This window comes from Carettochelys insculpta, chromosome 13 (assembly GCF_033958435.1).
Source record: "Carettochelys insculpta isolate YL-2023 chromosome 13, ASM3395843v1, whole genome shotgun sequence".
NCBI lineage: Eukaryota > Metazoa > Chordata > Testudines > Carettochelyidae > Carettochelys > Carettochelys insculpta.
In genome coordinates, this window is record NC_134149.1 from 38374663 (window position 1) to 38518841 (window position 144179).

Consider the following 144179-nt stretch of genomic DNA (forward strand, 5'->3'; position numbering starts at 1 on the left):
GCCTATTTCAATGTAATGCTGTCCTACGTCGACATTGAACATCGATGGCACCAGCCCTGGAGGATGTGTAGACGCTACTCGTCGAAATAGCTTATTTCGATTTCGCTACGTCGAAATAATCTATTTCGATGTCCATCCCAGTGTAGACGTAGCACATGTATTCAATCCATGCTTCCTTAATGTTGTGGGAGACTGTATCAAAAGCTTTACTGAAGTCTAGGAATATCACATCCATTGACTTCCCCATGTCCACTTTTATTTGATACATTTAGAGTGTTCTGTACCACATGTACATTTTTATGCAACGTACACAAGGGTGACTGAGGCCATGAGTTAGTCACTGTTTTTAATTAAGTAATTGCACTGAAAAGTGCCATACAATTTTATATCAACTCACCTAAATTGTAGTGAAGTTTGCATCACCACATGTGAAACGTCATTGTATATACATTGGACATGAAAAAACATTTCTATGAAAAATAAGCAAGAGAATAATACCTTTCCCCTCATCAATAGGAGGAAATGCTGACCAGAGCACTGGGGATGCAACACAGTACCCAGAAGTGCTGTGAGGAAGGGAAATCAGAAGTCAAGCTTGCAAGATGGGATCTGGCACTTACCTCTCCTTAGCTCAGTCACTCCAGCCTGGGATCCACAGACCCCTGGGCATCCACAAAGGTATTGCAGGGGGACTGTGAAAAAAATGATAAACAAAAATGATCATAGAAAATAAGTTTTAAATAAATTGCAAAGTTATAATCAACTTTTTTTTAAAATTAAATATCTTCCAATAGTGTTATTAATTGCTGTTCGAAAATCTATGTTGTGGTTTCCTTTTTCATTTTATGAAGTGTACATAGGGGCTAGAGTTGACTTTGGCAGGGGTGCACGAACAGTGGCAGGGGAGGATTGGGGATCCACACTAGTGAAAAGGTTGGGAATCATTGCCTTGGATCGTCTGATTCCCTACTGCTCAGGACTCAGGGGATCAGTCTGGATGATTGGTTTTCACACACTTCTGCATCTCCCATGCCCATTCAGTCTTTCCTGAAGGGCATATACATAGACAAGCCAGGGTACCCCACCCTAAGCTACACGGTTGCAAGTTCAAGGGAAGTAGCTAGTAGCACAGCTTCAGGGTTCAAAGCACCAGAGAAGCTGCCACATAAGGGGTTCGAGCCATTAGAAGGCTCATGGACTCCTCTTTTGGCTAATGTGTTAGGGAGCTTATCTCACAAGGGTAGTTCCAACTTGGACAAAGACCACTATTGGTGCTGGTATGAGGCAGAGCATATGTCTCCCAGCATGCTACCGAGCCACAGCAGAAGGCAACAAAATTAGGATTAGATGACATTGCAGCATTGCTTCTAAGGAAACGGTGAGGTATCAGATACCATACTTCTCACTTCTGAGGGATACAGTGAGGGTGTGTTCACCCCCAGACCATCCCTGAAAGGATTCAGGTGATGCATATAGGGCCAATTATCCTGGTGGAGGATCTGGCTTTACTGAAAATGATTAGTGGATGATGAAGCCCAGCTGGCAGAGCAAGCAAGGCTTGTACAAAACCAGGAAGTTGAGCAACTGAAATGGGCTGCAGCATAGAAGCTATAAGTAAGACTTGGTCTACGCTAGGCAGATAAGTCAATTGTTGATACGCAATTCTAGCTACAGCAATTGTTGATAGGAAGAAGTCTTCTGTCAATCACCTTTACTCTTTGCAATATCGAAGAGTCAACTGCTGACCCCACATAGTTGATTTTGGAAATTTCTAACAAGTGCACAAAATTGAACTTTAGTTGGATCTTCCACGTAACGTGGAGGATAAGTTGGCTGAGGATGATTTGGATGATGAAATTGAAGAACTGGAGACCAGGAATGCAGAGCTGCTGACTGCCCAGGATGCATTGCTTACAGTGCAGTGCCATTTCTGGAGATGTGAAACCAGTACACATTGGTGGGACCACATCATTTTGGAGGTTTAGGACAACCAGCAGTGGGTGCAGAACTTCCTTACAGCTTACTTAATTTAAGGGTCTTGGAAGGGACATAATGAAATGCTTTCTGAAAACCTAGGTAAACCAATTCCACTGGATCTCCCTTGTCCACAAGCCTGCTGACCCTCCCCATGAATTCGTGTGGACTGGTGAAACATGATTTCCAGTTACAAAACCACATTGACTCTTTCCCAATAAATTATGTTAATCTATTTGTCTGACAATTCTGTTCTTCACTATAGTTTCAGTCAGTTTGCCTGGTACTGAAGTTAGACTCACTGGCCTATAATTGCCAGGATCATCTCTGGAACCTCTTTTAAAAATTAGCTACACATCAGATATCCTCCAGTCACTGGGTGCAGAAGCTGATTTAAAGGATATGTGATAAACCACAGTTAATAATTCTGCAATTTCACTTATAAGTTAATTTGGATCTCTTTCTTGAACACCATCTGGTCCTGCTGACTTAATACTGTTAGTTTATCGGTTTGTTCCAAAATCTCTTCTAATGATACTTGAATCTGGGACAGTTTCTCAGATTTGTCAGCTAAAATGAATGGTTCAGGTTTGGGAATTCCCCTCACATCCTCAGCCATGAAAACCCATGCACAGAATTTAGTTTTTCTGCAATGGTCTTATCATCCTAGAGTGTTCCCTTAGCACCTCAGTTGTACAGCATTCCCTCTCATTGGCTGTGTCTAGACTAGCCTCAAACTTCAAAGGGGGCATGGTAATTAGGCTGTTGGGAGATTACTAATGAAGTGCTGTGGTGCATATGCAGCACATCATTAATCAAAATCTCCCACATGGCAACTTCAAATGTGAATTTTGAGGAGTAAAGGGACTTGGATGTAGCATGGGCACTTCGAAGTGCCTACGGCTGACCTGTGGCTACATTTTGAAGTTGCCGCAGGGGGAGATTTTGACTAATGAAATACTGCATATGTACCGCAGTCACTTCCTTGATAATCTCCTGACACCCTAAGTACCATGCCCGCTTCGAAGTTTGGGGGTAGTTTAGACGCAGCCATTGTTCAGTAGGCTTCCTGCTACTGTTGAACTTTTTAAAAATTTGCTGTTAGTGTTTGGGGTTTTGGCTAGCTGTACTTCAAATTCCTTTTTGGCCTCCCAAATAATTGTGGGAGATACCAGCCAGACAGCTTGTCTGGGAGACTTTGACATCCTTTTAGGGGAGGGGAAACTATACAGTGACCTAGCCAGAGGACCGAGTCATTAAGAGAGAGGGCATGCACCCCAAGTCAGACATAGAGGCAGGCTGTGAAGTCAGTAACCAATGAAAGGGGTGGGGGAGGCTAGACCAGATGAGATCTGATTCCTCAGGTATTAATGAGGAGACACCCTAACAGTGAATGAACCCTGTAATAAATAGAAAGGGTGTAAGTGTCACTGTCATGGAATGGACAGGAGAACCGACCAACCAGTTGGGGCCTAATGATCAGAGGCTGTTCAGAAAAAAGATCTGAGAAGGAGAGAACGTGGGCACTTTCATCATTGCATTTTTAGAATGGAGGGATGATCACGTAGGAGAAAAAAATAACAAAAGCAGGCAAAGAATGACAAACGAGAACCCCATACACCCAGGGAGTTTAGGACTGTCAATCATTAGACCACAGCCATTTTTACATTAACAAATGTAATAGGTCACCAGTACTCAGACCAACACACTCCCCTTCTCAAACACATGAACACTAGCTCAGTGACACACTCTGCTTATGAAGGCAGAACACTTGAGATACAATTTGCCATCTACACTTTTGGCATGGAATGAGCCAAATTGGCAGAGAGGACTAAGATGCATGACCTGAATGCATTGCCCTGTGCTGTCCAACCTAGACAATGATAGGAATACCATAATCACAGCTAAGAACACATAAAAATATGCTGAAGCCAACAATGTGCCTTTGTTCACTCCAGAGGAAAAAAGCACCACCTGATGGAAATAAGGGTAGTCACCACACACCCAGTGCTGCAACAGGAGCAGTGGTAAGAAGCCTCAATGCTGGAACAAGATCCAGCCTCAACTGAACTGAGGGTGTACAGATTTTATTCAGGTTTTTGGAAGTTTTGCCCAGAGTGTGCAGCTGCAGGATCGAAGCAGTTCTATTCAAAGCAGTATTAATCATGGCTTTTCCTGGAGCTTTCACGCTCACTGTCAGAAAAATTACACTTTATTTCTAGTATGAATTTGTTCAACTGCACTTCCAGCATTGGATCTTGGTATACCTTTGTTTGCTAAAGTGAAAAGGGTATGAACCTGGAGAAGTAAGGACAGACGGCACTGGACATGCTGGTTACTAACCAACCATTGCAATAAGAAATACAAATATTAAAACCATTTAAATTTAATTATTTTAAGGGCTTGAGGGCAAAAGAAAATGAAAACATAGAACATAGCAAAACAAAGGCATGGCACAGAGCACAGAACTGGGATAAAAGTATTTTCAGGGCATCAAGTGGTGAAAGATGAAATAGAATTACTATCAAAGAAATTTAAGCCATAGCAGTGTCGCAGCAGTGCTCCTGTAACTTTATAGTGCAGTTTTGCTCTGCAAGGCATCTATGCAAAAATGGCCTTTTTTCTGAGTAAGAAAGGATATGCTACTGTGTGTATTCTGAGTCAGAGCTCCCGCCTTCTGAACTAAACTAAGTTTATGCTGCATTTTTCACTCCTGTTGGCACTACAGATCAACACTGCTAAGAAACAGATTCTATTTCTTCTTGAGCATCAGCAGAAGGCTTTTCTAAGTTCTACACGGTTAAACCTGAGCAAACCCAATTAAGGCCCAATTTGACCTCCAGAACCAGGGCAGGTGTACCCTGGGAGATAAAGTCAAATGTAAGGTTCTGTGGTTGATTTTATAAATGCTCCATCTACATACCAGTGGTCAATAAGTTGATTCTAAGCAGCTGTAATGCCTACTTCTGTACTGCTTACTTCCCAACAAAGTTACTCAGAAAATCGAGTTTGCAATGTCGAGCTAAAACAGTGAAGATTACCCAGGGTTAAAATCCATTTTATTAGCCCTGGAAACTGTCCCACAATGCTAACCGAGGTGTCCTTTCATGTCACTGCTCCAGGTGAGCAGGTAGTAGGAAACAGGAAGTCCAGCATTTTGAATTCATGTGTTCATCAGTGTGTCAATTGCATGTAGCTACTTTACATAGTACCAGCATGGAGCCAACAGGAAAGCCAGGGACTCATTATGTCTTTCCGGCTAGCCCCTGCCCCAACACAGCATGTGGTGGCTTGACTGTGGGGATCATACTTGTATGAGAGGCTGATAAGCTTCTTTTCTGTAGGTCATATTTGTAAGGTGGCAGCACGCCTCCCGTATAGGCACCTTGATGTTGGGGGTCTATCCCCCACCCAACCACACCACATGGCTAACCCTCTGCCCAATAAAACCACACATCTGCTGTGCATGACAGTCCATGCTCCCAGACAGCAGTATGTCCTGCTTACATGCAGTGAAGGTTTCAAAGGTGGGACAGATTTGAGGGTTGGCTGTCACCAGGGTTGGGGGGGAAGTCTCAGAATCATAGAATCATAGGGCTGGAAGGGACCTCAGGAGGTCATCTAGTCCAGCCCCCTGCTTCAAGCAGGATCAACCCCTACTAAGTCATCCCAGCCAGGACCTTGTCCAGCCAGGACTTAAAAACCTCAAAGGATGGAGAATCCACCACCTCTGTAGGCAACACATTCCAATGCTTCACCACCCGCATGGTGAAGAAGTTTTGCCTACTATCTAACCTACACCTCTCCCTCTTCAACTTCTGACCATTACTCCTTCTTCTGCCATCTGACACCACTGAGAACAGTTTCTCACCCTCCTTTTTAGAGCTCCCCTTCAGGAAGTTGAAGGCTGCTATTAAATCACCTCTAAGTCTTCTCTTCTGTAAACTAAACAAGCCCAAATCCCTCAGCCTATCCTCATAGGTCTTGTGCTCCAGACCCTTAATCATTTTTGTTGCCCTTCGCTGAACCTGCTCCAGTAAATCCACATCCTTTTTATGCTGGGGAGCCCAAAATGGGACACAATATTCCAGATGTGGCCTCACCAGTGCCGAAAAAAGAGGAATAACTACTTCTCTAGAGCTACGTGTACACTGGGATGCTACATCGAAATAGCTTATTTCGATGTAGTGAAATTGAAATAAGCTGTTTCGATGAATAGTGTCTACACATCCTCCAGAGCTGGTGCCGTCGACGTTGGGCAGCACTATATCGAAGTAGGCGCTGCAGGGGAGCGTCTACACACCAAAGCGGCCCAAATCAAAATAAGTGTGCCAGGAACAGCTGCAGACAGGGTCACAGGGTGGACTAGCACTTCCAGGGTAGCAACTAGCTGCTCCCTTAAAGGGCCCCTCCCAGATACACTCAGCCTGCACAGCATGCGGCTGCAGAGCCACAAGCCCGCACACCCTGTGTAACCAGCATGGACCCCCCAGCAGCAGCCAGAGACCCCCACAACCGCCCCTGCAGGACCAGTGGCTGCCCTGCTCAGTGCTATGCAGGAGGCAGCTGACCATCTTTTATTTGTGGAAGAGGAGCTGCCCCCAGGGGATGAGGAAGCAGCTCCAGACCTTGCTGCCCTCCCAACCCGCCCCTCCCCCCCGTCGCACACGCTGCCGGCTGTGGAGATACCCCACGAGCACGGACTGGTGGGAGCGGCTGGTGCTCGGCGAGTGGGACAATGAGCTCTGGTTCTGGAACTTCTGGATGACCCAACAGACATTCCTGGAGCTCTGTCAGTGGCTCACCCCTGTCTTACGGCACCAGGACAACCCCATGCAATGTGCCCTGACAGTAGAGAAAGAGGTCAGCATCTCTGTGTGGAAGCTGGCCACTCCAGACAGCTACGGATCCATAGGGCAGCAGTTCGGTGTCGGCAAGGCCACCATCAGAGCTGTCTTCATGGAGGTAAGAGGACCCGGGGGGGAGCCCTGTGGGGACGGGGGGAGCCCTATGGGGAGGGCTGGACACATCCTGCACACCCCCACTGGTGCTGTCTCATGTCTTTCCCCTGCAGGTCATACGCGCAATCAATGCCCTGCTCCTTCACACGCTCGTGCAGCTTGGGGACCCGGATGCCACCATCATGGGGTTTGCCAGCCTGGTCTTCCCAAATTGCTTTGGGGCTCTGGATGGGACCCATATCCCCATCCGTGCCCGGGAGCACAGTGGAGGACACTTCCTCAATAGGAAGGGACACCATTCCATGGTCCTGCAGGCCTTGGTGGACAGCCAGGGTCGCCTCTTGGACATTTATGTCAGCTGGCCTGGCAGCACCCATGATGCCCAGGTATTCAGAAATTCGGGCCTGTGCCGCCAGCTGGAGGTGGGGACCTACATCCCCCAGCGGGAGATCCCTGTGGGGGACACCACCATGCCCCTCTGCATCGTCACAGACGCGGCGTACCCCCTCCGGCCCTGGCTCGTGCACCCCTACATGGGCCACGTCACAGCCAGACAGAAGCGGTTCAACACGTTCTTGAACCATGCGCGTCAGGTGGTCGAGCGCACTTTCGGCTGCCTCAAAGGGCCCTGGAGGTGTCTCCTCACCCGCCTGGATGCAGGCCTCACCAACATCCCCCAGGTTGTGGGCATCTTCAGCGCACTCCACAACCTGGTGGAGAGCAAGGGGGAGGCCTTCTTCAAGGGCTGGGCTGTGGAGGCTGGCAGGGCTGACGTCCAGCCACCCGCTGCCCCCAGTCGCCAGGTCGACCCTGAGGGGATCCGGGTCCAGGAGGCCCTGCTGGCCCATTTTGACCAGGCTGCGGGGTGAACGCTGGCAGGGCCAGCTGCGGGTGAGCCACCCACGGCACCCTCGCATTCTCCACAACACTCCCTGCCCCCACACCCACACCACAGAGCACCCGAGAGCACACACACACCCACAATTTTCTTTGAAATAAATGGAAATGTTGTTTGAAACAAAACAGTGCAATGTTATTATTAACAGAAGGAAGGGGGAACTATGTACATGGGGGGGGGCAGAACAAAAACTATTTACAAACATGGGGGAATATGTACAAAGGGGGGGGCAACGTCCTCGGCCCTGCACCCTATTGTCTAGTGCCCGGTGTTGGGGGGCGTAACCCACATCTTGGCCGGAGCCCTGGTCGAGGCTGGATGGGGGCCAGGACAACCAGCAAATAAGGCCGGCCGGTGTCCGCAGGCCCATGGTCCCCCTCAGCGGCAGGCCCCAGGGTGGCAGACAGTGGAGGGACGGAAGGTGGAGCGGCGGGTGGTGCAGCAGGCGGAGCGGTGGGGGGGCCAGGTGCTGCGCAATCTGTTGGAACGTGCGCATGAAGGCCCCCCATGCCTCCTGGTTCCAGGCCAGTGCTCACTCCTGGAGCTCTAGCCACCGCTCCTCCACCCGCAGGCGCCGCTCCGACACCTCCAGCTGACGGCGGAGCGTCGCGAGCAGCTGGGGGTCCGTGGCCGTCCACGGGTGGCTCCTCCTCTGTCGGCTTCTTCCTGGGGCTGGTCTGTGCTCCACCAAGGGGCTGGCCTGCTGGAATGGCCCCAGTGGGCTCTCCGGGACCACAGACACCTCGCCGGCGCTCTCCGGGCCCTCCTATGGTGCAGCTGCAGAACACAGAGGGGAACAAGAGTGCAGACAGCCGTTAGTGTAGGCCCTGACCCGTGGCCCTTGTCCCCCCCACCCATCTGCTGCTGGTTCCCCATCCCCGTCCCCTGGAGATGCTGCTGATGATGATGGGTGTCCCCCCCCGCCACGGCAGACCCTAGGTTCCGCTCCCCCCATCCCCAGGGATGGGGCATGGTGCTGTCCTGCTGGGGGGCAGGGGTGATGCACTCTTCTGAGGGACATGCTACTGCTGTCCTTGGGGCCATGGACATCTGGGGGTGTGGAGGGCCCTGGTCATGTCTCTTGTCCCCGTCCCTTAACCCCAGGGGTGAGCACCGGGGGATACATACCTGACGGTCCGCTCCCACAGTCAGGGGACACCCATTGGGTGGACACCCTGATGGAGCTGTGGGACGGGAGGGTGATGTGGAGCCCCCCATCGCTGGAGGAATCCCCCTCCTCCTCCTCCAGCATCCCGGGGTGGGCTCCTGGGGGGGCCCCTGGGGTGCAGGGCTTGCCTCCGGGCTGGACTCCGTCTCCGGGGCCTGCTGGGGCTCATTGGTCGAGGTGTCAAGAGTGGCCGGGCGGAAGGAGGTGTGCCGGGGGCCCAGGGTGGATCTGAGCTCCCTGTAAAAGGGGCAAATGGTGGGGGCAGCCCCAGATCGGCTGGCCGCGTCCCGGGCCCGGGCGTAATCCTTCACCTTATTCCTGACGTGGCCAGGAGTGCGGGCCGGGTGACCCCAGGCAACCAGGCCCTCAGCCAGCTGAGCGAACGTATCCACATTCTGCCTCTTGCTCCCCATTACCTGGAGCACCTCCTTCTTGCCCCAGAGCCCCAGCAGGTCCCGGATCTCGGCCTCCATCCAAGAGGGGCCCCGCTGCCTCTTCCCCCTCTGGCTGGCAGGCTGGGAGCCCTGGGTCCCCTTGGGGTGACTTGTGGGCGCTTGGGGGGCTGGTTGGATGCCATGAGGTTCAGGTTGCGGGCTGGGGCTGCTGGGGTCCGTGCAGGCTGGGCACATGGCAGTGCTGCTGCCTTCACGAGCTCTCAGCTTCCTGCACAGTAAATAAGGGAGCGGGGAGCTTTAAGGGGCTGCTGCACGCGGCGACCGTAGAGCTTAGGGGCTGGAGAGAGCATCTCTCAACCCCTCAGCTGATGGCCACCATGGAGGAACATGCTATTTCGATGTTGCGGGACGTGGATCATCTACACGTGCCCTACTTCGACGTTCAACGTCGAATTAGGGCACTATTCCCATCTCCTCATGAGGATAGCGACTTCGACGTCTCGCCACCTTACGTCCATTTCAACTTCGAAATAGCGCTCGGTACGTGTAGACACGGTGGGCGCTATTTTGAAGTTGGCACGGCTACTTCGAAATAGCCGGCTACTGTAGACGCAGCTTAGATCTTCTCACAACGCTTCTCCTAATGCACCCCAGTATGCCATTAGCTTTCTTGGCTACAAGGGCACACTGTTTACTCATATCCAGCCTTTCATCCACCATAACCCCTAGGTCCCTTTGCATTGTACTGCTGCTAAGCGAGTCGGTCCCCAGCCTGTAACAATGTTTGGGATTCTTCCGCCCCAGGTGCAGGACTCTACACTTCTCCTTATTGAACTGCATCAGATTTCTTTTGTCCCAGTCCTCCAATTTATCCAGGTCCCTCTGGATTCTCTCTCTACCCTCCAACGTATCTACCTCTCCCCCTAGTTTTGTGTCATCCGCAAACTTGCTGAGGGTGCAACCCAGTCCCTTATCCAGGTTATTAATAAAGATGTTGAATAACACCAGCCCCAGAACCGAGCCTTGCGGTACTCCGCTTGAAACAGACCGCCATCCAGATATTGAGCCATTGACCACTACCCATTGGGCCCGACCATCAAGCCAGCTTTCTATCCATCTTATAGTCCAAGGATCCAATCCATATTTCCTTAACTTATGGACAAGAATGTTGTGGGAGACTGTATCAAAAGCCTTGCTGAAGTTAAGGTATACCACATCCACTGACTTCCCCATGTCCACAGAGCTTGTTACCTCATCATAGAAGCTAATCAGATTGGTCAGGCAGGACCTGCCCCTGGGGAATCCATGTTGGCTACTTTTGAGCACTTTCCCCTCTTCCAAGTGCTTCAAAACGGATTCCTTGAGGATTCCCTCCATTATTTTCCCAGAGATTGAGGTAAGGCTGATGGGTCTATAGCTCCCTGGATTGTCCTTCTTTCCTTTTTTAAAGATGTGCACTATGTTTGCCTTCTTCCAATCATCCGGTATGTCTCCTGATCTCCAAGAGTCTTCAAGGATAATGGCCAAAGGTTCAGCAATCACCTCTGCCAATTCCCTCTGTACCCTGGGGTGCACTAAATCCAGACCCATGGACTTGTGCACATCTAGTTTTTCTAGATAGCTCAGAACTTGTTCCTTCCCCAAAGATGGCTGCTCTCCATCTTCCCATACTGCATCGTCTAGGACCGTCATGGGGAAGTTGACTTTGTCCATGAAGACTGAGGCCAAAAAAGCATTGAGTACTTCAGCTTTTCCTGCATCACCTGTCACTAGGTTACCTCCCTCATTCAGTTATGGCCCCACACCTTCTCTGATAACCTGTTTATTGTTCACATGCCTGTAGAAACCCTTCTTCTTACTCTTCACAACCCTTGCCAGCTGGAGTTCCAATTGTGCTTTCACTTTCCTGATTGCTGACCGGCATTCTCCAGCTGTATGTTTATACTCCTCGTTAGTCAACTGTCCACGTTTCCATTTCTTGTATGCATCCTTTTTGAATTTAAGCTAACTAAGGATTTCCCTGTTAAGCCAAGCTGGTTGCCTACCATGTTTGCATTTCTTACTACGCAGCGGGAGTGTTTGTTCCTGTGCCTTCACTAAGTCTTCTTTAAAATACTTCCAGTTCTCGTCAACTCTTTTCCCCTTCATCTTCGTTTCCCAAGGGATCCTGCTCATCCAGTCTCTTAGGGAATCAAAGTCTGCTCTTCTGAAATCAAGGGTCTGTATGTTACTGCTCACCCTTCTTCCTTTTGTCCAGATCCTGAAATCTATGATCTCATGGTCACTGCAGCCCAGGTTCCCTCCCACTTCCATTTCTTCTACTAGTTCTTCTCTGCTTGTGAGCAGCAGGTCAAGCTGCGCACGGTGCCTGGTTGGTTCCTTCAGCACTTGTACCAAGAAGTTATCCCCAACATTCTCCAAAAACTTCCTGGATTGTCTGTGTGCTGATGTATTGGTCTCCCAACAAATGTCCGGATGATTAAAGTCTCCCATGAGAACCAGGGCCTGTGATTTGGAAGCTTCACTAAGGTGCCTGAAGAAAGCCTCATCTATCTCCTCTCCCTGACTGGGCAGTCTATAACAGACACCAGCTACAAAGTTGCCTCTTTTACTTCCACCTCTAAGCTTAACCCAAAGACACTCAACTGGATTTTCTTCTTCCTCATACTGGAGCTCTGAGCAATCATACTTCTCCCTCACATAGAGTGCAACTCATCCTCCTTTTCTCCCCTGTCTGTCCTTCCTGAACAATTTATAACCTTCCATGACCATGCTTCAGTTTTGCGAATCGTCCCACCAAGTCTCTGTTATTCCAACCACCTCATACTTGTGTGACTGTGCCAGGGCCTCTAATTCTTCCTGTTTGTTCCCCAGGCTTCCGGCATTAGCATACAAGCATCTTAGAGAAGGGGCCGATTGGCCCACTTTCTCCTCTTTACCCAGAAAACCTGCTTGATTGTTCCTCCTCCTTCCCCACTTACCTCAGGGCTTGTGTCACCTTCCCCTGACAAACCTATTTTAAAGCCCTCCTCACTAGGTTTGCAAGCCTTCCCTCAAAGATGCTCTTCCCTCTTTTAGTGAGATGGATCTCATCTCTTCTCAGCAATCCCTGTTCACGAAACAGAATCCCATGGTCAAAGATATCAAATCCTTCCCTGCTACACCACCTACGCAATCACGCATTTACCTCTGTGATTCTACAATCCCACCGCGGACCTCTTCCTTCCACAGGGAGGATAGATGAGAAGACCACCTGTGCTCCGTATTCCTTGATCTTTGTCCCGAGGGTTACATAGTCTGCCGTGATCTCATCAAAGTTGTTCTTGGCTGTATCACTGGTTCCTACATGAAATAGTACGAAGGGGTAATAGTCTACAGGTTTAAGAATTTTTGGCAGTGACTCTGTAATATCCCGAATTCTAGCTCCAGGCAAGCAGCAAACTTGCCAGGATTCTAGGTCCAGGCGGCAGATGGATACCTCCGTCCCTCTTAGGAGGGAGTCCCCGATCACCACCACTCATCTTTTTCTGTTAGGGGTGGTGGTCATAGAACTCCCATCCCTAGGACTGCGCATCCCATGCCTTCTAAACTGTGGGGACTCTTTCAGATTCCTCCCAGGGATTGTATCAGCCCCAATTATCTCTGGTGTATCACCTGTGGAGAGAGGCTGAAAGCGGTTACTTAACTTCACTGGAATTGGAGAGACTGGAACTGGTTTCACCTTCTTGTTTTGGGAAACCTGCTGTTCCTGCAGTATTATCTGATGTCTTCTATCCAGAAAGTCTTCACCCTCTCTGATGGACCTGTGGGTTGATATTTGTGCCTCAAGTCCTTTAACCTTCTCCTCTAAAATGTCTACCAGCTTGCACTTGGTACAGAGAAAATCCTGTCTATTGTTCCGGAGAAAGGCAAACATGGCACATGACATGCAGGTCACAACAACAGACCTCTCACCAGCCACATCACTCTCCATTTTTTCCCTTTACAGAGACCCCTTCTTTGTTTCTAGTGCCGCCTTAAAGGGCACAAGAGAAACACTGTATAAGAAGGGTGAGAACAGGTTTTGGGCTCCTCCCAAAGGTGAACTCCCAGGCAAACTCCCTGTTAGCTGCTCCTGTTTGCTGCTCACAGGGTTCACTGGGGCTGCCTTCTTATAGAGCTGCTAGCTGCTTAGGCCCAGCTCAGAGCCTTTGCCTCCAATCTAATCAGCCCTTGAAGGCCCACCTAGAAGGAAGGTCTCCCAATTCACACCTTGCAAACTTGCCTAACTGCCAAACACGCTTTCCAACTGCCCCTCTCTGCAAAACAGATGCTCAGGCACACAGGCAGCTATGCAAACTGCCCCTCACTGCCAAATGAAACAAATGCACAGACACCACAGACAGAAATTCAGCCCACCAGCTCACAACACAGCCCCCCAAATGCCACACTCACCTGAGCTCCTCTAGGATGCTTTCACAGGCAAACTCCCTGTTAGCTGCTCCTGTTTGCTGCTCCATGGGAAAGATTTTCAGGGGCTGACCCTGGCCATAGCTGCTTTGTGGGCTGGCCATCCTAGACCCTGGTGCGCCATGCTAACAGGAGCCTCAGAAGGGCCTCAGGTTCCCAAGGTTTGAGGGCCAGCCCTGCAAATAGCCATACTGGGGTCTGGTCCCCCGAGACTTAGATGCCTGCACAATACTAACAGAAACCTCAAAGGGCCCCAGGTTCTGGAGGTGTGGGGTGCAAGCCCCACAAATAGGCATATTGTGGGCGCCTGTCCCCAAAGCCTGTGGCTTGGGGGAGTCACATAGTCTCTGCAGTGTCCTATTTGCTGCATTTTCACAGGGCGGAAAACAGCTCCCTGACCTGCTGACCTGCTCCATGAAATGTGTTCTTTCCCCAAGGGAGAACCGAGGTACCTGTTAGCCCGGCACAGCCAGAACTGAGAAAGGCTCATAGATTATTGTAGCCTTAGCACCTTTGCCAGTCTGCTTGGGTGCTGACCTGAATTCAAGGTGCCTAGTCAACACATCACAACACATTGGTATTCTTTCCACAGGGGACCTTTGAGGTTCCTGTTCATATGGTACAGACACCTGGAGACCAGACACCTGAATAGGTGGGATTGCCAATTCCCTGACTTGTTCTGAGGGCAATGCAGTGTGGGAAGAAGACATCCTTCTCACACAACCACTTGAGGCGAATTTTTTCCCATACTGCAGCAGCAAAAGAAAAAAACAGAATACAACAGAGCTCAATGAACTATGGGATTGGTTCCCACAATGCACTGCTGCAACTGAAGCAGTGGGGGCACACTAAATTTGGTGATTAGAGGGGACACACTAAGTTGACTGTGTGGACAGGTGTGGATACTCAATGTCGACTTTATGAAATCCAGTGTTACAAATTCAACTTTGATAAATTCAGCTTTATTTTGTAGTGTAAACATACTCTTAGTTGTGTTGCAGGTCAAGACAAGACCATAATTGACTCATCCTTTCTGCTTCCCAATCTGTGGTCATGGGCCATTTATTCCTGTGGATTCCCCTGGGATCTAAGTATATGAAAGTCAGCAACTGGAACAAAAGAAACCGTTCCATTTGCAGTTGGCAGTAACTGGTTTGAAAGGCTGGAGATTGGAGACTGGAAAATGTCATTTCTAAATTGAGCATATTTAATACAGTCATTTAGTCATGTCCTGTCTCCTAATTTTCCCCTCCATTGTTGCTATGTGCTCAACAGATTTCCCCTTCATATTAAGCCTGTGCCTGTTCCACATTTACTCTGCACAATTGTAATCAGATGCTTAAGAGGTGGGTGGCAAACACTGAAGTGTAACTACACTGAGTGAGCCAAGCAAAAGAAACAGTCGTCCTAATATTGAGACAGTTCTTTGTCTATCCAGTGGTACATGTTTTCAAGGTGTTGTGCAATGAAAAGTTGTTAATACATGACAATTAAGCAATGTGAGGTAGAACACTGCTTATGTCAAGATAGCCACCATGGCAGGGGGTCTCTCCTGTAGCCACTTTGATCTTTAATGTAGTTTTAACATTTGTAGTTCGGAGGAAACAATTGCCTGTACACAAACTTGGCATTTGGTTCCCTCGAGCAGAGAGCATTTACATATTTTAAACATAAATCAGTTCAGCTATATGGTACAAAATAACTATCTTCCTAGTGTTTATACCATGTATTGTGTTTCATGGGTAAACATTTATTAACATTTTAATTTTTATAATATTCATTCACACATTACAAAGTATCAAAAGAAAAATTAGCATTGGCAGTGTTCTTACCAAGGCAATCTTTGTATCAAGAACATAACTTCAAGCTGCACTATGCAAATATATGGACACAAAATCTGTCTAGGTTTTTTTTTCTTGCATCTGTTTCTGAAAAAAATTGATTATATTTGCATGTTTTCAAACAAGTACTTTAGCAATGCTCTTTTCTCAAACAGGGAATGCATCAACCAAGCCTTCAGGAAAAAACCACCAAGAGCCAGCCAAAGTTAATGAAATTGAGTAACAACAGAGATTCCAAGCAATCCCTAAAGTTTCAAGCAATTGCTAAAACTGGAGGAATTATGCTTTGTGAATAAGCCAGAAATTTAGGGGGTTTTTGTAGAGTTAATGAACATTCAATCTTCATAACTATGTCCTGAGTATTTCCAAATGATTTTCAACTTTACAAGTTTGTTTGTTCACTGTCGTATAGTATATGATTGGGTATTCAAGTAGTCAATTATTTTTAATCCTCTACTGATAAATAAGAATTCTACTATTAAAATAGTTTAAAGGTAAATGAGAAGGAAAACTTTGATTTATACACATACACCTTAGAAAAGCAGATGCCTGAAAAAAAGTTCCTTTTACTGAAAAAGAACTTTAACGATCATTTACAGAGAGAGTGCTCAGAACTCTCTTTTATATTCAAATTTGACACATTAACACATGGTTTGATCCAGGACACCAATTACCTGGCTCATTATAAGGACTCTTTTACATATTTTGTTTTAGCTAACTCTTGACTTCCCCACTCTACACCCCCTCCTAGCACCCCTCTGCTCTTCTGATTTGCCAACCTTGATATCAATTTTTCTGATTTGCCAACCTTGATAACAATTTTTGGACCTCTGTGCTTTATATATTGAGTCTGTTCTGGTAAGGCTATGATCTGAAGAAGTGGGTCTGTCCCACAAAAGCTCATCACCTCATAAATTATTTTGTTAGTCTTTAAAGTGCTACTTGACTTTTTTTTGATAGGATGCAGACTAACATGGCTATCTCTCTGTCACTATTCAAGATGCCTGAAAATTAGTGAAAGTCCTAAGCAGTTGGCACAGACATCCTATTTCCAAACAGAAGAAAGCATAGGCATGGTTTAAGCAAGAAACTGAATTGAAAAAAGATTTCAGTGGCATGACAGAATATACACACACAAGATAAGAGTCCAACAGCCTTTGAATAATCCAGACAGTCCTCTTGAAAAGTCCCAGGTCTAGAAGAAAGGGGTCTAACGTTGCATGGTCTGTTCCTATGATTCAATGTATCATTAACATTAACAGTCTTTTATATATGAGATATTTGAAACTATCTGGAATTATCAGTGCAATCCCCTGTATAAATGCATTTTCCCTACAATGTAAAACTGGAGTTATGCCGTTGCAGCTTACCCCCATTTCAAACTCAGCAAGTCTCATATGACACCACTTTAGTTCATCTACATTAGACATTTGCACTGGTATAACTATATCGGCATGACCTACATTGATGTAGTTTCCCTGATATCCATACTAGAAAACATATTTTGGACTGGGTGATCTAGCCCAGTGGTCAGAGCAGGAGTTCGGTCTAGTGGGTAGAGAAGACATCTAGGTTGGGAAACAAAGCTGAAGGTCAGCACCTAGGAAAGCTATCAAACTAGAATCGGGAATAGGGGGACAGGGCCAGAGGTGGGACTAGGAAGCAAGGGGTAATGGCAAAAACCAAGGAGAAGCAAGGACCAGACACAGAGCAGGAGCACCGTAGGAACAGGAAGGAGGGTTCAATGCAGCCACAACAGGAAGCCACCCGGCTGCTCAGACAATTTTTTTTATTTTCTTCTAGTATGGTTGAACCCAGTGCCTAACTGGTACTGTGGCCTGCCCTGGTTGGACCCAGAACCTTTGGATTTGCTTCATTAGCTATGGAAGTTAAAAAGAAAATGCTTGAGCCTTGTCATGCCTTTCATTGCTAATTAAGCACTGGATGAACTAATGGCTGGAACCAAGCTATCAGTCATACAAGTTTCTCAGACGAACAGGCTTTAGCCAATGTTGGATGGAGGCCAGTATGTGATGGTTGTCTGAGCTCTCATAGGCCTCTGTTCGAGATCTGGTACATTACAAACATGGTCGTTGGCTCAGAAATCATGATCTCAGACGTTATGGGTCTATTCCAAATTGCTAAAATTTCCCATTTTCTTTTTAAAACAAAAGCACTAATATACTGTTAAAATTATTTAATCTTAACTGTACATTATGTGTAGCACAGCTCAGTTAATACAGTAATAACTAATTTGAGTATTAATAACTTGAATTCTTGATGAATCATTTAAGTGGCAATGAAGAGTTTTTATTTTAAAATGATTGCAAAAGAGATGTTATAGGCACAGAATGTGCTCTAATATTTTCCATCCTTTAAGTGTGTAATGCAGTATTTGACAGTGTTGTAAGTTTGTTCTGGGGCTCCTTTATGTATTGTTGCCACGTGCCTATCTGTGATAGCAAGTCTGTGTCTTTCTCAGTGTCTACTTCATCATCTTAGTAGAGGATATCTCTCTTGTAGAGGATATCATGTAGAGGATATCTATCATAATATTTGGCACTTCACATGTGTGTCAAGCTCTGCTTAATGCTGGACAAATCAGTGTAGCTCTGCAGTACACCGTTCCATTTTCTGAAAGGCTGTAACCATTTCTCTTTGCCTCCACCATGCAGATGCAAATTCTTTTCACCTCAGCTTCCACCATGGCATTAAAATGCATTAATTTGTTCAGGTCTTGAATCATGTCCTAGCTGCTGTCACAGAGGAGCTCTGAGTGGAGCTTTCAGGTTGAAATGCAGCTCACAGTAGTCTTCTGCAATACAAGTTCAGTCCTCAGAGAGGATAGGTCTTCAAACACAAGGCTGCATCTTAATCTGAGCAGAAGATCACTCAGGCACTCTCCCCACAGCCTAATGCACTTTTGCTCTCACACTTGGTTTCTCGTGGACATCTGCAGGTGCATGGTCAGAAATTTGGGTGTCACTTTTCCTTTTATTTAATTCCATACTTCTTCTCTGTCTTTTTATTTCAGAACTAAGACACTCTAGGGTGTAATAATTTTGTGACTAACAATCATAACATACTATATAGTTCTAGGGATAAAATCCAACTTTACAGCCAGTCCAGCAATCTTTAGAATCTTATTAAAAGGAATTATTTACTTGACCATTCATCACCTTTTGTGGAGTCTTATTGCTTTATTGGAATTGAATTATACATTTTTATGGGAATGTCATACAGTAAAGAATATAGTTATGACCTTTTCCCTTGTTTCTTCTCTGCAATTTCTATTTTCAGATCGGTGTGTCACAATGCATTTCTAGAGATTTTTGTGTAATTTCTACAACTGCAGTCACTCCGTGTTTGTTGTTGTACTGCACACCATGCTGGAAGTATGCAATAACTCTCAGAAATAAATTCCCAGCCACATTTATTTGGTATAAGTGATGGAATCTGAATGAAATCAATAAACAGCATCCAGAAAAAAAAAACCCTCAGTCTCCACTCGCCCCTCCAACTCTGTCTAATACATTGCACAACCAGGGTACAGACAGTGTCTGGTACTGAGCCTTGTTTTAGTTATTTCATCTGATTTGGGCAATAATATTGGCTACGTGTTCCCAAGTGTTCCCAAATTATTTATATACCCCAAACAGAAATGACATTTTAACCATTGTTTGATGTATCTGAGAACCCTACATGGTTCTTGCACTGACATATGTTTGCACGCTGATTTTCAGTTGTGTTGATTTACTGTAGAAGTTACTAGTAGCTGCAGTGTTCAACACCTTTGACATTTACAACTCAGATCATGTATTGGACATCAACTGGAAATCCTCTCATCTGTTAAGTGAATGCCTGCTGATACTTCTCTTCCAGATGCTTATCATTGACTTTACAGAAGCAACTGAAATAAAGCAGTTCCTGACTTCTGGTTAAATCCATATTTAGTTATTTTCTTCTACACTGTTGTAATAAGCCTCATCACAGCATGTTTTAATGCTGGAGAAAATAGTAATCCATTTTCAGACAAACATAATTTAGTTTAATTTATATATGACAGCATTTCCTCTAATCACCTAGTAGTTTATGCTTCACATCTTATAGTGAAGAATTATACACAAGTGGTCTTGGTGGTAAGGACCTCTTCAGACACACAAAGTAATCAATGTATTGCAGGCAAGGCCCATTTCCCATGAGGGTTCTTATAATTCCAGTATGTTGTTTCCATAACTCAGACTGTTGATGGTCCACAGCAGGGAACAGACTCCATTCCAGCAACTGATCAAAAACAAAGGGTGACTCAGTGGTGGACCAGCACTACTGGAAGCCTGGAATGATTTTATCATCATATCTGGGGAAAAAATTCGTTGTAGACTATTTTAAAATTAAAACTAACTGACTATAGCATATTGTCCTGATTTTAACTGAACGCAACTGATCATCTTAAAGATGTTGATACTTAGGATTTGCCATGAGGAATCAGACTAGAAATAGAAGTTGAAAGAACAGAAGATGACACAACATCAGTTTAGACACAGAAGTTACCAAAATGCAATGACCAACTTGCACTGTAAGGCATACCTTAAGTAATAACCAGCGCTGGTAAAATAAACAAGGATGTTAAGTGAAGAGTAGCATTATTATGCTGACATTTATGAAACATTAAGCATATCCACATGAAAGGCAAGAGCTTTCTGTTTGCAAGAGATAACCACTTCAAACTCTATATTTAATACATTCAACACAATGAGGACTATGAGAATGCTTGCATGACAAATAGAATGAAATGCAGAGCCCAGATTTCTACATGCAGTCTGCATAGCTGAAGAATAAATAACATTCACTATGGAAGGACTTAATTATAAAAATGAAAAATCTGTGTAAAAACTTTCCTACAAAAAGCAGTCAGACTAACAGCATGATTTGTTCCTACAAACTCCTTTCTATTTAGTTTATCTCCAATTTGGGCTCTCTAACACATGCTTAAACAACATTGGATCAAATCACCATGCTGCACACCCCATACTCCCATTAACTATTCTCTGTTCTTGCATGCCATAATGACAGGGTAGAATTCCTAGCACAACTGCTGTGCCAAATTTTATAATCAAGAACAAAAAATGGATCAGAAAATAATTTGTTTGACCAATTTTTTAAGTTGAATTTCACTATACATTTGTATTGTAAACTCTTTGGGGCACAGGAAGGAATTTAGTGATGCATTTCAGTGGAATTTTTAGCTGCATTAATATCATAAGCTTTGATGCTTAATTGGAGCCTCTTGTTGCTGCTTATGCAAAAATTAGAAATACATTTATTATGCTGTGAGTGAATCCCCAAAAATACTACACCCCCAGGCTAAGAGTAGGGTGCACATATGGCAACTAATATCCCATGAAAAATAAAGCAAATAAGACTAAAAGCCTTAGTTGCTGACCAGAATTTGGTACCAATTGATATGTAGGACTTTATGTCTATGGGAGTTACTCAGTCCCAGCTACTCACTCACTGGGACAGAAACAGCTGAGAAAATAGTTAAGAATTCATAGAAGCAGCTGTGTATATAAACGCTATTTTTAGTGTACAATATACACTAGTGTTGTTTTTGCAAAACCTAGCTACATCTTCTAGAATGATAGGTGTGGGGGACAGAGGTGCTGCAGCAGCCCCCAGGCTTTTTGGCAGCATGACTCCATGCTAAAGTCTCATCTGCCAGCTCACACCTTGGGAGCTCTGCTGCCACCTGGTTTTCTGGCAACCAGCCCAATGGCTGGGGGCTCCATGACCAGCTCCAAGATCCCAGCTGCTGGTCCCAAAGTACGGGCAGCTGAGCTTCTGATTGTGGCCCCAGCCAGTGTTCCTGTAAGCTGAGCATTTGGGCAGCCAGGCAGGAGAGATTCAGGTGCTGCCCACCTGATTAGCATAGCGCTCACTGTCACCAACAGTGGGCATCATATGTTTCTCTCGGTGGTGCACATCCATAAGTGTCTTGGTGCATGTAATAAAATTTATTCTGCCCATAGATGGGAAAAAATGGGCAGGAATGCTGGTCCCAGTGGTCTCCACCACCAACCGTGGGGGTCCTGGCCAGGGTCTTGGGCTCTGCAGCTGCTGCCAGGTATGGCCCCAGTCTGGGATGGTGAGGGGTCTACACATGGTAAAGTAGGGCACAGCTCAGAACCCCCATCATAAAAATTGTTCCAGTGCCACTATATAGAGCATCACCTACAGTCATCTGATGTATTAATCATTTACATATATCTCATTCATACAGTACTTCCATATCACTATTTTATCATCATGCTTTGGACATGGTGTGCATGGTTGTTTTTTACTGTATTGTCAATGTCTGTACACATTTCCCAAAGTATTAAACAAGCCAGTGGCAAAAATTGAAGCTTGACTGATTATTAATAGTTAAATTGCAGCTTGACGGATTATTAATAGTTAAAATCAAGAAATTCTGAGGTAAGGTGTTGCCCCTCTAGAGATAGGGCTTTGCATATCAACTACCCATAGAAAGAGAAAGTAGTGTGGAATTTGTGGATATCCTTAGTGTAATTTGTTCTAAATACAAGAGACACGCCTGTCCTTAAACAGGAGGTAGTTAAACATCATGCATGGAAGCCTATCTTTAAGGAATCAAAACAACGCACATTTTTCAAATAGCAGTTGTGCTTTAAGAATTTACTCTAGTTATATGAAATAGCACAGAAAGCAAACTTCACTGCTGCTGGTCACAACTCTGTTCCCCCAGAAAAGAGACTACATCACAAAAACAGTGTACCCATTTCTTCAGATGCTCAGACCTTGCACACTACAAAAAAAAAATCTTAAGACTAATGACGTCACATGGTGACTCCTGCTATAATATCTTTAAATAATTTGAATAGCCTGAATAGAGGCCCAATATTTTATTTCAGGTATGAGACTCACATTGAGATCAATGTGAGCTGAACAGACATATCTGAGGGCAAAACTGGACCCCTTGAACAATTAACAGAATAACGATCAGAACAGTGGATAACTTGGTACAGAAAAGACCAGATATGTAATATGTACCCACTCTGAGCCCGCTGCCATTTTTGCAATTCTACCTTCCTAAACAGCAAGTGCCACTGATCATTGGAAGACAGTGATGCAAAATTTTGAATTGGCTTCCCTGCGTTTTGCTGGCTGCTGCATGCAGAGGGGACATCTCTGGATCCAGAAACCACTGCTGACACTGTTGCAGAATTTGCTGCCATAGACCAATTCTTTCTCCAGCTCTCAGAGTGAGACCTATAGGAGGACACAAAGAGAGAGAGAGAGGAGTGGGGTGAGAATCCCCCTGGAAGCAGAAAACAACAAATGGGGCAATGTGTAAGGAAAATTCAGAAGCAGCTCAGAGCAGGGTAGCTGACTCGTCATGAAGGAAATGCATAGAGAGGTAATTCAGTGAATATGAGCTGTTAGAAATGTATTTGTTACTGAATCTTTGATTGTCTTTACATTTGGCATTACGTGTAATGTTCTAAAACAAGCATTTTTTTCAGAGATCTTTGAAGCCTTCTTTGTACATCTTGAAAGGCACAATGTTTTCATCATACCATATGTTTACATGCAGAATAGAAATATTTCTCAGGTGTGTTCCCTGTAGCATTACAATACGCAAAAAAGACAGGTAACTCTGCCTGGAGCAGAGGAACATGGTAAATGCTGTTATGATCTGATGTTAATTCAAATATCAAAGGAAAAGACAGTAGGTTGAATCCACCTATTCATTTACTCCACAGTAAGCAATGCCAGGTGCCCTGACAAGACTCCAGACAAATAATAAAGAAAAAAAATCATTCAACTTTATGTTTCTCATTAGGAAAATTTAAAGAATAAGTGGAATGGTTCCAGAAGAGTGTTATCATTCACAGTGGACTGCTGGCTCCTCGCTTCCTGGCAACAGAAGCACTTTCAATATTTGATAAGAGCACAGTAAAATGAGGATTATAGATGAGCATTAGCGTGCAGAGAGTAAATCTCATTACCATGGAGAAAAGATCTATTACCAGGAGAAATCTGTGCTCACCAGAGAAGGAAATGAAGACTTGCACAAAAGTACTTGAAATAATAGAGAATAAAAACTTCATGAAAGAAAAGATATTCGGATTGCTGTAAATTCTACAACTTTTCCCTAGAAGTGGCAAGAAGCTTTTCTTCTGATAAAAAAGAAGGTAAGGTCAGTGCCATTTGGGAGGTAATCTGAGATAAGTGTAGTTGTATGAGGGGAGCAGAACCTGTTACTTTATGCTGTACTGACAATAAATACGAAGGTCTGGCCCATAGTGACCACTCTTCAGTGATCAGTGAAGATCCAGTATTTCCTTTATATGGAAGATGGTCTTTTAGTTGTGGGTTTATTTTAGCATAAATAACAGAAACCCACAAGTGCTCAGTTCTTGTAAAGACTGACATATTTACATGCCTACAGTGGATGTGTGTGGTGATCTTTGGCAACCGCATATAAAAATCTCTGTAAGAGCTTATAAGAAAAGATCCTTGTGGGGTCTCAGAACTCAGGTGCTAGCCTTAGCCTCAATGTTCATACAGCAGTATTACACCACCAGAGCCCAAATCAGCCCACCCAGGACAGCCATCATGCGCTGCCCCCACTCCAAGCACAAGCTTGCAGCTTCCATTGGCTGATTTGGCCACTGGGAGATGTGAGATTTTGCTGGGGGTGGGGGCAGTGCATGCTGCCCCCCCCCTTTGGGGTTGTCCAGAATGCAGATAGCACATGGCATCTGCAGCCAGCTGCTTTGAGTGGCAGGCAGGGACACAGCAGGAAGGGAACTTGCCCCAGGCTCCCACTGGACTGCTGGCTGGGAGCTGCCTAAGATAAGTACCTTCTGTCCAGAGCCTGCACCTGGCATCCCTCCCACACCCAAAAGCAACAGTAACATTGTATGCCATCAGTTGGTTCGATTGTTGATCCCTTGTGGTTCATCAACCCTTGAGGTTTCCTGGTGAGGTTCATATACCAGTAAACCTCTTCAGTGTGGTCCTTGAAGAGTAATGGCCAGAACAAGCTTCTCTCTCCTACAGGAGAAGAGTTGCCTGAATTCTCCTACCCATGTACAGCTTGATAGCTTTGCTCCCCTGACATGTAAATTGTTTTCATTGTGTCTGCCTGATGACTGTACTAATCAGAGAAGCAAATACATGTTCCTTTGTCTGGGGCAGTCCTGTTTGCAACCTCCCCCTCCCGACGTCTCATTTTAATCATCATTCCAGCACTCTCCATAACTCATACTAGATACATATATTATGCGCAAACATTATGATCAGTGAGTTACTAGTCTTCTGATAACATATTACATGACAATTTTTAGGTGCAGATTATATCCTCAGACAACATAACAACTTATCTTGTCTCAGACCCCACTCAGTGTCAGTCTGTGTTTGATTTACCACAAGGATGATGGAGCCTTCTGAACTGGTGTCATACCAGAAATGAAATTTGTGCTGCAGTGGAATTTCTGGGCCATATTAGGGACAGTCCACTATGGGTAGACACAAACCATGACATATGTTGCTGGAAACTACAAAAGGACTCAACTTCCTGGTGGTTTTTGTGCCTTTATCCTCACTGACAAGAATGCAGTGGCTTGGCTAGACTGGATTGAATACACGAAATAAATAACCACCATAGTGAGTCAGGTACAATGAGTGTGTCAGTCTGAGAGGAATTGCTGAGGGAGTAGTGAACCACAATGGGGCCTCTGTGTCAGACATTCCCAGTGGAAATGTCAAAACTGGCACATTCCCATGGAACTTTTCAGTTTTGACAAAAAATATTTTCTGATGGAAAAATGTTTGGCTGAACTTTTGGCAACCTGCTTTCTTTGGAAGGTTTGCTGTCAGGGAGGCTGAGAGGATATATTATCCTTAAAATAGAAAGGAAGAAAGAACACAACTGTATGATTTCATTTTCACTGGAAAAAGGACAGTGCTGTGACAAAACAGAAATTCTGCTCGTCTGTCATGGTATTTTGCTTTGAGACATGTACCTCATCTGTCAGCAGTGTGAAGATAAGTTACCTTGATGGCTATCAAATGGATGGCAATTAGAGCCAGGGATTTATGTTCCCAAGGGAATGGATCACAAGGGTTGGAACAACTGGTACAGTCCCTGCTCCCTATCCTCATACCGACATTGGCACTGAAATAATGGAGGAAAAAAGAATTGAACATGAAACGAGCATTTACTGTGAGCTGAAACTAGATACATAGCTTAGGTAAGTTTAGTAGCAAAAAATCTTTAACATTGCCTTTTTGCAAGAAATATTAATTCACCTGGGATCCCTGGTGTTATCTGAGATTTAAAAATAATAGTAAAACATTAAGTGTAAATGCCCAGTGAAGAAGCAATTCAACTAGAAAATTATGTCAAAACTCTACCATATGTCTTGGCATAAACTGACCAAAACCTGAAGCAGAATTCAGTCATTTTGTAAAGCAAATATATATCTTGATCCTTTGGATTAAAAAATATGTGACATTTTTCCCAAAGTTATATTTTTGTTTAACAGTAAAGAAAACCAAAACACAGAAAACATCTTATCATGTGGTGTGACAGGGTGCGACAGGGTGCTGAGTAAGGAAGGCTTAATCAGCCCCCTGGTACTCCAGATCTAATCAAGGGAAATAGATTGGGGTTGGTTGAACAGCCCTGTGCCTTCCTGGCAAAAAGAAACAGATGCAAGCCTAATTAGCTATGATCTATAAAGGCTGGGGGAAAGGAAGGTAGCAGAGATGGGGAGAGAAAGGCCAGGCACAGAGAAGGGTGGAGCCCTCTGGCCTTTTGCTGGCAAAGTTGTTCTGAGAAAAACCTGTATATAGACAGTAAGGTGGTATGGAGGGAGCAGCTGTAAATAAAGAATATACGTTTGCATCAACTAAGGCATTTTGGACTGATCTGCGAGGGAAGCTGGTGCACAGATCAGAGGGCCCTAACTTAACTATAATACACGTGAGCTAGTCTGGTACCTGAAGCCAGCACAAGAGTTGGGCGATCTGGAGAGATGTAGGGGGACCTACAGTGCTTAGCGAAGCAGCAGGAGAGACAAAAGGCAATCCAAGCCCTCCTGCAATCCCATCAGCTGGAGAGGCAGGCCTTACTCTGGGGGCAGATGGCACAACAGAAAACCCTGCTGGACTTTATAAAGGAGCAGGCCAAAGTGCCACAGGAGCGGAAGCCCCAAAGACACCTGGTGGACGTGGCCTCTGCTGGCTTACTGATGTAGAAGGGGCGGGTAAAGCTACATCGACTTATCTGGGGTGAGAATGAGATTTGGAGTGCACTCACAGGGACAGGAAGTACTGTCCCATTGTCCAGGTACTCCTGGAAGCACGGGGCAAGTTTGCTTAGAAATGGGTGGAGGTAGTGGAGGAGTTATTTCCAGAGAGGGAAAGGAGGCAGTGGGAGGAGACCTACAAAGAGGAAAAAGAGAGAGACCTCAAACTAGGGAATTAAGTCCACTCTGCTAACTGACACCTGTGAGGAGAAGGAGCAAGATCCACTGGAAAAAAAAGTCAGAAAAAAGCATAGACAACAGAGCTCAAATGTGGAAGAAAAGAAGTAGAAGAGAGAGGGACCCAGGAATGCCCCCAAAAGAACCACATAGCCAGGAGACCTGGACCCCACTGGACAGCGTAAGAGAACCTGAGGCCCTGGGTGTCCAGAGAGAAACAGGGAGCAGCTGAGAGGACAAAACCAGGAATGCTGGTAGTGTGAATATTGGTGGGTGGCAGTGGCATTGTGAGGCTGTCCACCTGCTACCCAGTGACTTCAGTGCATCTTGCAGACAGTCTGACCAAGGAGACTGATCACTAGAATAGAACAAGAGCTTGGAGCATTTTTCCTATTAAGCACTGCAGTAACATTTTTATGTCATCATATTTCTGTATTTAAACTTTCTGCCAAATTCTACCATTTCCAAACAAAAGCCCAACTCTCACTAGAATCAAATTATTCCTCTGATTTCAAATGCTGGCATGTACAGTTTTACAATACAGTTCTTATTCAGAAAGTCAAGCATTTTGTCTTCTTGTGTTGGGGTAAAAATACTCTTCCCCAATTTTTACCACACTTAGTTCTGAAAAGAAAATGTCAGTCTTTATTTTCATCTAGCAGGGCTGAAGTGTTACTTGAGCATACAATATTACAAAATGGATCTAGAGCACTAACATGCAATGATGGATTTTAAATAAATGAGCCATAATAGGAAGTGGATCATATGCCCTTCACTTTTTGCTTTTGTAAATATTTGAAATGGACTTGCTGATCAGTTCAATATCAAAAGAAACAATAAAGTTAGAATAAGATTTTTGATTGAACACATACAACGTAATTTCTACCTGGAGTTTTAAGTATGAGCTCAACAGCCTCATGCTTGTCATTGTGGATTCCATCTCTAGCATCTAATTATCCATCTCTATTGAAGTAGAAGATATGCTGTGATTTTCAAAGTACATACACCACAAAGAATTTAGTAAAGTTGCCTGCAAGCTGTTTGTCTTTGTCTTTTACATAATTGTAACATGATTGAAAGATCAAATGCGACATCATAAAGGAAAAAATAAATGTGTAACAAAACCAAGGTTAACTTCTGAAAACAGAAGCAGGTTGAATTTACTCGCAGTATAAAGAGGCACACTACATTCTTCCTCTGTTGATGAATGCATAATTCCTATTTATACATACAGAGGTTGGAATATATCTTCTCTGTTTGTACAACAATAGGTAGCTGTTCCACAGTTTTAGTCTTAACTTCTTCATTAAGTGCAATCTGCAAAGAACTCATCCCTTTATGTATTTCCTCTGTGTTCTCACAACATAAAAAATATGGTGCAAAATAAGTTTCTCAGTTAACTGTGGATTGCACAGAGCATCACAGATGATGCAAAGGTGATACAAGGCAATCATTTAAACTTACCAATTTACTATTTTTGCTATTTTTCCATTTTTTTAACAAGAGAATATTTTGGTGTAAACAATAAACCCTGCAACGGTGTGTCCCTTAAAGTCCACCATGTTCTTTTAAACCCATGAACTCAGGGAGTATAATTCAATGTAAGCCAATCCATTATATATGAATGTGCTGCTGCCAGAGCCTCTGCTCAGAAAACAATGTTAAACCTGCATCCATGCCCAGTGAGCTATTCCGTGCAAGTGACAAGCCCCACTGAGAAACTTTATATGCAATACAAAAAGTAAGTAACCCATACACAGATCAAGACAAAACCAGGCAATGAACTGAGTATCTGATCTGCTGAGTGTATTCACCAAGGCCACAGCCTGGATATGTACGTTTATTGTATGGAGCTGAAGTATGGCTGTAAAGTAGGGATAATGGGATAATTTAATTAAAGCAATAGTGTCAAGTTGTTCTCAGTGGACAAAGGAATGGGTAAACATAATACCAAATGGTGATGGTGGCTCCTGAAGACAGTATTCAGCATGTTCTTCAGGGGCAGTTTTGAGATCATTATGTTTTCCCAGCTGTTGCCATAACTAGACACTGCAACAGCCATCACTGATAAAAAAACTGTGCCATTCCCTACTAACCCACATACCCAGAGGCACCTTCATAGAATCCTAGGACTGGAAGGGACCTTAGGAGATCATTTAAATGCTTGACACTTTCAAAACTCAAACTGTTAAGAACAGCCAAAATGCTCTTTGGGTATCTCATGTAGTATCTCTTCAAGTTACAGAGGGGAAGTCGCAGTGCATCATTACAGAAATACCTTATCATTCTTGACCAAGGGAGATTTTTCCCAAGATATTGTATTTCAATAATAACTATTATGAAATTTAACAATAGGACCAAAGCTGGGTAAGAGCAAATGTTTTCAATACCTCATGGTCCCGGTTAAACAATGCAACTTTGACAATATAAAATATAGTCTGTCTGGTACTGCATTGATACCAACATATGTCTAATATGGTCTGATGGTGCTACTGAAGCAGATTCGCTCTTTTGGAAAGCAGTGCCAGAATTCACAATGTGTTTTGAAGGCATTTCAAGAAGCCATTGGAGATTTCATAATTCAGTGGGAAAAGGACACAGCAACTTGCATGGATAGCATCAGTACAATGGCAGTTAATCATAGGCTGATCACAAAGATCCAAAATATGACATTGAATGTCTCCTGGCTACATTGTTTCATATGCTGCCAAGCTCTTGTTGCTAAGAAAAATTCCAGAGGTCCTGTTCTAAGCTATTCATGAAAACACCAGAGTGATGGATTTCATTAAGGGCCATCCAAATAATTGGATGTTGCATTTGTCTGTGGAAACCTGAGATCCCTTTTCCATTGGTCCCTTTCACCCTCAGCTGAGTAGGTCTCCACAAGTAACATGCTAACCCAAGTCTTCAAATTTCAGAGTAGAAGGACAAGCATTCTTTAATAAGCAGCCACTCCCCCTGGTTAAAATCTTCAGGAATTCATCCTGGGTTGAATGCTTTCCCTCATCGCCCTGAGACATCTAAATCAACCAAATGCTTGTCTTGAAAAGGAGAATATGATTTTATCTAACCACAGGATAGAAGCTACTCACAGACAAATTGGAAATTGGATTTCCCACACACAGCAACGCAATTAGGAGTCATTTCCTCACTTCAAACTGAGGAACCAACCACAGACAATCAGTAAAACCTCAGTGGGTGCTGGAACTTCAGAACATACATATTGGATTGGTTTTGATGACCCACAAAGAGGCGGAGGGAGAAAAGTGCTGATAAACTGTTCCTTTCATCCACACTACTGTTAATTTGGTGGCTCTGATAGGGCCAAAGCAACACAAATTGACAGACACTGCAATTGGCTTCCAGCCATGAAATCAAATTTTGACCACTGCTGAAGAAAGAGCAGAGGCCTTGATATTTTCCCATGTTTCTATCTAGTATAGCAGCAGTAAGAATGAAACATCACAATTGTTTGACAATTTAAAATGAACACTGCCTATGCCCCAAACTCTCCTTATATGAAATTTCTTTCATCAGTTTTTTAAAGTCATCCAGAGTCCTGCAAATCCACAGATAGCCACAAACCACTTTCACAAATAACAGATCTGCTGCAGATACAAATTTGGACCTATGCAGGGCACTGGTCACCCAGAATGAAGAGCTCTGAGAATATTTCTCACTTGGTTTACATGTCAATTCTTCAGAACTTCATACTGCAGTATTTCCATTATGTTTATAGTTAAAATTCACTGTTTCATATTTATCGAAAGAAGTCTGGAAGGATAGAAATCACAAAATACTTTAGTCTAATGGGGTCTTGTGCCCTGAAGCCGTAATATAAACTATCACAATACCACATAACATTAATAGTAATATTTAGTGATCCCCTTGCCTGCTTGCACTGTTAGGTAGCTAACTCTGCAAAAATGTTTTAACACTTTAAATATCAGTTTTTTGTGAATTCAGGCCTAATTATGCATATTAAAAACAACTACAGGACTATAAACTGCTTGTGCAATGATATGATTATATTTCAATAATTTCATGTTTCCCTAAATGATCTAATTATTTTAAGAAATCTTACCCTAGGTATTAGCTGACAAATGTTTCAAGAGATTCCAGTTGTTCTCTGATTATTATGAAGTTAGAGAACTGATTTCACAGTATCACATCACTTGTTCTTTGAACTACAACTCAAGCTGTGTGTGTATGAAACCAGAAATTCAACAGATATCATTTTGGGACTCAGCTCAAATTAGTGAATTTTCCATCCTTGCATCCATGTTATTCCAGCTATGGATCCCCTGCTGACCTCTTTGCTCACAGGAAATGATGATACCTGAATTTTTAGCTCCACATAATATAGTGGCAAGCCCATGTGGGGAGAAGAGTGTTAAGAAAGCTAAAAGTAACATGCACATGCTCTGCATTTCCTAGCCTAATGATCCATTTATTTCTTGACAAAGGAACAGTCATGAGATCCTTCTGCAGTAGCTAGCCAACATAACAGTTCATGATGCCAACTGTGCAGTTGTGCTCCACACATCCAAGTGGCCTTGTATTCCAATATAACTAAATCTGCATGTTATTGGGTTAAGCAACTTATTATACATGCCTCTTGTGCTGCAGAAGGAAGTAATATACAAAAAGCCAAGAGAATTCGCTGCTGTGTAGGGGACATTGTCTCCATAATAAGATTGTTGTCCTTATTGTCCTTCTTCAGTTACCATCACCTTGGAATTCAGAACTGACTTTCAGTTACAACCTGAAATTAGGCTACTAAAAGTAAGTCAGAGAATCAGCAACCAGTGAGAATGCTGAAGCAAAACAACTGTGTTTTAAATGTCCACCGAGATTTTGCCAGAACCCTGCATCCTCAACTGACTCATTAGCTTTCAGCATCATCGGACAGAGACTGCGACCATTGAAGGCCACCATAACAACTATGAAAGTATTTCTGTCATAATAAAAGCATCAGGCATGTAGGGAAGAAGCTACAGCTGTTCTTCAGCCACCCTACCTCATCCTATCCAACTGAGTGATGAAGTTGTGTATACCCTGACGCAGGGGGATGCTGAGTTAAGAGCAAGCAAAACCACACTTCTTAGCAAATATGGTCTTTCCAAATTCTTATTCCACTTATATAAGCCAAACACCAACACAGCAACCATAGAATGGTAAGACAATAATTTAACACCTAAGTACTACACGGATTTATAACGCTGTTCTGCGGTACTCTGATGATTCACAATACAGTCCTTCTAAATTTCTTTTTAATAGGTGGAAGTTTTTATTACTGCATAAAAGTGAGGTCTGTGCTTATCATATCTGTTTACATGCACTTGGCTGATCTTCCAGTGAAACAGGCTACACCAATTCATTGAAGAGTCCACATTAGAGGTCCTCAACCATCTCAAGGATACAATGTGGTAGATGATGAACAAATGTCAGAAACACACATTTCTGAAGCTGCACTGACCTCTTCCACAGAGAGAGAGAGAGAGGGAGAGGGAGAGAGAGAGTAAGTATGTATTGGCAGTTAAGAATTTACCCTGTGTACAGCTCAGACAAGAAGGGGGCTTTGATAAAGTTGGCATATCATGATTAACTAAGTTTTCTTGGGTTTTGGGGGTGCAAGTCTCGCACATTTTATTATTTAAATACAAGCAATCCTTAGCACCTTAAAGACTAAGAATATTATTTATTAGGTGATGGGCTTTCCTGGGACATACCCACTTCTTCACATCTGGCAAATACTGATAACTGATGGACAAAGAGTTTTAAAAAGCTAGAAAAAATGAAAGAAAAATACTGAAGATGGGGGAAGGCAGGCAGGGGGGGAAGCAAGGAGGAAGAAAAAGCCTCTGCAATGTCTATTAAGTGTGATGCTTGCAGTCACTGCGAATATCAAAGGTGGGGAAATTGTCCTTGTAAGGCATAAGATAATTGAGATCTTTGTTGAGTCCATGGTGATTGGTATCAAACTTGAAAATAAATTCCAATTCAGACGTCTCCCTTAGTAATCTGGTATAAAATTCTCTTTGTTTTAGAACACACACCATTAAGTGTTGGATGTTTCCTGCCAAATTGAAATGCTCACATACCTTTTTTTTGTGTGTGTGTATTTAGATTCCTAATGTCTGATTTATGTCCATTCATTCTTTGGTGAAGTGATTGTCCAGTTTGTCCAGAGGGGCATTGCAGGCACATGATGGCATATATCACATTATTGGTAGTGCAGGAATATGAGCCGCTGATCATGTAACTGATGTGGTTAGGTCCAGAAATGGTGTGTGGTGGTGAGTAAATATCTGAACAGAGTTGTCAATGCATTTTGTTGCAATGAAAAGTTACAGAATTAGTACTTCTGTGGTGTGGTGTGTGGTTGCCAGTAAGAATTTTCCTGAGGTCTATAAGAAAGAACAGGTCTGTCACCCAGGGCCTGTGACAGTGCAGCATCATGTTCCACTGCAGGTTGTGGATTGTTGATCATGTGCTGGAAGGGTTTGAATTGGGGGCTATAGGTGATGACGAGTGGTGTTCTGTTATTAATCTTCTTGGGCCTATCTACAAGTAGATGGTTTCTGGGTATTTGCCTGGCCCTATTGGTTTGTTTCTTTGCTTCTTCAGGTGGGTAATTAAGGTTTATGAATGCCTGGTAGAGATCTCAAAGTTTTTGTTCTCTGTCAGTTGGATTGGAGCAGATGCAGTTGTATCTAGGGGTTTGACTATAAATGATGGATCATCTGATGTGTCCTGAATGGAAACTGGAGGCATGTAGGTAAAAGTAGCATCAGTGTGTTTCTGTTATTGATTTGACAATCAGAGATTTCTACTGTGTTGTCCAGGAAATGGATCTCTCACGTGGACTGGTCAAGGCTGACGGTCAAAGCCAAGATTGACGGTGGGTGCAAGTTGTTGAAATCTCTGTGGAATTCGTCTTGGGTCTCTTTACCACGGGTCCAAAAAACAAAGACATCATTGATGTAGTGTAAGTAAAGGAGGGCTATTAAGGGACAGGAGCTGAGGAAATGTTGTTGTAAGTCAGCTTAATGCTAGGATTTCTACTAGTGAAAATTGAGACCATACCCCAGTGAAATTGATACACCAGCTATATAATCATCCTAGAAAACACAGAATATTTTTTGATTAGCACCTTTATGATTAAGTTATTAAAAGAAGTGAGAACACTAATAACCATGCAGAATATGCAGAAATGATATTCTGACAAAGAGTTCAAGCACTGCATTTTCCAAGAGATGAATGTATATAAAAGGTGTGCAGAAGATTTTCTGAATTTATGTCAACATCTACTAAATAGGAAGAAGGAAAATAAAATTAAGTCTTCAGCTGAAGAAAACCGTTCTCCAGAAATTCACTACAGTACATGCCTTATTCCTGAAGTGGAATCACCCACGTGGATTACCTTGTTCAGTGCTTCAGATGTATCCATATGACTGCCGTTATAATGTGGCTGTCATGATTTTATTTTGCTTTTTCAGAACCTAGCAGAGCTTTCTGGTAATCACAGTTTTTTCTTTTAAAACATTAAACATTCAGATAGCATTTTACTTACACTTTTCTATTTGCTATCCATTAGGGCCAAGTTAAAGCTTCAACAGAGAGTACAAACTCAGATAGGATTTCTGTGCTTGTTTGATATTTATCAGTGCTAATTGGAACTGCTGAATAGAAGGTAATTTAAAGGACCAACTCTTTAGTCACTGACATGCAATGGAGTTGTTAAGCATTTTGTACACACAGGCTACAAACTACATTTTTAAGGCTTTATGTTCCTTCATTTCATATGATGGATGGTGCAATTACACATGTGAACAAGAGTATCCTGCCAAACATGCAAATACTTGGTTATATTTACCTTTGATTTCTTCAAAAGTTTTTCTCACATAGGCTAAGAGAATTCTTCGAAATGGCCGTGTGGCCATGGCTCTTCGAAGTTGCCGTGTTTCGCTCCCACACGGCTCATCCAGACAGATAGGGATAAGGGAATTTCAAAGTTGGCCGGGTCCTTTCGAAAGGGACCCCCATCTGGACGAGCCACATGGGAGCGAAATGCGGCGACTTCGAATAGCTGCGGTCAGTGGCATGCTGATGAGGCACTGAGTATGCATTTCTGTCCCTCATTAGTAATCTTTGTTCTGTGCCAGTATAGACACGCCCAAGCTGTGTCTACACGTGCACGCTACTTTGAAGTAGCGGCACTAACTTCGAAATAGCGCCAATCGTGGCTACACGTGTCGGGCTCTATTTCGAAGTTAACTTCGACGTTAGGCGGCGAGACGTCGAAGTCGCTAACCTCATGAGGAGATAGGAATAGCGCCCTACTTCGACGTTCAACGTCGAAGTAGGGACAGTGTAGACGATCCACGTCCCGCAACGTCGAAATTGCCGGGTCCTCCATGGCGGCCATCAGCTGGGGGGTTGAGAGACGCTCTCTCCAGCCCCTCAGCTCACTGGTGGCCACGTGGAGCAGCCCCTTAAAGGTCCCCTCCCCCTCCCTGACTCTGCAGGAAGCTGAGGCAACGTGCAGGCTGCAGCCTGCACATGCGGCAAGCCTGCACAGCCCTCAGCCACCCAGCCAGCGGCGATGGCAAGCCAGCAGCCCCCCCAGCGCCCCCAGGGGACCCCCCCCCAAGGGGAGCCAGGGCAGCCAGCCCAGCCAGAGGGCCAGCCAGTCTGGGAAGCGGCAGCGGGGCCCCTCCTGGACGGAGGCCGAGCTGCGGGACCTGCTGGGGCTCTGGAGCGAGGAGGAGGTGCTCCAGGTAATGGGGAGCAAGAGGCAGAATGCGGATGCGTTCGCTCGGCTGGCCGACGGCCTGGCTGCCCGGGGTCACCCTGCCCGCACTCCGGATCATGTGAGGAGTAAGGTGAAGGAGCTGCGGCAGGGTTATGCCCGGGCCCGGGATGCGGCCAGCCGATCTGGGGCCGCCCCCGTCACTTGCCCCTTTTACAGGGAGCTCAGGGACATCCTGGGCTCCCGGCACACCTCCTCCCCTCCAGCCACCCTTGACACCTCGGCTGACAAGGCCCAGCAGGCCCTGCAGCCGGAGTCCGCCCCGGAGGCAAGCCCCGCACCCCGGGGGCCCCCCCCGGAGGCCATCCCCGGGACATCGCGGCAGGAGGAGGAGGAGGAGGAGGAGGAGGAGGGGGGCTCCTCCTCCGTAGAATCCAGCCTGCAGATCCTCCTCCTGCCATCCCGGAGCAGCAGCAGGGCCTCCGACCCCCGGGGATCTCCGGACCGTGGGAGCGGACCCACAGGTAGGTACCCCTCTCTGGTGGACACCCCGGGGCTGGAGGGGCGGGGGTAACAGAGATGTTTCCAGGGCCCCCCACACGCTCACATGGCCAAGGCCCCAAGGACACCAGGGCCATGGCCCTCACAGCACTGCAGCCATCAGCCCCTGCCCCCCCCACCCTGCATGACAGTGCCATGCCCCATCCCCGGGCCAGGGGGGAGCAGAACCTCGAGGGGCCCCCGGGAGGAGGGGGTGGGACACCCCGCAGCAGCAGCATGTGATGGAGTGGAGGGAGTGCCAAAGGGAGACTCAGGCTACATATGAGCCACAAGAGCCAAAGAGCTCCCAGGGCCAAAGGAGGATCCTGGGGCTACAGCTGGCAGGTGACACCTCTGCCCTGAACAAACAGGAGGGAGGAGCCGAGCTGGCTTGGAATTGGGGGGCGAGGGCGGGTGCCACAGGTAGAGGCTAGGGGAAGGGAGAGCTGGAAGGCAGCCAGCCAGAGGAGGGGGAAAGCTGCATCCCAGAGGGGCCCCCCTTGGGGTCTTCTCCCCACGACGGGTTGGAAGGACTGTCTCTTCCGACAGCTGGTGCTGTCACTCCTGCCAGAAACTGGCCATCTGTGGGCTAAGAAAGCTCTCCTGCTCTCAGACCCTGCAGGGTGAAGTGAGAGTCGCTCCCACCAGGGGACGGGGTGCAGGGCAGGGGGACCCCTGAACCCCATCCATCACAGCAGCATGTCCCGGGGACGGGGATGGGGAACCTGCAGCACAGGGTGCGGGGGACAGAGGCCACGGCTCGGGGCCCACACTAACGCCTGTCTCCATTCTTCTTTCCCCCCTCCTCTCCTGTGTCCTGCACCTGCACCTGCACCATCCGAAGGACCGGAAGAGAGCGCCGGCGAGGCCTCAGTTGTCCCAGAGAGCCCTCCGGGACCATCGCTCCAGGGCAGCCCCTCGGCCAAGGAACGACCGGCCCCATGGAGGGCTAGACGGCGGACCCCGCGCCTACTACCAGCGACGGCGACGGACCCCCAGCTTCTGGCCATCCTCCGCCAGCAGCTGGAGGTCTCGGAGCAGCACCTCCAGCTGCAGGAGCAGGCGCTGGCCTGGCACCAGGAGGCATGGGGGGCCTATATGCAGACATTTAACCGGCTTGTCGACTACCTGGCCCCCCATGCCGCGCCGGCCGACCCATCGCCTGCCCTGCCCGCTCCTGCAGCCTCACCACCAGCTGCTCCGGCCGTCGCCGGGCCGTCCGCCGTCGCCCCACCACCCACCCGCGAGGGCCAGAGCACCGAGGGACCCCTGGAGCCATCTGAGACTCGCTGGCACCGATACCTTCCGGTCCAGCCCGCTCCCACCCAGCCACGGACCAGACTGCAGGCACGGCGGGGCTCCCGGCCGGGCACGCCCAGTGCTGGGCTATAGGGGCGAGGGGCCCGGGACGTGGCCCTCCCCTTGTTGTATATAGTTGGACTTTTTTTTTTGGTGCCCCTGTTTGCCCCGTCCCCCCCATGTAAATAGTTCTCCCCGTTCTCCTCCCTGGTTTTCTTTTTTGATGGCGCACAGTTGTTTGCTTTGTTGTATTGTTTTATTTGTGCACATATTGCTTTCGTGGAATGTTTGTCCCTACTTTTTGGTTTGTGTTTGACATATTTATTGACCAAAAAAAAAAAAAAGTTTCTGAAAGACAAAACATAAGTTTACATTCAGCCACAAGTTCGTGCTGTCATTTGTCCAGGACAAGTTGGGGGGGGGGGCGGTGGGGTGCTCCATGGTGTAGGCGTTGGGGCAGGAGTGTGGGGGAGGAAGGGGCGGGCAGTAGGGGGCCTGGGCAGAGTTCACCCCGCGGCCTGTTGGTCGAAGTGGGCCCGCAGGGCCTCCCGGACCCGGGTCCCCTCGGGGTCCACCTGCCGACTGGGGGCAGCAGGTGGCTGCACGTGTGCCCTGCCGGCCTCCGCGGCCCAGCCCGGCAGAAAGGTCTCCCCCTTGCTCTCCACGAGGTTGTGCAGGGCGCAGCAGGCACCCACAATCTGGGGGATGTTGTTGGGGCCCACATCCAGGCGGGTCAGGAGACATCGCCAGCGTCCCTTGAGGCGGCCAAATGAGCGCTCCACCACCTGGTGCGCACGGTTCAGGCGCTCATTGAAGCGCTCCTGGCTAGCGGAGAGATGGCCCGTGTAGGGGTGCATGAGCCACGGCCGGAGGGGGTAGGCTGCATCTGCGATGACGCAGAAGGGCATGGTGGTGTCCCCCAGAGGGATCTCCCACTGGGGGATGTAGGTCCCCGCCTCCAGCCGGCGGCACAGGCCCGAGTTCCGAAAAACCCGGGCATCGTGGGTGCTGCCAGGCCAGCCCACGTAAATGTCCTGGAAATGTCCCCGGCTGTCCACCAAGGCCTGCAGGATGACAGAATGGTAGCCCTTCCGATTGAGGTATCGTCCTCCACTGTGCTGCGGGGCGTGGATGGGGATGTGAGTCCCATCCAGAGCCCCGAAGCAGTTGGGGAAGCCCAGGGTGGCAAAGGCGGCGACAGTGGCATGTGGGTCCCCCAGCCTCATGAGCCTGTGCAGGAGCATGGCGTTGATGGCACGCACGACCTGCAGAGAAAGCACATGGGACAGCCCCAATGAGGGGTGAGCAGGGTGTTCATAGCCCTGCCCTGCCCTGGCCCCCCTGCCCTGCTCTGGCCCCCCTGCCCTGCCCTGGCCCCCCTGTCCTGGCCCCCCTGCCCTGGCCTGCCCTGCCCTGGCCCCCCTGCTCTGCCCTGGCCCCCCTGCCCTGCTCTGGCCCCCCTGCCCTGGCCCCCCTGCCCTGCCCTGCCCTGCCCTGGCCCCCCTGCTCTGCCCTGGCCCCCCTGCCCTGCTCTGGCCCCCCTGCCCTGCCCTGGCCTCCCCCTGTGAGTTCTCTTACCTCCATGAAGACAGCCCCGACGGTGGCCTTTCCGACACCAAACTGCTGCCCCACGGATCGGTAGCTGTCCGGAGTGGCCAGCTTCCAGACAGCGATGCCGACCCGTTTCTCCACCGGGAGGGCACGCCGCATGGCGGTGTCCTGGTGCCTGAGTGCGGGGGTGAGCCACTGGCACAGCTCCAGGAATGTCTGCCGGCTCATCCTGAAGTTCCTGAGCCAGTAGTCGTCGTCCCACTCCCCAAGCACCAGCCGCTCCCACCAGTCGGTGCTGGTGGGGTAGCTCCACAGCCGCCGGCGTGTGAGGCGGGGGGTGGAGCGGGGTGCTGCAGGGGTAGGGGTTGAGCCCTGCTGCCCTGGGGGCATCTCCTCCCCTGGGGCAAGGAGGTACTCAGCTGCCTCCCACATGGCATGGGCCAGAGCAAGCCCTGCTCCTGCCGGGAGGGCTGGGTGGACCTCTAGCTGCTGCTGCTGCTGCTGCTGCTGGGGGTCCATGACTGCGGCGCCCAGGGTCTGTGTGCCTATGGCTCCTCAGACCGCGTGCTGTGCAGGCTGAGTGTATGTGGGAGGGGCCCTTTAAGGGAGCGGCTAGCTGTTGCTCCGGAAGTGCTAGTCTGCCCGTTGACCCTGTCTGCAGCTGTGCCTGGCATCCCTATTTCGATTTGTGCTACTTTGACGTGTAGACGTTCCCTCGCTGCGCCTATTTCGACGTTGGGCTGAGCAACATCGAAGTTGAACATCGACGTTACTGGCCCTGGAGGACGTGTAGACGTTATTCATCGAAATAGTCTATTTCGATGTCGCAACATCGAAATAAGCTATTTCGATGTAGGCTTCACGTGTAGACGTAGCCCCATAGTGTTTGCCAGTCAAACAGTGCCTTCTTTCTGTACTATATGAAGTTACCAGGCTGATTATAAACAGCAATTCTATAAAAATATCAGCCTGGCTTTTCAGTTCCACTGTGCTCAAAAGAAAATATAATACAACAATTTCCATTTTTATGCAATATTTGAAATTTACCTGTCAAATCTTGCCACTGTGGGACTGTTGTTTTGCAGTTTTATATCATCTCCCACTGCCCCATTAGGTTTTGTCTTTTTCCAAGGAGATTTATTGTCTTATCTTTGCCCAGTTTTCATTTATGATGATTTTAAAATGCAACATACCTGAGAAACACATAGAGGTTGGTTTATGCATTCAGAAAACCATCCCTTCAGCTGCAGCAAGCCTGAGACCATTTTGCAGCAATTATTTTGAAATGAACACATTTTCCATAGTGCTGAGAGGTGGCGCTATTAGCTTTAAATACTATTTAATTAAAGCACTTATCTTCCTTAAGTTTAATATTAGAACTGACTGATATTCTTACAAATGTTTAGATGTATTTATAGAGATCAAGAAGTTTTCATATTTTCTGTAAGTTCCTTCCCTCCTCACCATGAAATTCATGTTTATATTAATGCCTTCAGAAATACCCATTTTTTCCACATGTCTTCATGCTTGGAGCAATAAGAAATGCAGACAATGCATACATCAAATCAGAGATGGGTTGTTGGAGTGGGGAGGAGCAGAAAGCTTTTTAAATCTCTAGACATGTCTTTATTTAAAAAAAAAAATAATGAGTCCTTTTTATAACAAGCTGGCTGGAGTCTTCTGTGCTTCTAGCTGCTTTCAACTTCTGTCTCAGTATTTAATATCCATATTTGTTTTTAACGTTAGGTTGACAGAAAGGATTGTGACATTTTGGCCCCCGCATATCTATAGCTGTAAAGGATTAGGGCATAAGCAGTCTGGCCTAGCAGTCATACATGGGCCAGGAGCCACATGCCAAGGATGGAAGTCAGTGACCAGGAGTCAAGTGGAATCACTAGAATCTAGTTCAATAAGCAAGAGTCAGAATCAGAAACCAGAAATCAGAGGCTGGATTCAGGATCAAAGCCAGTCTGAGGTCAAAGACTGGCAATCAGAAGACAAGATGGGGTCTGGAGTTTGTAAATGGCCAGAAGTTTGTGCTGGTACCCAGATAATTTCCGTAGGCACCTTCCAGCATAGGTGCCAGCTTTGTTTGTGGTCTGATTTTGAGCACCCATGTGGAAAAATTGGTGGGTGTTGAGCTCCCAATGGCTATCTAGCTCCCCTTTTCACTGTCTGCCCCCTGACACCTCTCGTCCCATGGTGGCCTCTCTGACCAACTCTTTCCACATGCCAGCCCGCCTCCCTGCCAGTGCTTGTGAAGAGCTATGAACACCTGATCTGCAGCATTCAGGAACTCTAGGAGAGAGCAGGAGGAGTTGGGACAGGGCTCACTTAGGGGAAAAGTGAGGAAGAGGCAGGTCAGCGGCTTATGGGAAGGAGTGGAATAGGCTGAGGTGAGGTTTGAGGAAACAAGTGGAATGTGGACAGGCCCTGAAGCAGAGCAGGTGTTTGAAAACTCCTCAGCTAGGAGGAGAGTCAGTGCTTATGCCCTCCAAGGTTAAATAGTGCATTTGACCAAAGAAAGGGCCACAAGGTACTATCACTCTAGGTGCTTTCGGTTACTTCCTGCAGTACCTACTCTCCACAATGCTTCCTGACTGCAGCTCGACTTGGCCTCCTGGTTACACTTAGGGGAACATCAGCCATTCTAGGCTCCATGGACCTGGGTCTCAGATCATGCAGCCCTACAAGAGCTACAAACTACTGAATAATTTGTCTGAGTCAGCAATTTCAGAGGAATGTTATCAACCTTGAGGATGAAGTGGAGATCAGGCACTGCAGCAAGTACCACCCTAAGGACGTAGAGCAGTGATGCTCAACCAGTGGAACCCAGCTGTATGCTAAAGGCCACTGAGCCCACCGGTCTGCCTCCCTCTTCAGGGTGCATGGCGGATTTGGGATCAGAGCTTCATGTCACGGTCTAGGCTGGGAGCTCCTCTGCACTGCCACCTGATGGGGTCTGGAGCTGAGGCTGCTCTGTGGCAGGGTGAAAGGGGAAGAGGCTGCCCCCCAGGCATACTCCTGGCCCCAGTCCATGGAGGGATCTGTTAGTAGGCTAGGGTCTTGTCCATTAGGATCTTTAATAGGGCTTGGAGGGCATTCAATGGGGTTCTCAATGAAAAAATGATAGGCTGATAACCACTGACCTAGAGTGACAGGACTTTGCCACCCTCTGATTGGCCAAGTGCACTGGTTAACCCTGGAGGGTGCCCCAGGAAGTTGTCTAGGCAAGTATTCAGACTTCTGGCCTGCTGCAACTCCAGACCTTGTCTCATGTTCTGGTGTCTGGTCTCCAACCTCAAGCTCACTGGTCCTGACTGAAAGCTGCTACTACCTCTAATTTCTGGTCTCTGAGCATGTCCTTACTCTTACCTTGACCCTGCTTCCTGAAGAAATAAAGGTCTTATTCAGGGACAGACAGAGAGGCAAATTCTTCAATGAAAGATTAAATGATTCTAGTGCATGGATGAAACTTCCCACCATAATCAGACACAAAGCCACTGACAGACTTTTTTTTTAAAAATAATTAAGCTACAAAACAAACTATGATAAAGTTAAGGATTGAAAGATAGCCAACCCTGACCAAACCCTTCTCCATACCCGAACCTCCATTTACAAGAATATTTTCAAGTATGCCCCTTTGTTTTTCAACTCACAAACAGCAGATGTTTTTGAATAGATGCCTGAGGTACATATTACAAATAAGATGGCAAGACAAAGTCACAAATGAACATCTGTGGACACGAACAGGCCAAGAGCCAGTGGGGATCCAAATAAAAAGGAGAAAATGGGGATGGCTGGGACATACTTTGAGGAAATCCCCATCCAGCATTGTTGGACATACGCTAAAATGGAATCCTCAGGGGAAATGCAGCCAAGGAAGACCCCATATAACATGGAGGAGATCTACAGTCATGGAAGCACAAGAACTGGGATATTCATGGGGCCAGATTGAAGCCATAGTCCAAAATAAAACAAGGTGGAGGAGCCTTGTGGATGACCTATGCCCCACTTGGGGTTCACGGGTTTAACTTAACCTTTGTTTTTCCTTTGCACAGATAGAGGCTGGCACAGAGCTCCTCCTGGCTCCTTTTTAGTTGATTCAAAACTTGTTTGCAGCCTTTTGTTAGAACCATTATTTTCATCTGAACATGACATTTCATCCACGTACAGAATATCTGTAAGAATGTACTGTAGAAACCAAGCATTAGAACGGCTTTATTGTTTACTCAAACTTACTGGAACAGTCATTAAAAGTCATAGCAACAGGTGCTAGGCATAATTAAAAAGTGTGTTTCTATTCTGAGATTATTTTGCAAGAGTTCATTCCTTTCAGTCTTCCTTTAATGAAAAGCTTGCTATAGTTTTCACAGTCCATTTATAGGCTCAATTTATATATTTTGTTATTATGTATTTATTTTACTCCATTGGGCAATTCTTTAGCCGTGTTCATCTGTTCATTCATCTCTAACTTTTGCGGGACAAACGTTAAACGGAATGCAGCATACCGTGGAAATGATTAATGAAACACAACATGGGAGTATGGATTTGGCATACAGTATTTGGCTTGTGCTCAGATTTTGTATTATGCCAGAAATAAGAAGCTTTCTCTTGTAATGCTTTCAAAGTATACAGTGCTGTTAAGATTCTTGTATTATAGAAAGGTGGGTGTGCAGATTCACACTTAATTCAACAGGGACATCTTAATGCCTAACATGACACTTCAAGTGATGGCAACTTCCAGAAAAAAAGCAGAAATACTAAAAGGTGTACAGTTCTGTGCTTACGTAGAGAAAGATGGAGTTTTTCCTGCCATCCTCAATGCCCTCATTTAAGTCACAAATCTAGTTAAATGATCATGTATCTGGCAGTGTTGTTATCTTAGTACATTATCAGTGATATTTAATGAATTAGCCAGCAAGGAACAGAAAAAATTCACCCTGCATCAAAATCAATGTCCTCTGTTGTAATCTGCCATCGCAGAAGTTTCAGGAACGATGAAATTACTCCTAAACCCAGATGTCCTGGATGGCTTTCTTGGCTTTTTACCACATGCCAACAGTCTCATCAAAACAACACTGAAATAAAATGGTGTCTGCTGGCAGATATGTGGCTGTGTTTGAGCTGTCCCTACCAGAGTTTGAGGAGGCAGCAGGGAATGATCTGTTTTTGTATTTCAGACAGTTTATTGGTTCATTGTTACCAATGATTCAACGGAATATGAACTATTTTACATGATAGAAATGAATGAGTGAGAAATGTCTAATATTTTCTTCCCGGAATCTTACCCTCTCATACTATCCTCCTATGCATCAGATCTATCCTAAATATAGGGCACAGTAGGCCTGTTTTCTGTGGTACTAGACACTTGAAGGTGATGGCTGGAAAGAGCAGGAGGCACTTGGTTCACCTATGTGAACCTACCAAGAAAAGGTAAAAATCTTACCTCTCCGGAGGGATGATGGTAGAGTCCCAAGAATGCAAGCAGCACTACAAAACATGAACGGGGCAAATCTGAGGGACCCTGTCTCACTTCCATCTGGAACAGCATGGATTGGTCTTGGGAAAATAGGAACTGCAGCCCTGAGCTATATCTCAAAAAAAAAAAAAAAAACAGAATTCTTGTACACACACCACATTGAGCTGGAAGAGACCTTAGAAGGTCATCAAGTGCTGTCCTCTGCCAGGAACAAGGACCATCCCAGACTGCTTTTTTTTTTTTTTTTTTTTAAGTTTACTTGCTCTAGATGCCTACATGGCCTCCTGAGGGATGGAGCTTGCAACTACAGGTTTAGCAGGCTAATGCTCAAACCACTGAGCTATCCACCCACCTCTCTAAGTTACTGAAAGCCCTGGAGAAACAAATTCCAGTGAACTAACAGACTAGCTGAATATTTCACACACATCTTAAGAAAAAGTGAAAAGTTGACAGATGGGTTATAGTATTGCTTGTTTTGTGGAGACTAGAATGAGAGGGGAAAATGCACCAAAGTAGTTCAGGGAATCATATTTTAGAAGATGGCTGAAAGAAATATTTAATAATAAATCTATTGAATACAGACAGAAGAAAGTATAACACCTTTGCTTGTTTTGCTTATCTTTGTGCTATGAACTACTTGTCAGAGAGAATGATGGCTTGGATGAATGCCTACAACACAGCTCTTTTAAAACTATTTTGGAAATTAAATGAAACATTGATGTCATATTTGCTTTGCCATAGAACATCACAGACTGTTATTTGGTGGCTATTGGTCATCTTAGGAGATCAAAATGTATCTAAAAGTGTGTATCAAGCAATCTACTTATTCACACCCTGTCACAGCTTATTGTTATAATGATATAGAAAAGTAGCCAAGAGTAGTAACTTGCAAACTTTTTTGAAACTTTGTGTGGTGGGCCTATTAACCTTAAGGATCCTGGAAGCTAGGCGGTTCTGATGATTGATAATGCAACATGAACCTTTCATTTATAGACTAGTAATTCTTTAAAAAAATCACTCTCTGGCTGACAGTGACAGGAAGTCATTATCAAGCAAGGACATCTCACTGCCCTATGTGAAACATGATGGTGGTCTCATCCTAGCATCAAATACCACAAATTACACTAATTGGCATTCTTCTTGGCAGAGTCAGATAGATCAAGGACTAAATAAGCATGGAAAATGAACTAAAGTCCACTTATTTTGTAGGTAGATAATTTACGCCTTGAGGGCCATCAGCTTGAGAATTTCCGCAAGCTTTAAATTAAGGAAAAATCTGTGAAATGTAAAGCTGATGACTCACACAAATGCTTAATAACTTTATTCTACAAAGTGAGATTGTTTGACATTCATCTGGGGCAACTGAAGTTAGAGGACCAAGCTTGCTAAAAAGCACCAATGGATTATCATTATCTTTCCTTCTTTCATCTGTAAGAGCGAGGTAAAATCAAAAGGGCACAGAAAAAGTATTTCAGAGAAACCAAGTAAGATTCTTCTGTTTTTTTATTGTATTGCTAGAAAGAGGAGAGGAAATTCAAAGCAGTTGTCTTCTTAATTTTAAGGTTAAAGATAATGAGGATTTACCTTAGTTTGTCGATGGTCATGTTTACCACTCCTATTCAGGTCAAGTACATCTGACTCCTTCCATTCTCAGCTCTGCCATTGATGCACTGTTTGGCCATAGTCAATTAAATCAACTCTTGTTCACCTTAATTTACCATCTGTGCAATATGTATACCACTATGCTTTCATGGCTTTGTTAAAGAACACAATATATAAAATGTTTTGAGATCTTCATATACAAAGGACTGTCTATGTACAAAGATGTATATAATATTATTTCTATAGGACTACTTAGAGCCAGGGCAACAACAAACTTGAGCAGAAGTAACAGAGAGAAAGCCATGCTAGTCTATATACTATCAAAACAAAAAAGCAGTCCAGTAGCACTTTAAAGACTAACAAAATAATTCATTAGGTGATGAGCTTTCGTGCGACAGACCCTAATAAATTATTTTGTTAGTCTTTAAAGTGCTACTGGACTGCTTTTTTGTTTTGAACAGAAGTGGTCTTTAATATACATTCCAGGGAAGATTAAAGGCATTTGTTTGGCAATGTATCCTTTTATTTATTGTATGTTTTTCCATATGGTCTCACAGAATAACCATTTGCTCCTTTGGGTCTGAAATGAGCAGTGTAACTATTAAAACAATTACTTTATGTGTGAATTGTTTGTGACAGACTTTCTCTGATGTAGAACTTCGGAGCCAACTACCTCTGAGTTTGTTAGTAATAATAATTAACTGGTCACCTCATTAAGGCAGATATATTATTCAGGAGGCCCTGGGGGAAAATGCACAGGTCCTGGACAAAGTAGACCTGAGGCTAGAACACAGATATTATGGCTCCCTGTCTTCTGCTCTAACCAGCTCACTTTATTGTTCCAAAGAGTGATTTATGTGTAATTCAAACTGCAGGTACAGCATACTCATGCTGCTGTACACTCAGTCTGTATTTTACTAATAGAAAGTGTAACTGATGCCCAGCTTGGTTATTGCACTCTGTTGTTTGTGAATCTTAAAAAAAAATCAATTAATCAATAATAAAACCATGAACATACCACTCAAAAGAAACATCTGCCTGTTCTACCAATCTTTGCTTAGATAGTTACCTTATCTAAATTATAAAAGAAACCTGCAAAAAAAAAAAGGAGCATGAAGATAGTCATAAAAATAGGAAATTGGCAAGCAAAGCAGTTTTAGGCCTCAGATAAAATTGAAGAGCTTCACTCAGAGAGCACTGATATCCTTCCTTATCAATCAGCAATCAGTCTTTTTCTAATCTTGTGTCAATTTAACTTCAAAGGAGAGTTTCAGCATTCAATATAAAGAACATGAAAAGGAAAATGCAAAAGATCTGCCAGAGATTCATTCCTGATATTTTTTTTCCAATTAAACTGTTGGAAATTGTTCTACATAGCTCACCTGTTGGAACACAGGAAAACAAAATTTAACTTTAAAGGAAGACATTAAAGAGCTCGAATTCTCTATGTAATCTGTACAGATAATTTTATATCAACTCGTATGCTCAGGAGTGCATGGACTACAATGGAATCTAGTCTTCCTCTTCCTTATAATTTGTTTGACTATTGTGAGTCTCTAGCCCAGCACAATAAGAATTTATACTAGTAATTAAAACTTCAATTTTACATCTTTCACTAACATTTATATAAAAACATTAAATCTGAAATCATTACAACAATCAATCACTAAGGCATCAATCAATTTCCACCTAAATATCATTTTAATATCTGTTGGCCTAGAAGCAAAGATTAGTGTCTCTTAGGCCATTTCTACAAAGGCAAGATCTTCTGAAAGAATGGCGCCTTCTTCCGGAAGACCTAAGAAGCATCTACACATGTAAGGCACTCTTCCAGAAGAAATCCAGAAGAAGGCACCCCATCTTCTGGATTCTGTACTCTGCTGCAGAATCAGGAAGAGGGCCTTCTTCCAGAAGACTCTTCCAGCAGAAGGCATGTGTAGACGCTCCTGGACTGCTTCTTTTGGAAGAAGTGGTCTGCCATGGCAGTGGCCTGCTGGAGAGCAGGAATGCTCTAGGCGACCCCAGCAGGCCTCTATGGTCTCCAGGTCCTGCAGGTTTTAAAGCTGCAAGGACCTGGAGACCCCGTGACAGTCAGCTGAGAGTGAGAGTCAAGCAGCATATGCAGGGCTGCCTGCCACAATCCCCTGAGGCCCAGCAAGCCACGACCCGCAGAGGTGGCCAGCAGACCAGAACCACACACTGCTCAGGGGAGCCCCAGGAACCCAGACGAGAGCAGCCAAAACCCCAACCGGATACCAAAACAGAGGGCCCCCTCCTGGACTGAGCCAGAGCTCCAGGACCTCCTGGGGCTCTGGCACGATGAGGAGGTACTCCGGGACACCAGTGGGCACCAGAGGAACGCCCCAGCCTTCACCTACCTCGCCCAGGGCCTGGCTGCCTGTGGCCACACTTTCTGACCACCAGAGCAAGTCAGGTGCGAGGTGAAGGAGCTGTGGCTGGGTACATGGGGGCCTGGGACAGCACCCGCAGATCCGGCCGTGCCCCCGTCAGCAGCCCCTTCTACTGGGAGCTTTGGGACCTCATGGCTGTGGATGATGCCTCTCCACCCGTGTCACCGTGGAGACAGCCGCACCTGAGCCCCCTGCCGCACCGGAGGAGGAGGGACCTGCCAATGTGGATGTCCCATCTGATGGGGAGTCCACAGATGGGTCCCTTGTCATTGTGCTGCTCTCCACCGCCAGCATCCAGGCCCCCTTCAGTCAGGCATCACCTGACATATAAGAGGCCACCTTGGGTAAGTGTGCACCATGGTAAAGCCCCATGGGGGTAAGGGGACACCTGGGCCCCAGCCCTGGGCCCCAAAGCCCCATAGCCTGTCCCTGGGCAGGGCCCAGGGTGCACCCATTCCTGCAGGCAGCATCCAGCTCTCTGTCCCATGGACCACCCCCCCAAGCATACTGAATGCCCCTCAGACAGTGTGGCTGCACCCAGACCCCCTTCCAGCCATGACCCCCCAGTCTGCAGGCCTGTGGCCAGGGTGATACAAGACGGACAGCGCCCCAGCCCCAGCACCGTGCCCCAGGGGCCACTGTGGCATGCACACAGGCCCGCTCGGTGGCAACCCCTGACACACGGCCATCCCATGGGTCTGAGGATGGGGCAACCACCCAGGGGGGACCAGGGACATGCCACCCAGTTTCTGGATGTGGCACTGACTCCCCCGCTGTCCCCACACCCTCTCGCTCTTCCAGCAGCACCATCCAAGAGCCGGGGAAGCCACCAGCTGGGCCCAGACCAGCCCTCACAGAGTGGTGGCCACAGGTGTGCCAGACCAGCCTCAGCCACCGTGAGGATGAGGTCTCCACCTACACCACAGCCCTCCACCACCAGAATGCCCTTGCTGAGAGGTGGCTGGCCCTCGATGAAGCCAAGCTGCAATGGAGGCAGGATACGTTGGGGGAGGTGGTGGGGATGCTCTGCATTGTGTGCAGGGCCCTTGTGGGCCAGCACCCAGCCCCACCCACTGCCCCCCCACCAGCTCTCCAAGATGCCCACTGCTGCTCCCCCTGCTGGCCCCTCAGCTGCTCCCTTCCCCCCAGCCCATGACTCCAAGGCCCTGGCCACCCTGCTGCCCCCTGGCCTGCCCACAGCTGCTCTGAGGGACCTCGCAGCATGGTTGTGGCTATGGTTGGCCCTGTGGAGGGTCCCCCAAGCCACAACCTGTCCCCATCAGTGCTCCCAGCCCCATCAGTGCCCTGCAGGGGACCGTGCACCTGGGGTGGGAGGGGCACATCATGGCCTTCCACTCTGTCCCTTGAATAGGGCCCCCACCTTTCCTCTCCCAGTTCCCTTCCAAGTTCACGTGCTCCTGCCCCTCTTACCCCCATGTATATAGTTTGCTCTGTAAAGGTAGTTGTTCTTTTTATTTTTCCCTATCTAATATGTATATAATTATCTGTTGTTATATGCTGAGGGTTAATTACAGGTTTATACTTTGTACCCTGAAGGTGCACACGACAGGATACCGGGTCCACGTGTGCCAGGCATTAAGCAGGTCCTGGGTGGGTGTGAGGTGCCCCATGTATGGCCACATCAACCAGGGCTGGAATGGGTAGGCGGGGTCACCCACGAGGCAGAGGGGCATCGCAACATCCTCGATGACACGCTCCCTCTGGGGCACAAATGCCCCAGTCTCCATCCTGCGGAACAGGGTGGAATTCCACAGGATCTGTGCATCCTGTGCCCTGCCCGGCCAGCCAACATAAATGTCTGTGAACTTCCCTCAGGCATCCACCACTGTCTGGAGCACGATGGAGTGGTACCCCTTGTGGTTGACGTAACAGCCGACACTGTGGCCTGGAGTCCTCATGGGGTGTGCATCCCATCGATGACCTGAAAGCACTGGGGGAACCCAAGCATGACGAAGCCCTCTACCACTGCGTCCAGGTCCCCGAGGCACACCAGCTGCTGCACCAGCACGTGGTTGATAGCCCTCATGACCTGCAGGGGAACAGGAATGGGCGCACATGCGGGCATATGCAGGGGGACCCCTGCCCCCCTTCCCCTTCCACCCAATCCCTCCCCACTGGACCCCCTCCAGTGGTGGCCGTGTGGTATCCCCTCTGGGCTAGCCCTGCCCCTCCCCCATCCTGATCCCCTCCCAATCGGCCCCCAGCATCCCCCAAGCCCACCGGGCCCCTTCCTCCCTCCCTCCTGGAGGGGCTGGGCCTGGGCCTGGGGCAGGGCTTACCTGGAAGATGATGGCTCCAACGGTGGATATGCCCACCCCGAATTGCTGCCCAATGAACAGGTAGCTGTTTGGGATGTCCAGTTTCCGTAAGGCAATGGCCATGCGCTTTTCTGGCAAGAAGGCCGGCCTCATTCAGGTATGCTGACGTTGTAGCATGGGGGCGAGCCAGCTGCCGATCTCAAGGAAGGTCTCTTTCTTCATGCCCAGGTTCTGGAGCCAGCAGTCATTGTCCCACTCCCCCATGACAACCCTGTCCCACCAGCCTGTGCTGGTGGTGTGGGTTCAGATGCACTGGACAGGCTGGGGGGGGCCCAGCAGGGGAGGTGGGGGTTCAGGACCCATGGGCCTGGGCCTCTGTCTCCACAGGAGGCTGAGGAAGGTGGCCAGGAGGATGGCTACCCTGAGGATGAGGGCAAGCCTGCTGTACTGAGGCTGCTGAGGGTCCATGCCTGCTGGTCGGTGGGCACTGGACAGGGACCTGGGTCTGGCTTGCTGTGCACAGACGTGGCAGGCCTCGTCAGTGTTTGTGGGGGAGAGGGGGTGCTGTTTGGGTGGGGCTCTTTAAAGGACCATGTGGGCGGTGGCCCTGAAAGGGGTCCCTGGCTGTGCGACCCAGGAAGAGCGCCAGTGCATGTGTAGATGCAGTCTTCCAGAAGAAGGGGCAGCTCTCTCGGGGGCCTGTTTGGTGTGTAGATGCACTCTTCCGGAAGAGGCCCTTCCAGAAGACGTCTTCCAAGACATCATCTGCAGGATCATCTTCCAGAAAAAGTGCCATGTGTAGAAACAGCCTTAGTGCCCAGGACAGAGTTAAGCTATAAATTCCATAACAGAAGGGCCCTGAAGTGGAATTCTTGTAATTACATTGGTGTGCATATTCTTCTAAAGTACCTAATTGCTCATTTAAATTATAGTTTTTTTCTTAGTAAGTCTTATACCAAAGTCAGTTTTCCTTTTTTTAATCACCTTAATTTTCACTGCTATTCTTCCCATTTCCTTCCCTTTCTCTTCTGGTTTTATATTGCTTTTCCTTTCCAATCACTCTTATTCTGGGAAATGTTTTCCATTTTCTTCTACTCTTTATAGTGTTACCTCAGTCAGATTACACTGTGAGCAGCAACCAAAATTCCCCAGGCCACAGGATGGGGATATACTGGAAGCACTGGCATGTGTGGCCTGCACAGCAGGCCCTGCTGCACGGGGAATCTGCAGTGATGAGGCTGACCGCTTCAGGCCTCTCCCTGGCCCCCTAAACCCCCTTAGCAGGCTAGTGGCCAAGGGGGTCTGTCTAGCCACAGAGGAGTCCCTGCATGGGTGGTGGGTGAGGCAGGCACAACCCAGACCTCCCCGGCACCCTGCACACCCCTCTGGCTCACAGTGCTGTCTGTGGGAGTGGGTGCTACCTCTCTCCTGCTGGCTTGCTCGCCTGCCAGGAGTCGCACTCCTCAGTGTCTGGAGTTAGGCTAGCACCCTTGTGGCCAGCCCACTTTCAGCCATGGCAGCGGCTGGCAACCTCCCCCCCACCAGGGCCTTGGGCACATCCAGCCTCCTGTGAGTCTGGCAGCAGGCTGGCACCTGTGTCCAGGGTCATGCCTGCTGGGTCCAGGTGGGGCATGCTAATTTGCACATGATTCCTCATGCTGGGACCATAGTGCAAAGTCTCACGCAATCTGGTCTGATGACACTCACTACACACCCTGTCTGCACCTGCCTCCCACTGGAGTATATGACATGTGGAGTACTTACTGGAGGGACCCTCACCTCGCTGTGGGGACACCCTGAAGGTGGCCTTTCTGGGGGTCCTGAGTCCAGGGCAAGGACAAGTGACACCACTCATCTCGGACCCTGTGTCCACCTCTGGGTCTGGTGGGGGTTGGGTCCCATAGTGTTGATCCTCCTCTTCCTCCTCCTCCTTGAGCTCTGGCTGTCGGGGGTGGAGCTTCCATGGGGTCAAGAGAGGTGGGCAGTGGGGATGTGTTGTCTGATACAGGAGGTGTTGCAGTTCCTTGTAGTAGGGACGGAGGGTGGGTCCTGCCCCAGATCTCCATCTGGTGTCATGGGCCTAGGTATAGCCCTGGGGGACTTCCTTCACCTTTGCCTGCACCTATTCCATGGTGTGGGAAGGGTGGCCCATGCCGCCAGGGTAATGGCCAGCCAGCCATATGCAGGGGTATTCCTCTGCTTCGCTTTGGGGCCAAAGAGGGTCTGTTCCTCACCCCAGGGGTCAAACAGGGCCTGGACCTTGGCCCCAGTTCATGAGGGGGCTGACACTTCATGCCATAGGGTGGCTCCTGTGACCACTCCAGCTGCCCTGCTCCCTGGAAGGGCCAGGGAGGCCACAAGGGGCCTGGTTCTCTGCCATCTGGGTAGCTCTGCAGGATGGACTGGCTCCAAGGGCATGGGGATGAGTGCTGGGCTACTTCCATGTTCTCAGCTTCCTGCTACAGGGTTTCCAGGGCTCCCTGCAGCTTTAAGAATGGCCAGAGGCAGTGACCATAGAGATCTCAGCTTGCTGTGGACAGGGTGTCCTCTGGGGCACCTGCACACTGCCCTGGAGGCCTTTTCTGTCAACAGAAGGAACGTCCAGACTGGCTTTCTATTGACAGAGATCTGTCGACAAGGGCTACGTCTACACGTGCACCCAACTTCGAAATAGCTTATTTCGATGTTGCGACATCGAAATAGGCTATTTCGATGAATAACGTCTACACGTCCTCCAGGGCTGGCAACGTCGATGTTCAACTTCGACGTTGCTCAGCCCAACATCGAAATAGGCACAGCGAGGGAACGTCTACACGCCAAAGTAGCACACATCGAAATAAGGGAGCCAGGCACAGCTGCAGACAGGGTCACGGGGCGGACTCAACAGCAAGTCGCTCCCTTAAAGGGCCCCTCCCAGACACACTTTCATTAAACAGTGCAAGATACACAGAGCCAACAACTAGTTGCAGACCCTGTATATGCAGCACGGACCCCCAGCTGCAGCAGCAGCAGCCAGAAGCCCTGGGCTAAGGGCTGCTGCCCACGGTGACCACAGAGCCCCGCAAGGGCTGGAGAGAGAGTATCTCTCAACCCCCCAGCTGATGGCCGCCATGGAGGACCCTGCTATTTCGATGTTGCGGGACGCGGATCGTCTACACATCCCTACTTCGATGTTGAACGTCGAAGTAGGGCGCTATTCCCATCCCCTCATGGGGTTAGCGACTTCGACGTCTCGCCGCCTAACGTCGATTTCAACTTCGAAATAGTGCCCAACACGTGTAGACGTGACGGGCGCTATTTCGAAGTTACTGCCGCTACTTCGAAGTAGCGTGCACGTGTAGACGCAGCCAAGGCGTTCTGTTCCCTGGGGGAGCAGAATAATGCTGTTGACAAAAGTGCCACATTCTGTCAATTTACTCTTAACAGAATGCCTTGGAAATGTGGATGCTCCTCAGGTTTTGTCAACAAAGTGACAGTGTTGTCAACAAAACTCTGTAGTGTAGACATAGCCTTTATATTTGATAGCTTATACCAAGTTGCATTAGCCATATGTGTGTGAAGAAATTCATTTTCAATTCTCTTGTCACCTGGCCCTTTTCTTACCTTCACCTGGTGCCCGTAGTTCTTGTATTTGACATGGGCTCATAGGCTTGCAGCCTCTGTCCTCTGTTCCATTCAGCATTTAGCATACTTCAAATAAAGTTCACTCTTAATCTTCTTTTCTGAGGAACAAAGACACAGTCTCTTATCTTTTTGAATAAGTAAGATAAGTGCATGTATCATTCTAGCTTCCCTTTGCTTTACTTTCTCCATTTCTATAATATCTTTAATAACAAGTTGACCTAAACTGAGTACGTTATGCAGAACATGGCCTCACTATTCCCTTATATAGGACTAGAATAAGTCCACTGACTGATATTCAATACTCTATTCATACATTTAAAGACCGATTGCTTGCTATTCTTTAAGCTGCTGCTATGCATTCCTCCAAAAGTTTTACAGCTTTATCTGCCATCAGGCAAATTCTCTCACAAGTAATTTTCAGTGTTTGGCCTAGAAGATATATTTCATTCTCTATAAGGTGTGTGCATGTATGCGTTGGTCTGGGGGCAGGAAAAGGCATGAATATCACTTTCACTGCAGAGTAGGCTGAGCTGGAGTCTTACTGCCTCCAAGTCACACTACAAGATTCATCTTTTCCAGCAGTCTTCCAAGGACCAAGTTGTAGAATAGCCTGTGCAACCTGTTCCCATAGGCAAGCCACCCAAACTGGACCAGTCATAAATAGTATTAATTGTAGGGAGTGGAAGTGGAGCTCTTGCTTACTTGCTTATTGAGAAAATGCCTGAATCTCAAAATGTGCATAATAATCCACCAACGTTTATCTGATGGCAAACTTGGCAATTATATTTCCCTGTAGTATTGTAAATTAAAAGAGAATTCTCTTAACCCAAGAACAGAAACCTCTTTATACACATGAATAGTTTAGTGGCCCAGTGTTTAGGGTTCTTTGGTCTTTATATGCCACTGAGCCTTGCTATTATTAATTGTTATAGAAAAATCAAGTGAGCTCTTTGTCAGTGGAAAGGGAAATTGACAAGAACAACTAAAACCATGTCAACAGCTTTGTAGGCTGAGACAGAGAGGCATTGAGAACATCTGACTCAGAGCTGAAAATGTATATTTTATCTTAATGTCACTTCCGAAGTCCTGACCAACTTGTAGCACAACAGTTGCCATTGCTCTTCCCATCCACTTAGCCCCGTACACTCAGAATTTTAATAAATTTCCATTACAATTCTTGTTTGTATTATGATAGTGGGGGTATTCCATGCCCCCAAAAGCTTACATCTAAACAGACAGACCAGACAGTGGGAAGAACAAAGGAGACACTGAGAGGTCACACACTAAATCAGTGGCAGAACCAGAAATCAAATTCAGTTCTCCCAACTTTTGGTTGAGTTCCCACTACTAAAATTACCCTAATGACTACTTCTCTTCAGTTGTGTGAACCTCTCTCCATTCAAAAAACTTGTTACCCTCACTAGTGAAGTCCAAGCTGAGTACTCAAATCTATGTCCTACATATCATACACCGAAAAACAACTGTTGTAACTATTTATGGCTTCCTCAAGACAATTATTTCTGAAATGCTGTATGTCTAAAATCTTGTAAACCTGCATTCTGGTCAATTGTAGCAAAAGGCAAACACATAATTCCATATATATCCAACACATTCTGAACACACACACAGCTTGGATTCCTGTGTCAGCTTGAATTAGCCACTAAATCCTAATTTTAACTGTGTGGTTAATAAGCAGAGATAGTGTGCATCAATTTGCCGTACAGACCTCACAACCCCTCAGCAACAACTCAGTTGTTCTGAAACATCAGTATGTCGAAGAATGCTATGGACCTTCCAATCTGTGACAGCATCATGCATGCCAGCCGCTAATATGCTCATAGGCCAGCTTGTTGCAAACCTATGGAAATGCCTACAGTGCAATCAAAAATGTACAGCTGGACCACACTGGCCTACTCAGGCTCCCATGACTTGCCTAAGGGGCTATTTAGCTGAGATGTAGATGTTTGGGCTCTGACTGAAGCATAAATATTAGGACCCTATGATGAGGGAGCATCCTAAAATTCAGGCTCCAGCCCAAACCCCAACATTTACTTCACAGTTACATAACCCCTTGCCCCAGCTCTGCAAATCCAAATCAGCTAGCATGGGCCAGTCACGGGTGTCTATTTGCTGTGTAGATATTACCAGATTCTAGCAAGTAAGCCCTAAAAGCAGAGATGGACTCTATCTCCTGCCCTCCCCCACAAAAAAACCAAACAAACAAAAAACCAGATAAAAATAATCCACAAGCTTGAAGAAGCTCAAATCCACAGGTCTCCTGTTCACTATACTTGAAATGTCTTGGTAAATTATTTCTGTTCCCCCGCTTCCCCCCCACCACCACCCACGCCACATATGTTAGGCTCATACTCCGTTGAAAATTAAAAACATAAGACTTGAAAACCTTGGATTGTTCCCCTCTTTCTGAATGAATCAACTTCTCCCTAGACTCACTACAATGATTACAATGTCCCATGGACAAATCTGCCATAAGTTTGGAGAATTACTTCCTCCCTTCTTATCCATTTTACATAACATTGCAGCAAAGTCCAACAGAACATGTGTCCTACAATCCCTGCCACCGTCATATCTTTCTCTTTCCAGCAACAACCATCTTCCTCTTTCCCTCTCAAAACACTGACCAAACAGCCATTGGTACATTTCACTAGAATACCTACATGGGCAGCAGTACTCCAAAAAAATACTTCGATATATGCAAGTTCTGAGTCTAATCACGCTACCTATCTGAAGTTCCTTTGTCATTCAGGCTACGTCTCCACTACAGAGTTTTGTCGACAAAACTGGCATTTTGTTTACAAAACCTGTGGAGCATCCACATTCACAAGGCGTTGTGACAAAAGTAAATGGACAGAACACGGCACTTTTGTTGACAGTGTTACTCTGTTCTCACACGACACGTTCTGTCAACAGAAAGCCAGTCTGGATGTTCCAGGGGCCCTCTCTTGACAGACAGGTCTTCTGGGACACCAGGGAGCCCTGTCTGCTGTGCTTCCAGTTGGCCTTTGTGTTGAGAGAGCAGCTGGGCAGTCCGTCAGCTCTCTGTCAACAGAGCAGATCACTTTTTCAATCCACTTGGCACTTTAATCCACTTCAATCCACAATCCTCAATCTGTTGACAGAAATTTTGTCAAAAGATAGACTCGTAATGGGAACAAGAAGTATCTTTGCTTATCTAGAGGGCACTAAAGTTTAAAATGTTCTGTGTTGTATTTGCTTACATCTGTAGAACTCCTTATTGCTGATTCCAATCATTCTTGTACTCTTTCTTAGGTATGTGTCAGAGGGGTAGCTGTGTTATTCTGTATCCACAAAAACAATGAGAAGTCCTGTGGCACCTTATAGACCAACAGATTTTTTGTAGCATAAGCTTTCAGGGGCAAAGACCTGCTTTGTCAGATGCATGTTTTCTTAGGTGTATTGGCCGCCAAAACCTAATACTGAGATTTTCTGCTATAAATTCAAGTTCTGAATTGGCCAGTTTTCTCAGTGCTTGGACCTTAATTGCAAACAGTACCAATATAGCTGGAAAAAAATCAAGGGAGGAGGGATAGTTCAGTGGCTTGAGCTTTGGCCTGTTAAACCAGGGGTTGTGAGCTCACTCCTTGAGGAGGCCATTTAGGAATTAGGGCAAATAGATGTCAGGGATGATGCTTGGTCTTCCCAAAAAGGCAGGAGACTGGACTAGATGACTTCCCTAGGCCTCTTCCAGTTCTAGGAGCTGTGTCTCTCAATTATAATTAAAAAAACTCCCATATATTACTGAATAGACAGCATCATGAATGGAAACCAAGAATGATCCGTTTGGCATCTGAGGCTCACAGACAAGGAACTCTAAAACTTCAGGGTATATGGGGAGGCTCAGTGGGCACCCTGCAGACACCACAAGAGAGGGGTTGTGAATTATAGGGGTTAAGAGAGCAGCAGGCACTGTGAGGTAACAGCAAATTTGGCTGGACTGGGTCTGTGTGAGAAAATCAGATGGGTTTGACTACAATGGTCAGGCATATGAAAAGTCCACACCCTTGAGCATTGTGGGTAAGCCAGTTAAGTTGCTGTGTGCCCTGCAGTCTGTCAGGAGGAGAATTCTTTCAGCAATCTAGCTACCACCTCTCAAGCAGATAGATCACTATGCTGACGAGAGAATCCCTCCCATGGGCATAGGCAAGGCTACAGCTGAACACATCTGTACTGTTTTAAGTACAGTCAAGCCCTTAGATGGAGCTTGGACCAATTTTGACATTTACATTCAATATGAAGGACAAACTTCTCTTTTCATTCCACTTCTCCCTGTACTACCTGCCTGTGTCCTTTGTCCCCACATATGCCTCATCCAACTCTCTTCAATTCAAGATTCACAAGCACAGCTGTATGACATTTTATCTACACCCCGCTCAGTCCACCCATCCTCCCTTTCCCATCTCCCTCTGCAAATGATGCTAGTCAATCATAGTAAGACTGCCAACTGTCCCAGACAGAATGCCATTTGCAACAATGGAGTCTGGTCCATCCATTTGGGAAAGCTGGCAGCCCTAGTAACAGGTCAGCTTGTAGATGATAACTACATCAAAGCTCTGAGCATTGCAGTGTTGGCTCCATAGCTCAGGGGTTGGGAACTGGTCTTGTAAACTAGCATGGGTCAGGAGTTCAACTCTCCCTGCAGCTTAGATTTGTACTCCTGATTCTGGGATACATTAGCAGGAGTGTCTTCAGCAAGACATGAGAAGTAATTTCTTTGACCTGCACTGATTCAGCCTCAGCTGGAGTAGTGGTCCATTTCTGGGCCCCACAGTGCTAGCAAATATGTGAGGAAATTGGAAAAGGTACAGAGAAAAGCCATTAAAATGATTAAAGGGTTAGACCAGGGATCAGCAACCTCTGGCAACCCCTAGCCCAGGTGCCAAGAGTGGCACTTGAGCTGATTTTCATTGACATGTGAGGAAGGAGCTCAGCCCTGCCCTTCCTCCCACATATAGCCAGGAGTTTACACAAAGCCATGCTGCTTGTGGATTAACAAAAGACCCGGTAATTCCACCACCTCAACAGTAAAGCTCTGCATCTCAACCTATTTATTAGCAGATTGTTGTCAGTAGGGCTATTAGTAACTCTTAAAAGTATCACTGGCACTCACATCACACATATAGGTCAAAAGGTCAAATTTCAGCACTTCTCCTCAGAAAGGTTGCTGACCCCTGTTTTAAAAAATATGACCTGTGAAAGAAGATTAAAAGAATTGCATTTGTTTAGTTTGGATAAGAGAAGGCTGAGAAGGGACATGGTAGTAGCTTTCAAGTATCTACAAGGGAATTATAAGGAGGCAGGTGGAGGGAGAAAAGTTATTCTCCTCAGCCTCTGAGGATAGGACAAGAAGCAATGGGCTTAAATTGAAGCAAGGAAGTTTTAGATTGGACATTAGGAAAAATTTCCTGCCAGGGTGGTGGTTGTAGAATTTCCATCACTGGAGATATTTAAGAAAAGGTTAGATAAATATCTAACAGGGATAATATAGATGGTGCTTGATGCTGCCATGAAGGCAGGAGCTGGATTTGGTGATCTCTTGAGGTCCCTTTTAGTTTTAGTGTTCTATGATTCTGTGTTACTCCCTGCCCCAGACATACGAAGAAAGGAGGGAAAAGGAAGCAACAGACAGTCCTGCATCATGCCTCTGCTGGCAAACTTTCCAGTTTCCTATATCATTTCTAAGTTAATAGTGCCACACTTGAACAAGAAGCCGAAGGCAACATTGCCAGGTGATGTTTCTAAAGTACCAGCTTTTCATTTATAGATGTGAGGACTAAACTCTCTAGCAGGTGTTAGCTGCTTTATCCCCACATGGAGCAGCACAAACCAGTGAGATATCGCTGGCCAGAACCCTCTCTTCTGTTCTTCACATTTCCCTTTGCTCCACATCACCAAGCATTTCTCCAGCCTCCTGTACCAGTGAAATAGATTTGGTTCAACAAGCTGTGTGCAGAGTAGTTTTTTGGATTAAAATGCCATTTTACTATCTTCTAATTGCGAGTTTCATCTATAACGGTCTGCAAATAATTTCCTACATTAAATTCATAAGAATTTCCTTACTCCAAAATGTCTCCTGTCTCCTATTGCCCCTTGCCCAGATCAGAGCAACATCACCTATATTTCTCCTTTATAACTCAGAAAGGGAACCCATATTCAGGCTTCCCACTTCCTAGCTGTTCCCTCTGTTTAGCAGAGGCCCATGTCTTTCTCCTTCTAGTCCTAGGGTATCTCCAGGCTGAAAGGTTTCCTGCCTTCAGTCCCAGCAAAATACAGTCTGCCTAAACAGCTTGCTTCACTTGTCTCCACAGAGACAGTACCCAGTGTGATTGCCACAGGTAGGCTCTTTCTAAACAAGCACTGTTTATTCTTAAGGTAAGAACAATGCAGGGAAAACATATTAGAAGTAATGAAAGAACCTGCGTGCATGTTAATAAGTTTACCAGAAATCACTCCCTCCCTCCAATAGAGCTTTACTTGGTGATTAGTCTTTCAAACCCCACAAAGGAGTTTTTCCTCTTGTCTCTTTTCATCACAGCTTCAGCTCAAAACAAAACCTCATAGTGGTGTGAGTCACTTATTTATCCAGTTTGGCTCTCTGAAGAGACCACGAATATGTAATCAACCAGACAATGGGTCCCCTCATTAGGATAAAGCATTCAAATGCTTGAAAATTGGCGGAATTATGTTAGCATACCACCTTTCCCTAGAGATGTCCTGGGAAACTCAGTTAATTTTAAACATTCACCTTATTTCAAAAAGTCGTGTAAAATAGCTAACATTTCCCAAGATTTACTTTAATCCCATATCTCAGAAAAGTGACACACACACCCCACCATAACACCAACAATTGCAGCTTTAATGCAATGGACCCCGAAGACATTCAACTTAATTCCATACTTTCTTGTCCAGGTTATTGTCATATAGGTCATAATGCCTCCACAGAAGTGAAGCTACTAGGCGGTTCCTTCTAGCCCTCTGCCCCTACTTCTGGCTTCTAATAGGAATGAAACCCAGGTGGCTTTATAGATGATGGTGTAACTGCTCTCAGGCAGACTCAAACCTAGGACCTCTGTGTAGGAGTCTCTGCTCCAGCATGTTTGTGAAGCTACAGAATAACATGGCTACCCTTCTGAGGCTGTAAAGGAGACTCATTTTTTCTCTCTGTAAGTGGTCTTGGTGCCACTACATAAGACAGTGAACAACACATAGATGTGTGGGTTACATACTTTGCCTAGCTGAGAAAGCACATTCTGAGCTTCAGAAAAACAGCTGAAATCGCAGACAAGCCTTCACTTGTAACCTCTTCCAGGCAGCTTCAAACCTGGGACCTCCGGAGTTTAACGTAGGAGGGTCTGCAGTTTGAGCTAAACACCAGCTCTTGCTCAGCTCAGGCTGTCGAAGAGACTCCTTGTTTCTGACAAAGTGGGTCTTTGCCTATGAAAGCTTATGCTACAAAAATATCTGTTAGTCTATAAGGTGCCACTGGACTTCTCGTTGTTTCTTCTTTCTTAGTGTAAGCGATCTCAGCGCCACTACATAGGACTCTGAACCACACCTAGGTGCATGGGTTACAATGGCCCCTTACTGCCCAGCATGTTTTTCCAAGGCAGCATAGTTTCATTCCCACTGGGAAGAGTGGAAGAGCAGTCTTTTCGAAGCAGGTCACATCTGTTCGGAATTCCATCCATATTTTCAGATCCTGATGGGAAAGGAACTGTTACCATTATTTGTTAGAAATGCTTCTTTAAATATTGCCCATTTAGGAGCTTCCAAGGAGCTTTGGGACATTTTAATGTTAAAGGAGTGCAGGAGAAAAACTGTCCAACACACAGTGCAGAAGTTTTCATGGGAAATTTCCTTAAAATGTTTTTTAAGCCTACTCACTTTTATTTTAATCAGACAGTTCATTCGGCACTCACAGCAAGTGGTAGAAGATCTGCGTAACAGTTGCAGGGGTGCCATTTGGGCAAATGCCAGGGCTGTGCCACCTGCAACCAATTTTGTACCAAAACCTAAGAAATGTGTAAGTCTGATGAAGTGAGTCTTTGCCCACAAAAGCTTATGCTCCAAAATATCTGTTAGTCTATAAGGTGCCACGGGACTTCTTGTTCTCACAGGACAGCTTGTTATTTGTGAAGCTACAGAATAAGATGGCTACCCCTCTGAGACTATTACCCCAACCCCAGATAGGCTGCGTCCACCATAGCAAGTTCTTTTGATTTTTCAAAAGAAGGGGGCTCCTTCAAAAGTGTCTGCACACAAAACGTGTTCTTTTGAAAGTAAATTGAAAATATGCAGTGCTCCTTTCAAAAACGCTCTTCCACTCTGGTCTCAGGAAGAACACCTTATTTCGAAAGCTTCTTTAGAAAGAAAATGTAGATGCTCCACAGGCCCTTCTTTTGAAAGAGCAGTACTCATGGCGCCTGATTTTTCTATCCCTGGCCTGTTCTTTTGAAAAAGTGGGAATGTGTGGATTGTCTCTCTCAAAAGAGCTGATCATGCTTTTGATCCACTTTTTTATGTGTGAACATACTAGGTATGTCTGTGCTTGTATTTCTCTTTCGAACGAGGAATACAAATGTGCTGATTTACATACCTCATGCTTCATTTGCATAATCTCTTTTTGGAAGAGATTCTTTCAAAAGAAAAAGATCAGGATAAATGGCTCTCTTTCAAAAATAAACCCCATCTTCAAAAGAACCCGTCTTCCTTTTTCATTTCAGGAAGAAGGATTCTTTCAAAGATGGAGTTCATTTTCAAAAGAGCCTCATCTACACTGCTTTTTTTCTTTCAAAAGAATCTCTTCTGAAAAGAAATTATGCAAATGAAGCATGAAGTATGTAAATCAGTGCCTTATTTGCATTTTTATTTCTTTCATTTGCATTCCTCTTTCGAAAGACTGTCTTTTATATTCAAATTCAGCACATTAACACGTGGTTTGAACTGGGAAGGGAATTTTCTGAGTAACTATAGGGGGCTCATTTGCATACTTGGCTTAATCTAATTCTTGACCTTCCCCCCACTTCTACCCCTCTACTCTCTGATTTGCTCACCTTGATCATTTTTTTCTGATTTGTCCTCCTTGATTACCATCTTTAGTTCTCTGTGCCTTAAATATTGAGTCCGTTCTGGTACGGCTATGATCTGAAGAAGTGGGTCTTTCCCACGAAAGCTCACCTAATAAATTATTTTGTTGGTCTTTAAAGTGCTACTTGACTGCTTTTTTGTTTTGGTAGATGTAGCTGTTCTTTTACAGGAAGTTTTTCCAGAAGAGCTTCTTTCAAAATATACCCATAGTGTAAATGTAGCCATAGAGTTTTGAACTGCAACACAACCAGGAGTGTAATTTGTGATTAATTCAGAAGCTGGGAGCAGCACCTAGTTTGCAGCAGGGAGTTTGTTTACGTAGAAAGGCAGTGTGATTAAGATAACAAAAAGCTTGTCATTAAAGTTAACTAAGGATTATTAAATGATCTGAAAAGCATTGTATTCAATTTATATTATGAGAATAGAGAAAAGTAAATTGCAGTGCCCCCAGAGGTTAGTACTGTGACCAGAGCTGATGAAAGGAGTAAACAGTGAACTGGGAAAAATTGAAGGTGACACAAAATTCAGGATAGTTTAATCCAAAGCAGACTGCAAAGAGTTACAAAGGGATTTCACAATAGTGGGGGACTAGGCAACACAATGGCCAAGGAAAGTCAACGTTGATAAATGCAGAGTCAATGCACATGGCAAAATATAATCCCAAATATACATACAAAATGGTGGTGTCTAAATTAGATGAACCCATCAATAAAGTGATCTTGAAGTCATTGTGGCTAGCTGTCTGAAAATATCTGCTCCATGTCTAGTGGCAATCAAAAAAGAGGGACTCATTAGCAAAGGTGTAGATAATAAGACAGAAAAATATCAATTTGCCTCTATCTCAATCCCTGGTACACTCTCATATCAAGTACTGTGTGCAGATTTGACCACCCCATCTCAAAAAATGCTATATTGGATTTGGAAAAGGTACAGAAAAAGGCAAGAGAAATGATTAGACTTACTGAACACATTCCTTATGAGGAGAGATTAAAAAGACTGGGGCATTTAAGTTTGGAAGAAAGATGATTAAGGTGGAGATATGACAGAGGTCTATAAAATCATGAATGGTGTAGAAAAAGTTTATAAAGAAATTATTTTTCTGTTTCAAATAACATGAGAACTTGAAGTCACTCAAGGAAATTAATAGATGTAAAACAAACAAAATAAACTATTTCTTCATAATAAACCTGTGGATCTCATTGCCAGAGAATGTTGTGAAGGCCAAAACTATAACAGAATTCTAAAAAGGAACTAGGTAAGTTCATGGAAAATAGGTTCTTCAATGGCTATTAGCCAGCATGGGCACAGATCCAACACCCCTTTCTGTATGTTCTTTACCTCTGTGTGCCAGAACTGAGAGCAAATGATGGGATGAGCTCTCAGTGACTGCCTGTTTTTAAATTCCCTTTGAAGCACCTGGCATTTGCCGCTGTGCTAGCTGGACCTTTGATCTGGCCCAGTACGGCCATTCTGATGTTCTTTCAAAAAATCTAGAGTTCTCTGCCTGTGTTGTAACCCACTGGACTCCATTCACCTCCTAGACCTGAGATAGAATCTAGGAGTTTTGATAGGGTCTCTCCCTCCCCACAGAGTCAGTAAGAATATATATAAAAATTTTAAACCTAACAGTGTCCCTTAAGTGACTTTTTAGGTGACATATCTGAGGAACTGTCTCAGGTTCAGTTGTCATCAGAGAAGATATGGGAAAAAAACTGATAAACTAAATAGTAATAAGTCACCAAGACCCAATCGTATTTATGAACTCAAATTTCAGGACTACTAACCTTTCCTTTAAATCAGATTCTGTACCAAATAACTGGAGGACAGCTAAAGTGACACTAATTTTTAAAAAGGGCTCCAGGGGTGATCCAGTTGTAGTGAGGTAAATCTAACTCCCGCACTGAGCAAACTGATTGAAACTCTAGTAAAGAGCAGAATCGGCAGTCAACATGGTTTTGTAAAGGGAAATCATGCCTTGCCAGTCTACTAGAATTCTTTGAGGGGTCAACAAGTATGTGGTCAAGGGGGATTCAGTGGAATATGTGTACCTAGATTTCTAGAAAGCCTTTGACAATGCCCCTCACCAAAGGTCCTCAAGCAAAGTAAGCTGTCATGAGATAAGAGGAAAGGTCCTCTCATTGGCTGGTAACTGGTTAAAAGAAAGGAAACAAATGATAGGAATAAATGGGCAGTTTTCAGAATGGAATGAGGTCTGTTCTAGGACCAATTCAAGATACTGATAAATGATCTGGAAAAAATGGGTAAACAGTGAGGTAGCAAAATTTCTGTGTGGGGGTTTTGTTTGTAACTATGGACCACCACCCTCCACAGCAGGCCATTCCCTTCTCCCCCAACCCTTGGCTCTCCAGGTGGCCCTGCTCCTCTCCCCCACAGCCACCCCAAGTTTGGTCCCACATCTCACCTCCCAAAACAACCACTCCCTCCTCACCAGCACTAGGTCCAAAGAACCCCAACCCCCTCTTAGCCCACCTGCTTCCATGGAGGTCTGCTTCCTGCTGCCAGAGTGAAATGGAGCACAGATGACTGGGAGAGGGTGGAGCAGTGCAGCAGAGCAGGCTGCCAGGTTGTGCAGGTTCCCATCTCCACAGTGAGTGCCAAATGGGCATCCTCTGCTGCAGCCCCACACGAGGTCCCCAAGCAATCCTCCAGGCCTGTCCATAGGACAGTTGTGGTGGCTGCCATGGGACCCCTGAAACACAGGGCCTGGGTTGGTAGGGTTCCCCTGAAACTTCCAATGGAGGGGACAGCTCTGCCTCTGGGTCAGCTGGCAATGGTACAGTCAGAAGACAGAATATGGGCTAGATGGACTTTTGGTCTTACCCAGCATGGAGGTTTTTGTGTTCTTTTGTTAGTATGACCTGCCACAAGATGCCAGAAGATGTTACTATTAAGTCTAATATTTATTTATCAAATATATTACATCTAATGTTTATTTCTTTTTCTTTTATATAGGAATTAGATACAGAACTTCTGTCAGCAAACTGGTAAATTATCTGCCAGAAAACTAGCATTTTCAAGTTCCTAAGTAGCCCCTGAATAATCGTGGGAAAAAGTGCACCCCAACCAAAATCTGAAATGGCGTATCTGAAAAGACTGAATCCTTATGTTAAGTGCAAAATTCTATAGAGCATTAACTGTGGAACCAAAAATGATATACTACATTTGAACATTTGAGTTTTTATAAAGGTTATGTAAATATATCCCTATTCTCTGATAACATATGGACCTAGTAACAGATGATGTTGCTCCCTGAAAGGTACATAAAGAATAAGAGATGTTCATACCTACATGCGTTTTGTTCTGTGTTTTCACCAGTAACAGAATCAGAAGAATTTCGATTCATATTTGAAGATGCATAATCTAAATAGGTTTTAGGTGGTCGACACAAGGAATATGCTTCCTTTTCACTGTGAGAAAACAAACTCTGGAAGTAGAAAGCCTGGTAAGTCTTCTCAGGGGATATCATGTATGCATGTCTACTTCTCTGATCTCCAAAGTGGTGTTCTCACTTTGTACCTTTTCTCATATGAAATTGCATCAAGTATATTAGGCTCCCATTTGACTTCTGTAGTTGAGTTTCTTTAAAGCTCTAAGAAATTATTAGAAAACGACAAAAACAACAAGGGTGTGTCTACACGTGCACAGTATTTCGAAAAGACAGGCCCTCTTTCGAAAGAACAAAGGAAGCATCTACACATGCCATGCACTCTTTCGATTTGAAATCAAAGGAACACAGCCCAGACATCGAAAACTGGACCCCGATCCCGCACAGGAAGAGTGCCACCTGCTGAAAAACAACGTCGAAAGAAGGCATGTATAGACGCACCACGGCCTGCTCTTTCGAAAGATGAGTCCTCCACAACAGCGCCCAGTCCGAGCACGGAGATGCCCTACCCCACCAAGAGGAGCTCTATGACCCACACATCCAGCCGCTCTTAAAGTTGCATGGACCCAGAAACCCCATGGCAGCAAGCTGAGATCAGGAAAGCTGCGAAAGCATGAGCTCCACGCAGCACACACTCTCAGCCGCCCCCTGACAACAGCAACAGGCACATGGCCAGTGCAAGGCAGTCTCCTGAGCCCCAGGGCCCCCCCTCAGAGCCCCCACAGGGCTCCCAGGGGTCCATCCCACAAAAAAAGAAGAGTGGCCCCTCCTGGGCGGACCGTGAACTCAGAGACCTCCTGGGCCTCTGGAAAGAAGAGGAGGTCCTCTAGGAGATGGGGGTAAAGCAGAGGAATGCTGCTGCCTTTGCCCGCCTGGCCCGGGGACTGACCAGTAAGGCCCCCCGGAGTGGACCCCGGAGCAAGTCTGAAGCAAAGTTAAGGAGTTCTGGCAGGGCTATGCCCGGGTCTGGGACAAGGTTGGGCGCTCAGGGGCAGGCCCCTCCACCTGCCCCTACTATCGGGAGCTCCACAGCATCATGGGGTCCTGGGACACCTCCCCATCCAAGGCAGTCCCGGACAGCTCAGAAGACCAGGCTGAGCCGGAGGAGCTGCAGGAGCCAGGACCTGCCAGCTCAAGCCAGGGGGCAGACACCACCCACAACTGGTCCAGCAAGGAGGGCGACCTTGTCATCGACGTCCCTTTGCGGTCATCCAGCCAGGCCATGGGAAGCCAGGCATCCCCGGAGATCCTCGAGGTCCCCCCGCAGTAAGTGTACAGCGGGGCCAGCACCCTGGCAGGCAGGGCAGGGATGGCACCCCTTCCAGTAGAACAGGCACAGGCCCAGAGGCCCAGGGCCAGACACCCCAGCTGGCCATAGCCCCAAATACGGTCTCTGCACCTGCCAGCACCACCCAGCACCCAGACCTGTGGACAGTTCCAGGCACCCAGTTGCCCAGTGGGACACCCGTGGGCCAGCTCACACCCGGGGATGGTCCCACCCAGGAAGGAAGCCCATGTGCACTTGACACCACAGGGATGCCATGCCCACCATGGCCAGGCCCCAGGGGGGTCAGGGGAGGCGGGGCCTCTGGGGGACAGGGTCCCGGGGGGATGTGGGACGAGGTCCTGCTCAGAGACTGACATGCTATCATCAGATGCAGTGAGGGCCCACACAGCCCATCAGTGTTGGTGGTACTCAAGAGCCCCTCGGAGGCATTGGACAGGGGCCAGGCACCTCCAGCAGCAGCATCATCACGCTGGGTGCGGAGCCGGAGGTAGCAGTGGTGCACAGGTGGTGACCCTGCCAACCTCCACCAGGCAGAGCTTATGGAGTGCCACCTCTGGCTGGATGAGTCTGACCTGGTGTGGTGGAGGGAGGCCTCGACCGGCTCATGTCCCACCTGGACACCATCCACAGGACTATGCAGGAGGACATGGGCAATGTGGCCCAGCTCCTGGCCCTCCACACCACCCCCCAGCTGCCCAACTCCCTGAGGCCCCCACAAGGCCCCCCCAGAATGGTCCCACCCAGGGTCCCCTGCCCACCCCACACCCCCCACAGGGTCCTCCACCCCACCCCACGCCGATGTCCCCTCTGCCATCCCACCATGCCCCTACCTTCTGGTGCCCCCTGCCCTGTCCCAGCCCCACTGTGGCACCCACTTCTGTGGAGCGTAGGGGACTCTGGGGCCGCCATGGCTCTCAGCCCACAACCCACTTGCCTGAGTGACCCTTACAATTCTGGCCCCCTCCCCACCCCCTGCAGGTTCAGGCCCCCCACCTTGCAACATACAAGGGTGTAAATAGTTGGACTTTTATACCAGTTTGTTACAGTTTATTGTTGGTAAAGGTTTATTTTGTGCACCAATGCCCGTGTCCCATGGGACCAATGGGGGGGAAGGCATGGGCACAGTGGTGGCAGTGCATGTGATGGGGGGCATGGATGTATGGGGGGAGTTTGAGGGGTGGGCATCAGGGTGGTCAGTGCGGCCCCGGGGCAAGGCTTACACGAAGGGCCTCCTGGATTTGGACATTGGTGCGGTTTGCCTGGAGGCAGGCGACAGCAGCCAGCTGCTCGAACCCCATGGTGGCTTCAGCTGCCCACCCCTGGATGTAGGCATCCCCCTTGCCCTCCACAATGTTGTGGAGGACGCAGCAGTTGCCCACCACTTGTGGGACATTGCGCATCCCCACCTCGAGGCAGGCAAGAAGGCACCACCACCGCCCCTTAAGCTGCCCAAAGGCCCTCTCGACCACATGTTGAAGGCCTCCCTGCTGGAGTCAAGATGGCCAGTATAGGGCCGCATCAGCCACGGCAATATGGGGTATGCAGCATGCGCAACTATGCATAGTGGCATGGTGGTGTCCCCAACCAGCATTTCCTGCTGGGGCATGAAGGTGCTGGCCTCCATACACCAGCACAGGCCAGAATTGTGGAAGACCCTGGCATCGTAGGTTCGCCCCAACCAGCCCGCATAGATGTCCATGAACTGGCCCCTTTGTGGTCCGCGGGGGCCTGGAGGACCACTGAGTGGTAGCCCTTCTGATTGATATAGTGGCTGGCGCTGTGTAGTGGGGCACGGATAGGGATGTGCATACCATCCAGGGCTCCAAAGCAGCTCGGGAACCCCAATGAGGAGAAACCCTCGACGATGGTGTCCAGGTCCCCAGTGCAGATGACCTGGTGCAGGAGCATGGCATTCAGGGCACAGACAACCTGCAGGGAGGGAGGCCGTGCTCTCTCGTGAGGGTGTGGCAGGATGCCCCGCCCCGGCAACCCTCTCCCAGCCCCCCCCCAGCCAGAGACCCCCCTCCCAGATCCCCCCGGACGGCAACCCTCAAGGGTCCCTGTGCCCATGGGCCCCCTTCCCCCCTTCCCGCTTCCCATAGTGGGAGTGTGCCCCGGGCCCAGCTTACCTTCCTGAGCCCCACTCTGACAGTGGTCTTGCCCACCCTGAACTGGTGGCCTGCTGAGCAGTAGTATTCCAGGGTGGCCAGTTTCCATACCACAATTGCAACTCTCTTCTCATGGGGGAGTACAAGCCGTGTGGTGGTGCCCTGATGCCTCAGTGCAGGTGCCAGCCAGTGACACAACTCCTGGAAGGTGTCCCAGCTCGTGCAAAAGTTCTGGAGCCAGGTGGCATCATCTCATTGCTCCAGAACCAGTCACTCCCACCAGTCCATGCTGCTGGGGTGGCTCCACAGGCACTGGGATGCAAGGGGGCAGGGGGCAGGCTGGGTGCACTCCATGTCCTCAGGGGGGCTGTTCTGTCTCCCAAGGCGGAGGGGGGAGGCTGCAGCAACCATGCAGACAACATGGGCATCAGTGCCCACGATGTCTGCATCCAATGCGAGGAGCAGGGTGTCATCAGCCATGGTGCTGCTGCGCTGGGGTCCCGCATTGCTCCTGGCAGCTTGGCAGGCCTCAGCTAGTGCAGGGCAGGGGGAACTGAAGGGGGACCTTTAAGGCGGCGGCTGGCTGCATGCCTCGGAAGGGCTTGTTGGCCATGCGAACCTGTCCGCGGCATCTCTGCCTCCTTCCTTCAAAAGAGCACTCGTACACATGTGGATGCTCTCTTTTGAAATAATGGGATGGGGTCTTCGAAAGAGTGGGTGGGAACTGTGATCTGCCTTTGCCATGTGGTCCTATTCTTTTGAAAGGTCGTATATAGATTTCTGAATTTCGATTTTGCTCTTTCGATGGTGGGCTTCCATGTAGACACAGCCCAAGAGTCCTGTGGCATCTTATACCTAACAGATATTTTGCACCATAAGCTTTAGTGGGCAAAGAACCACTACATCAGATGCAAACGCATTCTGTTAGTCTATAAGGTGCCACAGGACTCTTGTTTTTTTTTGAAGACACAGACTAACTCAGCTACTCCTCTGATAGAAAATGACAATTAGTAAATTACTGTTATTTATTCAGTAACTCTTACATAATGCAGTTTCTTAAGTTTGCAGGAGGTTTAGACACAAAGCAAACTAACTACTGTGGTAAGGCATCTCCTTCACTTCACCAGGTTCCACATTTCCCCCTGTGATGGGCAACCTGAGAAAAGAGGTCCCACTCTGAACAGTTTTTATTTCTCATTTAGGTTTTATTTTTTCAGTATTTACAACGTGGGCCTCAGGTGAGGCAGAAGGAGCCAAACAAAAATAAACATGCTCTTAACACAAAAAGGAAATTCTGCTCCCAGCCCCTCTTTGCACTGTTGGCTTCTAATGCAAATCTCCTTCCCCAAACAGGCTGTTAATGTGGTTGCTTTCTCTGGAGAGAGGAAAGCAGCCTGTCACCCAGGACAGGAGCAGCTTTTTCTCCTTGCTGCAGCTTATCTCCCATCTGTCCTACTACTATTCTTTCAATAGAAGAGGGTGTTTTCAAAGATCTCAGGCAACCCTTAATTGGACTAGACGCTCTGAGGCAGTATCTTTCCTGCTTATGGGAAAAAAGAGCCTCTCCACCTCTTTGACCTGGCTTCCACCACTCTCTGATAACTGTCCTGTCTGACTTTGTCAGACTATCACAACCATGCTTGCTGCAATGTATATAGCACTCCATTGTCTTATGTGGGAAAAGTTTGTTTCCATAACCTAGTACAACTTTAGCTGAGATCTCTATGACTTGTCAAACACTCACACTGAGGTCCTGATATCTGGATGAAAACATGACCTACATTATGGATTTTGATGCCAAGATAGCAGATGGTTCAAGGTAGTGCATGATTTTTGTTTCAAGTTTTCATGAAAAGGTCTCTCACAGGCCTACACCAGAAGCCTTCTCATTTCTCCCTTAAGGACTGTCATACATCTGTATGGTGCACATAAGGTGAAAGGACAGTGGCAGAACTTGTTTTATGGCAAGTTCTCTCTCTCTCTACTTGTTGGACCAGCAGAGGACATCAGCACTGGCTCTGCCCTATCATCTGGTTATAGAACCATAAACTAATGGCCAAATTCTCCTTTACATCTTGTGTTTCTGAAGCTCAGGTTTCCAAGTTTTATTTCTTGTTCTCCTTGTGGCTCACACACCAGTTAATAATGTCATCAGTCTACCCTTAAGCCATAAAAAGAAAACAGAACAATTACACAGAGCAGTTCCATCTAAATATGGGATCAATTCATCACAGAAGGTTTGCCAGGTGCTATAGTAAACGCTGAGTAATTCATACATTGGCTTCCATAAAAGCTGATGGAAGAGGAGTTCTGCATGTCAGCATCCCTGAAATAAATTCATAAGTGACACTCACAACCATGGAAAAGTGAGGTCCAAAGTGAGTTTTATGATTCAGTGCCATTACAAATAAAGATATTCCAGACAAGGTGGATTGTCACAAAATATCAAGTCCAAAAAAAGTCACTTGTTTCATGTGCAAGTAAATTAAAATTATTTTGAAAATAGCAGATTAGTCTAGCACTGAATGATTTCTCACAGAATTGTAATCACATACCTTGCTGAACTCCAAAATGCAGAGTAGAAGAGCCCTGCAGGAAGATTTGCCTTGTATTTGGTCGGGTAAAATAATAAATCAGCATTTTTTTAATGATGCTCAGTTTATAAGCAGCAAAGGTCCAAGATCCATCCACTGAAACTTTTCATATGTAAAACTGGAATTCTTCCTTCTGGGCTCATTATAGGAGCTGAATTGCCACCCAAAAATTCAACTGAAGGATCAGCTTTCTTCCTCTGCAAACAAGGAAAACTGGCAGGGAGAATGGAGACTTTTTACTCCATCCTGCCCATACAAAATTCAATAGGACCAGTTAAATAGAATTAAGTATTGCCATTAAAACTAACTAAATTTCATTTGAATGTGCATCAGTAAATATGGTGTTAATAGTAGTGTATCGCCAAACATGCAATAGTTTGACCACAACCATTTAGCACACATTACAAACCCCACATGAATTAGTAGCTAGGGTATCAGTATATCCTATTCTGTCTTCTAACTCACTGTTCATGGAAAGCAATGTTGGCAGAGGGGATTCACCTTCACAAAGCCAGTGGAAGGAGCTGGCAGTTGACCTGTATTTCTCCTTCCAGCGAACATGCAACAGGACACCCTCTATTTAGCTACAAGGCAGGGGGGCTAACAGATTTGTTGAACCCCTGGACAAGATGTGTCGGCAGCTCTGTGCTCCAGGAAGGGGCAGATCCTCAGGTGGAAGGGACAGGACTGGGGGCAGCCAGCTCTCAGCACCACCCAGACTCTATCACCCCTCCACCATGTGAGCACTCAGCACTAAGTAACTAAAGTAACTAAGTAGAAATACTTCGTTATGCTACTCAAGTATGTTTTCCCCCATATTTGTACTTTACTCATGTAATTTTTTATACTTTGACTTTTACTCAAGACATTTTAAAAGAAAATATTGTACTTCTTACTCCACTACCATTTCCAGAAGCGCTTAGTTACTCGCTACTTTCATCACTCCACTGACACTTGCTCAAGCCAGCATTCTGATTGACTAAAGCACAGCTGCACGCACAAAACATCCAATCATCAGTAAACTAACCAACCAACAAGCACGATGACCCTGCCATCACTGTTGCTTTTAAAAGGCTCCTTTGACACATTTTCATTCAAAAACAGTATCTATGCATGGGTGGAGGGGCTTGAACCTCATGGGCCGGATCCAGCCTGTGGGGGAGAAGCAGCATAGCACTGCTCACTGCTCCTAACCCTCCCCCTGGCTGCGGGAACACAGTGCTGGAAACTGCTCATGGGAGGGTTTCCCCACTTCAACTATTGGACAGATTTTGGCCAATAGGAGCAGCAGAGGGTGGGACCTGAGAATGGCAGGGGAGCATGGAGCCAGGTAAGCACCCACCCCCCGCTGTCTCATGGCCAGCTCCTGCACCCCCATCCCTCTCCCAACTCCCTCCCACCTGGTTCTCCCAAACTCAGTCAGCTCCTGCACTTTCCCTTGCTCCTACACCCTCCCCACTGGCCAGACACCCCATCCCAAGCTCACTCCCAGACACCTCGTTTCCAGCCTGCTCCAGCACCCTACCTCCAACCCAGATTAGGGACGGAAAATCCTATTTAACTGGTTAACCTGTTAAATGCTCATTTTAACCAGGTAACTGATTAACTAGTGGAGACAGCAGGGGTGCCCCTGCTGGAGGCGCACTAGGGACTGAGGCTGCTCTAGTCTGGCTGGAGCATACTTGCCTGCAGGTGGAGGGCACTCCGATGCTGAAAGAGCAACCCCCATCCACAGTAGCCCCACACGAGAGTGCCCCCACCTGGCCGCAACAGCCCCCACCCACAGTGTTCTGGTTGTGTTGTGGGGTGGGATTTTTCAGTTGGGCCAGAGCAGTCCCTGTCCTGGGTGCACAGCAGGCAAGGATGTTCCAGTTGGGTTGAAGCTGCTCAGGTCCCAATGCACCCCGCCCCCCGTAATTAGAAATTTTTGTCATTTGACTCCTGTATTTAACTTGGTCACTCTTAAGCTTTGTAAATGAAGGTTGTGACTATATTTAAATTCCAGATTTGAATATAAATGTACAATATATGTGTGTGTATATAGTGTGTGTGGGTGCATAATTGCTTGAATAACAATGGGACAAAAGAAAGGCAAGCCCCCCACCCAGTATCCATCTTAATGTAGGACGTGTATTTCTGGTGGATTAATCATACAGTTCATCTCTAGCATTAGAATAACAGGAAAATAGTTTTCTAAAAAACAAAAAAAATCTCCATTATGGACATAAGAAAACCACGTAACCAACATCTGAGGTTCAGCTATCTCATTATCAAGAGTTTGGACCTTCCTCAGAATCCTTTGAAGAAAACCAAGACCTGAACATACATATCAGGGAAAGCTAGAGCTTCACCTAGAAGCTTCAGTGGGGGAACCAAAAATGTAGTAATTGAAATTACATTGATTACACGAGCTGAAAGCTGCCTAGTAACTCTCATCATGGGCTGCCCTTTTCACATGATGAAATAAAATTTACACATTATAAAGAAAGAGCCACATTAACCTGTGCTGAATCCCCAATAAATGTTTGGAAATAAAATATGTTTGCTTAATGTAGCATGGTATGAAATACTAGAAGCAGCTTCTTGGTTTGAATAGTCTGAATAAAATAGCAGTGCTTTGTTTTGAATGTAGATTGTTAGCATAAAAAAGCAAAAATAACTCAGCTTAGTTATCATCCAGCTGTTGCAACTGGGAAAGGGGATCTGAAAAAATTCAAGAGCATGCAAAAACTTGCCAGCACAAAATGGCTGCTGTACGTCATCAGCCATTTTAAATGTGAAAAGTTAGATGTGTATTTGATGTGAAGTGAAGCAATGAAAGCACAACACCAAAAAGGGAAAAAAACAGAATATGAGAAAAACGTGGAGTATATTACATGTGTGAGGTCTGTATTGTACATTGGGCAAGCTTGGCTTATCACAAGGTGAACATGCAACTTCAGCAACTGAGGTGGGTTTTCTTGGAAACAGTTGCTTATCTTAATTGTTGGAATCCATATATGGAAGAAAAAAATGAGTTATGTGCAGAAAAATGCCCCCTATTTATCATACAATTTTCAAAATGATGTGATATTTGCTTTAGCTACCATTATACAGAATAAGATGGGAAATGAATTGGCCACTGCCAGATATTTCAGTTTGATCCTAGACAAAACTTCCAATTTTGCAGGTGGGGAACAAGCAGCAGTTTCATTCCAGTATGTAACAGTAGTTACTGTGAAATTATTGAGAGGATTTTAAATCTACAACATACAGCAAGTACAACAGCTGAAGAACTTCATCATATTTTAGAAAATATGCTTTTTAAAATGAACCTGTCTTTAGACAAGGTAAGAGTACAGTGCTGTGATGGAGCAAAAAATGTAAGAAGTCTTCTATCAGGGTTACAAACTCTTGTGCAGAAAAAAAAACAACTGCTATTTACACACATTTCTATGCATATTGTCAAAATTTAGTCAGGACTGATACCTGTATTTCAAAGAACTTTTTAGGACTTGTTCAAAACCTGTGCAAAAACAGTGGTCAAGAGAGATGTCTTCAGGCTCTTCACAAAGTGTGCTTGTATGCGTACTGCTGAACTTTGCAAGCCATAGATGAACAGCTTTCTTTTATTGAGAGGCTGCAGTCAATATTCAGCAGAATGTCACCAAACCATGTGCATCTACAGAAGCAAGGGGGCTTGTGATACAGATGGATTTTTGAATTCACAGTCTGACTTCTGGTACTTTTGGATGTGTTAAACTGTGTGCATTATTCTAACATTTTCTTGCAAAGGGCAAAGATGGATTTTGTTAGTGCATTAAATGCACTAGAAAGAATTGTTTAAAAGTTTTGCATAACTTTGGAATGGGTGAAAGGTTTCATGAGTGCTTTGTAAAGCCTACTGAGCTGAATCTGCAAATGCTAACTTCCAGGAAATGGCAAGCAGCAAAAACATTGGATCATTTTTATAAGGGTTGCGTGGAATCCTACCTTTTTGAATCTTTAGAAGAGAAATATATAATCAATTTCTTGTTCCCTGCACTTGATGCTGCAATAAGTGAAACTGACAGCTGATGTAATCAGCAAATAACAGTAATACTCAAAGTTGTGTCCCATCTTGCAACAAAAAACCTAAAAATTTTAATATACCAAAACGCAAAGAAGCACTTGTGAAACAGAGTATGTCTACACCACTGCACTAGAGCAAAGCAGCTGCGCCTAGGCACTTTTCCATTGGCATAATTACTCCACCTCCACAAGAGGCAGAAACTGTGTCAATAGATGAGCATCTCCTGCCTGCATAACACTTCAGGTTGAAGTAACTTATGTTGCTTGGGGTTGTCACTTTTACACCCCAAGCAAGGGGAGTTACATCAACTAAGTAGTAGGACAGACCAGCCTTGAATGATGAATTTAAGTGCAGGATTCTGGAAATGCAGTACAATTTATCTGTATATTTTACAGAGCCTATTTTACATGTTCAGGGATCAGGCAATACAATATCTTCTCCAGACCTCATGAAGGCCTGTAAAGAATGAGACTGGGTAACATGTGTATCATGACATATTTGACTTACTGGTATTTTTGGCAACTTTGCCAGTCATAGATTAAACTGCAGAAAGATGTTTTAGTGCTAAAAAGTAGCCTTTGTAACAGCCTCACAGCAGCAAGTCTTCAGCAATTATTAATTCTTGCCAGAAAGACTGATTTAACAATACTAACAAAGCAGCAGCTGTGGATGCCTTTATTCAGCTGGCTGCAATAGAGCACGGATTTTCACTGAAATGGTGAGCATACTGCTGTTTATTTCTATGCATATGAGAATGTGCATGGGCTGACATGGTTTAACTTGTATACCATATGGCTACGGCTACACGGCGTGCTGCTGCCAGCAGTGTCATGCAAATGAGGGCACTTGACAATGCAATGAGGCACTAGTTTACAAATCATATGCCTTATTTGCATAGTCTTGCATGATCACTATCCCGGCAGAGGCTGTAGTTGCCACAAAACAAGCTGTGTAGACGGGTTCTGTCAACCAAACCCCCCTTGTCAACAGCCTCTTATCCCTCATTTTTGTCAGAGATAAGGGGCTGCTGACAAGCGGGGGTGGGGGTTGGTCGACAGAACCCCATCTACGTGGCTTGTTTTGTGGCAACTGTAGCCTCTGCCAGGATAGCAATCATGCGAAAGTACACAAATGAGGGGTGCAATTTGTAAATGAGCACCTAATTTGCATTGTCGAGTGCCCTCATTTGCATGGCCCTGCTGGCAGCAGCACACCATGCAGCCGTAGCCAGCGTGTGTTCGATGTGCCCCTTCAAATGCTGTCAATTGCAATTCTTCCACATGCCCTTGAGATTGACAGTATTGTACACAACGTGTTTTTGAAATAGTTTTCTGACTTGTTGAACAGGAGTCTGAACACCTACGGTCCTATCGGCAGATAAATACTTGTCCTCTTCATTACACTTTCCCAGTAACTTTAATATGAGCCATCACATAATACTGAGGCTTTTAGCTTTGCATAATAAAAGCAACAAAGGAGTTTTGAGACAAGCCCTGCTATCCCCTCTCAGTCTGACTTCCATATTATTCTGTGCCTTACAGGATACCATTGTGCATGTTTAGAAACTTGTCCTCATTATTCTTATTTCCCAGAGGTAAGACTTTTTTTTAAATCTCAGTCATCAGTTTAGTTTAATTAAATGCAAACACAAATTAATGAGGATTTCTTTACTAAGATCAATGTAATACATTATTCTTTTATATAATTTAAACTCAACTGTATTTCATTATAATATTAAATAGAAATAATTAAACACAATCAAGGAACATTTCATCACTGTACACCCTCTGAGCCCTCTAGAAGCAGCAGCAATTCTCAGCAGCCTACCTCAGAGCTCACATAGCCAATTTTCTTCTCAACAAAGGGCAACAAAAAGGAGCAACCATCTTGGTCATTATGGTCACAAGGAAAATGACAATCCCATTCAGGGAGTAAAAAGGTGGGACTGGTCTGCAATATAAAGTCTTTCTGTAGGTACCATATTAGGTCTTTTACATGGGGATACACGAGAATACTACCAAGACATAAACTTCTGGAAGCAATGCACCTGAAGAAGATGTACCACGGTAGCATCACAACAATCTTTTTCAGGCTGCAGCATGTTCCCCTCCCACAAACTACCGTCAAAACTGTTCATTGGATTGAACATGAGGCTCCATCCCTTCTCCCAAGTAGCACTGCATTCAGAATGTTCCTCATTCAATGGGGAGGATTTTAGATGGCCTGTACCAGGAGAGGGTCACATTGTGGTACATTGTGCATGAGGGTCACAAAGGCAAGAATCATTCTTCTGTAAACAGGTAATGAAAGATACCTGTCACCTAGAGAAATCCATGTGCAACATACCCAGGTGCTGGTATGCTGACCACAGCCACCCATACGGACAGGCAAAATACACTTATTTGTTCAAAGGTTGTTCTGCTGATCAGGTTCATATTGACAAGGAGCAATTCCAGAAAAGAGGGCAGTTTCCCCTCCTGCTTCTGCCAATTTGTAAGTGAAGCCTGTGCTAGACAAACACAAACTGATGTGTGTGTGTCTCACTGTGAATTAAGTTCTTCTTCTTTATTCGTTTCTGTGCTGTTGTTTGCATGAGTGTGCTTCAGATTCATTTAATACCAGCATTAAACTCAGAAGCACATTTTATACTGCTGTCCTGAAGAGCTGAACCCAAACTGGATCATTTTAACGCATTACAGAAAAGCAGATTAACTCTTACAAACCATGAACTTCTTCTGCTTTGTCAATAAAGCCTACTAGTTTGGTTATAATTGCAGGGCTAACAGGTTACAAGATCAAGGAAGATATAGATATTAGTCACCTTTGAAGCTGATCCAGCACCAGAGAAGAAAAGAGAACTGAGGAAGTCTGAACTATGGAACAATGGGAACAAATACTTTCATAAATGTAAAAGACAGTAAGCGCTACAGCATAGTTTTTCGGCTGCACTCTGCAGTTTACTTCAGTGCCAGTGGCTGATGGATGGGACATTGAATTTTATGAATGGATGCAACAGTTCCACAATCATTTTCATTTCACAATTCCAATAGAAGCGACAGGGTCAAGCATGGCAGCTTTAATATAGCATGAAGTATTGCACTTCCCTGCATTAGAGCTGAACAATTTTGCAATGATCCAGGGCTGACCACAGAGTGCAAAGTAACAGGAGCATAATTTAACAGCAATATGCTGGTACGTGACCACACACATATTGAGCTGTCCAAGAAGGCATGGTAGAACAGCTCTTGAATTGGGAGCATGCAACAAGATTTATTCCTTACTCCAACTGGCTCACCAAAAGCAAATTATTCTAATGCTGTCAAGAAGGTAAGAGTGAAAATGGGAATTTAACTGATAGGGGAAAACCTTCCTTCTTCCTAATGCTTTCTGAAGATCCTTATGTCCTGCAGTTTCAAAAATTATATTCTAGGCAAAGCTGCCAGTGTCACATATAGTTAAGGTTGTTCAATACTTCCTAATGCAAGACCCTATTTTCAATTGCTTGTACGTTGGCCAAATTTAACCTTACAAGCTGCAGTTGAAGGTTGAATTTGTGAATTTTCAGCAAAAAATCATTCAGCCACATGAAAACTTTGTTCCTCATCTGAAGTAATTGATTTCTGTTTGCATACTTGCGCTAGTGTTTCCTATCCATTATTTAAGGCATAAGTCATGTTGACAAAACACTGTTACATTGTTTATCCAATGTGCATGCACAAAAAAAGCAGAATTAAGGTTTCATGGAGGATGGGAAAAGTGTTCACTCTATTTTTTCCCATCCATGGGCGAAATAAATGTTATGTGCACCAAGGCATGAGAGATGTGCACCATCTATAGAAACAATTGTTGCCAACTGTGGATAGTTCTGGCACTCTACTAATCCACTACAATGCACCTGAATCTCTCTTGGGCAAGTATCAGAGAAGTAGTTGTGTTAGTCTGTATCTTCGAGAACAACAAGAAGTCCTGTGGCACCTTATAGACTGAGAAGGCTACATTTAGGTGGAGGCACTCTGCACCTATGGGCTGCAGAGACCTGACAGCCTCTTCTGGGAGCCATGCAGAGTCAGGGCAGGTCGGGAGCCTGCCTTAGCCCCAGGTTTCTAGTTCACTACTGACCAGACTTTTTAACAGCCAGGTCAGCAGTGCCAAGTGGAGCTACCAGAGTCCCTGTTCAACTGAGTGTTCTGGTCCAAAACTGGACACCAGGCAACCCTAGCTTGCTGAGACTGCAGTTGAGGATGTGGAAGAAGGCTGCAGTAAGAAAGGGTAAATGCCAGTGAATATAAGTAAAGGAGGCATGTGTGCCAAAGGCAGCTAACTGAGGAAAGGATTGCTGTAGAGAGAACTGACACTACCTCATCAATATGTCCTTCAAGCACCTTGGCAAGATTCTCTGCTTGAATTAATGGGGAAAAGTGAGGCTAGGTAAGATTTTACATTGGAGAAGAGGTTGTAGGAACAGAATTCTGAGCTGCTTGCCAGCAAGATAGCTTAGCTGTATGAGAAGACAAGTTTGTAGTTGAACAAGACCATGCTTCTCTAGCTTACTTTGTTTCTTCTCCCAAGAAACAATCAGCAGCAAACTCTGACTATTGTCACATTATTCTCCCATGCTGCCATGACAGAGACATATCAATGTGTAAAAAGACGCTCAAAACCAAGCTCCCAATTGTGCAAGCAACACGTCAGCTCTGCTTGCAAAATGAAATGATAGTGTCTACCACTAGTCTGAGATGCTACTATGATTATCATTTCGGTTCCTATAAGGAAGCAGTGATATCATTTCACTTCCACATGTACGTAAAACTCTGCTCCAAAGGAGAAACTATATACAGCACTATTTTGGGCTTTAAAACATTTAAATAAATTGGAAGGTATGTTTTACATGGCTCTATTTGTAATTTGTATAGCTTTTCATCATCTCCGAATGGTGGATACATATAATTCTCAAGTCCACAAATGGAGAAATTGAGGCATAAAGAACTGGTAAATGTGACAGGATGAGCATCCAATTCTGACTCCCAGTCTAGATGCTCTTACTAGTGGACCATGTTGCCTTTGAAATTTTGGTGTTTCTCCAAGAAGAGTATCAGCTAGGGTACCTGAAATTAGCATGACAATTTATACTGTCACCTTGTCCTCAGTGTCAGGTCTTTAAGATCTGAGGAGGCTAGGTAGAAACTTAAAAGAAGTTAAAATTTCAGAATCACAGAACACTAGAACTGGAAGGGACCTCAAAAGGTCATCCAGTCCCCTGCCCTCATGGCAGGACCAAACACCATCTAGACCACTTGTCCATTTGACATCTTGCCTTCACTGCGTCATCACTCACGTTCTTGACTGAGGATTCCACTGGAGTGTAAGGAAGTACCTGGTAACCAGGGCAACAAATGCATCTTCTGTCATATTGGCCAGTAACAATGCAATGGAGGGAGGTAATGAAATTATCACATTAACACATTATTCATCATCACAACACTTTGTGACAGCCCTGTAAACATTTATACATGATGGCTGCCAGTCAGATTTACTGCTATTTGTATCTAGGTGCTCCATCCAGTAAATAGCAGAAGAAAAAAAACCCCATAAAACTCAGTGCTCAAGAGCCAGAAACCTTTGCTTTGGCTCATTAGACAATCTCCAAACAAGTTGTCAGCCAGTTTCAATAAAAAGGCATTTTAGCATAGATAATCACTCTTCAGCGGCAGTTAGTACTTTACCTCTCTTCCCCTGTAACGTCTCATTCATGATTCTAGTGAATGGCAAAATGCTTAAACAAGCTGAAAATAAAGCTGGTAAAGCTTTATTTACTTTATTTTATTTAGTTCTCTCCCACTAAATCGCACTCTGAGAATTGTGATCAAGATGGCAAGAAAGAGGAGTTTGTCTTTCATAAGACTGGTGTCCTGATGTGGCATTTGACATGCTTTAAAATACATCCACAGACCCTATGCTCAGTAAATAGTAGGTTGGATCAAGTCTCTTCTTTCTTCATTTTCTTAAAATATCAATTGGTATTCAATGGATCCCATTCATTCTGCCATTTTCCTTTAGAGAACTAACGCTACCTGTCTGGATACTGTGCATTGCCTGTAGTTTCTGAAATCCTTGAATGGATCCATCTCAGGAATAATTTCTCTGAAGAGGCAAGGAAATGTCAGTTCTGGGTTCCACATTGTTCACTACACAGTTATGGCATATGAGGAACTCCCTTACCTTCCTGGTCTAATGACATCACAGGAAAAGGGATGTCCACATTCCATTTATAAGACATCTGATAGCAGGATTACTCACCTTCATAGATGTAGGATTTGAAGATGTATGATGTCTATTCTATATAACCTCCATAGTCATATCCTGTTTTTCATGACCATCCTGTCACTCACTCTAAAAAGTGTCATAAATATATGGTCTCAATGGACTGCTTTTAACCTCAAACTGCACGACTTCCTGCAGAAAGTCTGCTGGATTATATGTGGAAGTTTCAGGGATAGAAGAATAGCAATCCACAAGATCCAACAAGCATGCTATCAATTTGTCCACAGCCTCAGGGACCAGGAGAACCATTCATCCCTTGTGATCTCAAATTTCAATGTGCACTTGCGCACTCTTAAAGTAGAAAGTGTTATCTATGGTGCATTGAGAAGTCTTGTATGCAAATGATACATTTGCTTTTAAAATGTTTTTTAATGTTCAGAACTTCAGCCTGGACTTTAAGTTTCCCCTAGAGCTAGGCAATATGCATGACCTTTCACTGGAGCTGCCTGTTTTACTTTCTTATGGGAAGCAGATGAATCCATCATTTGACAGAGTAGTTGGATAATCAGTCATGCAGATGTTACACCACCACAGCATAGGTTTGCATGGGCAAATCATGTGAAAAAAAAAAGATACAAGAAGTATGTCAAGTAATTACAAGTGTGGAAAATCCCATGTGAATTCTGAAGCAAAATGTTAAAATGGTGAAAGTACGTATTTCATCTACACCTGATCTTAACATAATCTGTGTAATTCACTCTGCAAACTACCTTTTAAGAAAAAAGTTTAATAGCTTCATAGAAATAATTAGACATATATATTCCTTGTGGCAACCGCTGGTTAAACAAGGTTAATGTATTTAGTATAAGAAGAGACAAGAATAAAGGTTGTGTTTTGCTGTTAAGGAAGAAAGGAAGGAAGGAAGGAAGGAACTTCCTTTTGGGAAATTTCTTCAATAATTGTACGAGTTTCTTGCACTTTCCTATGAAATATTGACAGATGAATTGCATTGTCATTTGTCAGATGTAGGACACTAGACTAAATAGACCTGACATGGTCCACTATGGCAAAGCCTAAACCTGTTTATTTTTGTGGGGAGGGGAGAGGATGAGATATTAAAGAAGCCTATTCTGAATTGGCCTATGGGGAATGAGATTGCTTCAAGAAAGAGCAACTTTGTGTTTTACACAGTGCAATGTTTTTTTTTAAAAGTTAACTATAGCAGTCTTCAGCACCAACACACAGACACTAGTTGAAGGAGTTCTCTTTCCTTATACTGCTGCCTGAACTAAGGCTGAAATCTGCCAATGAAATCTTCTAGTCAGGTTTTAATTTAACTCCTCTTCAGGATTGCTTGCACCCACGTCCCTATCACCTCTAATGCGTTTTAAGAGAAAATGTCCAATGTTTGCTAGGTTCTTATCGTGCTAAGACAAATATTTAATTAGCTCTTGGTTTCAACAATTCAAGGTTATACATTACTTCCTTTAGTGTGATTTCTCTCATCTGCTACAAGTAATGTTCAAACCTTATGGCACCTTCATTGTTTAAGAGAACATTACAAAACTTGTTATCTTCACTGTCAAGCAAGACAGATTTATTTCAGTGATTATTTGTCATCATGAATGATGGGCCAGCAAAATGAGTGATCACACTACTTGAAATAGTCAGCCACAGTGTCCTGGGACTTGCAACATCTAGTAGCTTCAATTAGTTTATTAAGGTTGGTGGATGAATATGCTTGTTTTTTCCATTTGATGCCACCAAGCACAATAGCTACATCCACATCAGCCAGCCTCAGCCCTCTTCCATATTTGTTCAACCTTACTGGTGCAATATTGGCACTAGATGTCACTAAATACAGTGAGGCCGTGTCTACTCTAGCCCCCTTCTTCAAAGAGGGCATGGAAATGACATGGACCAGGGAATATCAATGAGGCACTGCCATACATATGCAGCTCCCTATTAGCATAAAGGAAACCATGCAAATTTCAAACCTGGTAGCTTCATAGAGCTGACAGGCAGTCTAGATGCCAGTGCTTCAAAATACTTGCCCAACTTTGAAATTCCCTTATCCCCAATTCATTTTGGGAGTAAGGAAATTTTGAAGTTGGGTGCATCTAGACTGCCTGTCAGCACTTTGAAGTTGGCAGCTTCGAAATTCGTGCGGCTGCCATTGTGCTAATGGGGCACTGCATATGCACGGCAGTGCCTCATTGATATTGCCTGGTCCATGTCATTTCCATGCCCGCTTCAAAGAAAGGGGCTAGTGTAGACACAGTCCAACAGTACTTACACTAAAAAGGCATTCTTCTTGCCCATTGGATTGCCCTCCATATTTGTTAGTTGAAGTCCACAAAACTACTTTTAGAAAATATAGCTATACACATACACAGAAGCATTGAAGGGGATCAAGATGGATTTCACAGTTGGGTGTATTTCAGTAATCAGAATGCTTAGAAGCACTTCATATTCACGGATTTAAACACTCGTATTTGATTGTCTCAGGAAACCAAAGATAACAAGAGCAACTTAGCATAATAACTGATGTATCTAAACACATCTATAATTGGAGAAAAACTGTAAAGGTGCAGGACCGAATGCTTTTACTGATCTGCATCATGTTTCATTATAACTAGCAAGTAATGAGACTGACAGTTGGATCATAGTGTACGTGGATATGCAAATCAGACTTTATAAGCTCCAGTCTGTTCATGAGGTTCTGTAACTGATGTTCAGAGTATATTCACACATCAGATACGACTTCAGAAGCATGTTAAGGATTTTAACAAAATAAAAACAACAAAAAAAATCTGTTAAGATTGAGATGAACCATATGTCCTACCTCACTAAGCACAATGAGGTATATTCAGGAATTGGTTTAAGTGGTGGCCCATTTTAAATGTATGTTGGAAAACATATGGTAGATTTATTCCACAGCTGAATTACCTTGTTAAAGTTGCTTGCCCTGGATTCTTCTCATACTAAAGAAGGATCATGAGTAGATCTCAGGCATGTATGATTTTTTTTCCACATTTACTTGATACTCGGATCAATCCAGTTGCAACATAGCTATGCACAGGGTTCTATCACTATATTGAGTATTCAAGAAAGGTTCCGTACCCAGTTCATTTACTATTTGAAGGTATAAACTAAGTCACGTACAGGTCACTAAATGAATGGTCATAGGAAGGGTTCTTCAGTATGACCATTAATGAAATTCTGACAGATTTAGATTCCCAACATTACCAAGTATCAAATAAAAGAAGGCAGAACAAAAAGGCAAGAAACTTGAAATACTTGATACAAATAAGGGTCCTGGATCTGAAAATGGTTTTGCACTGCAATTGCTCAAGTTCATAAATATTTTGAGGGCCAATAGAAAAGTATTATTTAGCAGAGCAATCCAGGTCATCTGTCTGATTATGTGGCGTAAGGGCTAAACTGTTAATAGTAGCTTCAGGATACAAAGCAGAATAAATTAATAAGGGAATAAGTTTTCCTTCTCTGAAAGATGTACCAAACTGACATCTTCTGACAACAAGTTTTGAAGAGGAGAAAAGTACTGTTTAAACATCTGATCTCTTTTCATTGGAGTAAGAGTAGCATGTTTTTTCTTTTTACTTTTTTCTTCTTTTAATAGGTTAGCCCAAAAGAGTTACAGCAATGAAAATTTAAAACTTTCCTCTGGTTAACTTTTTTTCTGTAACAAGTGTTATTAAACTATCTTACAATGTCAACTTGTCCTGGCCTTAACTTGCTAGGGATGTAGCCTTCTTGTCCCTTTTGAAGAAAGGCAGGCAGGTGAAACCACCCAGTATAATAGTAACAGAGAGGAAGCCATGCTAGTCTATACACTATCAAAACAAAAAGCAGTCAAGTAGCACTTTAAAGACTAGCAAAATAGTTTACTGGGTGAGCTTTCGTGGGACAGACCCACTTCTTCAGACCATAGCCAGACCAGAACAGACTCAATATTTAAGGCACAGAGAACCAAAAACAGTAAGCAAGTAGGACAAATCAGAAAAAGATAATCTAGGTGAGCAAATCAGAGAATGGAGTGGTGGGAGGGAGGTCAAGAATTAGATTAAGCCAAGTATGCAGATGAGCCCCTATAGTGACTCAGAAAGTTCCCGTCCCGGTTTAAACCATGTGTTAATGTGCCATATTCGTCACATTAACACATGGTTTAAACCGGGATGGGAACTTTCTGTGTCACTATAGGGGCTCATCTGCATACTTGGCTTAATCTAATTCTTGACCTCCCCCCCGCCCCCAACCCCTCCACTCTCTGATTTGCTCACCTTGATTATCTTTTTCTGATTTGTCCTCTTTGTTTACTGTTTTTGGTTCTCTGTGCCTTAAATATTGAGTCTGTTCTGGTCTGGCTATGGTCTGAAGAAGTGGGTCTGTCCCACGAAAGCTCACCCAATAAACTATTTCACCCAGTATAATAGATGACTGTTGTTGGAGTCCCTCAGGAAGCATGTAATAGAGCTGCAGGAGGTGGAGGCTCATCTGCGTAGCATTCAGTAGTGTGAGTACTCAACTGACAAGATACGTATCAGGGATTGAGTGTGTTAGCCAACTAAAGATGACTACAAATGTATCCCAAAATAGCAACTCCATGGCTAAACACCACACTCAAAATAGATGTATGGGGGGCAGTGGAAGTTTCAAAATAGCCACTTATGGACTGCAAAATAAATTAACTTGAAATAAATTATGCAATTTGCCTCTAGGTGTATTAGACAATCCTGCAGCCTCCAAACCCTTCTCCCTCTCTGTATGGAAGGAGTACCCTTTTCCAATAGCAGCAGCCCCCACCTCTTTCCAGCTTCATGGCTTTACAGGCCCCAACTGTTCCTGTCCAGCTAAACCTGCTTGCAATCAGTTGCCTGCTCCCTGGTTCTCCCTCCACGTTTAAACCCTGGAATTAGACCTACTTGGCTAGCTTAACCCTTTCCAGTCCTATGATGTAGACACCATATCACAAGGACATGTATTCTTCAAATACGTCAGGAAAAAGAGAAAACAAAAGAAAGACTAGGGGCTGGTCCGCCTTCCATAGTTAGGTCAAAGTAAGGCTGCTTCTACACATGCCTCCTCCCGTCAGAAGTGGCATGGTAATGAGGCAATTCGAAGCAGGCTAATGAGGTGCTAAGATGCATATTCAGCGCCTCATTAGCATAATGGTGGCCTCACGAATTTCAAAGTGCAGACTTCAAATTGCAAATTGACAGTGTAGATGGGGGCAGCTTCAAAATAAGTGTCCCACTTCAACATACCCTTACTCCCACAAAACTAGATCAGAGTAAGGGAATATCAATGTGGGGCATTTATTTCAAAGCTGCCACCATCTACACTGTCAATCTGCAACTCAAAATCTGCACTTTGAAATCTGCGCCGCTGCCGTTACGCTAATAAGGCACTGAATATGCACGTAAACACCCCATTAGCCTGCTTTGCATTGCCTCATTACCATGCCACCTCCAACAGGAGATGGCACGTGTAGAAGCAGCCATAGACAGTCTTCCTCCCACCTCTGTAAGTACCCTTCTAGACCAACATAATAACTCCCCCTCCATGAGAGGTGTAAGGCTCATGTCCATATAGTTAGGGCAGTGGTATGTCTGTGCAGACACGTCATTGCTTACATCAGCTGTTGTCTATCTTGTCCCCAAAGCAGAACAAGGATCAGAGTGGAGCAGACTACAGGGAATCAGGGAGCCTGTGAGGCAGCTAGGCTCTTGACAAGAAGCTGCCCTCAGAGCTGAGAAACTGGGCTCTGACATCCCCATAATGACCTTCTTTGGTTGATGAGGAGGGTGTGCACCACTGACCCAAGAAAAGTAGTTTAGCAGGCAGTGAGAGAGATTACACTAAGATGTCTGTGATGTTTAATGCCTGTTATGCTTCAGTTTTTACTAAAAATTGATGATGACCAGACAAATAAAACAATTAACATTAACACTAAGAGAAGAAACAAAAGCCAAAATAGAAATTGAATAGCTTAAAGAAAATTTAGGTAAGTTAAATATATTCAAGACAGAAGGGCCTGATAAAATTCACCCTAAGGCACCTAAGGAACTAGCTGAAAAAAAATCCCAGAATAGTTAGCAATTATCTTTGAGAACTTTTGGATGATGTATGAGGCCCTGGAGGACTCAAGAAGGGCAAACATATTACCTGCCTTTAAAAGGGGAAACAAAGAGGGCCCAGGGAATTATAGAGCAGTCAGCCTAATTTCAATAAATGAAAAGATACAACTTATGATTAAACAATCAATCTATAAGCACCTAGGGCTAATAGGGTTATAAGTAATAGCCAACATGAATTTGTCAAGAACAAATCATGCCACATGAACCTAATTTCTTTTTTTGACATGGCTACTGGACTAATGGATCGGGAGCAACAGTAGACATGCTATGTCTTGATTTTAGTAAGGTTTTTGCCACAGTTCCACATAAATGTTCTCAAAAGCAAACTAGGGGTGCATGTCTAGATAAGATTACTATAAAGGTGAGTGCAAAACTGGTTGTCAAAGAGAAGTTTTCAATGGTTCACTGTCAATCTTGGACTACATATTTAGTGAGATCCCACAGGGGCAGTCTTGGGTCTGGTAGTATTTCTTTAAGTTATTTGAATAATTGAGTGGAGAGTTCAGATGACACCAAACTCGGAGAAGGTGGTAACAGTTTGGAGAACATGATTAGAATACAAAGGAATCTTGGTAAATTGGAAAATCTATCTAAAATCAACATAATAAAATTCGATAAAGATCAGTACTAAGTACTACACATATGAAGGAAAATATCAAATGCACAAATACAAAATGGTGAATGACTGACTAGGCAGTAGTACTGCTGATAAGGTGTAAGAGTAGATCACAAATTTAATATGAGTCAACAATGTGTCACAATTGTTCAAAGGGCAAAAGGTATTAATATTAATATGTAATATACAAGAGGTAATTGTCCGTCTTTACTTACCACTAGTGATGCCGCAGATAGAGTATTGCAACCAGTTTGGGGTACTACACTTCATTCAATTTGTCCACATCTTTTCCAGAGTCTAGAAGAAGACAACAAAAATGATACAAGGTTTACAACCTCAGGAAAAGTTATGAAAATTGGGCATTTTAAGTCTTGAGAAAAGATGACTGAGGGGCAGTCTAATAACTATCTTCTAATGGTGTTAAAAAGAAGGTGATGAGAGGATAGGGTTAATGTTTAAAATGATCTGGACAAACTAGAGAAATTGTTGGAAGTTAATAGGATGAAACTCAATAAGGACCAATGCAAAGTACTCCATTTAAGAAGGGGCAATCAATTGCTAACATACAAAATGGGAAATCACTGCCTAGGGAGGCCCTTATTGGTGGAGTACTGCAGAAAATGATGTGAAGGTTATAATGGATTACCAGCTAACTCAAATGAACTTTGTAAAACTATTTCACAGACAGCCAACAACATAGTGGGATGTATAGGCAGGAGTGTTGTAAGCAGACAGGAGAAATAATTTTTCCACTCCATTCTGGCTGATTAGGCCTCGGCTGAAGTCTGCATTCAGTTCAGGACACCACATTTCAGGAAAGGTATGGACAAATTGGAAAAAGTCCAGAGAAGAGCAGCAAAAATGACTAAAGGCCTAGAACATGACCTAGGAGAGAAGATTGAAAAAACTGGATTTGATTAGTCTGAAGAAGAGAAGAACAAGGGGGGACATGGTACCAGTTTTCAAGTACCTCAGAACTATTACAAGAAGGGACTAAAATGTACTAGTTAAACTCAGAGTATTAGACAACTAATCATGTGCTTAAATTGTGGCAAGAGTCATTTAGGTTGGACATTTGGAAAAGCTTCCCACCAACTTGGTTAAGAACTGAAATAAATTGCCAAGGGAGGCTATGGAATTTCACTGGAGGTTTTTGAAAATTAGATACACACCTATCAGATAGTCATTAGTCTGCACTACCTTGAGTGCAGAGGATTGAACTAGATTTCTTGAGATTCCTTCCAATCCTGTGATTCCATTATTCTTACACTTTGGGTAAGCCCATGTACTACATGGAGTACAAGTATCCTTGTGCATAGTTATGTTTCTGAACTAGGCTAATAGCCATATCAGATGAAAGCTTTCTCAAGTTTCTAGGCACAACTGAGCCTCACATGACTACATTGGTTGTCTTGTGTATGTTAGTGAGTGTTTGGGTCAGTACTAGCCAAAAGGATAAACCTTAGTTTTGTGTTTTTCCCCTGACAAAATCCAAAGAACTGATTGCTCTAACTAGCAGGGTAAACACATGTACACTTCAGACTTCTTTTGTATCCCAGTAAACATACAGGAGTGAACTTTCCATCTATGTCATGACAAAGGAACAGTTGGATAGCCACAGGAGTGGGGAAATGAAAGGTGGTTTTAAACCTGAATTCCCACAGTTGCTTCTCCAGATTATACAAAGCAAAGGACAAACCTGAGAATCTGGTCCATTAGATCTAGAAAATGCATACCTAGGTCAAATTCTGCTTTGATTTGCACTCATTTAAATTAGAATTGAATTTGATTTAGGGACTTCAATGAGTTGATTGACTTGTAAGTCATTATGTAAACCAGCAAGTCATCAGAGTCAAATTCTAAAAATAGATGAAGTATTGAAACAAGTGAAACTGCATTTAGCCGTTAGGAACCACTAACAGAATTTGGCACTTTTGATGTCGTTTGTCAATAACCAGAGGCGAGTCATCTGCACATCTTTTAGTTTGGAATTTGAAAGGGAAAAATATTGTGAGCATAGCCTCTTCAGATTATGACCTCAGAGTCTATAAACTTAACTTTATCACCTGAAAGAGCCTGGGGCTCATACTTAAAGGATTGACCATAATTTGCCATTAACATAGTAAATTCTCAATTGATGGTAAAATTTAAATATACAATTGTACTTTTTTTTCCAGAGGCTGACAGAAAAACCTTTAAAATCAGTATTTGCATTGCATTTCCATTTTAAATGTTGTGCTGTCACAGGGATACTTAAACAACATTTGAATACATTATTTCTGTTGCTTTTATCTAACTAATCATGGCACAGCCAATATTTAATTTATTTCTCCATATCACAATTTGCAATATCATAAGAATTCAGCAGTGCTGGAAATATTTAAGCAAAATTGGATGCATTTAGCTGTGCCTGCACAAAATTAAATACTTGAAATCTTATGTCCTGTGTTATGCTGGAGTCAGATCAGACTATCACAGCAGTTTCTTATGCCCTTAAAATCTACATATCTATGAAAGAACAGATGACACTATAACTTTCTGAAAGGTACATTTTAGTTAATTACAAGCTATTGGGCTTAATGAAGATAAGAGTGTGAAATTTTATGACCTGTGAAACAGAGGACAGATTAGGAGATTCCATGGCTTCATAATCTATGCATCCATGAACAAATAAGAGTGGAGAGAGCAACAGATTCTGCTCTTTACTGAGTAGCCTGCTTTCTTCCCAGAATCAATAATGTGCATGTGGATGATTGAGGGAGCAGCTCAAGCACACAGTTGGGCTGGCCAGGGCCAGACTCCAGCTCTGCACGGGAAAGATGAGTATGGCAGTGACTTCATAATAGCCTTTGGGTGGAACTCAGCCCATGGGGCAAAGGTGCTGATGAGGGTCTAAAATCACAGAGCTCCCTTGACATCAGCCAGGTAGAACTGGGGTGCCGGGCTGACAGGAACCTCAGAGAACCCTATAATCTTGCTGCAGTAAACCTCCTTCTCATGGTCTCTTTTTGAGGACCGAGAGAGTATTGGCATGGGGGAGCTTCTTTGGCATTTTCACCTTTCTACAGATTTTGCAGAAAGCAGCATCTTTTGCGTGGAAGGTAAGTTTATCAGTGGGGATGGGAACCTGTTCAGTCTGATCCATATGTTGCCAGCATAGTTCTAGGCTTGGAAGATACAAGGTAAGTTGGCAGAAAAATGTCCTAACTAGGATTTCGTCCCTTGGTACCCGGCTGACTAATAGGTCTTCAAATGTAATTTAAATGAAGAATCATTATCAGATGAGGGTCTATCAAGTAGGGTCCTGCAAAGATTGGTTCTTCATATTTAATATTGTGATCAGTAACTTGGCAGCAAATATACAATCTGAAAAAATCTGCAGAAAACAGAAAGATTGGGGGAGCGGTAAGTAATGAAGAGGACATGTCACTCATTCAGAACCATCTGGATTGTTTAGTACTTTGAACACAGAACACACCATACCTATTAGTATGTCAAAACATAATGTTAAAACAACCTCTAGGCACAAAAAATATAGGCTATGTATACAAGATGGAGGACTCTCTCCTGGGAAGCTCTAAAGCTGCAAAACAGTTGGGATCATGGTGGATAATCAACTGAACATGAACTCCCAGTGAGACAGTGGCCAAAGTGACAAACGTGACCCTGGGATCCATGTGCAGCAGAATCTCATGAAGAACTAGAGAGGTCATATATCTCCGTACTGGGCATGGGTAAAACCTCTGTTGGAATATTGTGTTCATTTCTGGTGGTCATAAATTAAGCTGTATGCTGACAAACTCGAGAGTGTTCAGAGAAGAACCAAATGAGTGATTCTTCCTGGAGAAACTTCACTTTCCAGTCTTTATTCTTCCCTTCTGCCAGGATGTCTCTGAGGCTATGTCCACACAGCAGAGCTACTTTGGGATACCTCGGTATCCCAAAATTACTACTCCACATTGTTCAAATGCACCTGTTATTTAGAAATACTTTTTGAAATAACAAGCACACTATTTTGCCATCCCTGTATTCATCATTGCAGGAGGAGTAAGGGATGCTTCAAAATAGTGCTTTATTTCAACATTTGACACTGTTGAGACAGTGCCAAATGCAGAAATAGCCAATTTCTAAATAATCTTGAAATAAGATAAGCACTAAGGGATGATGATGAGGTCCTGACACACAGACTGGGTGGAGTTCCCCTTGGCCTGGATCCCATGCCAGAAATACCTCCCTTCATCCTACTGCCCTTCTTTTACCGCTAGGATAAGAGTTACCAGATGAATATTCATGGAACTTGAACCTACGTCTCCAGATGGGTGGTGCCCTGATGTTGAAAAGGAGACTACCTTGCTGCTGGCTCCTACCAGCTTGCACCATGCTGCCTGGCTGTGCTTGCTAGTTACTGGCTATCAACTCTCACTTGACCCTTGACTGTGCACTATGGCTGCTGACTTTGGCATGTCCCTTGGATCTAGATATTGGCTCAATATTGTCCTATCAAAGAATCACAGAATCATAGGTCTGGAAGGGACCTCAGGAGGTCATCTAGTCCAGCCCCCTGCTTCAAGCAGGATCAACCCCTACTAAGTCATCCCAGCCAGGACCTTGTCCAGCTGGGACTTAAAAACCTCAAGGGATGGAGAATCCACCACCTCTCTAGGCAACGCATTCCAATGCTTCACCACCTGCCGGGTGAAGAAGTTTTTCCTAATATCTAACCTACACCTTTCCCTCTTCAACTTCTGACCATTACTCCTTGTTCTGCCATCTGACACCACTGAGAACAGTTCCTCACCCTCCTCTTTAGAGCGCCCCTTCAGGAAGTTGAAGGCTGCTATTAAATCACCTCTAAGTCTTCTCTTCTGTAAACTAAACAAGCCCAAATCCCTCAGCCTATCCTCATAGGTCTTGTGATCCAGACCCTCAATCATTTTAGTTTCCCTTCACTGAACCTGCTCTAGCAAATCCACATCCTTTTTATACTGGGGAGCCCAAAACTGGACACAATATTCCAGATGTGGCTTTGCCAGTGCCAAATAAAGAGGCATAACTACTTCTCTAGATCTGCTCAAAATGCTCCTCCTAATGCACCCAAGTATGCCGTTAGCTTTCTTCGCTACAAGGGCACACTGTTTACTCATATCCAGCCTTTCATCCACCATAACCCCTAGGTCCCTTTCCATCATACTGCTGCTGAGCCAGTTGGTCCCCAGCCTGTAACAATGTTTGGGATTCTTCCACCCCAGGTGCAGGACTCTACACTTCTCCTTATTGAATCACATCAGATTTCTTTTGGCCTAATCCTCCAATTTATCCAGGTCCCTCTGGATTCTCTCTCTACCCTCCAACAAATCTACCTCTCCCCCTAGTTTTGTGTCATCTGCAAACTTGCTGAGGATGCAACTCAGTCCCTCATCCAGGTCATTAATAAAGATGTTGAATAACACCGGCCCCAGAACCGAGCGTTGCAGCACTCCGCTTGAAACAGACCGCCATCCAGATATTGAGCCATTGACCACTACCCGTTGGGCCCGACCATCAAGCCAGCTTTCTATCCATCTTATAGTCCAAGGATCCAATCCATATTTCCTTAACTTATGGACAAGAATGTTGTGGGAGACCGTATCAAAAGCCTTGCTGAAGTCAAGGTATATCACATCCACTGACTTCCTCATGTCCACAGAGCTTTTTACCTCGTCATAGAAGCTGATTAGATTGATGAGGCAGGACTTGCCCCTGGTGAATCCATGTTGGCTACTTTTGATCACTTTCCCCTCTTCCAAGTGCTTCAAAATGGAGTCCTTGAGGATTCCCTCCATTATTTTCCCAGAGATTGAGGTAAGGCTGATGGGTCTATAGCTCCCTGGATTGTCCTTCTTTCCTTTCTTAAAGATGGGCACTATGTTTGCCTTCTTCCAGTCATCCAGTATCTCCCCCGATCTCCAAGAGTCTTCAAGGATAATGGCCAAAGGTTCAGCAATGACTTCTGCAAATTCCCTCAGTATCCTGGGGTGCATTAAATCCAGACCCATGGACTTGTGCACATCTAGTTTTTCTAGATAGCTCAGAACTTGTTCCTTCCCCACAGATGGCTGCCCTCCACCTTCCCATACTGCATCATCTAGGACCGCCACTGGGAAGTTGACTTTGTCCGTGAAGACTGAGGCAAAAAAAGCATTGAGTACTTCAGCTTTCCCTGCATCACCTGTCACTAGGTTACCTCCCTCATCCAGTAATGGCCCCATACCTTCTCTGATAACCCGTTTATTGTTCACATGCCTGTAGAAACCCTTCTTGTTACTCTTCACATCCCTTGCCAGCTGCAGTTTTGAAAGATGTATGCAAATGAGGTAAACCGGAAATGCAAATAAGGGGCAGATTTGCATATCTGACACCTCATTTGCATGTTCTCTTTTCAAAATAGCTTCTTTCAAAAGAAGAAAACCAGTGTAAACACTGCTCTTTTGAAAGCAAACCCCATCTTTGAAAGAATCCTTCTTCCCTTCTTTCTTCTTTCGAAAGAAGCTATTTCAAAATAAGAATATGCAAATAGGGTGTCATATATGCAAATCTGCACCTCACTTGCATTCCTCTTTCGAAAGACAAATGCAAGTGTAGACATAGCCCAAGTGTGAACCATGGCCTTGTTATATAAGCCTGGACCTGTGGTGCCCCTACCAGAATGGTATAATGGAGATAACCAAAAATGTAGGGGTTTCCTAAACCCCAGATCTGCTCCACCATATTTTGCTCAGACATTCAGCACTCCTGATACATACCAGGATTACATGGAAGCCTTTGAAAGAAATGCAGACTTTTCGCCCCTGCAACAAGACTATGACTGCCTTATTGACCTGCAACCTTGGTTGAAAGTTGCCTTTGTTCATGTTTATTTGTTGACCAAACGAGCATTAATAGCTTTCCCTGCATATTATCATAAAAACTGATCCAACGCATTTATTTGGACAACTCAGGACAAATAATAATAAGGACAAATAATAATCAAGACAAATGCAAAGTGCTCCATTTAGGAAGGAACAATCAGTTTCACACACACAGAATGGGGAGAGACTGTCTAGGAATGACTACAGCAGAAAGGGATCTAGGGGTTATAGTGGACCACAACCTAAGTATGAGTCAACAGTGTGATGCTGTTGAAAAAAAAGCAAACATGATTCTAGGATGCATTAACAGTTGTGTTGGGAACAAGACACGAGAAGTCATTCTTCCGCTCTACTCTGCGCTGGTTCGGCCTCAGTTGGAGTATTGTGTCCAGTTCTGGGCACCACACTTCAAGAAATATGTGGCGAAATTAGAGAGGGTCCAGAAAAGAGTGACAAGAATGATTAAAGGTCTAGAGAATGTGACCTATGAAGAAAGGCTGAAAGACATGGGTTTGTTCAGTTTGGAAAAGAGAAGATTACGGGGAGATATGATAGCGGTTTTCAGGTATCTAAAAGGGTGTCATAACGAGGAGGGAGAAAACTTGTTCTTCTTGGCCTCTGAGGATAGAACAAGTGGCAATGGGCTTAACTGCAGCAAGGGAGGTTTAGGTTGGGCATTAAGAAAAAGTTCCTAACTGTCATGGTGGTCAAACACTGGAATAAATTGACAAGGGAGGTTGTGGAATCTCCATCGCTGGAGATATTTAAGAACAGGTTAGATAGATGTCTATCAGGGATGGTTTAGATAGTACTTGGTCCTGCCATTGAAGCAGGGGTCTGGACTCGATGGCCTCTCGAGGTCCCTTCCAGTCCTAGTATTCTATGATTCTATAATTTGCTACTAAGCTTATCCCACAGGTACTTAAGGCCCTTTTTGGGAAGAAGAAAGGCGGGACTCTTCTGTGCCTCTATGTAGACCACTAGCTCCTGAACAAAGTGATAGGTTGGCACCATTATCCCCCTGGTTTTCATCTCAGAGCTATTGGCTCATGTGAAAATTACATAGGTATTTATCAAACCACATTTGCAAGGTCTTAAAGTCTAACACTCATTGGGGCAGAGGAGAAAAGGAGGAGAGGCTTTGGAAAACATTGTGGACACTTTGGAATGCCATTTGGGCTAACTAATAGTCCCTGACCTTGCAACACTTCATGACTGATGTATTTGGGATCCACACTTTTGATGTATTTAGATGACGTACTTCTCTTTTTGGAGCAGTGTGCATACCACAGCAGAACCTGGAGAGGGTTGCAGCAGCATGGTCTCTACACAAAACCTTCAGACAACACTTCACAGCATTTTGGGAGCATCCCTCCCCAAAAGGTGTTAGGATTGATCAAGATAAGGTGGAAGCCATTCACAACTGGGAGGAAGCTTGTAGTACCCAACAAGAGCAGTATATCCCAGGCATCACCAGTTTTACTGCTGCTTTGGCTCAGGACTCTAAGAGCCAATAACCCCAATGAAAGCCCTCCTCCACAAAACTGCTACATTTGTTTGGTTGCTCGAGGCCCAACAAGCCCTCAAACAGCTCAAAATTACCTTCACTGTTACACCTACTCCAATACACCCAATTCAATTGGAGAATTCATCAGGGAAGTAGCCACATATAATAGGACTATCAGAACTGTGCTCTCTCAGGCATGATTCTCAGAACCTTCTGCAATATGGAGGCCTATCCCACAGACCTAAACTAGGAGATCCTTCGCAATTAGTTGACTGATTAAATCCTCGTTTGAAGACTGGTGTTAGTAGCCGAAGGAGACTATTACCAGCTTAAATTTTTACTGATCACAAAAGCCTCTAGTATCTGTGCAAAACCAAAACATTGAATCAGGGACAATACAGCTAGACCATAATTTAAATCACTAAGAAAGAAAAAATTTCCTTTAAATCAAGGTTCCCAGTCATACTTGTTCACATACTTCTTAAACAATGGCACAAATCTGATCACTAACGCATTTTAATTTAAACTCGGTAAAGCATTTTACAATATCTAAGAGAGTTTGCTTTGTTTAATATTTAGACAACTTCTTTTTTCTATTAATTTAGGAAGTCTACCATATATTTGTCTGTCCATCCATTTTAAGTCTGTTTGTTCAAGAACTCCTCCTAAACAGTAAAAGCTAGCACCAGTAAAAGCTAGGACCACCAAATTTTGTATACCACCTCCTCTGCACATAACTTAAGGAAATGTCAGGATTTGGTTGTTCCAGGACAATGGGATGTGCATGGAATGCAACTGTTTCTCATCAAACAGAAAGGGAGCAGTCTGGTACCAGGGACAGTTGTACTCCAGAATGAACACAGAAGGGCAGCAAGCAAGTACACCAGCCCAGCCTAGCCCAGGAAGCAGCCACTGACTGCCCCAACCCCTTCCCTGAGCACCTCCACATCTCACAAATCTTTGTCCTAACTCTTAGACACACACACGAGGCCTCCATTCACCTGTCTTGACTCTTAGATTCCCACACCCCATGTCAAGCTACAGATGCAGCAACAGTATATTAGGAATGGTAACAACTAAACCACAAACACAACAGCACTTATATTAAACAAAATCTTAAATGTTACTTACATGTTTCACATTTGCAATTGCAGCAGTCTCCTGTGTAGTCAGTTGACAGCTGTCTTTAAATGCTTTTTTTTCAATTTTCAGATGTTAACTCAAATCGACAAGAACACTAAAGCCGCGTCTACATGTGCCGGCTACTTGGAAGTAGCCTCACCAACTTCGAAATAGCGCCCGTCACGTCTACACGTGGCGGGCGCTATTTCGAAGTTGACATCGACGTAAGGCGGCAAGACGTCGAAGTTGCTATCCTCATGAGGGGATGGGAATAGTGCCCTACTTCGACATTCAACGTCGAAGTAGGAAACGTGTAGCCGATGCGCGTCCCGCAACAGCAAAATAGCGGGGTCCGCCAAGGCGGCCATCAGCTGAGGGGTTGAGAGACGCTCTCTCCAGCCCCTGAGCTCGATGGTCGCCGCGTGCAGTGGCCCCTTAAAGGTCGCCGCCCCCTGCCTTGTTGTGCAGGAAGCTGAGAGAACGTGCAGGCGGCAGCACAGCCACGCGGCCAGCCTGCACGTCTCACAGCAACTGCAGCCCAACAGCCTGAACCCATGGCAGCCAGCCAGCCCCCCAGGCGCCCCCAGGGCACCCCCCCCAAGGGAAGCCAGGGCTCCCAGGCTGGCAGCCAGCTGGGGAAGAGGCAGCGGAGCCCCTCCTGGTCGGAGACCGAGCTCCGGGACCTGCTGGGGCTCTGGAACAAGGAGGAGGTGCTCCAGGTAATGGGGAGCAAGAGGCGGAATGCGGATGCATTCGCTCAGCTGGCCGAGGGCCTGGCCACCCGGGATCACCCTGCCCGCACTCCTGACCACGTCAGGAGTAAGGTTAAGGAGCTGTGGCAGGGTTAAGCCCAGGCCCGGGATGCGGCCAGCCAATCTGGGGCCACCCCTGTCACTTGCCCCTTTTACAGGAAGCTCAGGGAAATCCTGGGCCCCCAGCACACCTCCTCCCCTCCGGCCGCTCTTGACACCTCGGCTGACGAGCCCCAGCAGGCCCCGAGGCGGAATCCACCCCGGAGGCAAACCCCGCACCCCAGGGGCCCCCCAGGAGCCCACCCCAGGGATGCCGGAGGAGGAGGAGGAGGGGGGATCCTCCTCCAGTGATGGGGGGGCTCCAGATCACCATCCCGTCCCGGAGCTCCAGCAGGGCATCCGCCCACCGGGTGTCCCCCAACCATGGGAGCGGACCGTCAGGTATGTACCCCCCCGCCCCGGTGCAAACCCCCGGGGTTGAAGGGCGGGAGCAACAGACATGACCAGGGCCCTCCACATGCCCAGATGACCATGGCCCCAAGGACAGCAGTGGCATGTCCCTCAGAAGAGTGCATCAACCCCTGAATCCCAGCACGACAGTGCCATGCCCCATCCCTGGGGATGGGGGGGGAGCGGAACCTAGGGTCCCCCGGGGAGAGGGGGTGGTACACCCATCAGCAGCAGCAGCATCTCCTGGGGACAGGGATGGGGAACCAGCAGCAGAGGGGTGGGGGAACAAGGGCCACGGCTTGGGGCCCACACTAACGGCTGTCTCCACTCTTCTTCCCCCCGTGTTCTGCAGCTGCACCATCAGGGGACCAGAGAGTGCCGGCAAGGTGTCAGTGGTCCCAGAGAGCCCACTGGGGCCATCGCTCCAGGCCAGCCTCTCGGCGGAGCACCAACCAGCCCCAAGGTGGGGACTACGGCGGACCCAGCACCATCCGAGGACGGCGACGGACCCCCCCCAGCTGCTGGCGATCCTCCAGTGGCAGCTGGAGGTCTCAGAGCAGCGCCTGCGGGTGGAGGAGCGGTGCCTCCATCTGCAGGAGCAGGCACTGGCCTGGCGCCAGGAGGCATGGGGGGCCTTTATGCGCACATTTGAGAGCATCGCAGACTACCTGGCCCCCCATGCCACGCCGGCCGCCACTCTGCCCACCCTGCCTGCTCCACCCGCTGCTCCACCCGCCGTCCCACCGCTGTCTACCACCGAGGGGCCATCCGCCGAGGGGGACCTGGGGCCTGCTGACACCCGCCGGCCATATCTGCCGGTCCACCCAGCCCCGAGCCAGCCCTGGCCAGGGCTGAGGCCGAGACGCGGGTCGCGGCCACCCACCCCCAGTGCTGGACATTAGGGGGTGCGGGGCCCAGGACGTGACCCGCCCCCCTTTGTACATATCCCCTTTTATTTGTGTCTTGTATATAATTTGTATTAGACCCCTGTTATTTTCGGATACCTGCCCCCCCCATGTAAATAGTTCTCCCCTTCCTTGTGTTCCACTGTTTTTTGCTTATCATCATATAATATATAATATTTATATTTGTTGTAAATAATATAATAATAAGAATTCAACGTTTGGTAGTTTCATGAACAACATGAACAACAGGTCTATTTTTATTTGCAAGAAAAGTGGGGGTGGGTGCTCTTGGGTGCTCTGTGGTGTGGGCGTAGGGGCAGGGAGTGTTGTGGAGGATGGGGGGGGTGCAGTGGGGGGGCCTGCCAGTGTTCACCCCGCGGCCTCGTCAAAATGGGCCTGCAGGGCCTCCCGGACCCAGATCCCCTCGGGGTCCACCTGGCAACTGGGGGCAGCGGGTGGCTGCATGTCGGCCCTGCCAGCCTCCACAGCCCAGCCCTGAAAGAATGCCTCCCCCTTGCTCTCCACCAGTTTGTGGAGGGTGCTGCATGCACCCACAATCTGGGGGATGTTGGTGGGGCCCGCATCAAGGCGGGTGAGGAGACAACTCCAGCGCCCTTTGAGGTGGCCAAATGTGCACTCAACCACCTGGCGCGTGTGGTTCAGGCACATGTTGAAGTGCTCCTGGCTGGCTGACAGATGGCCCCATGTAAGGGTGCATGAGCCAGGGCCAGAGCGGGTACGCCGCGTCTGTGACGATGCAGAGGGGCATGGTGGTGTCCCCCAGAGGGATCTCCCGCTGGGGGATGTAGGTCCCCACCTCCAGCCGGCAGCACAGGCCCGAATTCCGGAATACCTGGGCGTCGTGGGTGCTGCCAGGCCAGCCAACATATATGTCCAGGAAGCAGCCCCGGCTGTCCACCAAGGCCTGGAGGACCACTGAATGGTATCCCTTCCTGTTCAAGAAGCATCCTCCACTGTGCTCCGGGACACGGATGGGGATATGGGTCCCATCCAGAGCCCCGAAGCAATTTGGGAACCCCAGGGTGGCAACCCGGCAATGGCAGCATCCGGGTCCCCAAGCTGCACGAGCCTATGGAGGAGCAGGGCATTGATGGCGTGGACGACCTGCAGGAGAAGGACATGGGAGAGCACCAATGAGGAGGGGTGTGCAGGGTGTGTCTGGCCCTCCCCTGCCAGGGCTCCCCTCCCCTCCCCAGGGCTCCCCTCCCCTGCCAGGGCTCCCCTCCACCCCCCAGGGCTGCCTCCCCCTCCCCATGGGTCCTCTTACCTCCATGAGGACAGCCCCGACGGTGGCCTTGCCGATGCCAAACTGCTGCCCCACGGATCGGTAGCTGTCTGGAGTGGCCAGCTTCCAGACAGCGATGCCGACCCGTTTCTCCATGCTGAGGGCACGCCGCATGGCGGTGTCCTGGTGCCTCAGTGCAGGGGTGAGCCACTGGCACAGCTCCAGAAATGTCTGCCAGCTTATACGAAAGTTCTGGAGCCAGCGGTCGTCATCCCACTCGCCGAGCACCAGCCGCTCCCACCAGTTGGTGCTTGTGGAGTAGCTCCACAGCCAGCAGAGTGTGCGGCAAGGCGGGGTGGGGGGCTGCAGGGTCTGGGGTTGCTTCCTCCTCCCCTGGGGGCAGCTCCTCTTCTGTGGCTAGAATGTGATCAGTTGCCTCCTGCATGGCATTAAGCAGGGCGAGCACTGCTTCTGCAGGGGCGGCTGGGTAGACCTCTGGCTGCTGCTGCTGCTGCTGCTGTTGCTGCTGCTGGGGGTCCTTAACTGTGTCGCCGAGGTGTGCGTGCCCATGGCTCTGCAGACCGCATGCTGTGCAGGCTGAGTGTGTCTGGGAGGGGCCCTTTAAGGGAGCAGCTAGCTGTTGCCCCGGAAGTGCTAGTCCGCCCTGTGACCCTGTCTGCAGCTGTTCCTGGCACCCTTATTTCGATGTGTGCTACTTTGGCGTGTAGACGCTCCCCTGCAGTGCCTACTTTGATGTGGTGCTGCCCAACGTCAACGCTGAACGTCAACAGCACCAGCCCTGGAGGACGTGTAGACGTTATTCATCGAAACAGCTTATTTAAATAAGCTATTTCGATGTAGCATACACGTGTAGACGTAGCCTAAGTGTACAGTGTCCTTAAAACTTGAACAACTAGCTGTCATCTTTCCCACTCCCCCTGTCATTTTGATTCATAGACTGAAACAGAAATGGAAGTTTTCCTGATTTTTCAACTCCCAGCCAGTTTCTTACATTTGTGTAGATTGTGCCAAATGATGAAAATATTCCCTCTGTGCATGCAAAGGAAGCTACTGCTGTGAAAGGTGGGCTTAGCAACTGAAGGAACTCTGTTTCAAGGTGCCTGGCTAATGAGTCCTGCCAATTCAGGGGACCGTCTGTTCAAAATATCATCAGAAAACGTGTTCTGATTATATGGTTGCACTCCAGCTCTGAAATGTATTAGGACTGGCACAGTCAGGGAGTGATTCTGTGATGTCCATGCCGGGGCAGCAGCAGCATTTTCAGAAGTTAGGCATCTGCCTTCATATTTGAGGTTAAGAATGTTTGCAAGAAAATGAACCGATGTTATAGTGTTTGATCCATTTGCTTCTTTATTGCCTGCAGTTTAGCTTTCTGGTGAGGTACTTCTTTCTAAAATGTCTCTTGAAGTGCCTTCCAAATTTCAGCAGCATATCAGCAATGCAGCAGCAATGTCTCTGAAGTTTAAGGTTATGGACAATAGGTTTAGTACACTGAGCCTAGCCTTTAAATTCTTCTTTAAATCCAATGTTAGATACTGTTAGATGCACAAAATACTTCCATCTCTTCACTCACAGTTTTCATTAAAACACTTCATGCAAGTAGTCTTATTCTTAATAAATTATTCAAAACAATCAACCATAGAATTCCATCAAACATTTTGAGGGAGAATTAGTTTGGATCCTCCTGCACTCTACAGTGAAATTGAACATGTGGCTATGTCTAAGTCTGCGGTGTCCAACACAGTTGCCACTCACCACGTGTGGCGAATGGGACACCGCAGTGTGGCAATTCCGGCTCTGAAGCCACATGAGGCTCTTGGAGCTTTTAAATGTGGCTCCTCCTATAGCCGCATGCAAGTACTGCCTGCCTGTGCACGTGCTCCACCCCCAATGAGAGAAGCACAGTGGGGGAAGACAGCACCAGGAGAGGAAGATCTTCTCACCTATTGGATGTCTGGCAGAACAGAGCATGAAGACTGGGAAGGACACAAATAGGAAGAGCTTGGATACACCATCAAAGAGATAAGCCCCATTTTAAGAGACATGGGCTGTGTCTACACGTGCACGCTACTTCGAAGTAGCTGCACCAACTTCGAAATAGCGCCCGTCGCGTCTACACGCGTCGGGCGCTATTTCGAAGTTAACTTCGACGTTAGGCGGTGAGACGTCGAAGTCGCTAACCTCATGAGGAGATAGGAATAGCGCCCTACTTCGACGTTCAACGTCGAAGTAGGGACCATGTAGACGATCCGCGTCCCGCAACGTCAAAATTGCTGGGTCCTCCATGGCGGCCATCAGCTGGGGGGTTGAGAGATGCTCTCTCTCCAGTCCCTGCGGGGCTCTATGGTCACCGTGGGCAGCAGCCCTTAGCCCAGGGCTTCTGGCTGCTTCTGCGGCAGCTGGGGATCTATGCTGCAGGCACAGGGTCTGCAACCAGTTGTCAGCTCTGTGTATCTTGTGTTGTTTAGTGCAACTGTGTCTGGGAGGGGCCCTTTAAGGGAGCGGCTTGCTGTTGAGTCCGCCCTGTGACCCTTTCTGCAGCTGTGCCTGGCATCCCTATTTCGATGTGTGCTACTTTGACGTGTAGACGTTCCCTCGCTGCGCCTATTTCGATGTTGGGCTGAGCAACGTCGAAGTTGAACATCGACGTTGCCGGCCCTGGAGGACGTGTAGACGTTATTCATCTAAATAGACTATTTCGATGTTGGCTGCACGTGTAGACGTAGCCATGGAGTGGTGAAGAGTTCTCCTACACCTATGGAGGAAACTTACTGTAACTGTTCTGATTGTAAGTCCCGTGCTTGGACCACACCCTGGTACAGCCATCTGTGAATTACATAGCCCACCTGAACAACAGCCAGCATTGCCAAAGCCTTGGCAGGAGCTTACTTGGGTCAGCATTAACCAAGGTTGGTGGCCTGTCGAAGGGCCTGCCCGATGCATTTGGGAAGCAGCCTCTTAGAAATGCCTTCCTCCCATAAGGGAAAGGAGGTTTCAATCTCCTACAGTGCTCAGAGCTCTGACTAACAAGGCTTGTGTTCTGTCACTAGAGTCCTGATGGAAGAGGCCAGACTGCTGCCCCTGTGGGTCTAGGCCACAGAGTTCTTCAGGGTGGAATCAGTCCTTTCTCTAACTGCAGAGATCTGACATTGTTTGTAGTCTCTGCTGTTGCTGTGCCCCGGAGAAGATGTAATTTGTGATACCAAGGCTAGATACTGCTGCCCTTACTCACTGTTGCAACAGCTGTCAGTGGTGGCTCTGTATGAGCTAGGTCTGCAGGAAGAAGCCTCATCCAAATGGATCATTTCGTAATGAGATAGAACCTTGGGAGCTGGACTGTACCTGTGTATGCAGCTCCATTGGTTAGTGGAGACGCACAAGCAGTTATCTTTGTAGAGACGGAGAGCCTGAAGATTTGAGAGGATGGAATGAAAGACACTAGAAGTGAGGAGACACTGACTCCTGACTCTCCACAAAGGCCCTCTGAAATTGATCTTTATTATATGAAAAGTGACTCATTGCAGAGTAGAACACATCATCACTGACAGGAGCAGAACCCAGCCCCAGTAATCACTCCCAGCCCATCTCCATACATGCCCCTTTCCAGCACCACAGAACCCAGGAGCCCTGACTCTCACAGCCATGCCTTGCATCACAAGGGCAAACCTCCTCCCATTAAGAAAGCTATAGAAAGGACTAAATGCAGAGACCTTCTCGACTTGCACTGTCAGAGACCATTGCCATGGGTGACAAGTAAATGTGGCAAGATCTCCCTGCAAGAATACTGGGGCTGCATACTTGGGGTTTGCAGGGAAGGCCTCTGGTAGCCATGGACAGAGTGTTCCAATGGAGAGATTTTCCTTCTCTGACAAAGGGTTTTTATTCTCCCAAGTCATTAGCCACTTAGCAGAATGTCAGAGACCTGTGTACTGATGGCTTAGCAGAGTCACAGCAGTCACCATGTGGTTTCAAAGCACATGCAGCATCTGCAGTCACCCTGGGCCAAACCTTGCACTCCAGACACCCCAGATTCAGTTTCCCTAGGCATGTTGGCTTGGGGAATCAGTTGCTGGTACCTGCATATATACAGTGAGAGCTAAGATGCTTTCATGAGGTTACTGAAGGGCACACGCAGCACCAGCCAAGCAAGTGCAGAATCTATGCTCAAGAATGAGTCTGGGATCTCTACATCTTATATAAGACAAAAGCTGAGTCCTTCCTATTTTGTACTAAATATAAGCATAGTGAACAGCATCTAATTCTTACTGAATTCAGACAAACAGGTATAAAACAGTAACATTATATTTAAAGATGTGGAATTCTATTAATTTAATTTGAAATCTAATATCTGAATTGACTAAAATTTTTATGCATCTTAAATTTACAGAAATTATACGTGCTGAAGTTCAGGCTAATAAGCATACTATGTATGATTGCAGAGGAATAATTTCATCCTTGGGAATTTATGCATAGCTTTGCTACCAATTAAAGCCCAGGGATCAGAAGGCAACTGTTACGCCTTTAAAAATTTTACTGTTAATCACAGAAAATTCCAGGAAATATATGTGTATTAACTTCATTATAGGCAATGCAGTTTCACCTGTGCTGACTCTTAACAAATGTAGAAGACAAGATATATATTTTTAAGCTACCAAGCAGTAGACTCAGTAAGCCATTAAATAGCTGCAATCTCTCAAAGCTTTATAGCAATGGGGGTGCCAGGAACAGAGGGTTGATTGTAAAGCAGGAAGGGGCACAGAGTGATGTGGGGGGCTAAACAAAGGGACAGGAATGGAAGTCAAGGGGAAAAAGGAACAGAAGCAAACTAGGGCCAGGGTAGGAAATGCCACAGAGGGAAGCTGCAAAACTCAGAGAAGGGCAGGTAAAACAAGCAAACACCCAAGGGCTGGGGTAGGGTAGGCAAACAGACAGAGACTGCTATGGGACCAGGGCAGATGGGGATCAAAAACAGGAAGCAAGGGGAAAGAGGTGAACCGCTGTGGGGAAGCAGGGAGGCAAAGCGGAGGGTGGGGGAAGCCAATATACTGAAAGCACCAGAGGAGGGCAGGGCAAGTCCCATGGGAGGAGAAAGCATGCGCACTTATGGCACAGTCCCAGTTAGCAGGAAAAAGGCAAGACAAGCAGCTGAATGGAGAGAGGAGGAGGAACTCCAGGTGGTAGATGGAGGATGGTGGAGTGAGCCTTAGTGATGGCAGGGGGGTGCAAATGGACCATGAGATGGTTCAATGCCACTCCTTCTCCACACAACAGCTGCCACCACCTCCACCATGAGAGAAAAGATAAAAAAAGTCTTCTGCCCCACAGTGTTCTGTAGGGGTCACACACACTCTGCCACCAGCAAAGCCCCTCTTCCTCCTCTAGGCAGCAGCCAACTCCCAGGCAGCAGCAACCAGCAGCCAGCAAGCAAGAAGAGCCCCACAAGTGATAACAACAGCAGTGGCAGGGTCTCTCACTCCACCTCTGGGGAGTAGGCCAGCAGAATCCCCAAGGAGCAGCTGCTTCCAGGGAGGTGACCAGTGGGCAAGGCAGCAGTGGGGATATGGCCCAGATGAAAGCTGAAGCAGGTGCTCTGTGCTCAGCAGCAGCAGACTCACACCTGAAAGGAAGTGGTTGATGCATGTTGCCTATTTACAGGAAGGACTGACACTCCAGGGTCAAAAGCCAGGCTACCCACCACTGTGCCCTATGAGCTGAGCAGTTGGGTGGCCAACAAGGAGAGCATCAGGTGCTGCTTAGCTGATTAGCAGAGATCCCACAGCCTAAAACATGTGTGTCTATTGATGGAGCAAACCGCACATGCCTTGGTGCACATAAAAAATTTATTCTGCCCATGGATAGAAAAAATTGGCGGGATTACTGCTAAGGGTAGGGAAAGGCATTCCCATTTGTTTTCAGGCTTGGTTTCCTTTTTTAATTCTTTTGTTTGACAGAGGAGCACTGCTCCAGGCTGGTCTAGACAATGCTGGAAAATAAACTTCCAACTGGGATAGTACACACTGTCCAGAGTGGGAGCTGTTTACTCTAGGCCTCTGCTGCCCGTGGGGAAAGAACTGAGCCTCCTGTTCTGGCCAATTCAGATTATTGGGGTCAGCTGACCTTTTCAAATGTAAAATAACTCACTTGGCCTTGTTTCTTCCTCTAATTCCAGAAAAAAAATCTACCCCCAAATATAGACCCTATTTTACCCCTGACATGAAGTATAGATGCTCTAGTTTGACAGCAGGAGTAGTGCCATTGCTGATTTGATTGGTACGGGATCACCAAAGCTGTATGCTGTGTTCTGACCCTGGCCCTACTTTCCCATTCTCAACATGTGTTCATTTGAGGGGGTCCCTATGTACCTGTTTCATGCATTTTTAAGTCTCCTCTGTGGCCCTGTTAGTCACAAAGATGGAGGGATGACAAGGGGAGGATGAAGGAAAGAACTAACTTTACCTGCCCTGAGACCTCTTCAAAGTGCAGTCAAAAGGAGTCATCTCTGCTAGACATTTTAGCAGCCAGACAGTGAGGAACAAGAGCTACCAATAAATGTTAATGGACAATTCTTGGTTTCTCAAAGAAAAATTTACCAGGACCTTGAACCACAAAATAAGTTTAACCATTCAGAATCACTCTAGCAACAATAAATTTTTGAGAAAAAAAAACATCATTCTCATTTCTTTTTGGTGGTACAGAACCATCCGACTGACTGTTTCATGCTTTTATTCTAGTATTAGAGATACTCATATTTGCTGTACATCAGGTTATGAAGAGTCAATAAATAAAGCTAAGGTCTAGGGAATCTGAATTACTTATCTACATTAATGGCATTTTTTTCGCTATACAAATTTCCTCCTTCAATTTATCTGTTCAGTCTTTAACAGATCATTTTGGCAGCATCTCTGGATATGAAATTAATTGGTCCAAGACAGCATTATTTCCCATTTCACAGGGTGACTGGCATTTCTATCTTGTTTTGTCTTTAAGATTGCTTTGGATAAGATTAAATATCCGGAAATATGGTTAACCCCAGGGTTGAAATATTTAGTTCAGAGAAACTTTGATCTCTTAATTATTCACATCAGATTGAACACTGGGAGGAATTGCATTTTTCATTGCTCAGGGAAATTAATCTGGTGAAAACAGCTCCTGATGCACAATTTGATTATCTTTTGTGTAGTAGTCCCCTTGATGTTCCCAATACCCATTATGAAAACAAGATGAAGATATTTGTAAGAAAGTTCTTTAGAATTTATACCATCACAGTCATGAGACCAAGTTAGTTAACTTCAAACATGTACTATGAGACCACTACTCTGTGGCATGATCTCTGACTGATTTGGATTGGGTGGGCTTTGTTTGTTTTAATGGGGAGACAAGAGAGCATGAAACAGGCTTCAATCCTAGAACTGGATAGGACCCGTGAAAAAGGATGGTTTCTTTCCTGACCACTTGTACCTCCAAGCTGAGTAATCTAACAAGCCACCCTGCAAGCCTGCCCCATTAGTGCTTGGACTTGGTCTTTCTGAATAGTACAGAAAAAGCTACCCAGCCAAGAGGCTGAGAGGAGGGAAATTACTGAAGATAGATAGCAAGTCTAATTACATTTAATGGCGTATTTATGGTACCTAGGTTTGAATATTTCAATTCATGGCTAGGGATAAAGCTACACTGCTAAAAAGCTTCAACTGATTTGAAAACATACCACAAGTCACTCAAATTTGTGCTTCCAGCACTGGCTATCCATTGAATACTTAATCAGGTTCCAAGCCTGCCGAACTCAATTAGATTGGGCCAAGCTACCTGAGAGAGTGTTTCCTTCTACTACATTAACAACTATTTTTACTGTAACATCACCTATAGGTAAAGCATTACAGTTCAAGCAACAGAAGTTTTGCAGGCACTTGACCTAGATTCTTAAACTCACCCATCATTGTTTCTGACCATGAACCTTACCACAGTCAGAAAAAATCATTTCTTCTGCTTACGTTTTCCTCAGTAAATTGTTCTCACACAAAAAGTCAAAAGGTATATAAACCAATCAAGCTATTTCTTCTACACACTCAAAATCAAAGAATGAGTGATTGGGAGGCACTCAAAGCACTTCAGTGTCAGCTGTGTAAGAAGGAGTGATTTGTTGTTGTGATTCATGCATGGAGAGGACTGTATTGGAATTGCAAGCCACTGCACTAAGAGCTGGGGTGGAGAGGTTTCTAGACCCTGAATGTAGGCTAGAAGGTTCTGCAGTGAAGAATGCAGGCTGAGTCAGTCTTCAGAGAAACAGTCCAATGGAAGGTGGGACATGCCCCTCAGTTTTAAGAAGCAGTCTTGGGTTTCTCTCTGCTTTTACATTCTTATGTGTTGTCATTCTGAATTCTAAAAAAACACCAGTGTTTTGTTGCACCTTCCAGACAGATTAAATAGGTTTTAGTTAGTTTCTCATTGCGTATGCCAGGAACGTAACAATGCACCCCAGAGAATTCACTGTTACTGGTTGAGGACAAAAATTCACATTTTATGTATTTCATTCCTATGTTTATTTCCTTCTGTGTGCACGAAGTGCCTAGCAAGTATCAGCCGCTACCACCATCAAAGCATGAATTAACTTAATGGTGTTTGGAGAAGGGATGTAATTGTGGAAGCAGTGGCACATTGCACTGTCTTTTCCTATCTTTTTGAGAACAGCTTCTCAGGGTAGCAACTGAAGTGCTTCCTCCCTTCTTGCTCGAGAAGCACTGACCCTATCATCCCACCCCCCCAGGACAGAAAACTTGCTGGAATGTTTGCTGAGTGGACCATGAAGTGTTCTGGTTTTGAAGTGTTTCTGATTTGCATCATGACAATGTTCTCCATCTTATTTAGTACTACAACAGAGGAAAACAATGTCCAGCTGTAACTGTGATTTACTCCATATGCTACGTCAATAAGTGGTGCTTATTCTGCAGGAATTGTGTAACAACAACAAATACTGTAAATTATTTCCCTGAGCATATACTGCGGCTCCCAAAGACCAGCTCCAGCACCGTGCGTGTGCAAGGAACTACATATTATTGCTGCTGCTGAAATGTCAAGAGCTTCTTCTTTCCTCCAACATGGAAATTTGTCTTTAAAACAGAAAATCTTGAGCCCATGACTAAACTGGCACGAGTTTTCCAATCATTGCAATTTTTATAGCTCTCACCATTAGACAGTATTAAGCAGTTTTATGTGCAGTCCATCCTTACCCTTCAAAATTACACTAGTAGTCAAACTGTGACTGGAGACATCACAAGGACATGTCTGATCTTCATTCTCAATGGCAACACAACACATCAGCACCGAATACATTAATTTAACATTTTTGGAAATAAAAGTTTCCCATTTGAAAATTCAAATTAATATCCAAGTCTATGTCTAGACTAGAGGGATTTGTCAGCAGAAGGTTTTGTTGGAAGGTATATTCCAACAAAATTTCTGTCGACAGCTCATGGCCAGACTGCAAGGTAGATCAAAAGAGCAATCTGCTCTGTCAACAGAGAGTGGCTGGAGGGGCCAGCCAATCTATCAGCAAAACAGCTAACTGGAAGCACAGCAGACAGGTTTGCCCATGTCCCAGAAGCTCTTTCTGTCCTCTCTCTCTCTCTCTCTCTCTCTCTCTCTCTCTCACACACACACACACACACACACACACACACACACACACACACACACACACACACACACACACACACACACACACACACACACACACACAGAAGATCCAGACCAGCTTTTTGTCGACAGATCTCTGTCGACAGAGGCAATCTTCCTTATTGCAAGTGGGGTGCAGCTGTTGACAAAATTTCAGCATTCTGTGGACTTAATGTTGACAGAACATCCCCAGAAATTTGAATGCTCCACAGGTTTTGATGACAAAACAGCCATTTTGTCGAAAAAACCCTCTGGTCTAGACGTAGCCCAAATTTAGGTTATTTGCAGTTTTATTTTTGCTGTAGTCAGACACAGCATACACAGTATTTACAAAGTCTTACCACTGCAGTTTCACAAGGGCAAGGGTGATTGCTTGCAGAGAAACAAGTGACCTTGAAGTATTCTGATCCTCTTTCCTTGGGACTAGGACTCAAGATGCCTTGGCTAAAAATCATTAGCAATTTGTGTCAAAGGATTAACTCTGTAGAGCTCTTCAGTGCTCATTACATCTTTATCTGATCATAAACTGATCACCTCTTTGGGATTTGGGATGTGCTAACAATGCTGTTTTGGTATACAGGATGATGGCAATGCAATTGCAAATCATTATTCTCATTTATAACTGCTAGGATCTTATTTATACACTAGGTTGTGCAATTGCTTGCCTCAGAATAGGAGGCTAGCGTCTTCTGGCACTTGGCTTCTCAGGATTCTTTATGTGTGTTAATGGCACAAAGGATCCTTCTCATTTATTGTTTTTTCTATCAGCTTGAATATATACATCTGAGTCACAACCTCATGCTAGTCAAGTGTGGGAAGGACGTTACATGAACTTTTGTAATATAATAGTTTCCAGTCTAAAGTGGGTCATTCTAGAGGAGCTAAGTCCCTGCCCTAATTAATTTATAAACCAAAAGCCGATTAACCTTTGGAGGACTAAATTAAACTCTCCAGTAAAACACACATTCTTAATCAGGATTAACTCTGAGTCGAGAGTCATTCAACTAATAAATGCATCACGATGCTATAGATGTTAACCATTTCTGATTAAGAATTAAACTTCCATAGATATTATTTGGGATCTGCATTTAAGAAGTTATGAAAGTGTTTACACTGCACAACAGTATTTCAAGTTTCTTTGTGGTCTTGGCACCTTCCTGTTCAGGGATACAGATTTACATTGTTTATGCTGAAGTTCCAGGGAGACACTAAAATCCACTCTTATAGTCATGCGAAAGGGAACCATGTTCAGATGCTTCTGTACCTGTGTGAGGCTTTCTTTTTTCAAAGGCCTCTGTGCAAAAAAACATAGCTATGTCTACACTAGAAAGTTTTGTAGACAAAAACCAGTTTTGTCGACAAAACTTGCAGAGCATCCACACTAAAAACACGTTCTTTTGGAGGTAAATTGACAGAACGTGGCACTTTTGTCAACAGCCTTCTGCCTCTCCCCGCCACAAGGCGGAATGTGTTTCTCGACAGAATCTGTCAACAAAAAAGCTGGGTGGACTCTCCAGAGAGCCCTCTGTTGACAGCCAGGGCTTCCAGGTCACGGGCAGCTCTGTCTGCTGTTCTTCCAATTGGCCATTCTGTCAAGAATGTGGCCAGGCAGTCTGGTGACCTTCTGTCAACAGAACAGATCGCTTTTTCAGTCCACTTTGCTGTCTGGCTGCAATCTGTCAACAGAAGTTTTGTCAGAAGATATCTTCTGACAGTAACTTCTGTTGACAGATGGCTGTAGCGTAGACATAGCCCATGACTCTGCAATCTTATTTTGTTGGTATGCCCTCCTCTGCCACCACCTTTTAAGGACCATGTTGGTAAAAGTATTGCTAAATGGCTGCTTCTAACAGGACTCTTGTATGGCTTCAGGTGTTCTGCATAATAGAGTTTTTAACATTCCTACCACCAGCAGCACCTGTGGCATTGGTCAAGGAATCTAGATTTCCATATCTATAGGAAGAGACCCATTCTACTAAACTCTAAAGGGGACCTGTTCACCCACTTCAAGAATAGGGGCCAAATCCTGCAATTCTCATTCATACAATGGTTTCTGTATTCTCTGTGATGTCAAGCAGTTCTCACTCTGGCTGATGTCAAAAGATATCCTGCCATGGCAATGAGATAGGAGCAGAAGAAAGATGGGGGAATAGTCAAGTTCTCAGACTCTTGCTTTCTCCTGCAATATGCTGTGGAATATTTGCTTTGTTTGAGAACACTACTGCATAATGGTGATCAAAGTCGTCTGTGGTTTCCTGGTGTGTTAAATCTCCTGGAAACTTCTGATGAAAGGCACTGCCTCCTTCAACTGGTATCCAGTGTTCCCTGTAATTATTTCCCATCCATGAGTGGAATAAATTTTGTTAAATGCACCAAAGCATGTACAGATGTGCACCACCAATAGAAACACATGCTACCAGCTGTGGGAGGGCTATGGGCACTCTGCTAATCAGCTGGGTGGCACATGAATCTCTCCTTGGTGGTTGCCCAAGGGCTCAGTTCACAGTAAACATTGGTGGTAATGTTATCAACTCCTGAACCTCCAGGCCACATATATTTTTTTTCAGCTATGTCTACACTAGACATAGAAGTTGACTACTGATACGCTATTTTAGTTACACCCATTGCGAAAATCAATTTATTGGCAGTCAGTTTCAATATCTATCTACAAGGAGGAAGGTCAATGGGAACATATCTCCCTTCAACCTTCCTTATTCCTCATCTCTCACGAGGAGTTCCAGAGTTGACTTTGATCCCAGTAAGCATCATTATGTGCATGTGCAAAACGAAACCCCAGAAGATCAACCCTAAGCAGTCAGTCTTCTGCAGTATTGTGGCTGTAGGCCCAGGCTCTTATTGCCAGGGATTAATTTCAGTCAGAGCTGTACAGAGTGGAGCTCCTATAAATATTTTCAAACCTCCAGGGTGGGGGGCACATCCTGCCCCATATTTCAGTCCCTGGGATAGAAGCCCTGCACCCGAGGGCTCCTGGGAATACTAAAATAATTTAAGTCTGGCCTTTCCGTCTTCCTCCACATCAGTAATAAACATTATACGTGTAACAGGGCAATGATCCACAGCACTGAGACACAGAAAATAGACATGCTGAAAATTGCACCTAGTTAATTAAAAAGAATTGTTTTGCCTGTTAGTGTTCTCTACAGTGAAATATTGTCCTCGTATATAATTTTCCATTCTGCAGTTGCAAGAAGCAAAAATAAAAATATTCCCCTTTGTTAGTGGTTTCAATCTGTTGTAAAACTGTGAGGTAGGAATCCCTTTGTTATATACACAGTCTAAAACATACTGAGGCATCCTATATCCTATAACACAATAGGGTGAAGCCAAAAAGATCCCATGCCCTTATTCTTTTATCAGCACCATATTAAATAAGCAGCATTTCCCTTGAGACTGTAATAACTGTCTTTAAGTAGCTTTAAAGTTTGACTTCACTGTTGCACTAGATGGCATGTTTGTCCTTTATTGTGCTTTTCATCTTTATTAACGGGAACATTACAGGCTTCCAAAGACTTCAGTGTAGAAACAGAAGAAACAAGGTATCTCAAGAGATGAGCTACAGCAAGTTTCCATCAGCAAGGAAAGAGTGCTGTTCTTCCCATTTTAAATTTCTTTGCTGGGAGTCATAGCTATGTTGGCCTTAGGATATTAGAGAAACAAGGTGAGTGAAATAATATGTTTTAGTTGACCAACTTCTGTTAGTGAAAGACGTCATTTTGAATTTACACAGAGCACTTCTTCTAGTCTGGAAAAAGTACTGCGTGTCACAAAAATTGGGGAAAAAGACAAAGAACACCATATCAACACCCACGATCAAATCTTTTTCACAGAACTCTCTTTCCATACCTGATCTTTCAGTCCTCATCCTCAAAAGAAACCTGCATAGTACCTTCAAAGCATAAACGTGGTATAGCTTAAATTCATAACTTTGCTGGACACTGAACAACATAGACTCAGTAAAGATGCTGGATTTATGGCATACGACAATAACTAATAACCCTTTTTTTGTCCTACAACTGCAGAAATGTTAACAGCCCACTGGAGCTTGCATAATCTCTTACCACATGTCAGCACCATATACTGTTCCACCTTTTGTTTACGTTTCCCAGTCCTGAAGAATCACTCCACAGAAGCTCAAAAAGCTTGGCTTGTTCTCCAACAGAATTTGATCCAAGAAAAGTTATTACTTCCTCACTTGGCCTCCCTGGTTTTAAGATTGCCAATTAAAACATTGACGTGAAGAGCTGAATAAAGGGGGAGGGTAAAGAGAAGCAAAAGAAAAATAAGGGTTGAGTTTAATCTTTTTATAATCAAGTCTAATGTGGCTCTGAAATCTGCAGCAAATTTGTGAGCTAATATCATGTTAAGTGAGCTTCTCCACTAACTCCTCCTTCTGATATTAGGTCATCTACCTAAGCATTCAGGAGGCATCACCACTGTTGCAGCCTGATATTACAATTGTAGAATACCTCACATCCAGGCTATGTCTGCACATCAGCATTATTTTGAAAAAAGCTATTCCAGAATAGCTATTCCAAAATAGCTTATTTTAAAATAACACAGCTGCACACAAAAATGCATTTCAAAATAGCACCCAGCTACTTCAAAATAATATGTCTGGACACACAGTGCCTATTTTGAAATAGTGCCACTGGACGCCATTATGGCTTATTTCGAAATAGCACTATTCCATGTCTTAACAGCGTGTATTTTGAAATAGGTCTTTAGAAATAGGCATAATTTCTCCTGCAATGAGGTTTATGAAATTTGAAATAAAGTGCCCACTATTTCAAATTTATTTTGAAATAGCCTGTGCATACTGTAGATGCTCACAAAGTTATTTTGAAATAACAACGGTTATCACAAAATAACTTTGCTGTGTGGCCATAGCCGAACAGATCAAGCTCCTGCATGACACACTAACTTTCTCAGCACCTGGTCTGAGAAAAGCTAGGTTGCACTTTCCTACTTTGTGGCTTCTCTGGTTCAACTACTTCATTTCACTGTCATCAGGATCACCTAGTGTTAACTGTCATGGAAGCTGATGCCAAACAAAGCAAACTTAAATTAAAAATCTAATTAACATTTTTTGTCCTTCTAAATGCATGTAAACATGGTAAGCTGAGCTGAAATTCTATTCTGATCTCACAGAACAAAACACATTTCAGTCAGCTGAAACATATCACAACTTCATGTAAATTCCACAGAATATGTAGATGAAGGGCAGGGTGGAAACAGTCAAAAATCCCAATCATTTTTATTGAGCGTCTTTCAAAGTTTATTTTAGTTTTATTTAAAAAGTATTTTTAAACACAAAATCAAAACAGAGTATTTTGGTCCCTTTTATTTTTCCAAGAATTGTCTGTGAACAAAACAAAAAAAAAATCAGTTATTCACATACCAGTGTTGAGTTGGGTTTTTTTTTCTACCCACTGATGTTATTGGATTGTGAGATAAACATACAAATCATTGTTGCAACCACTGTCATGTTTGCACCAAGTCTTGTACAAAGTAGGTCAAGTAAGATATCTGTGAAAAGCTGGTGATTTGCTGATTCTGTTAATACTATTCATATGTATGTATCTTTTTTGTATTTGAAATTCTTTGTATTGGCTATGGACTTGTATTTCCAATGCTTGCTTCTTAGAGATATCAACAGGAGGCTTGGCCAGCCTGTTTTCAAGAGACAAGTGAATAGCAGTACTTAACTTATAGGGAATGCCAATCTGCGTATGGTTAACTTTTCTGAGTACATTCAGAACAGCACATGAGCAATGGCCTAAAAACAACTCAAATTTAAAGGGACTTCGAAGTAGCGTGGGCACTTCCAAGTGCCCATGGTTACAAGCCTGCTGGAACTTCGAAGTTTAATGCTTCAAAGTTGCTGTGGGGGGGAAAATTAGCCTAATGAAGTGCTGTGTATTCACCACAGCACTTCATTAGTAATCTCCTATTGCCCTGATTACCTTGCTCTCTTCGAAGTTGGGGGCAAGTGCAGACAAGCCCTTAGAGATCCAAAACTCCTTGGAGCTATATGGAAAAAATTGCCTTTTCAGCATGGAGGAACAAACCTTTCCTCCTAAACATTGATATAAAAAGCTTGGTTTTTCCCCAGAATGAGGCCAAAGTATTTGGAAGAAAATCAATCTATCAGGCATCAGCTGGTCAGATGTTTCTTCTCATGCACATAGCTATCTTTTGTTATGTTCCTGGCATGCTCGCAGAAAAGTTATATAAAAACAAAGATTATTTCTCGAAGGTTGCAACACAGCACTGCTTTTTTTAAAGCATTAAAAATAATCATAGAATCATAGAATCATAGAACACTAGGACCGGAAGGGGCCTCGAGAGGCCATCGAGTCCAGTCCCCTGCCCCGACGGCAGGACCGACCACTATCTACACCATCCCTGATAGACATCTATCTAATCTGTTCTTAAATATCTCCAGCGAGGGAGATTCCACAACCTCCCTTGGCAACTTATTCCAGTACTTGACCACCCTGACAGTTAGGAACTTTTTCCTAATGTCCAACCTAAACTTCCCTTGCTGCAGTTTAAGTCCATTGCCTCTTGTTCTCTCCTCAGAGGCCAAGAAGAACAAGTTTTCTCCCTCCTCCTTATGACACCCTTTAAGATATCTGAAAACCACTATCATGTCCCCCCTCAATCTTCTTTTTTCCAAGCTAAATAAGCCCAATTCTTTCAGCCTTTCTTCATAAGTCATGTTCTCCAGACCTTTTATCATTCTAGTTGCTCTTCTCTGGACCTTCTCTAATTTCTCCACATCTTTCTTGAATTGGGGTGCCCAGAACTGGACACAATATTCCAGCTGAGGTCTAACCAGCGCAGAGTAGAGCGGTAGAATGATTTATCGTGTCCTGTTCACAACACACCTGCTAATGCATCCCAGAATCATGTTTGCTTTTTTTGCAACAGCATCACACTGTTGACTCATATTTAACTTGTGATCTACTAGAACCCCTAGATCCCTTTCTGCTGTACTCCTTCCTAGACAGTCTTTTCCCATTCTGTATGTGTGAAACAGATTATTCCTTCCTAAGTGCAGCACCTTACATTTATCTTTATTAAACTTCATCCTGTTTACTTCAGACCATTTCTCCAATTTATCTAGATCATTCTGAATTATGACCCTATCCTCCAAGGTAGTTGCAAACCCTCCCAGCTTGGTATCATCTGCAAACTTAATAAGCGTACTTTCTATGCCAATATCCAAATCATTAATGAAGATATTGAACAGAACTGGTCCCAAAACAGACCCCTGCGGAACCCCACTTGTTATGTTTTTCCAGTTGGATTGAGCACCATTAACAACTACTCTCTGGGTGCGATTAGCCAGCCAGTTATGCACCCACCTTATTGCAGCGCGATTTAAGTTGGACTTGCCTAGTTTGTCGATAAGAATATTATGCGAGACCTTATCAAATGCTTTACTAAAGTCTAGGTATACCACATCCACTGCTTCTCCCTTATCTACGAGTCTCGTTATCGTGTCAAAAAAAGCTATCAGGTTGGTTTGACATGATTTGTTTTTTACAAAACCATGCTGGCTGTTCCCTATCACTTTACTACCTTCCAAGTGCTTGCAGATGACTTCCTTAACTACCTGCTCCATTACCTTTCCTGGCACAGAAGTTAAGCTGACTGGCCTGTAATTTCCTGGGTTGTTCTTATTCCCCTTTTTGTAGATGGGCACTATATTTGCCCTCTTCCAGTCTTCTGGAATCTCTCCTGTCTCCCATGACTTTCCAAAAATGAGAGCTAATGGCTCAGCTACCTCTTCTATCAGCTCCTTGAGGATTCTAGGATGCATTTCATCAGGCCCTGGTGACTTGCAGACATCTAATTTTTCCAAATGGTTTTTAACTTGTTCTTTTTTTATTTCAAAAACTAAGTCTACCCCTTTTCCACCAGCATTCACTATGTCAGGCATTCCTTCAGATTTCTCTGTGAAGACCAAAACAAAGAAGTCATTAAGCATCTCTGCCATTTCCAAGTTCCCCATTACTGTTTCTCCCTCCTCACTGGGCAATGGCCCTACCCTGTCCTTGGTCTTCCTCTTGTTTCTAATATATTTGTAAAAGGCCTTCTTGTTACCCTTTATGCCTGTAGCTAGTTGGAGCTCATTTTGTGCCTTAGCCCTTCTAATTTTACTCCTGCATTCCTGTGTTATTTGCCTGTGTTCATTCTTTGTAATTTGTCCCAGTTTCCATTTTTTATAGGATTCCTTTTTTAGTTTGAGATCATGCAGGATCTCCTTGTTAAGCCAAGGCGGTCTTTGCCTGTATTTACTATCTTTCCTACATAGGGGAATAGCTTGTTTTTGGGCCCTTAATAATGTCTCTTTGAAAAACTGCCAACTCTCCTCAGTTGTTTTTCCCCTCAGTTTTAGCTCCCATGGGATCTTACCTACCAGCTCTCTGAGTTTACCAAAATCTGCCTTCCTGAAATCCATCATCTCTATTTTGCTATTTTCTCTCCTACCAGTCCTTAAAATTGTGAATTCTATGATTTCATGATCACTTTCACCCAAGCAGCCTCCCACATTCAAATTCTCGACCAAGTCCTCCTTATTTGTTAAAATCAAATCCAGAACAGTTTCTCCCCTGGTGGCTTTTTCAACTTTTTGGAATAGAAAATTGTCTCCAATGCAGTCTAAGAACTTATTGGATAGTCTGTGCCCCGCTGTATTAGTGTCCCAGCATATATCTGGAGAGTTAAAGTCCCCCATCACCACCAAATCCTGGGCTCTGGATGATTTTGTTAGTTGCTTAAAAAAAGCATCATCCACCTCTTCCACCTGGTTAGGTGGCCTGTAGTAGACTCCTAACAGGACATACCCTTGTTTTTTACCCCTCTTAAACTAACCCACAGACTCTCAACACGTCCATCTCCTATGTCCATCTCCACCTCAGTCCAAGTGTGTACATTTTTTATATAATTATATAATTACAGAAGAACTCAAAAAGAGAAAGAGAGATGCAAAGCAGGCTGCTCCCTAAACAGTGGCACAACTGATCTGCTTTATTGTCTCATCATGCCAGCTCTCCCCTGCCTACCTGATTGCACACTTTCCTACAAACTCCTGTTGCTACAATCAGAACCAGGAACCCCCTAATAATTTAAGAGGCTGTAATTTTAAAAGTTTCCAACACTTTTCAACCTGTTCCCTGGGAGGACGAGGTTGACATCTAAAGTACATTCACTACCATGTCCAGAACAGGATCAACACTCCTGGACTCTTATTCCCTACATTTTTTCTGACCAGGCATTTTGTTCAAGTCAGAGCCTCTAATTATCTAAAGAATCACTGTTCACCATTAATGTGCCATTTCTGAACACTGGCAAATCATGAATAAGCTTTCGTGAGTTGCAACTCATTTTTTCAGATGCATGAAATGGAAGAAAAAGAGACAGATTGTAGGGATACAAAGATGGGAGTGTTACATCAGAGCTAATTCAGTCAGGGTGGATGTGGCTAAAAAAGTGAGAATACTTAAAGTGGAAAATTACTTATTTATAATCAGGGAGCTATTCCCAGTTCTATTCAGACCAATTTTTACAGCGTTAATTTTGCATATGAATTCCAGCTCAGCAATTTCTCTTTGAAGCCTTTTTAAAGCCCTTTTTTGTTTGAAGATGGCACCGTTCACATATGTAACTGTGGGTACAAGGAAGTTAAAATGCTCTCCCACTGGTTTTTATATTATTCTTGATGTCAGATTTGTGTCTATTCATTCTGTTGAGTAGAGGGAACATGGTATATCCAATGTCCAGAGGGGCATTGCTGGCACATGTGGGTCTATGTCACATTAGTAGATGTGTTGGGCCACGTCTACACTAGTCGGCTGCTTCAAAGTAGCCGGCACAACGTCGAAGTAGCACGTCACATCTACACGTGTCGTTCACTACTTCGACGTTGAAATCAACATTAGGCGGTGAGACATCAAAATCGCTGTTCCTATCCGAAGATGGGAATAGCGCCCTATGTCAACATTCAACATCAAAATAGGGCACGTGTAGACGATCTGCGTCCCGCTACTTCGAAATAGCAGGGTCCTCCATGGTGGCCATCAGCTGAGAGGTTGAGATATGCTGTCCAGCCCCTGCGGGGCTCTGTGATCACCGTGTGCACCAGCCATTAAAGCATCACGAACCTGGATTTCCTGCAGCAGGAAGCTGAGAGTGTGCAGGCAGCAGCACACACATGTGCTAAGCCTGCATGTTTTCCAGAGGCCCAGAACCACCCATCTTGTACCCCTGGTATCCAGCCAACCCCCAAGTCCCCCCAGGGCTCCCCCTCTGAGGGGACCCAGGGCCCCCCAGCAGCCAAACAGGGGGCCAAAAAGTGGTGGGGCCCCTCCTGGTCGGAGGCCTAGCTCCGAGACCTGCTGGAGCTCTGGGGTGAGGAGGAGGTGCTTCATGTGACGGGGAGCAAGTGGCTGAATGCGGAAGCATTTGCCCAACTGGCTGAGGTCCTGGCTGCCCGGGGTCACCCTGCCTGCACTTCAGATCATGTCTGCAACAAGGTGAAGAAGTTGCAGCAGCATTACGCCCAGGCCCGGGACTTGGCTAGCCAGTCTGGGGCCGCTCCTACCACTTGCCCCTATTACACAGAGCTCAGAGCCATCCTGGACCCCCAGGATAACTCCTCTCCCTGCCTCCGGCCACACTGGACACCACAGCCAAGGAGTCCCAGGAGGCCTCAGAGCCAGAGTCCAGCCCGGATGTCAGCTCTGCACCCTGGGACCCACCCAAGGACCCAGCCCTCGGGACAGTGGAGGAGGGGTCCAGTAGCAAGGATGGGAGGTTCCTCATAGACCTCTCCTCCCGGAGCACCAGCTGAGTGTCCACCCACTGGGGCTCCCCTGACCGTGGCAGTGGACGGTCAGGTATGTACTCCACAGAGCACACACATACCTGGGCCACAGGGCGGGGGCACCAGACATGACCAGGGGCCCCACACACCTCCAGCAGACCCTGACCCACAACTGCCCAGCCATAGCACGGTCCGAGAATTGTGGCATGGCCATCAGCACCCATCAGCACCCACTGACAGCATTGTGCCCTAACCCCGGGGGTGAGGGAATCCTGCCTCCAGCCGGCGGTACAGATCCGAGTTCTGGAAGATGTGGGCATCATGTGTGCAGCCAGGCCAGCACACATACACATCCTGGAAGCAGCCCTGGCTGTCCACCATGGCCTGAAGGACCACAGAGTGACAGCCCCTCTGGTTTATGTATCTTCCCCCGCTGCGGTCTGGGGTACGGATGGGGATGTGGGTCCTATCTAGGGCCCTGAAGCAGTTCAGGAACCCCATGGCAGCAAATCTGGCAAAGGCTGCATCCAGGTCCCTGACTCGGATGACCCTCTAGAGCAGCAAGGCATTGAGTGCACGGACCACCTGTGGGGAGGGGACATGAGCAACGAGGAGGTTGCCTTGGGATCCCCTCCTGCCACAGGTTCACAGTCCCTGTTGGGGCTGGATTGGGGCCAGAGGCATGGGAAGGCATGGAGATGGTATGGCTGCAGTGGGGTCTGGGTTGGCAAGAGGAATGGGGGGCCTGTGGAGCAGGGGGATGGGCATGGCAGTGGGGGCAGCTATGACCATCACCCACTGCAATAGATCCTACATACCCTGCAGGATGGCTGGTGGGGGGCAGAGCAGAGGGGGCAGGAGGTGGGAAGACGGGGGGGCAACAGGTCATGTCAGACGCTGGTGGTGGCATCAAAGTGGGACATCTGTTAGTCCCATGCCTGCCCTTCCCAATCACCCTGCAGCTACTACTCAAGGAGGTTGGTCAGCCTCCAGAGGCCAGGAGGATGGTCCCTATGGAGGTGGTCCTCTGCCCAGGTACATCCCCTCTCGCCATGGGCCCACTCTCTCATTGGTGTGGTGCCAGCTCACCTTTGGTGCTGCCTTGGAGCTGGCTCACCCTGGTGCTGGGATGGGGCTAGCTGATTACTGGCAGGAAGGTGGGGCTGGCTTGGCCCTCACTCACAGTGGGTCCATCCCTAAGGAAAGCAAGAAGAGGAGATGGTGAGTCACTCACACAACACAAGCCCTAAGGCCCTGACTATGCACAGCAACCCACATACCCCTGACCCAAGGGATGGGGATGTGCTGAGATCAAAGGCATGTGTGGCCTGCACAGCAGACCCTGCCATTCAGGTTCTCTGCTCTGCCTCTGGGACAGGGCTGATCATTGTGGGGCCTCCCCCATTAGGCTAGCAGCCAAGGCAGGGTGTCCAGCCACAGAGAGGTACCTGCGTGGGCATCAGGTGAGCTGGCCACAACCTGGCCCTCCCCAGAACCCCCCCTCCCCCCCACACACACGTGTGGCTTGTGGTACTGTCCACAGGAGTGTGTGTTAACTCTCACCTGCAGACATGCACACATGCCAGAAGCCACACTCCTCATTGTGCCTGGGGTCAATCTGGCACCTGTGTGACTAGCCCACTTCCAGCTGTGGCAGGGGCCTCACATGAGGCTGGCAACTGTGCGCAGGGGCTGCCCGCTGGATGTATGTGAGACATGCAGCTTTGCACATGGTTCCACATGCTGGGACTTCAGCATGAGGTCCTGCCGGAGGCAGCCTGGTTAGGCTCACAACAAGCCCCACCTGTGCCTACCCCTCATTCCCTGGGGTTTGTGATGCATGGGATACTTACCAGAGGGACCCTTGAAGAGCTTCAGGAATGCCCTGGAGGTGGCCTAGCTGGAGGGACTCAAGTTCAGGGCAATGACCAGGATGCTGCCTCTGGCCTCAGACCCCATGTCCGCCTCTGGCTCTGATGGAGATTGGGTCACAAGGTGCTTCTGGTCCTCATCCTCATCATGCACTGGCTGCAGGGGAGCCTCCACCAGGGTGTCCACAGGGGTGGGCTGGGGAGAGGTGTCATCACGCCTCCAAGAGATTGTTCAGCTCCTTGTAGTAGAGGCAGATGGCCAGTCCTGTCCTTGATCTGCACCTCGCGTAGTGAGCCCAGGTGTACCCTGGCACAGTTCTTTGACTTTTGCCTGTGCCTACTCCATGGTGTGGGTGGGGTGGCCCTCTGCTGTCAGGGCAGTGGCCAGCCAGGCAGAGGTGAGGGTGTTCCTCCTCTTGGCTGAGAGGTCAAGAAGGGTGGGTTCCTAGCCCCACACATCCAGGAGGTCCTGGATCATGGGCCCAGTCCAGGAGGGGCCCAACATTTTGTGACTCAAGGTGGCTCCATGAATAACTCAGCTTGCTCCCTGGAAGAGCCAGGGAAGTCATGAGAGGCCTGTCTCTCTGCAATTTCACTGAGTTTTTCTTTCTGGAGTGGCTCTAAGGGTGTGGGGACAGACAGTGTGCTGCTGGGCTGCTTCCACACTCTCATCTTCCTGCCACAGGGTTTCCAGGGCTTCCTACAGCTTTAAGAATGGCCTGAGGCACAGACCATAGAACTCTGCTTGATGTGGATGGGACTTCCTCCAGGGCAGCTGGCTGGCACCATGGAGGTTGTTTTTGTTGACAGAAGGCCCACTAGAATGTCCACGCTGGCTTTCTGTCAACAGAGATCTATCAAGAGAGGTGTTCTGCCTCATGGAGTATGGCAGAATGCTGTCAACAGAAATGCCACATTCTGTCAATTTACTGTGAACAGAACTCCTTTGTAATGTGGATCCTCTGCAGGTTTTGTCGACAAAACAAAACTCTCTAGTGTACACACTTGCTGTTGTCACTTCCAGTAGTGTTGGTGTCGGCTCATTTTTACTGGCTGCAGGGGAGAGGATGTTTTGGCTTTTGGTCTCAATCAATAGACAATTAAGTTCTTTTCAAAGTTCCTTTCTTTTTGTTTCTATATGAATTGGAAGTGGAGCAGCATGCACAAACACAGTGCTGTTCCAAGTTGTCATTGTTGGGTGCTGAAGCAAGTTTGCATGCTAAATGGCTTTGGTGCTAAATTATCTGCAATTAGAAACCCAAACTGGCTTGTCTTTTCAGCTAAAAGCATGTGATTTTGCACCTCTAATTTGAAGACCTGGGGTAGGAAGCCTATCTTTCAGGGGACCGACCCAAGACAGATGAAATGCACAGCGGGGACTAGGCCTCAAGAGTGGTATGTTACAGTGGGCCTTTCACTTTCCCCACCAATATCCCTCTTGCTCTGCAGCTGCATGTCTAATTTTAAAGATCCAGAACATTTTAAACACTGCAGACTGACACATTCTTCGTGGAGAGTATTCCATCCATTGTGAGTTGGAACTACAGGACTCATGCTCGGTTCTGTCATGTCCCATCCCCTGACTAGACTCTTCAAACTTCCAGCCTTGCTACTTCCAGGACCCACACTGCTCCAAACTGCAACAGCCTTTGAGCAAGACATGGCTATAAATCAATGATGCTATTGATTTCTGCTGAATCACTATTATTTATTTAGCTAAACCTAGACCTTAAAAACAGATTACTAATGAAAAATCTTTGCACCTCTGTGTCTGTGCATTTATCACCCAGCCCTCAGGTAGCAATGAGGGAAAGCAGGATGCAGGTTAGAAAGGACCTTGAAGACAGTGAGAGTGTTGCAGAAAACTGGTGGGGGGTTATCTTCTCTCAAGTTAGTAACAGCTGTCTATCATCCCCTGGGAGAGGAAAGAGTCTCAGAGCTTCTCCCACCACCACCCTACCTCTTACAGCCCCCCTGAATGCAGGAGATTCAGACAATAGATGAGGTTTTGGGGAGCAGAGTTGTGCCAGGATGAAGAAAGGGCAACATTTATAGAACGCATTGGCTGACTGAGAAGAAAATCATAGCAGTCCTTTTTCACTTGGGTGATGCATTTTTTTATATCCCCAATGTCTGGCCTCTCCCCATATGAGCCGTGCAGTACAAGACAGTGGAAATGAAAGTGGGACAAGCATCCAGTCTGGTAACTGGATAAATACCATGAAGTATCCCTGGGCAGCAGACTGATAAAGGCTTTGAGGCATCAAATGATGTTGAAGTACCTCTCTCTCTCTCTCTTTCCCTGCCCATCTCACCACTGTTAGTCAGAGTCCGGGGCAGGATTGCCTGGTTATGACTCAGACTGCAGTGTGGGACCATGCTTGTGATTCAGATCTCTATTTGCATAGAAACTTTGTATGACTATTTGCAACAAGTGATTCCCAATCAGATTGCCTTCTAAATCTTGAAAGAATATTTCAGCAAATATCTGGTGTAGCAGAAACTCCAGCTGCACCTTGAGGTTCAACAGCAGTGCCAGTCTGCTAGCTGTCCACCTTCAAAGCTGATTAAACTCTTCCAATTAAGTATTTATTAAGAAGTAACCATTATCAGAAAGAACTCTCTGGCATAGACTACTGGATCTCTTCTTTTCCATACCCTTATCTTGAAACAGCTACTTTCTTCTATTGCTGGCTAGGATTTAAACAAGAAATTGCAGATTTCTAGCATATCTCTTAGAACCATCTGCCACCTCCTTTCTTGTGATATCATGTTTTTATTTTAAAAATAGTGTACTTTTGTTAGTAGCCTCGGCTTCTTCCTCGGGTCTGCAAAAGCTGTTTGAAAATCAAGTCTTCTAACAGTCCCATAAGACTGAAACTTTTCAAAATTCTGACCTTATTACAGCAAAGTTATGTTATATGGGGGGGCTGAGCTTCTTCCAAAGAGAAAAAAAGAAATGCTAGCATTGTCTTTGCATTGTTATCTTTGCATTCAGCTCCATAGAGGAAAACCATCCCACTAGGAGTCGACCTCCAGGAGTGAAGAGGCAGTAGAGATAGCAAAGCAGACAGAGAAGAACCCTGGAAGAGATGTTTATAGGGATGGTCAAAAGATAGCAGGTGTGCTTTTGAATTCCTCAGAATATAGTAGGACTGGGCTCTTCAGCAGGAAGAGAATTTGATGAAGCAGTTAAAAGAAAAGTTATTTACTTGTTCCCATAATATAAGAACTAGAGGACACCAAATGAAATTAATGGGTAGTAGGTTCAAAACTAATAAAAGAAAATTTTTCTTCACACAGCGCACAGTCAACCTGTGGAACTCCTTGCTGGAGGAGGCTGTGAAGGCCAGTACTCTAACAGAGTTTAAAATAGAGCTTGATAAATTTTTGGAGGTTAGGTCCATAAATGGCTATTAGCCAAGGGTAAAGTATGGTGCCCCTAGCCTTTAGTCAAAGGCTGGAGACAGATGGCAGGAGACAAATCGCTTGATCATTGTCTTCGGTTCACCTCCTCTGGGGCACCTGGCACTGGCCACTGTTGGCAGACAGGATACTGGGCTGGATGGACCTTTGGTCTGACCCAGTATGGCCGTTCTTATGTTCTTAATCAAACAGGAGACTTGCCATTGGGAAAGGAGGCATTCCTTGATGGAGAAGCTCATAGAACTGGTGGCCAAACAAATTTTAAGTCTGCCTTCTGCTGGGATCATTGAACCTGTCAGTGAACTACCACCACCATCTGCTCCTCCTGGTGCTAACTAGCATGCTGCTGAGATGGCTGAACCTCTTTCAAGAACCACACCAAGTGACCTGGGGGAGAAACTGAGCCTGCATGACTCCTGGGACACCTTCCACCAGCCCCCAAGTTAAAAGTAGCTTCAAGGGTCCCACGAAACAACAGTTGCCAGAGACATACAATACAGAACAATAGCATTTCTGGGAAATAAAACCCATCCTTCCCTTTTCAGGTACAATCCTGATCATCTCTGTACCATGGCATCATACATCTTTCCATTGTGTCTTTTGTATTTGTGAACCTGTCTCTGATCTACCAAGCCTTGTGAACAAGTGAACAGTGTTGTATTTTTGTTCACAGATGCACTTGAGGAAAAAATACTGAGGTAAGAGTGCCATCATTGGCTCTGCACAATTCAGAAACCTCCTCCTCTCAATCATACATTTTGCTAGGGTTTCTTGCACCAGAAAAAAATGATCAACCAAGATCTCTTCCATGTAAGCTGAATGCTTTGTCAATGTTCTGCCCAAATCAGCAGGGCTAACAGGCACCACACACCCTGGGGTAAGTAGGGAGAGGGCCCAGCTCTGTGTTCCTGGATGGGCCAAAGGCAGAAGGGGTGAGGCCTAGGGCAGTCAGCCCTTGCTGCCACCTGGACCTGCGGCACTTGACTGTCCACCCCATGTCAAAGTAGCGGTGACAGTAGCTGGACCTCTGGGCCCTTGTGAAACACTGAGCCCTGGTGAAAATGTCTCCTTTGCCCCCCACCGCCACCACCATCAGCGAGGCTGATCCAAATTCCATCCAGCATCTTCCCAATCACCCATTCTATTGCACAGCCATTTACAATAAGGAGCAGAAGCAGATCATCATCCCATTGGCCAATGTGACAGGGTGTAAACAGAAAGGGGTACTATGATCAGAACCTACCATCAGCAAACTTGTATAGGCAGTGGACAATATTAACACCACACACAGCAAAACACCTCCTAGAGTGAAGCACTGGAATGCATTACCTAGAGAGGTGGTGGAATCTCCATCCCTAGAGGTTTTTAAGTCCCAGCTTGGCATGGTCATGGTTGAGATGATTTAGTTGGGGTTGATCCTGCTTTAGGCAGGGGACTGGACTAAATGACCTCCTGAGGTCCTTTCCAGCCCTAGAATTCTATGATTCTCTGAGTAATATCTTTAATTAGCTCAATTTCACCCTTTTAGGAGACACTACAATGTGTGTTCCTGTTTATAGGCTGAGGTACCAGGAGTCCTGAATTCCTTATAAAGTTGCAAAGGTGCAGGTTTGTGTGGGCTGGAGTGGGTCAATATATTCCATTAATTCCATTTTCCTCAAATTGGCTCTGAGAACTTCATCATACCCTTAGTATCTTCTAGTGCTCTGTATGCTAATAGTTTAAAATTGTGAGTTGTATAGTACATTAATGCAATATGAGTTGGTAGATACCAATGCAGATATACTCCCTCTCTGGGTGTCCTCTTTTTTGGATGTTCAAATATGGTGACTCTAGAAATTTCCTTTTTGGATATTAATCATTCCTATGGCAATAGTAAGACACCAAGACAAACCTTGTGCTTGTTTTGCAATATTTAGTTTAATTTGGTAATTCAAACAATGAGGAAACTTTATCAGGACTCAATTAAGTAGTGATTGCATAATTCAAGTGCTATGTCTCATACAGAGACATAACCCCACAGCATCAAAGGAAATTTAGTTATCTGTTTTTCTCACTGCTTTTGAGCAGTCATCTGTTTATTATTCTTGGAGTGGGAAGGGATGCCATATAAATCACAAGTAACATAACCAGATTTATCATTCAGAGGGAAAGGATTAAAGACACTTATTGTTTACTTAGTCTCCCTTTCTAGAAGTTGCTTAATCTGAACATTTTACTAAGAAATCATCTTTTGTTGCTGGATTTTGTATGTATGTGTGTGTTCCTGAGGGATTGGGAGCATTGTGGACAAACTCATAATGCTCCAATTGCCAAGTGTATCACTCTCTCGTAAGGAGATGTCAAAAGCAAAGATGACTCTTCTCTCTGTAAATAGAAGGTTTCACAATCTAAGTGGCAGAGGTAAGATCTTTTAACAGACAGATAATGTAACTATATTCCAGTGAGTTACACCAGTAAATATTATCCCAGGAATCAGATTAACATATGTCTATAAATTATGGACCAGCTTCATATTTTTCATAAAGGGAAAGAAAGCACTTACAGAGGTAGCTGAAGGAGCCATATCTCCAATTAATGTTGTCCAAATTCAAGTTTCTTCCTTGAATTTTCAGTACATTTCCAAAGCTTTAAATCTTATACTCCACACTCCATCCTAGGAGGTCAGATAAAAATATAACCATGGTGGTGTCTACACTAGCCAAAAACTTCGAAATGGCCATGCAAATGGCCATTTCAAAGTTTACTAATGAAGCTCTGAAATACATATTCAGCGCCTCATTAGCATGCAGGTGGCCGCGGCACTTCAAAATTGACGCGGCTCACCGCTGCATGGCTCATCCAGACAGGGCTCCTTTTCAAAAGGACCCCGCCTACTTCGAAGTCCCCTTATTCCTATCTGCTCATAGGAATAAGGAGACTTTGAAGTAGCTGGGATCCTTTCAAAAAGAAGCCCCATCTGGACGAGCCACGTCAACATCGAAGAGCCGTGGCCACCCGCATGCTAATGAGGTGCTGGATATGTATTTCAGTGCTTCATTAGTAAACTTCGAAATGGCCATTTGTATGGCCATTTCGAAGTTTTTGGCTAGTGTGGACATAGCCCATGAAGGACTTAGAAACTTCCCTTCACCTACAGATAACCTTGATGACAGATGGCATTTTTGATCCTCATGGTGTCCACCAGGTCTGGCTGCAAAAGCTGAATCAAATATCTCTGCTTTTCCATAAATGGCAGCCTGAAAGCTCATTCAACATATTCTAAAAAGCAAAGCCATGATCAAGATAAAGCAGGTGTTTACCAACCTTGCTTTGCCTCTTCTGTAAATAATAGAGACACTTGTAGGTTGAATCTGTGTTCTTTATATGTGAGCAGGCCATAATTAATTTGGGAATATTAATTAAAAAATAAGATTTCATCAGCACTGTACTATTTCAGTAAGTAGTATTCTCTAGGTTCAAGGCAACAAATGAGGTTTTGGACTAGACCAGCTCTTTTTAAGTAATCTCTGAAATTATAAAAGTCTCACCTGATTCCTGTGTGTTTCTAAAGGCACAACTCATTAAAATCACAACAAGGAGTAATACAGGATATTCACTTATGCCATCCACATTACTTTTGATGTTCAAGTTGAGAGAAAAACAGAGGCAATGGGTTTCAAAAATAGATGAAGCTCACCAGTCAGAGAGAAATTGGTATTACACAGTAAGCCATCAATTAAGTTTTAATTTCTCCTTTAAGAAGTAGAGATTCCAAGGGTTTTAGATGCTGGATGGAATTTTCAAATAAGTTTGATGAAGTACAATTCTTGGGAGCTGAACACAGAACTCTCTGGGGCTCCTTTGATAATCACAGCATTCTAGCTTTAATGCCTTTTGTTTCAGACAACTTTGAATGCAGTAGAAACATCTCAACCAACCTTTCACACATGATGGCACATGCCAATATAGCTGGCCAGTTTCACTTAAACAAACAGGAAGTTCGAGAGCCTAACAAAACCACAGTAGGGAAAAGAAAGGTTTTTGTAAAAAAGTGTCAAGATGAAACCCTTATCTTGTATACTAAAATATATCAATTTCAACTCTTGGCTGACCTAAACATAACAACTGTCAATATGCAGGGGATATGCACAGAGTTTCAGGAATGGCTAGGCCAGTTGTATTTCTGTAGAAGAACTTCGCTGTGTGGAAATATGTAGCATAATTAAACTCCTCTGCCAAAGTAGAGTCAATAGCGAAGAATAAGACTACAATAAAATTTGTTTCATGTTGGCAGAACCACTCAACCAGAAATAGAAAACTGAATCAAGAGAAAGGAAATGTGAATATAATGAAACCCATAAAGGGGCTGTGAAACTAGATGTTGTACTCCTGTGTTAGCTGAAAATGCAAAATAATATTGCCTTTTGAGTAAATAATCCCAGTTTGTCACAATGTAATTATTTTGGAGAATATTAGGATCTCTCAGAAATATTACATGCATAAACTAAATGGAATGTGTTGCATAGTGTAACTAAGGGCATCAGTTTGACCAGTGCATTTAGTTGAAACTTGTAGTCAGCAGACCTTCCACCTCTTCTATGGGCAATATTTGTTCTCAGTGATATACATAAGGTACCACAACTCCCATTTGTGTATAAAGGAGGCTTGCTCATTTTGGCTGAACTCCTATTTAGACATTTGTTGGGGGACCAATACAGGAGCACACAGAGAATCCAGGAAGTTACTGGAGAATATTGAGAATAACTTCCTAGTGCTGAAGGAACCAACCAGGGGCCATGTGCAGCTTGACCTGCTGCTCGCAAACAGGGAAGAAGCAGGAGGAATATAAGTGGGTGGCAAACTAGGCTGCAGTGATCATGTGATGGTCAATTTCAGGATTCTGACAAAAGGAAGAGAGGTGAGCAGTAAAATACAGACCCTTGGTTTCAGAAGAGCAGATTTCAACTCCCTGAGAGAAGTGATGGGCAGGATCCCCTGGGAAGCTAATATAAAGGGGAAAGAAGTTCAGGAGAACTGGCAGCATTTTAAAGAGGCCTTATGGAAGGCACATGAACAAACCATCCTGATGCACAGTAAGAAAAGCAAATACGGTAAGCAACCAGCTTGGCTTACAAGTGAACTCCTTGGTGAGCTTAAACTTAAAAAGGACAAGTATAAGTAGGGGAAATGTGGACAGATGACTAAGATGGAGTTTAAATATAGGGTTGGAGAATGCCTGTGGATAATCAGGAAAGGTAAAGCACAGCTGGAACTGCAGCTAGCAAGGAATGTTAAAGGCGACAAGAAGGGCTTCCACAGGTATGTTAACAATAAGAGGGTTATCAGGGAGGGTGTGGGACCGTTACTAGATGAGGGAGGTAACCTGGTGACAGATGATGTGGGAAAGGCTGAAACTAAGTAGTAGTGCAGCAGAAAAGGACCTCCAGATTACAGTGGATGTGAAGCTGGATATGAGTCAACAGTGTGCTCTTGTAGCCAAGAAGGCTAGTGGCATATTGGGGTGCATTAGGAGAAGCATTTTCAGCAGATCTAGAGAAGTTATTATTCCCCTCTACTCGGCTCTAGTGAGACCACATCTGCAGTATTGTGTCCAGTTCTGGGCGTCCAGTATAGAAAGGACTGGAATATGTTACCAAGAGAGGTGGTGGAATCTCCATCCCTAGAAGTTTTTAAGTCCCGGTTTGACATAGTCATGGCTGGGATGATTTAGTTGGGTTTGATCCTGCTTTAGGCAGGGGGCTGGATGAGATGGCCTTCCAGCCATAGAATTCTATGATTCTATGATTAAGGTGTCTGGCTGTCGACCTCTATAGGACTACCAATGTTTTTTCATTTATCCAAAATTACTAATACAATTTCTGACTTTTCAGAGAGTGGAGGATGCTGACTTCATGTTTCAAATATGAATGGAAGCAATACTTCAGGTATCAGCAGGAGACTACTTAAGCCATGGTTAAGGCCATCTGTTTCACGTATCTAAGCCAAAACAAAAAAGCAGTCACATAGCACTTTAAAGAGTAACAGCCTTGATTGCAATTTTTGGACCTTTGTGCTTTATATATTGTTATCAAGCTTCACAAATCAGAAAATTTGTTATCAAGGTTGGCAAATCAGAAGAGTAGAGGGATGGTGGTGGTGCATGGGATAGGAAGTTAAGGGTTAGATAAAACATCAAAGTATGTAAAAGAGGCCTTATAATGGGTTAGGTAATTGCTGTCCCTGTTCAAACCATGTGTTAACGTGTCAAATTTGAATATGAATGTTAGTTCTGAGCACTTCCTCTGTAGACAGTTGTTAAAGTCCCTTTTCAGTAGAACACAAGCTTTCAGGTCTTTAACTGAATCACCCACTTCATTAAAGTGCTGGTAGTCTGGTTTGTGTATTTGGAGTTTTTTTATGTCTGTTCTATGTCCATTCATTCTTTGTCGAAGAGTGTTTGCAGTCTCTCCTATATACATGGTGTGTGGCAATGTTGGCACATGATGGCATATGTGATGTTAGTGGAGGAACAGGAGAATGTGCCCATGATTCTGTTATTGACGTGGTTAGGTCCAGTGATGGTATCTCCAGAATAGATATGTGTGCAAAGTTGGCAATGGGGCTCATTGCAATGAAATGTTCCAGGATTAGTATGATTGTCGTATAGCCTGTGGCTATTAGTGAGAATACTCATAAGGTTGGGGGATTGTCTACAGGAAAGAACAGGCCTGTCAGCTAGCGCCTTCTGGAGTGCAGCATCATAATTTAGGATAGGTTGTAGGTCTTTAATGATGCATTGCAGTGGTTTGAATTGAGGACTGTAGGTAATGACACGTGATGTTCTGTTACTAGCTTCTTTGGGCCTGTCTTGGAGTAGTTGACTCTGGGTATTCGTCTGGCCCTGTCAATTTGTTTTTTTACTTCTCCCGGTGGGCAATTCAGGTTTATGAACGTTTGGTAGAGATATTGAAGTTTTCGGTCTCTGTCAAAAGAATCAGAGCAGATGTGATTGTATCTCAGGGCTTGACTGTAAATGATGGATCGTGTTGTGTGTGCAGGATGGAAGCTAGAAGCATGTAGGGAAGTGTAGCAGTCAGTGGGTTTCTGCTAGAGAGTGGCATTGATCAGGCCATCAGTGTTTTGTACTGTAGTGTCCAGGAAGTATGTCTCTCGTGTGGCGTGGTCAAGGCATAAGTTGATGGCCGGGTGTAGACTGTTAAAGTCTCTATGGACTTCTTCTCAATTCTCTTTACCATGGGTCCAAATGATAAAGATGTCATTGATGTATCGTAAGTAAAGGAGGAGTGATAGGAGATGAGAGATAAGGAATCATTGTTCCAAGTCAGCCATAAATATATTGGTATATTGTGGGGCCATGTGGGTGCCTATAGCAGTGCCACTAATCTGGAGGTATAAGGCATCCCCATATCGGAAATAATTGTGGGTGAGAACAAAGTTACATAGGTCAGACACCAGATTAGCTGTGGTAATGTCAGGGATGGTATTCCTAATCACTTATAGTCATCTTCATATGGAATATTAATGTAGAGAGCCTCTACATCCATGGTGGCAAGGATGGTGTTGTCAGGAATTTTTCAGATGTTTTGTAATTTCCTCAGGAAGTCAGTGGTATCTTGGAGATAGCTGGGAGCATTCCTGGCATAGGGTTTGATGAGGGAGTCCACATAACTAAATAGTTCGGTAGTAAGGGTGCCAAGACCCAAAATGATAGACCGGTAGAGCATCCAGGTATTTGAGGTTTGTGGATTTTGGGAAGTAAATAGAATAATCCAGGTTGGGGCTCAGATAGCGTGTCTGAGTGATTAAGGCCCAGAGTAGAAGCAGGTAGTTCCTTAAGTAGGTGGTGTAGTTTCTTTTGGAATTCCAAACTGGGATCAGTGGAGAAAGGTCTGTAAATTACGGTGTTGGAGAGTTGTCTGGCTGCCTCCCGTTCATAGTCTGACTTATTCACGGTGACAACAGCACCCCCTAAACCAGCCTAAACTAGTAGTTGATACCTGCTTGTGCATCTCTAAATAAAGTATGTGACTTGTTGTTCAGACAATAAAATTCCTCAACCCTTAAGCATAATGTGATGGGGAAAGAAAGTCGTACTTATATGGCCAAACAATGCACCCTTGAATTGCCCTGGAAGTATCTAAGTTTATTGCTCGACACCATAGAAGCCATCTACTTCTGCAGCTCTAGAAAAGACACATGATTTTTCAAAAGGATGAATAAGGTGCACTGTTTCCTCAGGGAAGTCCAATGACATTAACATACCAAAACCTTCTTCAGCTGTGTTTTGCGGATCCCTTAAAGGTGTTTCAGACAGCTGGCTGCCCTTGTTTCCCACAACTACACAGTAATTTAAAAGGCCACGCCTGAAGATGATGCCCAGTATTAGCTAACTATATTCATATTTGCTGCAGTTGTCAGCTCATGTGATCATGGGTAATATAGGATGTGGCTCGATCCTGAACAGACAGAGGTAGGTCTCCAAGCCCATTAAGGTGTGACTGAGAACCTTTATACTTGCAAGACAGCTAGAATTAAAAAGTATTTATAGCACTTTAAAAAAATAGACTCCTGTTTCAGTTTACTTTGGGGAGCCTATATCAAATTAATCTCAATAGCAGTTTGACTCCATAGTTCCAAAAGAAAGATGAACTAATGAAAGTACAAAATATGAAAAATTCTCAGTAGGGCACTAAAACATTCATGTCTATTTTCAGCCATTGACAAATTTCTCAATAGTCACACACCCTCTTTTCTCAGAAGGTTTGTAGGTATTTTTAAATGTTCCTGAAACTTCTGTACTCCTGAGTTACTTTCTATAAATCCCAATTCCCCTGCCATACTTTACATGTCACCTTTAAAGAAGCTTCTAGCATCTGCAGCTGTGTCTGGAAGAAACAGATGATCTCGTCTTCTGAGAAAATTCATTCATTTCCCAAATTATATTTTTATTAAACATCACAAACAAAAATAAATGAAGATGACTGCTGTGAAGTAGATACATACTGAAAAGTTGATCAAAGTATGGCTTCTAAAGCCTAGACTCACTATGAAATTATTTACTTGTCCTTCATGCCAAACCTTTTGTTACACTTTCAGATGAGTAGGCTTTGCTTCCCAGATTATCAGCGGCAAATAAAAATCTGGAAAGTGGACAAACATCCATCTTATTCACTGATAATTAGATCCCCTAATCTAAAGGGCCCAAATGATGTTTTATTATGCTTCTGTCCGGGGGTGCAGGGCAAGTCTTGGTAGTTTCAGTACGATGAGGTCATGCCTCTTGAATTTCACATTTCCAGACTCTGTTATAGCATTCTAAATAATTTAATACCAACTAGATTTATACTTCAAAAAAGCCTTAAATGACATAGACCTCTTCCTGGCTCCTCCTCCATAAAGATGAGACTCATATTTAATTCAGCATTTTATCAGAAGCTTTATTTTCCATTCTCTTAGACTGACATCCTGCCTGCTGAATGTCTTCAATCTCTTTTACATGGACAGGTAAAAATTGTGCTCAGTTTTCAGGTTGTGCGTAGTTGATGGGCAATGGCACATTCCCAATCCACAGGTGAGTAAAAAATGTTGATGACCTCTGATGATTTTGAACAGTTTTGTTTAAGTATATGACACAGGCAATTTCTGAACTTAATCCCAAAGTAGGAATAGTGCCTTGAAAGTTCATACTAGATCCTCCATTCCTGTAGTGTGCAACCTGCACCCTGCAGGCCACGTCAGGGTAATTTGACTCCACCCATGTGCCATTTTGCTGATGTTGTCTGTCTGCAGGCAAAATCTCCCACAACTCCCAGAGGCCACAGTTCACTGGCATGGCCAATGCGAGCTGTGGGAAGTGGTGGCCAGTGTCTCCCTGTGGCCCCTTCACCTGCAGATGCTGCTCCTTTACCTCCCATTTGCCAGGAACAGTGAACTGTAGCCACTGGGAGCTGCACAGGCAGTGCCTGCAGATGGCTGTCATCAGCAAAATGGTCCATGATCAGATTACTCTGATTGGCCTGCAGGTTGCCCACCTGTGCTCTATTTTGTCTCACCATGCATATCTTATATTTTGTTCAATCAGCAAGCATGATTTAAGAGGCAATCCAGCACACTGGACCAAGCTATATATATTGTAAAGAAGAGAGCCACAGGCAAGTCAGAAAAGTCTGGTGAGACATCTAAAGGAGGTCATAAATTATAATTTATAGTCATAACTTGCAAAGTCTTCTACACTTTCATGAAAATGAACGCTGCAACTGAAATCTTCTTTCCTTTCATACTCAAGAAAATATAGTGTCCAATTAACTTTCGCAAATATTAAGTAAAGACTGTGTCTCTGGTAATATACAAGAAAATAGCAAATATCTATAATTAAAAGAAAGGTTTTATTATAACATTCCAGATGCAAGCTCATGGCTTATGAGTGAAAACTAATTAAAAGTGATTGGGAAGAGCATAGTCTGGACTACAATTTTTTTAAGTGAAGGCTCCAAAATATAGATTGTCAAACTCAGAATCTGGCCATGTCTACACTAGCCCCAAACTTTGAAATCATGCATCTGATGAAGCGGGTCTTTGCCCACAAAAGTTTATGCTCCAAAATATCTGTTAGTCTATATGGTGCCACAAGACTTCTTGTTGTTCTCAATATAAGGGTAGAAACAAATCATGAAGCATGGTCCATGCCCAAGATGGTTCTTGGACAACAGAGAACTGGAAAAATGGATGGAAGCAGTCAAAGATTGCTAGTGTGTTGTTCCTATTTGACCTGTGTGTAACAAACTTATTCTTCCAGACAAAGCCATAACAAAGTGTCTTGGAAACATCCTAGATCTGGCCATTAGCACCAAGTGGGTCTTATTATTACAAGGCATAACATTGTTAATATCATTCTGTTTACCAACAGTTATAAAGTGTTGGTTGTGTCACAGACCACTCTTTGGTATGTGGCAAGGTTGGATTTAAACCAAAGAAAATAGACAGATCTGAAGTATATCCTCATTTTAATATCAATGCCACAAGGAACCAAGAAATGTGACAGCAGTACAATAAAATATTATAACAAGTCCACCAGTGATTGTACTACAAGCACTCAGCTGCAGAGGGAACAAGTGAAGAATACAAGCTACAACACAGCTCCACTGAAATCCATTCACATAGTCATTGCTGGGATGATTTAGTTGGGATTCATCCTGCTTTAGGCAGGGGGCTGGACTTCATGACCTCCTGAGGTCCCTTCCAGCCTTAGGATTCTATGATTCTATGATTCAACAATAGTGAAAACAATCAGCAACTGCACCAAGCGGGACACTACTTTGAGCTTTACTTTCATGAAAATATTGTTACAGACTCAGATATCAATACCACTGGAAGCCTACTTGTTATGAACCAAATTGATGAAGAACTAACTGCCAATGGGCTTAGCCTTGTCATAGATGACCTCCCCAATGGAAAGACCCCTAGGAAAAGATTGCACATCTTCTGAGGTCATAAAATGCAGAAAACCTATTTTACTTTAATATCTTCATAAGTTGCTCTGTCTGTGCTGGAAGGAAGGTGAAGGACTGGGAAATGAAAGGCACCAACATTATCACTCTATAAAAACAACAGCGACAAGAGTGATTAACAACTATCATTGCATTTCCCATGTTAATATTAAGGGAAAAGCCTTTGTCCAAATTTTCCTCAGCAGATTTCAGATCCTTGCAGAAAGAATTTATTCTCCATCAGAGTGCAGCTTCAGAGCTGAAAGGTCTCCCACTGGCATGCTTCTCTTGCTGAGATAACTACAACTGAACTGCAGAAAACAAGAAAAGCCCTTCTACACAGCCATCACTGATCTCACAGAGTCTTATCGACTTTGTCAGTAGAAGCAGACTCCTTGTGCTTTCAGAAAAGATTCAATGCCCCGCACAAACTCTTCCATGAAAATATGTATGGCACAGTACAGTATGATGGCTCAGTCTCTGAGGCTTTCCAGATCTATAGTGGAGTTAAGCAAGGTTGTATACTTGCCCCAACTCTGTTTGAGGGAATTTATCTGCACACAATATTGGATGGAAAGCTGTTCGATTTGGCAAAACTCAGATCTAAAACCAAGACTTGATAGGCCCTTATCCAACACCTCCTATTTGATGATGACACAGCTGTGACAGCCCACACAGAAGCTCATCTCCAAAGTCTAATGGACAGTTTTCCAAAGCCTGCCAAGGATTTGGGATTACTAGAAACCTAAAACCTACTAACATGTGAAGGAGATGAGGAAGCACCCTCCATAGGATCAATAACTAGGAACTTGAAGTGGTGAACAAATTCGCTTATCTGGGGTCCATGATTACAGTCGATCTTTCACTTGAAACAGATTAAAGACCCACACTGTAAAAGCTGCCACAACATTGTCTAGGCTGAACAAAAGGATATGGCAAAACAACAAACTGCCAGAACAAAAAAAGATGTGTGTGTATAATGCATATGTTATCAGCACATTTTAGTATGGGAGCGAGACATGTACTTTATTCTCTCATTAGGAAAAGAGGCTCAGTGGCTTTCATGTATGTTGCCTTTGTCAGATCTTTAAAATCTCATGGTCCGTGTCTACACTAGCCCCAAACTTCGAAATGGCCATGCAAATGGCCATTTCAAAGTTTACTAATGAAGCGCTGAAATGCATATTCAGCACCTCATTAGCATGCGGGCGGCCACAGCACTTTGAAATTGATGCCGTGAGACTCATCCCAACAGGGCTCCTTTTCGAAAGGACCCCGCCTACTTCGAAGTCCCCTTATTCCCATCTGCTCACAAGCTACCCACCCATATTGATACAGATACGTAGAAATCAAACTGAATTAAACTGCATCCAGATTGAAATTACACAAATAATTCTGATTCATTTCAATAGCTGTAGAACATTATTTCACATATTAAATTGATCATGAAACTTAAAATGCAAACCGTTCTGAGCCTTTGACCAATGATACTTATTACGGTAGTATGCAAAGGCTTGAATACTGTCTATACCTCCACTAAATTAGGGACTGTATTAAGTATTAGGACAGCATGGTCCCTTCCCTGGACAGCTGACAGTTGAAGGATGGTGAGAAACAGTCAAGGACAAAAAATACAGCTACAATTATTTGTTTTAAATTTTTAAATTAAATGCCAACTGCCATTACCTCTCAACATACGCATTAGCATGTTTTTGTTCCCCTTAAGTGTTGTGTTAGGATGTTTAGAGATTTGAGGGAAAAAACAGTGAAGAAAAAATTGATTTTCATTATTCATATGAAATGCACAGATCTCTATCCCCCTTCTGTCCATCCTCCTTGACTCTCACTAGTGCTGTCATGCACCAGCCAGGAAAGGTGCTTATGCTACAGATATCAAACTACCATAACACCAAAAGGATAGCATCTCTTAGCTCATCACTTCTTAGCCTCACCTTCTCTGTTTGTAACACCCACTCATCCAGGTACCACAGAGACCCACCATGTACTGCAGATGCTAATGAAAGAGTTAAGTTGGAGAGCAGGTCAATTGATCATGACAGTAAAGCGTAAAAACAATATTAGTTTGACAAGAAACCAACTACTTGATTGAGGGAACCTCACTTTACATTTAAAAACAATCTATACATGGTCATTACTATTGCAATAACCAACAGCCATTTCCATTGACTGTCAGTCCAGATCTACAAGTTGCTGTATCTCTGCACCCCACTGCCCACCCCTCAAGCAGTCCAGCCTTTGGGTTATCATGCTAGCCAAGACTGTTAAAAGAATTGCTAAATTTTGTCAGGACACAAAGGGACAGGCGGATGCTATACTACTTTATCCTGGCCTTCCTGTGTACCTTTCGTCTGGGGTCTCCACTGAGTTTTATTGTTTTGTTATCAGAGGTATTCCAAATCACTGGAACACTTAAGGATACTATGTCACTTTATGTTGTCAGGTGGCGGGGAAACAGCTAGTGGGTCATGACAACATTGTGGACTCAGAAAGGAAAAGGCCCAAATAATCAAAATGCTAGACCCTATGAAAAGTAGGGTTATTCTGATGTTTTACTTCAAATACTCTCTTTCTGATACAAGGGGTAACATTTTGAAAAGCAAATACGGCCTGTTTTCTAAAGCAATTTAGGCACTGAGGCTCTTAATCCTCAGTGCAAGTCAATGGAGTTTAGACCTTTAAGTGCCTAACTCACTTTTGAAAATGGAAATTAGCTGCTTTTTAGAACGTGATCCAATAGACGTATTTCATAGAAAATGGGTGAGAGGGAGGGTGTATATTGGACAATGGCAATTTGTTTCAGTGGTAGATTAAGACATAAGAATCCAGTAAGTATGTAATTTTTTGCCACCACAGACCAAGCTGGTTTTCAAAACTATACCTACTTCCTTTTTTTATATTGTGTTTATACTTTAAGCACAATTGGGGGGAAGGAACACATTTTACCGACATTCAACATGCCTACTTCTTCTATGTCCTCAATAGTACCTTCTTGTAACAGTAAGTTTCCACTGATGACCTTTGCAAGAGAAAGCTGATTTTTCTGACTTCTTTACCAGCTGAAATCTCAACTAAATTTCAGTGGCAGAACTTATTTCTAATAGAATTTTAAGAGACAAAGTGATCTGTAAGGCACTGAGAGGGACTACAGATAGAAACCTAAGAGACTAATTTTAATAATTGACATGAATATCATTTGAAGTCAGGCAACAAGATTAAATTTCAAGTTAACGCAAATTGTACATTTGTCTTAAGATGCTTATAATGTGACACACAAGCCCCACACTCATGCGTGGCAGGTGTAAGAGGCAAAGGGACGCAATGCCTCCCCTGAGTCTTTGCACTCAACCCTTCCCCTCTTCATCATCATCATTAACAACCACCATAGGCTTAGTGCCCGTGGGGGGTCCGATGCCTCCCTCACTATTTCCTTCCTTCTTTCATTGTCCAATGTGGAGTGGCTTAGTCTCTGTAGACTAACTCCTCACTAGTCCACTCTATTATCAACCCATTTTCTGTGGGGTCTCCCTCTCCTATTCGAACCGTCCATTATGCCAAATACCAGGGTCTTGATTTTTCTTTCATTGTTCATTCTGCAGATATACGCA

At 45.1% G+C, this 144179-nt stretch overlaps 1 long non-coding RNA gene across 1 annotated transcript; it reads right to left on the reverse strand.

The window, feature by feature from the left end:
* Positions 1–54749: 54749 nt before the first annotated feature.
* Positions 54750–117201, reverse strand: LOC142019964 (uncharacterized). Its single transcript, XR_012647248.1, has 3 exons — positions 116992–117201; positions 90569–90650; positions 54750–54840 (listed from the first exon to the last, which is right to left on the reverse strand). It is a non-coding gene; the product is annotated as an uncharacterized LOC142019964 (long non-coding RNA).
* Positions 117202–144179: the final 26978 nt, after the last annotated feature.